Raw genomic sequence first — 144,179 nt, forward strand, 5'->3', positions numbered from 1 at the left:
TGCGTAGGGTGAGCGGTTTGCTCGTGTGAGTGCAGGGTAGTAGGAGGTTGAATGGTGTGAGTGCATGGTGAGCAGTGTGATCACTAGGAGTGCAGGGTGAGCATGAAAGTGAATAGCGAGAATGAGGAGTGAGTTATCTGAATGCAGGATGTATTCCCAGACACTTTCAGTAACTCAGCATGTTACTGATGGCTGGTGTAGGGTTTCAGATAAAAGTTAAACTATTGCTATTATGGCCTCAATCGGGGACGGAGGGTGGAGAAATAAATAATGTGCTAATCCTGCAACAAACTTTCAGTCTCCTGATTAGGGTTGCCAGCTCAGTATGTTGATGTCCCAGCTGGTACAAAAATAAACAATATCACATACCTCAGGTATTTTATCTGTGCATACTTCAAAAGAAAATGTAAATAGAAGGCACTTTTAAATGTGTTATAGAGCTGCATTAATGATCCATGACTAATGATTAAAGGAAACAAAGACAGAAAAGTCATGTTACAAATTAATACATATCATTCTATTTACAGCCCTAGTTAGGTCAAGGCAAGGCCTTTGCAGGCTCTTTAAACAACATTTGGGCAGTATTTTTCTTTTGGAAAGGTGCCTTCCCTCCTCGTGAGATGCCGTTTCACAGGATGCATTCTGCCACTGTGGCAGTAAAAGTAAAATACAAAGGTAAGGATTAGGCAGAGTGGAGACCCAGGGTTAATGGAACCAATGGAAGAAAACGAAACCTAGTTAACCAGTTCACAAAGGCATGAAAATGGCCTCTTAAAGACTGCTGAAAAACTTGCTGTGGTGGAGCTAAGACTCTAGACACTGTCCTGCTGATGCTACAGCAGTCCAAGATGCAGCAGCCCGGGCTGAGACACACGACAAGGGGAGCTAAAAGCCTTTTTAACAGTATGGGCACTGCATACCAGGCAAGTGCTGTCTAGGCGCATCGTTCTGTGGATGCGTGCATGACTGGTGACGTGGCATACAGAAACGTGCTACCGCCAACAAGGTTCGCTCATTGCACCTTTTTTGACAATATTAAACAGCACCAGCATAAACCCTTGCTTCTTACAGGGATGCTGTTCTGCACCACCAATAATCATTGGCAACGCCAATATGTCCCAAAGGCGAGATTTTCTGGGTTTGCCAATGCTTGTGTTCCTTACCACATATGAGAACACCTTCAAATACTTGAATCAGGATGTGTGGTATCCAAAAAGTTCCTGAGTTTGATTGAATTACCTACAATTTGCCCCACCTATAACAAGATATAGGATACACATTACTACTGACTTGCTTCCTAGTTCACAGGTAGCATTTTCTTCAGGGCGAGGGAAGAATGTTTCTCAGTGCATGTTCGAAGATTCAGTTTTACTCAACACATTTCAAATAACCTGATGTACCAAAGTGAAGAGCCTCCATGTATTAAAGAAATACACTTTCTTAAAATTTCAAAAAACGTATATTCTAACATGTTGCTCTGTGGGTGAACAACCTTTACAACGCGACAGTCACCCATGCACTTGTCACTAGCCGACTAGATTATGGAAACACCCTTTACGCCGGAACCACAGCCAAAACACAGAAAAAACTCCAACGCATTCAAACCGCCTCAGCCAGACTCATACTCGACATCCCACGTCAAGCCCATATTTCCGTTCTCCTGAAAAATCTCCACTGGCTTCCCGTCAACAAGAGAATAACGTTCCGTCTCCTCACCCACGCACACAAGGCCCTCTATGACCTAGGACCCGAATGCCTCAACAAACGTATGTCCTTCTACACACCCACCCGCTAACTAGGCTCATCCAATCAAACCCTAGCCGTAACTCCGCGCATCAATAGATCCACCATGGGAGGAAGATATTTTTCCTACTTGGCGGCCAAGACCTGGAATTCTCCCCCCACTCACCTCCGCCTCACACAGAACCACCTCTCCTTCAGAAAGCAGCTGAAAACCTGGCTATTTGATAAGTAATGCACCCACCCCCCCCTCAAGCGCCTTGAGACCCTCTGGGTGAGTAGTGCGCTATACAAATTAATTAACTTGAACTTGAACGCACTACCATTACAACAAAACTTTTACAACGCAAGTGTATTTACAACTCATGCTTTTACAACGCATGCTTTTACAACGCAAGTACCTTTACAACGCAAATACCTTTACAACGCAAGTATTATGTTTTCTATTTAATTTTTTGTTTAATTTTTTATAAAAACTATTATATTATATTTTTGTTTTTATTTAGTTATTGTTGTTATAATATTTTTATTTATTGAAGTTGATTTATTAATTTGAGAATTTAGAAATAATACTTTAGTATTATTATTTTAAAAAGAGTATTAATTTTTTCTATTTATTTGAAAATTTTATTTTTTTATATAATTTTTAGTCATTAAATATATATGTTTTGTTTTAAAACAAAGTTAATATATTTAATGATTTAGAATTTTTAATTAATTTTATTCGAGAGTTGGCGCAGGCGCAGCACAGCCTGGTTGGCGAATCACTAATCAAGACACATCCACGATGTCTTTTGCAGTTCACCGTCGCTGTTTTCTAAAGGCACGCTTCCCTGTGATCACATGGAGGCGAGTGGCCTCCTAGGCTGCAAGGCACTGCCATTCAGGGGGCAGGCGGCAGCTTTTTTTTCCGAGTGCGCCCGTTGGCAGAGCAGTGCTTCTACACTTCCGAGCTGGAGTTGACTCGCACTCAGACTTTTGCTGGACAAGACAATGAGGTAGGACTCGGGTTTGTTTTAATTTGGAGTCGTGTATGGCCCACCCACACTCGCAACATTCACCTGACAACACATTATCATGTTGGTTAAGAGGGGAGCACTTGTCCGCGGCCGCCCCTGTCGGTTCATGAACATAATCTGTTCATTTGTTGGAGGCTCGCAGGCGGGGGCCAGGGGGCATAGGGGCACACGTATCCAGTGAAATTCTTGCCTTCGAGCATCTAAAAAAAGTTTTTGAAAATAATGGAATGCATTGGACCATCATTAATTCATTCAGATATTCTTATTTTGCCTGGCCTGGTTATGTTGCACCTTGAGAGTTTCAAATAGCTTTTACATATTACATTACATCGGAGGCCTCCTGGAAAAATTGAGTTCTAACTGTGCACCAGCAGGAGTTCTCTTTATACAACAGCAAATGGAGAATCATGGAGCATTGATTCATTTTTCTCTTTTATTTTGTTATATGAAAACGTTTGTGTCTTGAACTGCATCATCGGGTTTAAGGTCTAGTTTATTGTTAATGTAGGCAGCAATCGCTGCATTTTGTGCTTTTTACAATTGTTGTGATTATCACTATTCATTTGCTTTGACTGAGAAGTGCTTGGTATCATTTTCACGTAGTAGGCATGGTTAGTGAGCACAGTATGATTCACTGCAGAATGTCACGTATTTCTTATATTTCTTGGCACAACTTTTGTTTACATGTTTGTAGATGAACTACGCCACGTGTTTAAAAGGATCGTTTCCACCTGTGTTACCACAAGTTTGCTATCAGTTTGCTTGGTGGATAACTTTGTTTTTGGGATGGCTAAGCTGCCAACATTGGCCCATGGTGTGAATATGCTGGTTTCCACATTGGATCTTATCTCTAAACATATGGTAAGTCGAGCGTTTGCTTATGTTTGGTTTACTTTTGGTTTTCATGGTTGCTTTTACTCAGGCCACCACTCAGCACAGGCCCATTGATTGGCAGAGCAGCTCGCCGGCGATGTTCGCAGGCCCCTGTTAGTGTACTTTAGTTCAATTACTTCTTAGAGTTTCTTGTTGTTCAAATAGGTGTAATTTCTGATATTTATATGTTTCCCTATATGTTTCATTGCTTGATTATTGCTCGTGAGAAATTGTCACTCATAGTGGCTGAAATGTCACTCATAATTATACTAAAATTATAAAAATGTCACACCTAGCAATCTGAAACCTTGGCAGCTATGACTGACTGGAGGCCGAGGCCCGTTGCGGCCGCGGCGGGCTCTAGCACAGACAATTTCTTATTTCTAGGGATTGCATTTGCATGGCATACCAATAAAGTTATAAATAGTGTAACTGAAATCGGTTTGGCGTTCGTTCGATAATCCGTGTCAACTCATCACCAATCTGTCTGTGTGACGATCGTTGTTGGCCCCCCCCCTCCCAGCCTCGCTCACACTAGTCCTCCAGGGCCGTCAATCCAGCGGTAGCGCGTGCGAGCGCAACCAATGACGGCCCTGTAAGGACATTTTTGGCCAGCCCTCGCCGCCGGCGCAGCACCGTAGCAGTTTGACGCGTTACGCACTCACAGCCCCCTACGCTTGCCCCTCGTCGTGTCGAGCCGAACTGGAGTTTGAGTGCGTGGAGACCACCACCATTCTTCTAGCCCAGCCAGCCTGCTGCTTTCTTTTGTCTGTGTGGTGAGCGGCACGCACGCAACTATAAAATAATTCATGTGAAGGTGAGCTGGTGTCCGTGAATTGTGCATGGTGCAGCTTGTGCTCCACCATGCTAGAGCTACATCTCTAATGCTTGTAATAATGTTATTGCTCAACTTAGGCCCAAGCAGGCAAATGGAGCGGCTGGCGATGATTCCAGTGAACAATTCCATTAATCTTGGGATCCAAGCCGGCTGGCCGCTGCCTGTCGTTGGCAAGTACTTATGGAATACATTTTGAAACTTACCTCCTGTCTGGGAGTTTCATTTGAAACACTTAGTTGTACAGATAATAGTATTTAGGGAATATTCTCCACTTCCAGCTAATCTAGTCTCACTTAGACCCATTCTTCGTTCTGTAAACCCCGTTACCCATTGCCATACTGATTGGAAATGGATGGAAATAGTAGACGATAGAAAACATTCCCTTTAGTAAATTACATTGCTGCTGTTTTTCTGTGATGCAGTTGAATTGCTGAGCTGCATTCTCCTGGTATTTTCACTCCTGAAATTCTATAGAAACCTCACCATTTTTTTTATATTAGCAGCTTGCCAGTGGTTGCAATTAACATCCTGTGATTCTGGGCAAATCATTTGATCTCACAGTGCCTATAAAAAACAAAACAACCATTGGCATAGCCAATAGGTCACGTATTTCGCCAGAACTATTGGCTTTGCCAATGACCGTGTCATGTTTGTGCATGTAACTTGCATGATCGAGGTAACTGTTAGCAGCAATACTACGCGTCTCTCGGAGACTCGGACATCTTTCAAGTGCTCACCGTCCTTTTTCCCCAGCAAAGGAGGGGCGGCAATCGGAGGGGTAGCCCCGGGCGCCACAAGCTCTAACTACGCCCCTGCATTCTAGTGCCTTCTCTTGGATTCCGACATTGCTGAGGCGCTGTGCTAGGGTGCGTTGGCAGACAGTGTTGAATGCTGCGGAGAGGTCCAGGAGGATGAGGGCCGCTGTTTCCCCGTTGTCGAGCAGGGCTCGGATGTTGTCAGTGGCGGCAATGAGGGCGGTCTTGGTGCTGTGGTTGGCCCGGAAGCCAGACTGCGAGGGGTCGAGGGATCCATTCGTCTCGAGGAAGGCGGCCAGCTGCTTGCTGACGGTCTTCTCAATGACTTTGGCCGGAAACGGGAGAAGCGAGATGGGGCGTTAGTTTTTGAGTTTGGTGGGGTCCGCTGATGGTTTCTTCAGTAGAGTGCTGAGTTCAGCGTGCTGCCAGCTCTCCGGGAAGGTTGCGGTGGCGAAGGAGGTGTTGATGATGTCCCATAGGTGGGGTGCGATGGTGGAGTCGGCCTTGTTGAAGACGTGGTGAGGGCAGGGGTCGGTTGGAGATCCGGAGTGGATGGAGTTCATCGTGCGTAGGGTTTCTTCGGTGTTGATCGGGGTCCAGGCGCGGAGGGTGGTGGTGGGGGGAGCAGGTGCGGTCGTGGGGAGCGTTGACTGTGTGCTGAAGCTGTTGTGTATATCTACGATCTTGTTGTGGAAGTAGGAGGCGAGGGAGTTGCAGAGGTCTTGCGATGGGGTGATGTCGTTGTTTCCGGCGCTGGGGTTGGCGAGCTCTCTGACGATTTTGAAGAGTTCTTTGCTGTTGTGTGCGTTGTCGTCTAGTCGTTCCTTAAATGCGGTTTTCTTGGTGGTGTGGATCAGTTGGTGGTGTTTTCGGGTGGCGAGCTTGAGGGTGGTCATGTTGTCTGGTGTTGGGTCTCTGCGCCAGGCTTTCTCGAGGGCTCGGCAGTTCTTCTTGGAGCTCTTGAGTTCGTCGGTGAACCATGGTGCTTTCTTACTTCCGGGTCTGCTAGGCAGGGTCCTCAGTGGAGCGAGGTCGTCTGCGCAGTTGCTGATCCACCTCGTGAGGTTGTTGGCGGCCTGGCTGGGGTTCGCTGAGCTGGCAGGGGGTCCTGGCTCAGGGATGCGACAAGCTGGTCGGCTGTGATCTTGTTCCAGCTTCTGCGTGCAACCTGTTGCTGGTGGTGGTGGAACGTGTTCTTTTTGAAGCTGAAGTGGACGCAGCTGTGGTCCGTCCAGTGGAGTCCGGTGGCGTGGCTGAAGGCGATGTCCTTGCTGGAGGAGAAGACGGGGTCGAGTGTGTGTCCGGCGTAGTGGGTGGGGGTGGTCACCAGCTGCTTGAGACCGAGGTTGGCGAGGTTGTTCAGTAAGGTGGTGGTGTTGTGGTCGTTGTTGTTCTCCAGGTGGAAGTTGAGGTCCCCGAGGAGGATGTAGTCAACGGAGGGAAGGGCGTGCGGGCTGATTAAGTCGGCGATGTCTTCGCTGAATTGTGTACGTGGTCCCGGGGGTCTGTAGATGAGGGTGCCTCTGAGGGTGGTCTTGGGGTCGGTGTGGATCTGGAAGTGCAGGTGTTCGGCGGCTCTGAAGGTGTCGTCAATGATGGTCGTGACACGGATGGTGTTCCTGTGGATGATGGCGATGCCTCCTCCGGTCTGATTGACGCGGTCCCTCCGGGTGATCTTGTATCCGTCCGGGATGGCGATGGCGATGTCGGGTGCTTAGGAGGCGTTCATCCATGTTTCCGTGAGGAAGGCGATGTCTGGTGATGTTGTGTCGAGCAGGTTCCAAAGTTCCACGGCGTGTCTGTGGACTGAGCGGGTGTTGAGGAGGATGCACTTGAGGTTGTTGCTGCTGGTTTTCGGGTTGGCGGGTGCGAGTGCCGCGCAGGTCCGGATGCAGGAGTACTTGCAGGAGTGGCAGCTGAAGGGTCCGTGTGTGCGTCTCGGGGTGGCTCGGTAGCATCCAGGGATCCGGCCGGTGTTGAGTGCGTTGAGGGCGGCGGCGGCGTAGGTCTGTCTGGGCGTCTTGCATCGGCGGGGGGCAGGGGTCCTGGCATTGGGCGCGGTCCAGGCGCGGACGGGCGCAGACGGGCTTACCTTTGGCGCGACTTCGGCGCACAATCGGCGCGCCCGCTGCGCGTGGGAGTGGGCATCATAAGAGAGGAGCCGGGAGAGCGGGTCAGCTGGGGGCGTGTCCGCCGGGAGTCAGCGGCTGGAAAAGTGGCGGCCCAGCGGCGGCTGGGGCGTCCAAGTAAGGCAGCGAGGCAAGCGGCAAAATCGAGGCGGGGGTCAGCAGGAGCAGCTGAGAGTGGGGGTGACCTCGCCTGAAGGTAGGCGCAGTGGTCACAGTTGAGCCCTTACTCCAACGTATTTCCCTCCCGTTTTAGGTCAAACCTGGGCAGCGCAGGCAATGCTCTGCAAGGCATGCTGTATATAGGTATGAACTTGGAAGTGGACTTGCAGCACCACCCACTCTCTGCCCATCTTTTCAATTGGCTGCTGTGACTGTCCTTCCTAAATGTTGGCTTTTGATTAATTAATAGGCTTATTATCCCCTCCTTAGTACCTAACTGTCTTCTGTTGTAACCTCCCATCAGGACTGGACCTATTACGGTGTCCTTACTGTATAGCTTGCATTAGCTGTTCTGGAGAACTCTTTAGTTAAATAATCTAAAGAGCACTGGTGGGACGCCAGCTTTAGCAGTGGTTGACGCTTTATTTTTTATCAGCAGCACGCTTTCACAATGGGGCCACATGCACCACTAGTGGGACAGGCCGCGCAGTTCGCCCAAATCGTTGTTTTTTTTTTGATTGATTAAACAGGGATGTGGAATTCCTATAGCCCGACGCCCAGGACATATTGTTTGGAGTCGAGGGCAACAAGTTTTCATGTGTATTTTGTTCTTGGGACAAGTATCCCCAACCACCTACAGCACAAACCCTTTGGCCGTGAGTTCACAGTACCACATAATTGATCAGAGAAGGGCTTTGTCAGCAGTAAAGGACATGATCGTGTCCATATGTTAATGCTGTTCAAACTTGTATTCATGGTTCATTAATGCAAAGCCTTTAATATTAGGGTGAGAGCTCTAAGTAAATGTTGCGAGTTCGGACTGCACTACAGTATAAAAATGTGCACACACATATTCAAAGTTTAGAAATAATAGGCTATATATAATACACCCAGAATGCTTTCTGGTTAGATGCAAAGATTTTCAGAAGTTTGAAAGCAAGATTGAGGATTCTTTGCTTTTAAAATAAAATGTTCACCAAAAAATGGAAGTAAAAAAAAACCTATTTGCTGACTTACTGGAAAATTTTAGTTACCGTTTCTTTGCAGCATCATTTAGTAAAATGTGTTGAAGTATACTAGTATTTACCTAAAATATTCATAATGAAAAATCAGTGTAGCCAGTTTCAATAAGGATTATGGGAAACATAAAAATAAACAAGCATTAGCAAAAGCAAAAACAGTTTTTGGTCTCAAAAAACACACATTGTCACAGTAGTTCCCGGCACTGAACAAAACTACTCTGTGTGCTGATATGCTCCTTGTGAACAGAATGTTGTCACTCACAGTGAAGCTAGCTGATAGAGAGAGACAGACAGACTTTTAATAAACACTAAAGGTCATGGTTAATGCCAGACCTAATTAGGGGTCACTTATTAAAGAAAGTCTCAAAAGTGCACCCATGGTATACTTCTGTGCATTAAGTGCAGATATACGGCTTTCGTAAATTCACAAGAATTTATCAAAGTAGGCCAAGAAATAGTACTCATAGAAAATATTTGTGAACTGTATTTTAGCATGAGCAAATATGCAGTTGTAGATTTGCTCATGCAAAAATGTGAGTGTGTGCAAGTTTACTTTCCCTCCACCTTCTTTTTTCCTAGCCCTGGAAGACGTTTTACGTCTGCCATTGTCAGAAGTAAATTTCCAACCTTTCTCATTTTGGGAAAATTTTTGAGAAGAGTTGGTGAAAACCCTTAAAACATGCAAGCTAGTAGGTATGCACAGACTCAAAAGAGCATTCCCACCCTAGAACTATAGCTTACCATTACCTTCAGCCACATTATGTAGATTTGTGAACGTGGCAACATAAGGGAATTGCTAGCATTCAAACCCTATTATGGTAAAACCCCCTAGCATAATCAGAGCGTCTTTATCAGAGCTCTTAAATAATTAAATTGCTGCCATAATCTGTCGCCGCATTACATAGCACAAAAGGGACAAGTGGATTTTGTTACAGGACAAGTAGATTTATGAAGCAACTTTTCACATGGACCAGTAGATATTTTATTAAATTCTACACCCCTGATTAAATCACTGCAGCCATGTGTCTGCGTGACAAGAAGGAAGAGGCACTGCTGCAGCCTCCTGTCACACTCAAGAAGGAGGGTGAGTGCAGTTGGGAGGGGGGCAGGTCAGTTGATGTACCTAGCACATACAGACCACGTTCTGATAAAGAACTATGCAACTTTCTGTGGTGGTGCTGTGCATGTCATTTCGTGCTATTATGTCTCTGAAACAGTTACTGAACCTTCTTTCCAGTGCCTTTTGCGCAGGTGGCTCCCTCCGTTAAAACTGAAACTTTTTTCACTGGTCCGTGCAAACACCTCACCTCGGTAAAGCTGTTACGGCAGCTGTACCGCGGCTTGGCATGCAGCCCTAACACCTGGTCAGGAGACTGCTGGGCCGTCACAACACTGGCAGCGCCGCCTCCCTCAGGGCGGGAGAATGACATGGCCCTAAATAGGAGCCCGCCCTGCGCCACAGGAGTTGATCCAGGGAAGGGGCCCAGCGCCTAGTGCATTGTAGGACCGTCCTTGACCTGGAAAGCCTTGTGTACGGCTTTGGCAGGAGTGCGGGGCCCACCCACTGTTAAACGTCTCTTCTTGAAACAGGTCAGATATGAGTAGTAGCTTCTGAGATGCAGAGGTCTTTTTGTTCATTCTCTATTCCAGGGTACGAGTCGGGGGTACACACGGTTGGACGGCGTCCACCCACTTTTTTCAAAGGGTGGACGGCGTTCACCCTGCCAAGAAGTTGGGCCCCACTGAATAAGATGCTGAATTCGTCCCAGTGTAATTGCCAAACCCTGGGTCACTTTCAGCAGGGTCTGCACATTGTTATCTGCTTTCGATCTGCAACAACGTGCAGGCGGGGACGGGATGGGGCTCTCTTATTTGTGACTCCTGCTGGGCCCATCACAAAAGCAGAATCTGAGGGGTCATAAGGCCTCCTTTTATTGGCGTATCATGGCTGGCAGCATTCAGGAGCCTCACATCTAGAAGCAAATGCAGCAGAGGGGAAACAAAGGCTCACACCTTGTCTGCACTTGATACATACTTAAGAGAGGCAGCTTTTCACTGTGTTCAGGCTCAATTTAGGAGATATGCATTCACTGTAAGAACGGCAGATGTGTGATCTTTCCCAGTATTTGCACAAAGTAAATGGCATTTATGTAGTGCTTACTACCCCTTAGGAGGTGTTGTAATAATTTAAATATCACTATTTCTTTTAAAGCAATATGGCTAAAGAAAGTTTAACGCTGACAAAAGGTTATATTGTTTTATGTGTAGTGTACAAAAGTGTGAATCTTTTGCCTAAATCAGGAGGGTTTGCAAATATACTCGAAATGTGCTCAAATTTACTCTTGATACACTTGCTAAACATATATGTGAGGGCTTAAGATCTAATGTCACTTCTTGTGATGCCACTTCCTGTGATGTCACGCGCTGTGATGTCACGTGCTGTGATGTCACACGCCGCGATGTCACATGCTGCAATGCCACTTGCATACTGATTAACTAGGTTAGTCCACCCACTTCTTTTTTTAGGGCTTGTGCCCTGCTCTAGTCCCATCATATGTGAACGACTACTGATATCATTATGGAAAATGACTGGCTCACTTGATGCGTGACAAACCGGGTTGAGTTTATTTACCCTTTATCAACCATTGTTTATAGGCGGTGTCTAAACACATGTCCCTTGAAGTTTTTTACAGGCCTGTTAATTGACATCTGTACAACTCACCCCATTCCATAAGGATTGCTTTAGACACCATAAATTGTACTTGCTCTGCCGCCTCTTCTCTCCCCAAATACACTTAGCAGGCCCCCACATGGCTGCTGCTACAATGGCAGGGGAGCGCATGTCAACACATCATCATGCAAATACAGCAGAGGCGCATCAAAGACCGCCTCATCTCTATGTAGAATAGCTCAGTATGGCATAGAAATAGGGGGCATAAAAAGCAAATGCTGCCAAAAGCCGTTTTCGTCATCTTCAGACTGCCAAGTACAAAAACCCCAAGATCACCGAAAACGGATGGTGCAATTATTTTAACATAACCAAAGAAACATTTTGCACTGAAAAGACTTAAAATTGAAGCGCCTAGATGCCTCCGGGTAGTCGAGCGCTATATAAGAACATACAAATAAAAATAAATGAATTGGTTGGTTGCTTTTCATTAATATATGTGTATCACAAGCTGTTGCTCACATACACACGTTTACACACACAGAGAGATAGGTAGGTAGGTAGATCTCTTTATCTCTTCAATTTTAAATTACTTTGTTTACCTTTTTCCATTGTGACGAGTTGGGACAAGGGCAGGCGATGACAGGATAGCCTGGAGAACGGAAGCAGCAGGCAGGCTACCATAAACCTTGATCAGACATGCTATTTTTTTCAAAGTTTGATTTTAGTAGTCTTACATTTTGTTTGCTTTAGATACTTGCACAAGTGCCACCATTGCCTACCTAACGTTTGTTCTTGTGTTTGAGTGTCTGCCATTTTTTTGCAGTACTATACCTCTACTTGTACGCTTTTGTAACCTGCACGCGTCTTTTTTTCCTCCTGTAATGCACCGTTTGCTACCTCTTGTATTTTGTTTGCTTACAATTGTCACTTTTGCCTCATGTAACTTAACGTTTGCTTTTGTAATTTGTTCACTTGTAATTTTCTCCTCATGTATCAGTTCTGTTCCTATTGTGAAGCCTTTGACACCTTCAGGTAAAGTCCGCGCTATACAAAAACGCATAAAATAAATAAATAAAAATTGCTGTTTCTATTGTGAAGCGCTCTGACACCTTCGGGTAAACTCCGCGCTATTTAAAAACGCATAAAATCAATAAATACATAAATAAAAATTGCTGGTCCTATTGTGAAGCGTTCTGACACCTTCGGGTAAAGTCCGCGCTATAAAAAAACGCATAAAATAAAAATAAAATAGCCTACTAGCCCAGAAGAAAACAAGCCACCTCACCCGGTGAATGACGGACCCTACTCAGATGGACCACCAGCTAACCCCGGAACACCGGCATCCAGGAGCTGAAGAGGGGAAAATTGAGCGAACGTGAGGACTCCACGGCCAATCAGCACTCTGAGATTCTGTATCGCGCTTTGGATTGGTTGGAATACTACCCTAAATGTCCAATGTCAGGCCACTTTATACTTAGCGGTGCCGCCCACTACTGGACGACTAGTGGAATGTGTTCAACTCTGGGATTGGCTGGCATGCTTCCCCTAAGTGCTGAAATTAAGGATATATTCATGACACCCGTGAAAAGAGCAGCCACGGGCGTGAGGCTGAATTCGTGGACGGTCCGGGTAAGTGGTGAACAAGTAGTCATGGCATGCAGGCGGTGAGCTGGAGGGTAGAGGGAGTTCAGCGGGGTCTGAATCTTGAGGGTGAGTGATACCCCGTCCCTTACAAATAGGTGTTTACGAAGGTGATGGGTTGACGGGCTCAACGAGAGATGGCAAGAAACGGGCACTGGGCAGGAGATTGAAACATACGTTGAAGGGCTGACCCACGGTTGGAGTGAAGTCCTGGCAGCAAATAATTGAGTAGCTGCAGGATCTTGATCGTGCTTGAGGAGTTCGTGGTGAGCGGGGTATCCGGAGCGGGATGGTGGCTGCGGTCATTAATGAGACTGGGAGAGAGAAGCCTGGTAGCGGTGCGCGAGGTTGTTGGTGCTTTGAGGTGGGAGCGTGGTGACTGCACGGGACCGGTAGTCGGAGATGTGGGTAATTGAAAAAACCCATTTGGTGTAATTCTTCAAGGCAAGGGGTATACGTGTGATTATTGTATTAATGAGTCTGCGTGCATGGTAAGAGTGATGGGTAGGTGGGGGAGTTACGGGGCTAGTGACTGATCCTCATGTGGGGCCTTTACTGTTTGGTGGGTGAGGCCCCGGATAGGCGAGGGGTCGACAAACCGCCGAATTGTTGTCCAATGATGACTCTTAAAGATCCGAGTGGCATACGGGTATCTTGCCGGTTTGGTAGTCGGTGCAGTGGGTGGTTTTTGCCAAGTTGGGCTCTTGCACTGCTTATGTTTAGGCTATTTTACAAATTGTGTGTTTGTATTTTGGGTGATTCAGGGGGTATTTGTCAAGCCTTTCATACACTGTCTCTTGCAGTTAATTACTCAGTTCCACCTCGCATGCACTGTGTGTTTGGGAGCTTTGCCCGGTGCTCTCTCGCACGGTCGTGTCTAATGGTATTTATAGTGTTGCTTCGACTGTATACAGTCGCCGCTTTGGAGGAATGCACCCGGGTTAGGGTGGCGTTTGACTTCACACACTCAGAGACTTGGTGTATTCACCTGTTACATGCACTGAAGGGTTTGGGCTTGTACACCTTGCATCGTTGTACTCAGTAGTTCAGTTATAATATCCACTACCACCCCCTCCTCGTCCCTGAATAACCTTGGTGGTTTACGATATTTAATCAGTGTGCCCCCGGTCAGTGCTTTAAATGGCCAGGTGCTATCCGGTACTCTGCACCTGCACTTATTTCATTTGGAAGGAAGAGTACCCACACTGCTCCAGTGCTTTTCATGGGAGTACCTGCACTTATTAGCAGTAAACAGATGTTCAGGGGCAAGTAGTCCCAGCACTTATATTCCCCCCCCCCCCCCCCCCCCCTCTCCATTTCTAGCACTGCCCGTGGCAGCGATTGGTTTTAGGGGAGAGGTTACACCCTGCATCACCCCACCCACCACCACCTCTCCCCTCCAACAGCTCTGGACCGTAACTCTTTGGGTGCTGCGGAAAGCCGGCGCAAGCCTTTCAGCATTCTCCTCCCTGGGCAGTGATTTTTCGAAGTGTGCCCGGTATGCCAGTTTGCTGGTTGTTGCCATTCTTCTTTGCCGGACGTGGCATTGGCTGCTGGATGTTCTACTACATTGTTGCCTTTGTGTGGCGCGTGAAAGTATTCGCTGCAGAGCGCTGCACTGGGTGTAACCAGTGCATCATTGCTGAAAACCGAAGAACTGGTTATCCAGGAACATGAGCTGTTACTATTTTCGTGCTGATCCTTAGACCTTGGAGAACTGGCCTCAGGTGCATGTCGGTGTGACGAAGAGGCTCGAGGTGCACCTGCTGTATTTAGATTTGTAGTTGGAGAAATTAAAGCGCGTGCTTTTAGAAAGCTATGCAGAGAAATGGAGCTTTTTTTTTTTTTTTTTTTTTTAATTTGTATACAGAAGCGCAACTAAACCCAAAGGCATCAAGGCGCTGAAGATGGTAACCAGAGAGCTCAGGTATCAACCAGGGGGGGGAACTTAGGGATAAGCTGCTAGAAATAACCAAGTCTTAAGTGCCTTGCGGAATTGGAGGTGAGAGGAGATCAACTTGAGATCACTAGGGAGCGTATTCCAAAGTCTAGGCGCAAGGAAGCGAAAAGACCTTCCTCCCCACCGAACCTTGGATATACGAGGAACCACAAGCAGGTTTTTGTTGGAAGAGCGAAGTGCTCTCCCAGGGACATAGTGGGCCACCAGGGCACGAATAGCCTCTGGTCCAGATTCATTAAGGGCACGATGAGTAAGGCATAGAGCCTTAAAGTTGATCCTTGCCTGCATGTGGAGCCAATGCAGGTCTTTTCTGATGGTGGTGCCCGAGGAACGTTTGGGAGCACCTACAACAAACCGGGCAGCCGCATTCTGTACGGTCTGGAGGCGCTGAATGAGACCACTGCTGATGCCAAGGTATAGGGCGTTGCAATAGTCCAGTCTCGAAGCAATGACCGCTATTGCTACCTGTTTGCGTGCCTCAGGGGAAAGGTAGTGAGAGATCTTCCTTAAAACCCTCAGGGCATTACAGCAGGTGGACACTGTCCTACTGACCTGTTTGTCCAGGGAAAGAGAGGTGTCCAATATGATCCCAAGGTTACGGGCAGAAAAAGTGGGCGTAGGACAGGCCCCGAGGACAGACGGCCACCAATCCATAGACCAGATCTCGCTTTTGCCTCCGAAAACAAGAACCTCTGTTTTCTCGCCGTTTAACTTAAGGAAGTTCTTAAGCATCCATCCGGCGACCGCCTCCATGCAGTTTTTAAAATTGTACGCGGTTTGGCTCACAGATTGGGAGATGGAAGCCATAATCTGCGTGTCGTCGGCATAGGAGAGAACTTCCAGGCCAAAGGATCTTATAAGCCTGGCGAGAGGGGCGACGTAAATGTTAAAAAGCGTCGGGCTCAGTGAAGAGCCCTGGGGGACCCCACACTTCACGGCCTTGACAGGTGACAAATACTCGCCAAGCTTGACCCTTTGCTTCCGTTGGTCAAGAAAGGAGGCAAGAAGATTGAGTGCAGAATCCTTGACTCCCAGCTCACTGAGTCGGTCAACAAGAATATTTGGAGACAGGGTGTCGAAAGCCGCCGTAAGGTCTAATAACACCAGTAAGGTGGTGTGGCCGGTGTCGACCCTAGAGCGAATGCTATCGACTACCACTGTAAGTGCCGACTCAGTGCTATGGGTCCTCCGGAATCCATGCTGTGAGGGATCAAGAGAGTTGGTACTGTCAAGGAAAGAGCTCAAGTGGAGGTTGAGATGAGTCTCCAAAAGTTTAGCAGGGGCAGGGAGAAGGGAGATGGGACGAAAGTTCTTTAATGTCCCAGGGTCCAGGGTAGATTTCTTAAGTAGGGGCTTGACAGTGGCCAATTTCCAAGAGAGGGGATAAATCCCTTCTGAGATGGCCAAGTTCATCACTTCCATCAAGGGGGGAAGGATAGTATGTCTGCAGTCTTTGAGGACCTTAAGGGGGCATGGATCCAGAGGTGATCCAGACTTAAGTTTGTCGAGCAGAGAGTTAAGATGAGCAGAGGTGATGGCAGGGAACTGGGAAAGAGCGTGGACGGGGGTAGGAACAGGGATATCAGGGGGGATTAAGGAAGAGGCAAGGAGGGGACTGAGATTCTGAGTTTCCAAGTCTGTGTAGATATCCATAATCTTCTCATGGAAGAAGGTGGAGATCTGATCACACAGATCCTGTGATGCTGTTATGGGATCAGGCATCTGAATGAGGGAGAGATTATCCACTATCTTAAAAAGATCACTGGATGATTTAAGAGAGGATGTGAGTTTGGAGAAGTGAGCCTGTTTGTCTCTGAGTACGGCCGATTTGTACTCTTTGAGAAGGGTTTTGTGTTTTTCCCTCTCTATAGGATCGAGATGTGTCCTCCAAAGCCTTTCCTGCCTTCTGCATCCTTGTCTAAGAATCCTGAGAGATTCAGAGTACCAGGGGGCTGAGGGCCGTTTCCTAGCCGAGTAGTGAAGCCTGGCAGGGGCGAGAGAGTTGACAGCCTCCGTCAAGGAATTGGAGAAGTCAAGAGCCGCCGAGTGAACATCACCGGTGGAAGAGGGCTTAAATGAAGCCAGATAAGGGGCAAGGGAGTCGTTAGTAATCTCCCCAAAATTCCTTCTTAAGACCCACTTGGTATGAACAGACTGGGTGAAGCTGGAGGGAAGAGGGGAAAAACAAAAAGGGACAACAAAGTGGTCCGACCATGACAAAGGGAAGGGGGCACCAATAGAGAGATGGGAGTCATTACTGAAAATTCCATCCAAGGTGTGGCCAGCTAAATGGGTAGGTCCGGTCTTTAGCAGAGGTAGATTGTAGGAGGATAGGGCGTCTAATAGATGGGAGGTGTCAGGGGAAGTATGCTTCTCCAAATGGAAATTGAAATCTCCTAAAATGGTCAAGCAGGGCCCTGCGATGTAGGGCTCTAAGATTTCAAGAAGATCGGAGCAAAAAGCCGACCTAGGACCAGGGGGTCTATAGACCAGTATCCCAGTAAAGGAGATAGTGGGGGAGGGGTTGAGGGTAAAATGCATTGCTTGCAATTTCTTAGCGGGGGAAGACAGATGGACAGTCCGGCATTTTATGGAGCTGAGATAGAGTAACCCCAGACCTCCTCCCACACGACCCACTCTGTCCATCCTGGCCAGCGAGTATCCTTCAGGAATAGCATTTATCAAATCCGGCTGAGAAGAATCTGAGGCCCAAGTTTCTGTAATAAAGGCCCAGGAAGGCTTTTCCTGTGAGATGAGGTCTCTAAAAGAGACATTGTTTTTGACCAATGAGCGGGTGTTCAAAAGGAGCCCTGTGTAGACAGTGGGAGAGGGGGAAGGCCCTGTAGGAGGGGGGCGATGAATAGCCCTATCCGGCGAGGTAAATAAAGTGGGCTTATTACAGCAGCCACATACAGGGGTAGTAGCAAGAAAATCAGGGGTTAAGGTGTAATGACAAGGCAGCCTAGAGGGTTTTAAGGCTCGCAGGACAGTAGATAGATCAGTAGAGTCACCTGAGATATTATGCCTGGCCCCTGGCGCTTCCCTGTCGCTGACGGGCGCAGACGGGCTGGACTCTGGCTTGACTCCGGCGCGAATGCGGCGCGACCGCTGATCGCGTCCGCTGCGCGGAGCCATACCCAGTTGTTTAAGTACTGGCGACTAGAGCGCCTCAGACAGAAATGCCCAATCAAAGATGGCCGCTGCCGAAAATGCGGCGCCCGGGAGCCTCAGCCCGTAAATCGGCCGATAGTCGCCCAGGCTAGGCAGTCCAGATGGACGAAAAAGACTCCTTGCAGAAACCTGCCGCAAACTGCATTGACTTTTATAGCTAGGCGTGAATTTTTCAATGCAACCTATGTATTAATGGAACATGTTCAGTCGGAGGACAGCCTACCTCAAGAATAATAATTGGAACGGTCGCTGTTTACGATCCCTGTGATTAGATAAAACAGGGATGCAAGGATTTATTTTTAATTAAGCAGCCTGTGTTCCTTAGGAAACCAGTACAGCTTTTAATAAAGGCAATCCAATTTGGAGTAACGCCGAGGGGGGTGGGTTAGGACCAGTGCGCAATAATGAATCTGGAGTTGCTGGATGCGGTTATGACGCACTCTGCCTCTTTCGATTGTTTTTTTTTACCTACTGAAAGTTGTAGCTGTTTGTTTTCACGTGATCCTAAAGACCATTAAGAGCCAGATCCTAAGTGCTACCAGCCAAGGTTCTAGGGTCAATCCAGCTAAGGAGCAACATAAGTGCTCTTTCCCGTCCTAGGGAAGCGGCATGACTAACTAGTTACTTTGTGGTTTACAGCAGTTTATAAAGTACCAATACACTTATTTTACTAGACTGCTACTGAAATAATCGACTACTCACTCGCCTGTCCCGGCCTCCACCAACTGTTTCAACCCATGGTGCGTGCAATTAAGCGATGCTCATTTCTTTGGGTTTATTAAACTTAAGCTAATGTTACTGTATTTTTATTGTGTACATATTTCTTGCACTGGCTACATTCTGTTCTTTGTAATTTGTGGATATCGTCGGTTTCTAGCTAAAATGTCAAGATTTTGTTGTGCTGCATTTGAAATTCAGTGTAACTCAGTGCTTTGCAGAGTTAAATGGAGCACCTTTCACCTGTTGACTGCTGTTTTTTGTGAAATAAAGAGGTGAGAATTAGGACCAGATGTTAATCTACTATATTAAGTACCTTGTCTTTGCATCTGGAGAAAGAAACATGCTTCCGTACAGCCTGGTGCGTCCCACGTAGTGTCTAAGCTTTAAGTAGTGTATAAGAAATGGAGGTATGCTGCTAAGACCTGGGAGGATGGTCTGTGTCCGGACAGACTTGGACAGTTCCGCTCAACTCCAAAAAGGCTATCTGGGGCTGGGTTTGAGTGGATAACCATGAAGTGAGGACAAAATAAATCTACCACCAACTCGCAGTTCAACCATGCCACCCATTCTCCTCAATGGCATGTTTTACAGTATGTTGAAGACTTGGAGGCTGATGCTGGCCCAACAGCCCTCCTCCATAAAGCTGGGTGGAGCACCATCAAGCTACGGCCACCACTTAACAGCAAGCTGCTGTCCACCGAGCACTGCCTCACCCACCCTCTGGGAGAGGGACATGCAAATCTGCCATTTGTTGTAAGTGATACCCGTTGTGTACTTGTATCCACAGAAGAAGGCAAAAGTCCGAATTGACGGGATTCATTTGTAATGTTAAAGGGGAGAGTAAAAACCAGAGTACTCCTAACTTTTTTTTATGTAAACACCAAGTGTTCTCAGAAGTGGTCAGTAGGAACGTAATGTTGTGTTATCCCAAAACGCTTGTAACCAAGTGTGTTGAACTATCTAAAGGTGACCCTGCCAGGAGCTGACCGTATTAGGATGGAAGACCCCCATCCACCATAAGGCGACGCGCTTAGTCATAGGCCCCCAATTCACACTGACTGAAGGCATTCTACCTGTGCTGGCTTCAATGGTTAAAAGGGGATGTCGTTCTGACCCTGCTTCATTTATTTTGGCAAGGGACCTAACCCAGGCAGGAGTGAAAAATGAGATAAACTAACCGCTGGATGTCAAATGCTTTATTCCTGTAACTAGTAGTTATGACTAAAAATGAGAATGCAGTGTATTATTTAGCCTCTACTAGGAGGTCAGTATATTTTAGCCTGCATGAAAATGCCCAGGACTGGGTCAGTGGTCTTTCTTCAAGATCAAGCTACTTTCTGTCAATCACTGGCTCCTATGACTAACTAATTAAAAAGTAATCATTAATCAATGATAGTTGGCATACTGAACCAGTTTGGTCGCCTGGTGTTTGTATTTATACTTTTTGTATTTCTAAATTGAAAATCTAGGGGTATAGCAATGGACTACTGAATAGGGGGCAAGCTTTAGTGGTGGATTATTTGCAGGGAAAGGGTACAGGTGGAAGAGGCTGACTGACTTTTCACCCCGCCACTAGCTCTGTATTTGGTAGTGTTCCATGACAAGGTGTATTTTTAGTTTCTTTGTGATTTGTTGGAGGATTGGTCTTGATCGAATGTCAGAGGTGATGTTGTTCCAGATCATTGGCATATAGGCTGAGAAGGTTTGCTATCTTATTTGCAGCCTTCCTGCAGTGTTTACTATCTAACCTGTGATGTGGCGTGTGGATCTCCTGGTCTAGCACAGAGCTCCAGATTTTATTATTTACAATATAGGTATGGTTGTAGTGGGCCAGGTAAGTGATGCAGTTGATCTTTGAGGTGATTCAGACGTGCATAGTGAGACTGTGCAGATCCTTTTGCATGAGTGATCTGGTCAGACTTGCTTAACTCCTTGATGAGGCGTTCTGCTCCATGAAGAATTCCTTTCAGGAGAAGAAGGGTGGTCTCTGTGATGTTGTTGGGCAGGGCACCCCCTCAGTCGAGGGGGGAGAGCTTTAGGGCTTTAATTGCTGTTCTTCAGTGCTCTTGTGAGGTGTTTTTTTTTTTTTTTTTTTTTTAAACATTTTAACGTTTAAAAAAGTTTGTCTTCTTGCCAATGTGTCCTGTAAGTGTACGGTTTGGGTCACGGGTGAATCAAATGAGTTGGCCTGTCCAGTCAGTTGTGGTATGAAGTCCTTTAGGTTTAAGTCAGCGAATATCTGAAATTCGGTGTTAATCGAGTTTAGCTTCAGGTACTTTGAATCTCAGGGCTGAGTAGGCTTAGTCACCGCATGTTGCTATTTGAGAATATTTTGAGAGAGATTGTTGTGGTCAGCATACTGACTGACCTTGCTGTCTGCAAGGATGGTTTCCAAGGGTCGCATATAAAGTTTGAAATTGATAGATCACATGGGGATTCTGCAGGTGACATAGAATATAGGATCTGGTAGTCCCTACCTGAAATAGTTGCTGTCAGTTGGCAAGGTAGAATGTGACCCACTGTAGGTCTGTGCCGGTCGAGCTTCTAAGTTACAGCGTGCAAATACCTGCTGGACGATCAACTGTAGTTAAAGCTGTAGAAGTCAATCCAGTTTGATAGTGTTGAAGTGGTCTTGAATCAGTGTTTAGTTAATTTGGGAAACAGTCAAAGGACATTATGGCAGTTGTCGTCGTTCTTGGACACAAGTAGCAAACATTTTTGGTATGCTATCACAGACCTTCTTTGGGGCTAGCTTACCCTTTAATTTCAATGCTGCATCTCCAATATATTTAAAACTATGTAATGGTGCAATGATTTAACCCCTTCGCTGCTGGCCCGTTTCTGCCGCTGTGCGGTAAACAAACGAACAGGGCGGGGCCGTGACAAACCCCAGCCGTCATCAGCACACGAGCACCGCGGAGCGTGACGGCTGGGGTTCCTCACCAGCATACAAGGGGTTAAGGAATGATACATGGCCACCCCTATGTTTTTGGATTGCTGCTGCTTTTTCAACTCTGTAAGCGTAGGGAGTCCTGAAAAACCAGCATCCATGCCAGTGCCTGAATGCTCAAAAGTATACATCTGATTGGTTCACCCACAGCTGACATACGTTTATTTACTTGTAAATCCCCAAGATATGGTACCAAGAATACCCATGGCCTGTAAGATAAGGTATCATGTGTGGACTGCAGAACGTACTAAGTTTTGATAAGGCAGGCCTACCCTGCCCTAAGGACAGGGTGCATTCTAGTAAGAAGTTGGACAAGTTGTCCCTAACTTTATATATCCTGTAAGTAAAAACCCTGCATTGTCACTTTACTGTGGAAAGGATAGTAGCCCCTTTGGCGAGTATAGAGTTACACGCGGACTACTCAGTAGTTCGAACTTCTAAATGATACTTTGAGGTATCAAACAAATCTTTGCGTTCATCCCAAAGTGAATCTCGAGTCTAATTTAATGTAACTTCCTCAAATGGCAACTTTAGAAAAGCCGACAGGTTTTCCAGTGAAGTTTAAGGTTGCTGACCATACGCAAACCTTTCTGGGGAGGTGTGAACGACTTGCAGGAAGAAATGAAAAGAGACTCCTGTTGAAAGAGGCATGTAACCTCCTGACAGGGCGGCCTCGGGATGTGAGACCAAAAGGTGAGCTTTAAAGGGGCATCTGCTGTTAAAGGCCAAATGTCTGTCACACACAAGAGGGGCTGCTCTCGGTTTTACAGACAGGATGGCATATGGGACACAGAGGAGGAAGCAGCTGTCAACCAGTTTTTTTCTGTGTGATGAGCTATGTAGCTCCCACACAAAGAGGTTCTGCCATGTTGGAGTCGGCAGATTGGTGTATTCTGAGCCAGCTAGATGCCATACTTTACAGGAATTAGTCACTAGACCTGGAGAGGACCTGGTAGACCATTAGCTAGTAATCGCCACATCCCTTGAGGGCACAAATCTAGGCCTAAAAGTGGCATCCACACACCAGATCACATCTGAACTGAAGAGAGGAGCAAAGCAGGCCTACCCTGCAGTTTAGACTACACCTGCTGCTCCTTGGTCTAGCAAAGAGGACTGTGCCTGTGGTGCCCTGCTTGAGGAAAAGTCATTCCCAAGCCCTAGATAGAAGTGACTCCAAAAGTAATTTGGCTGACTTCCTGTGAGAGCTACGGGGCCTCAAAAGCTGAAGAAGCCTGCCACTGTGAGGTGGTAGCCAAGAATGCCTGACAACTGCTGATCATATTGTGAGACAATCCTGATCCTCCAAGGTTGCACCCAGGTCTGCCTGACCAGGGAGCAACTGCAGTGCACCTTGGTTGCCTAGTAAGGAAGTTATCACCAGTTAAAGGTAACTGCTAGTTTCGCTGTAACTGGAGGAAAGTGGCAAGTAGTTTTTAGCTGAATTTCACTCGGACTTCGAGGGACATTGACTCTGTGACCGTAGTTGCCACACTGTGTTCGTGACATGAGGGGTGGCACCAAGAAGACTCCAGTCACCAGCTCAGCATCCTTGAGTATCTTCAGGATCTGGTATCCTCTGCATCAGAACCACTCCATTACATTCTATGGTGGTTCATCCACAGAGTCTGGAACTGGACTGGGGACCACTTTGCCAGTGGGGTAATTGTTCTACTCAACCTTACTGGTCCGAGACTCGCTCCCTGCCAGAGTTGGTTGCCACAAGAGTGGCTTTATAGCTGTATCCAAGTTACTTGTAGCTAACCCTAAACCGTAAGTTGTGGTACATTACCATGATTTAATTACGCTAAGTGAACCTGTGATTTTTGTTTCTTTAAAAATTGATATCTCTGGAACTCTCCAGTGTATTTTTATCATCGAGATGTCTAAAGATAAAAATAAACTATTTTTGTAAATTGGTGATGGCATTTTATTCTGTTGCATTCTCGTCTTAGTCATGTGTTTTGGCACTTCTTACTGCTTTTCACTTTTTCCTCTGATAAAGTCCGACTGCTCGGAGCCACAGCTACCCATGGTTATAAGTTAAAGTTTTGTAAACTACCTCCACTGAATTCAATATTTTTTATACAGAGTTTTATATAGCGCAAACTTGACTATTAGTTACGTGTTGTACACAGTGAGGTTGCACAACGACCTCCTATAATCCACTTTCCTCACAGATGTGAGTACATGTCATAGTCAGTCCTGGATTATAATACACCATCTCTTTAATCACAAGTCCTAATATCACATCTGGCATCTTTCTGTTATCCACATGGTTTGTAGGTCTCGCCTAAGACATTCTGTGTTTAGGATAAGTGCATAAACCTCCGCCTACTTCCCACCCATCTTTTTAATTGGCTCCTGTCCTTCGTAAATGGTGGCTTTTCATTGGTTATTAGGCTTTGGAGTCCCTCCTCAGTACCTCCCTGTCTCTTTTTGTAACCTCCCATGAGGACACTCCATATTACATGTGCAGTTGCGCCCTAGGTTTTTATTACAACCTCAAGGCACTATTTTCTTAAATGTCTTCAGACAGGACAATCACGTGGACCTAAACAAGGTTAGCAGTGGTTACTTTACTCACTAGCACATCTCTCATTCATATTAGACCTTCTATAAATTTCCCTTCCTAAGCTCCACATAGAGTACAACCTAATCTGGAATTAATATAATAATTTTATTGCTCACATATCTTTATTTTATTGACAAACTGATAAGGAAGACATATCGATCTAGATATATATATGCCATTGTTTACAAAATAAATGTAGCACGCTCCCTAACGGAAGCTTGTTTCAGTTTCCACTTGGAGCACATTACAACATAATTCATTTTGTTCATACATAAAACAGAAACGGCAAAAAGAATATTAGTGTATACAACAACAAAGTATCTATCCAACAAAAAAGAAAAAAAAAAGTTAAGTAGCCACAGGGCCTTCAATAAAATTACCCCAAATTTTCTCACACTTTTTAGTGAACGAGCTCCTCTGAGTTTGGCTCACCCAAACTCCATAGAGTGAATTTCATTGATTAATGACCACCATTCCCAAATGTTGGGGCAGATCCAAGCTCTAGCCAATATAAGTTTAGCACAAGATAAGAGAAACGTCATCGGAGCAGACTGGGGAGGGAGACAGGATGTATATCAAGTAGTACTATCGATACAGTAAGGGAGGGTAGAAAAAGCTTTTTGATTTCCTAAACTTTAAGTAATTCCCCCCCAAAAATCCTTTAGAGTTGGGCAAGATAGCATGTGTTCCAAATCTGCTGCGTAAGCGAGGCATTTGGGACATTTAGTACGATCACCTTGGATAGGAGAGGTCTTAAAACCTGGTTGTTCACTCAGTAGACCTCCCAGCAGTCCCTTTTCTACCTGTTTGTTCTGTACTCTCTTTTTATCATGTTATGTTATTGCGAATCAGTTCTCTTTACCTAAAGCGCCGGGACACTCTTTTTGAGTAACCGCCGCGCTATACAAAAGAATAAATAACATAACATAACATATTATTAAGGGACCACTTGGAAATCTTTTCTGGTGTATAATATAACATACATGTTGTACGAAACTGTTGTAACCTTAAGCTAGATGATCGTAGAGAATTACTAATATTGGATAAAGAGCATGATATTTGTTTGGGAGTAATATTTAGGCCGATTTTGCTACTCCATTTTTCGGCTAATTTTTGACAATCATCAATTTTAACAGCGCAAAAGTATTTGTAAGCCTCGCTTATCACTGATTTATTTTTAGTAGAGTATAAACCATTCCAAATGTCACAATCTAGGATATTGTGTATTTTATTCTTCCTTATTAGAAAGTCATGTATTTGTAAGTATTTAAATCTCATTGTTTCCGTCAAATTATACAGAGTTTGGAGTGTGAAAATCTAAAAACCCCTGTGCGCCATATAGATCTACCAAAACATGAATTCCCTGAGCAGACCATCTGGGGGCCATACCATCGTTGAAAATTCCCAGAAGACCCGGATTGCCCCATAAGTGCAATTTCGGATGATAAAAAGAAGTATTGCCGTAGGCTAAAATATTAACCCATATCCTAACAATATCTTTGGTGGTCTTAAATTTCACCCTCTTGTAGTACTTAGGGTCATTAGCTTGTAGTAAAAACACGTTTGAATCAGATTTTAACAAAAAAGAATGGAAAAAAAAAGGTATCTTCCTTATGTAACAAAGACCGGAGGCGCCTAATAAATGAGGACAAAGTACAACTTAGCATCGGGAAAGTTTAAACCACCCTTGTCTGTGCTATTTTTAAGGAGCTTCAGCTATCTTCTAGCTTTTTTTACCCCCAGATAAAGCTGCTAAATTTTCTGTCTAGCTGCTTAAAAAGAGTTGTTTAGTGCTAGTGGAATGGAGCGAAAGAGGTATAGGAATTTAGGTAGTCCCTTCATTTTAATGAGGTTGATTCTGCCAATTAGGTTCAAAGGCAATCTGTGCCACTTTTTTAGCAATTCGGTAGTAGATTTAATTAATTCGTTATAGTTAAGATTTTATTTCTCGTATTTTAGATGTAATTTTGACACCTACACCCAGGTAGATAGCGGTTTTGCAGATCTCAGGGACTTTTACCGCTGGTGTGTGATTAGCTATGATTTGTGTTTTGTTTATATTTAGCTTATAACCGGAAACTTTGCCGAATTTACAAGCCTCAATGTTGATCCCTTGTAATGCCTTAATAATATCAGGAGAGTAGATGGCAATATCGTCGGCTATGCCATAATTTTCAAAACCTGTTCATTAGACTTGAAAGGAACTATTCTGGGTTGTGCCTGAAGAGAATGTAAAAATGGTTCGAGTGAGAGGGCAAATAATAAAGGTGATAGGGGGCAGCCTTGATGAGTGCCCCGGGAAATCAAAAAATCTGTGGAGGTCTGTACCCCATAACTAATACGGGCTGAAGGGTTGTCATATAATGCCTGTATCCACTTTAAAAAATGTCCATTAGACCCCATTTTGATCAGAACGTGCCAAAGATAGTCCCACCCCACTCGGTCAAAAGCCTTGCTCTCACATTTCAAAGCTATTAATTGTATATAGGGTCATAGACATTTGAATGTACTCTGGTACTGTCTTGCATGCAATGCATTATGGGAGTATCATATGTGACCAAACGTTTGATGCTTACTAGGGACTTCTAGGTGCAGATTGCGGTACTGGGCCTACACATCTATATTAGACCTTCTATGAATGTTATCTTAATCAGCTCCATAGAGTACAACCTAATCAGGAATTAATATAATTATTTTGTCACATTTCAAAGCTACTAATTGTATATATTGAATGTACTTTCTTGCTTGCAAGGCATTAAGGGTATGGTGGATATACCATATCTTCAAAGATTGATGCTCACTAGGGACCTCTAGGCCCAGTTTATGGTACTGCATGTACACATCTCACATTTAGGTTAGACCTTCTATTAATTTCCTTTCATCTTCACATAGAGTACAACCTAATCCATAATTAATAAAATAATTATTTTGTCCCGTTTCAAAGCTACTAATTGTATACATTGAATTTACTGTGGTACTGTCTTGCATGTAAGGTAGGGCAGATTTTTTTTTTTCTTCCTCTTGTCAGGACTTTGTTTCTGGTTCAGATACATCAATTGTCACCCTCCAACACCCTATTTATTCGTCAGTCGTTGGTAACAAACGCGGCCACAAGTGCGCAAGCTATCCCATTGACCTTTTACCTGTGAAAGGTACTCCCCTACCGGTCCACAATGAGATTTGACAGACGCACATATAGCTCAAAATGTTTATTGTAACTAACATGCGCTAACATGCAGTATACATGCCACAAGCAGAAAAATGCATAACAGTAATACAGTCTGCATCGCAGCAATTCCGTGCATTATGAAGGGAGATGTCATCTTATAAAAACAATGGAGAAAGGACTATAATGCCTAACTTCCTTCCCCTTGGAAAGAAATATTATCTATTAGAAGATATCTGGGTTTTGTCAGCAGACCCCATATCTTAGAGTATAGGTGTGATTTCTACATTGCAGGTGAGTGTTGCTCTTCTCCTTGGAAAGTTCCCTCTCCAAGTGTCTACCTAAACATGTATCCCCATAATATCAAAGTAAAAGTCTCCAGCTGCAGTGGTATATTTTGTCTGGGTGCTAGGGCCTGACCAGAACAGAATAACAAGTGGCATTGTTTATCCACCTTGCTCACAATGTTCAGACTAAACTCCAGGAGCAGGCAGAGAACTAACACCACAGACCGTTTTAATGTGAAAGGTATAAACCGAGTCTTGCAAAAATAAAGTTATGTAGTAACTCTCAAAAGCAGCATCATGGCTGCATGGGCCATGCTGTGATGTTGACAATGTCCCTATAGGCCATGTGACACTCTCTCGCCCTTTCAACACCTGGTGCCAACTTGGAAGAGCTTTGTCTGTGGATGTAATTTTCAGCTGACTGAAATCACCCCTAACAACTACAGTAACTGTTGCCAGTGTAAGTAAAACCAACAGGAAGTTGTTTGGAGCCACAGGTCCAGAAGACATGTTTGCCAAAAATGTAGTGATTAAAAGCTTGGAGTGTAAGGCCCTCACGTGGACCAAAGAGGGCTCATGTTACACCTTCTGATCCCATCCACCTTCCCCTTCCCATACCATGTTTTGATAGTAGTTGTTTGGCCTGTGAGTTGCATTTCATCTGAGCGTCTGGCGTTCTGGTCCCTGTGACTTTTGATCTCTGAACCTTGTGGTGGCTGGACCCACACCAGTAGTCTGGTTCTAGATGATTCAGACTGTATTTCTTTGTCGAACTCAAGATGATGTTGTCCACAAGAGGGTCCCAGGCCAGTACGAACCAAACTGCGTATCAGTTTTGCTACTCTGTTTAGTAAGTCTCCTCTTTATCCCTCAATGGAGGGGCAATAAAAGCTGCCTGAAAGTGTCCTTCGGAAGGCTTGGCCAGCTTATGCATTACTTCTAACACCATCCAAATACCAGCAAGCTAGTTCATCTGGTGGCTGGGATATGAAAACGCAAGCCAGAGGCACCAGTAATGGTTATTAACTTTAAACTGTAATGCTCACAGCTTTGTCAAAACGTGCAGTATATGAAGGTGTGTTAATCCTGTCTGAGACGTAGATTATGATGCATTTTTGAACACAGTAGTGTTTTTCAACGATGTGGATGTATAAGCAGTAGTCTTAAAGTTATTTTAGTTTATGCTATCCTTTGTTAAACTTACTTAGGGTCTCTGAAGCCTTAAATGTACAACCGGGAAAGCCAGTGCCTGGCATTTAGCCTGCCTAACAATTTGCTGGCTTCATTTTAAGTTTGAATTCCTAGACACTAAAGGGCTAGTGTGGGGAGGTTTGTGCCGCAGCCATGCCACCTAATGTAATACTTTTGTCCTTCAGGCTGACCTGTTTTCCCCTGAAACCTCCTGCATATACAGCAGGAGCTGCTTCTGTGAATAGTAATAAATGGTAAGTTTGACAGCCGTGCATACTTTGCAGTCCTGTCCGACCCCCAGCTTATTGCCGAAGACAAACCTCCAAACCAGAGATTCCCCTCAGGGAAAACCAAACTAATGTACCCCATGCTCTGGGAGTTCTCTCAGCACTTGGGGACTTTTTCTACCTAGGGCTGCCATTTCACAATGGTGCCAGTGTCTGGGCGCCATACGGAATAGGTTTGCCATGGTGTTGCTGGCAACAGCTCTGCCATTGGACGCTTTTTTAATTCTTTACACTCTAAATACGGGGAAGGGAGAGGACGGTGAATGGTTAATCTAATGTACAAGTTTATGTCCTGTTAACACACTTATGTAAATGGACCGTTTATTCCTTTTCCAAGCAATCCATTTGACTGGACATTCACCTTTGTTTGATCACTGTTATTGGGTCTGATCTAGAAACCACTTAAGCGGTCTTGTCAAGCTCCTGTTTTATGAAACAAATTCTAATGTATGTATATTTATACGTACATGTTGAAGGGGCTTCTGGTCATCCAGTTTTGTAGGACGTCAATTGAAGAGGAATTCACATTTCGCTTCCACCTCTCCTTTGGCCAATACTCCACCCATTTCAGAAGTTGTTTCTATTCCATCAGTGTCCACCTTTTGCGCGTCCGCCTTTTGCGCTTCCATAGGAGTATCAGCCTGAAAAGTAGTGTTTCAGAGCCAAGGCTGACAGGCCAATTGCTGTTTTTAAGTTATTATTTTTTAAAGTTTATTTTTATGTAGCTCATTTATGGAGTTATTTTTTTTGTAAACGTACATGGCACCTATCGGTGGCAACATGTTTTACTTTTACACTTTTCTTGTCTATTGCATTATTTTTTGCTGGTCGCATGCTATTGGCTTTTCTGTGTATGTTGCTCTTTAGAAACAAAACGTAACATTAGACGTCTGCACCTTTGAGTGTCTTGCTCGTTGCGTACACTGTACCAAACTCTGAGAAAGTGTTCTCGCAATGAAAAGCTGACTTTGTTCTTTCTGTCTCGTAGGTAACGTGTTTCCAGTTGGTTGCTGGAGTCGGTCGCTGCCAGCTGGCCCCCTCCCACGCCGCCACCTCCAGTCCGGCCTGTGCCAGCGCTACCCGGGCCTGAAACCCAACCGAGGACTTCCTGTTTCTTTAAATACGACCCCCGCCATGCCACGTGTTGAGAGGTGAGCTCTCCTTTCGCGCGGGGACGGCGTCACTCCTGTGCCCTTCTGAAGACGGGCAGTGTCTGTCAGTCAGTCCGCAGGCTGGAAGGAGCCCATACTTAGACAGGGTCGGACGTTTCACTGCAAGCCTGTGTACGCGGCCGGGCCTCGCATTCGAACCGCGGGTCTAAAGCACAAGAAACATGACGTGGACACGCAGCTAGGAAATATCTGACGTGTGTGGTGGGTCTCGGGTTACCGGTGTGCCTCCAGACCTCGTTATTTGTTTGAGGTTTATTAGAGGAACGTCGCCCTCGCGCTCCCGTGGGAAGGATATTGTGATGAACTACAATTTAACTATCTGACAAAATCGAATGAATACCGCCGTGCTCGACTGCAAGCTGCCTGCTGTTGCCAAATCTTCCGAGGCAGTAAATCACTTTTTGCAAACTTGTTGGGTCGTCTGAGCGAATGCGAACCATGACTTACCTCCGGATGTGGAGTGAGTAGTCTGCGCTTTTTTGTGATACCCTCATACTGCGTTTGATTGAACCCAGCTAGGAGTGGCAACTTTCCGTTCCAGCTCTTGAAGAACTGCCCTGAGGGAACCCGTGAGCTGGTACTGTGAGGTCCTCCAGAGGGCGTAATTTAAGCATTTGCTATTTTTTTTTATGTGGTCTTCCTGGTTGTGAGATTGTGTACTTGATGGGGATTCCCGCCGCACGAGCAGTCTTGGGTGTTGCGGGTGAGGGCCGGGTTCTCTTGGAGCTGGCTTGTCTGGGCAGAGGGCACCCCTCGTGCCACCCTCAGGCAGTGTTCCGCACTGGTGATCACCGCATGCCAAATTAGCCGGAAAGCGACAAAGTGGTGGTGTCTGCCATGTCCTCCACGGAGCAGAAGGAGATGTCTCTGGCCAATGGCGCAGCCCACCATGAGGATTACAATGGCAACCTGGAACTGGAGCCAGTGGAGGCCGCCTTCCTGGGGCCTCGGGACAGTGTCGGGCTGGCGGTGATCGACTCGCGTGCCAATGCCAAGGGCACGTGCGAAGAAGACTCCCTGCTGGAGAACGGCAGCCAGAGCACGGAGAGCGACGACCTCAGCACGGACCACGACCCTAGCCCCAGTGAACCTCTGAAGGAGACCTCCTTCTCCATTGGCCTGCAAGTGCTCTTTCCTTTCCTGCTAGCCGGGTTCGGCACTGTGGCTGCCGGGATGGTACTGGATATAGTGCAGGTAAGAAACCTTAACCTCCCCTCCTCCCCCACACACTTCTATTCTTCCCTGCCGCTAAGGGATCCTCTTTGTGTATGATCATAGCAGATGTGTATGAATTTGAGGCCACATCCTGGACCGGTTTCGCAAATAATCCAATTTTCTGAAACTTTTGGAGTCTGTCTCATTGGAGTGGAATAGTTTGGACTGTCGTGTGTGTGTGTGTGTGTGTGTGTGTGTGTGTGTATAGTTTATTTACCTATATTTATAGGTTATGTAGCAAACTACATCCATGGGAAGGGGCTTGGATTTCAACAACATCATATAAGTGAAACTCAGGAGGGCGAAAACCGTTCCGAGGGTCATCCTTTGAGGAGGGTGAGCCCCTGGAGACTTTTTTAGATCTGGCTGTGCACTGTAGTCTGCTGAACAGGTGCCCCCCTTCGTGTTTTGTAAATTTAGTGTACCTTGTCAGAAAAGTTGTTAAATGTGAGTTAAAGAAAGTTGTCGACCTTGTACACCGTTGTGTTCTCCAGTCAGTTCTTTGGAAGTTATTTACATTCATTTTATACATGTGGATGTTTTACACCGAAGGTGTAACCTGATTGGCTGGTGCCTAACCTAGCATGGAAATTAATTTCCTTTTTCATTTGCTGAAAGAATGTATTTTGATTTCAACATTGCTATAGTGTCGTTCAGACTCTAGTGCCACAGCTATGTTTCTGTAATTGACTTTTGCAGAAATCTATTTAAGCCCCGCTTTTACATAAGCAAGAGCTCATTGAGGACAGGATGGAAATGATCACAGTAAAATGGACTAGGGTGCCAGGGAACTCTTTCAAAATCCTGTATAGTGGATGTAGCTATTGAGAATGCAGCTTCTGCTAAGGGAAGACTCTCCTATAAAGTCATGTGGTTGAATTCTGTCTTTCTGATTCCTTTCCCCCGCACCCCACCTTGCGTTTGATTAAATAAGTTTGAGTAATCGCAACACTTTGTATTTACAGTGCTCCAAAACTGCTAGGCCGAGGGCAGAGCAATGCACATTCTGGGGAACATCCTTTACCACAAATCTTTTACAACGCAGTACCGTTACCACGTAGTTTTTTCAACGACAGTTGTTACAACGGCTTGCGCTGTAGGATAGGGAATAGTTTAATTTACTATATAACACCTTCCCTACTATCCACTGGGACTGAGGTTGGAATAGTAAATTAAACTATTCCACTATCCAGCGCCCCCCCAATGCAAGTCGTTGTAAGCCTTGCGTTCTATAACCTGCGTTGTAACGGTACGCGTGGTAATACCACGCGTTGTAACGACATACATCCCACATTCTTTATATTGCTACTGCTCCCCCTTCAGTTATTGAATTGTGTACTAAATATGGTACTTCAAAGTACTGTAAATGGTATGGCGTTTACGGATCACCACCATCCGAGGCATGGGGAGACCGAGGGAGATCATACCGTATGATCAAGTGATGCAGCAGGAATTCTAACCCAGGTCTCTTGGATCCTACTTCAGTAATTTAACTGCAGGGCCCTGTCTGCAGCAGAGCAAACCTCACTTAGAGTACAATAACCATAAGTGTCTGCGCAGTGCAAGTGGGCTGGTGGTGAGTGGAGCATGTTAAAATATTTACCTTTTTTCTTTTCTTGGACTGGGAAGGAGTCTGGGTGCGAGTGTGTGTGTGTATGTATATATATGTGTGTGTGTGTATATATATATATATATATATATATAATCATCTATCTTGAGATTCCTGCTGTCTTCTGGAAGCAGACCCTTCATGTGGTTCCCCTAGCGCCCCACCCCCTGGCCCATTGACCATTCCACTTAGTGTGTGTTAATCATACTGGGCGGACTCTTGGCTCCTTCCTTGACAACTAGAGGGGATTTAAGAACTCCATAATAGAGCGTGGACTAGACGTCAAACCATGATTGTGTTTGTGCAGAGCCACACCACATAGGGCACACATGATGCATGCACACAGACCACCAACAGTCTCCTATTTCCACAAATTCATAGGCATCTGTTCAGAGAACTAGAAGCATGCAGGCATTGATGCGCACAAAGCAGCAATCGTATATGGATTTGAGCTGACAGCAAGCAGACTGCCTAATGGACATCAGAAGAGACCTGGCTGATGGGTAGTTTAATTGCCCAGTAGTGGGCATTATGGTAGCTCCCTTTGATGGACACGGAGTGACTTGTCTGAGGCTACAAGTTGTTTCAGCTGATCACCTCCTTGATTTTGTTTCTTGTTCGTTGCATTCCACAACTTGTAACCTATTCCCCTTTATGAAGGTAGGACTTGAATGCCAATACATAGAAGGACCTGATTAGCTTCTTACACCTGGCAGAGGAGCAAAGCTTTTTCGGTCTAACATGCTTGAGTGATTTCTTTCGAGGGGAAGGAAGTGTGTGAGTAGGTACCATACGTTGTTTGGTGCTAAGACTTTACCTGGGCATATATAGACTTTTGCATCTTACTTGCATGCGAGACCATCGAAGCCTGTGTTTTGTGATACATACAGGCAATCCTTGAGGGAAAATGTTCACATAGAACTCATTTTAAACGTGGGTAAATGGGTATGAGTTTTCTTTGCGGACTGAATCTAAAAAAAATAAATAAATAAATAAAAGATTTCAAACATTTAGAAGGGGCAATAATAACTCAACCAGTATGTAACACTGTTCAGCCAAACCAAGTTTATTTAAAACAAATATTAATTCTGACAATTACTTTGTGTATAGTGAGAGAAATTAGTAGCAGACACTACGTGTGTAGTCCAAGATGAAGGAAAAAATAAAAGGTGAAACAATGGGAATCAACTAAATGTGATTGGCTGATACACATGAGATAGAAAATTCAAGTACAAACTGTCATGGATACAATAGTGCAATAATTGTATCTGCAAAAAGGAAGACACCTTGTCAAACTCTTTAATTGTCAACGGCTTTTTTACCCTTCCAGAATAGTTTTATATTTTCCCTCCTCTTTGTTAACTAATTAAATTGTGTTTTTTATTTAAATATATACACATGCAGGCCTGAGTTTTAGGTCACCAGCATTTGCCATCCTCTTAAGCCTCCTATGATGACAGTAGAACCTCAAGACATAGACAGAAACCTTGTATAGCTACAAGAGTATATACTGCAGGAAGTCGCACTTGAGTTGGGGCACTTAACAACTGTGCACATTGGTGGAACAAAACCATATGCTGTTTCGAGGGTTTCTATATATTTGTAATTGTATTTGGTGACTATTGCACGTCTCTCACTTTACTAATTGTGGTGTAGAGAGGCCTGCCATAATTTTTGGACACGTGTTTGCTGCTGCCTAACATAAGATCTGAAGGTTCGCTACAATCTTATCTTTGTTTACCTTCGACTCTGCCATTGGCTTTGTAACACGTTTACATAGGAGCCTTTTATGCCGGCAAAGACTGCCCGGTTTTACACGCAATACCTATTTTAATGCCTGCTGTGGCTACGTTTAAACAGTAAGCCTTGTCCTATCATTAAAGTGAAAATGTATAGGAGCTGATAATAGAGTTGCGGCCTGCCCTGGCCTCCAGGTCGCATGCGTTCCCAGTAATCCGTTTAATATTCATATTTGCTTTAGACTAGGGGGGGTTCTCTCCTAAGATCTTTCTCTGTTGCTATTGTTATGTGATTGAGTACTTCCTAAACACTTTGTGTTAGAGTTTTTTTTCTTTTTCTTTTTCTTAAACCCGAAAGGTGGGTTGTGGAATGGGCGCATGTGGCTTTGAGTGGGGAGACGAGACCGAACTGATCATAGCTGGCAGGATGGCTCATTCCATCGAACAATATCCTTTCAGAAGGGCAGGTTAGAATCGCAACAAGGCATCCTTCCATAGTCAGTAAATTGTGTGTAATTACATTTTAGGTCTAGCTTAAGACATGCATGCAATCCATGTCTCTTGCAAGAGATATTGTATACCACGAGAGGCTTGGAGCCTGAACATTCCTTATTCGTTTCTTTGTCCATTGTCCATTTGCTCCCTCCTAATTGACCAGCGTGTGCTGGTTTCACTTCTCCCTTCCGTGCGGCGCATGAATCGAGGACTAATTTGCTTCCTCTTGATTAGTGTCCTTCTGATGCGCATGCTGTGATTGAGGTATGTAGTTTTTTTTAGTTTTTTTGTCTCCCCCCCCCCCCCCCCCCCACCCTCCTATCCCACTTGTTCATGCTGCTTCTTTCCCTTCTGACCCACCTTTATGTTTCTACTTCTACCGCCACACTTGCCCATTTTGCTTCTTGCCTTCCGCCCCAACCTATCTGTTGTCAGTGTTGTTCCCACCTGTTATAAGGAAAAGCGCTATGACGTGGCCAGCACCTGGGCGTGCCGTTTGTATGTATCACATGGACTTCCATTCCCATCATGCATTGGAAATTACTCACCTGCAAGTGCTACGCCCACTGAGGGGATAATAAATTAAAGTAATGCAATTAAGGAGGGAAAGCGTGCTGCGCAGATCCGTGGCTGACAGTTTCTGTTTACCCTGTGAAGAAGAAGCAGGAGCTTCGAAACGCGTCAGGGATGTAAATTATTGAAGAGCTGGAACCGGTTTCAAAAGTAAATGGTTCTGTGAACTTGTTTCTCGTGGAGTGGCCTCCTTCAGCTTGAGGGCAACTTGGTTTGATATATATGTATATATACATATAAATGTTCTATTCTTGCTCATTCCCTCACACACCCCTTCCCATTGTCTTCTCGTCTGTTCTTCCTTACATCCCTGCTGTTGTCTATCCCACCTGCCTGGGGGGGCGGGGGGGACGGCTCATGACTCTGCCAGGGTTGGCCACGTCATAACACTCTTTTCTAACTTTTAGCCATGCTGCTTATCAGCTGTGTTACTCTACAACGGGTCTTAAAAACATTGACGCAGTCAATAGCTGTCACATAGGCAAGACCTATTTGCGAATACTTGTTGTGATAGGAACACCTGTAATTTACAGAACTTGTAATTTACAGAACTTGGAGCATGAGTGGAGTATGAAGCACCACATGAACAAGTTCCTATCATCACATCAAACTCCCTTGTGTTTCTGTGAGAACTAACAAAGTTCTTGCCTATACTCCGTGTGGTCTTCAAAAAATACATAGGTCAGGCACTCACCCTCTCGCACTGAGATTGTTGTAATGCTGTGCGTCAATTTTCTTGCTTACACTCTTAAGCCTTTGCAACACATTGAAATCGTAGCACCATACTTTTCTCTGGGCCTTAATAACCAGTCTAGAATCTCTAATCCTCTTCAATGGCTCTATGCCTCCAAAAGATGTATTCCTATGGCCCTTTTTCTTCCATCCCCTCCCAATATAAAGTGATACATTAGACCAATCTGGAAGGGGGACGTAATTTATCATTTGTGCTTTAGAAGTAAAGGAGATGTTTGCTGGAGTCTTTTGACAGACAAAAGGAAGCCACAATGTTATCCTTCTTTTTCCTTGTAAGTTGGGCATCAATAGAGACGCACATTTTCCGATGTTTGAAGCTCTAGAGATGCTGGCCAGATGGTAGACCGCAGCAATTATTTTTCTCTTCTTTTAACGAATATTGTGCTTTCATCTGTTATCAAGGCATGTAGTGCCACAAGGCAGATAACTGGTGAATGTAAAGAAATGTCAAGACTCCGAATTTATTGGTCTTCCGCATAAGTATAAAATGGAAGCCAAAAGTTTAAATTAGCTTTGCTAGTGTTTCTATATAAATGTTGACCACTATGGGTGGAGAGAACCTTGTGGAGCATCCCTGTCATTTATTTAGCAAGTTGTGGTAAAAAGAAGCATAGAGAGAATTCCTTATCTAAAAGGAAAGAGTGAAACCAAGAAAAGACCCAGTACAATGCCCCGTGCCCCAGTAGAATAAAGCACAAGTGCACCACCCCTTGACCCACTGCAGACACCTGCACCAGCAGATATAACACAAGTACCCAGGTCCTTCATCCTGTAGTCACTTTCAAATGAGGATAGACATCCTGAGATTCTCTGGAGCATGGTGAAGGCGTCTATCCTGCATTACATTGTGCCATACTGTTAAGCGAAGTATTCCAGAGTATGAGTCCTGCAATGAACTTAAGAAGGTTCACCAGGTGATACATCTTGAAGTACTTGGAGTACAGTTTACGGAGGGCACATAAGGGGGTGCAAGGTGCATTAAAAGGCCCTGGCCATGGCGTACTGACATAACACATGGGCATATGCCCTGAAGTTTTCAAGCATGAGGTGAACTTGGGGCACAAATCTAGTTTAATGCTGGTGTCCATCCAGCTGCTGAATGCTGTTTATATAGATAGGTAAACTAGGGTGAAGCTGTGGGCATGCTCTGGCTGAGGGCACTAGCATCCTGTTGCTCTGCACACGTTAATTAAAGGATTAATGTCTCGGGTGCTGAAACTAGTTAGAGTTGTGGACAGAAAAACACGACCAAGTGCCAGGTCAAATAAAGCACATAATCTGAACTTGGTTCTACTGAAAAGTGTGCAAACAAACGTTGGACGTTTTCCTAACACAATGACAGCCTCCAGTACGCATATTGGAAAAACTGGCACAACACACCAACTGTGCACTAGAGCAGTCAAGCATTACAAACCCGGACACCAGACTACGTCAGCAGGTAAGTGCTAGTCTACTACACACTAGAGTTACATTAAACAATTAAACACTAACATTCAGATAACACTGTGACCAACTCCAGTGCATGCAAACTGAATCTGTAATACAAGACAATAACAAATGTACTCTGCCTGTTGTACCGCACACCTGTCAAATCTTCCCAATTTTACAGAATGAAGACTGGTCCCAGAGCACATGGGCAAACAGCCTTCTAGAAAGTGATATTCCTTCACTCTGGTTTACTGTGCCCCCTGTACCAGGCAACTGTCAAAACTTCCTACTGTGTAGAAAGAGGACTGGTCCCAGAGCATACTCTGGGAGTGTAACGTATGGCTGTCACTCACAATATCATGGGGAACTACTCTTCTCCATATTTTCATTTCCGGGTACTTCACCCAAAACCCCACCCAACATCTTGTGTCCCAATACTCCTCCTCCTACATCGCACCTACCGGTTATTCCCCCCCCCCACCCCCCCATACAACATCTAGGAATAAGAACCTGGCAGGCAGGGCAGAAGTGATAAGCCAAGAAGCCGTGTTGCAAAGAGTTTGTGCTGCCTTACCGTTCCAGAGCATATACAGATTGGTAAAAGCTGTGGAGTGATCCCCCGTCTCGTTGATTACTGACTTGTAGATCCTCCACAGGCTTCCCTAGGCAGCTGGTTCTTTGAAACCTATCTCCACATTAGGTTCCACAGGCCACATTTGACAGCTGTGTGCCATGCTCTGCTGTGAGGGATGAGATGGAAAGCATCTTCACTGCTCGTGAGCAATGTGTTTGCCCAGTCTCTTGCTGTTGGACTGGTAAAGCACTTCATGGCTTACCCCTGTGGGGCTTGCTTGCCTGTCTGGCACCCAAAAAGGAGAGCCTGCAATACATCCTCTTTCCCTCTGTAGAAGTGGGACCAGTGGCACTTGGCCAGACAGGAGGTGCTATAGCTTGCCGATGTCAATCTGAGTGAATCTCTGATGTAGGATTCAACAGAGAATCTAGGCATGGGAATGAGTCCTTTATGGCCACTTGGGGCTACCTGAACCTAGGTATACACATCTAGTGTAGGCTTCACTACCATTATAGCATATTCAGCGTGTCAAACGTATTGGGCCTCACTACCAGTAACTAAGCCTTTATATCCAGTTTTAAGGCTTAGTTAATACCCATTCTGTGAGCCTAGATACCTGCACTGATGAGGATGAGCTCATACACCGCTATGCCAGTTAGACTTGAACGCAGCTGTGAAGACAGGCCCTGTCTCCAAATCAAACTTCACATCCTACAACCACCTATATGCCTCCGGTCTGGTGCTTTAAATGGAGACCTCTACTGCCAGTGCACTTTTTTCAAGTGCTGATTAGAAAAGTGGCTGTTCAAATTTTGAACAGGAGCAGCACCAAGGGTGGAATTGCATAGCATTCAATGTATGCATTCAAAACTTTTATGAAGAGGTGACCACCGGTCTACTTGTCTAGAGCATGGTTACTTAGGCTATGGCTCCAAATAACAATTCCTGCAAGTTAACTGCTACTTCTCATCTGTGGAAAACCAAATAAGACGAGCAGGTGTTTTGCCGGTGACCGCAGCAGGACACTTGGACTGCTGATGTAGAGTATCCTCCAGATGTGAAATGGTGCTAGAACCTTCACCTTCATCTTCACATTCTTGCAGCTTTACATTCCTCTCGGTGAGCTATAAACCCACTCTAGAGACCGATCTGTAACTGAACATGTTCTGTGAGCGATAAAAGCTTGGTATAGTCTGCCCTGCTGGATCTTTGCTGCAGGCAATGAAAGACTGCATTTGCTGCCTAATGTGAGAGGTAATCTTGCTTTTCCACTGCAGTGCTGCACCTGTGTGCATGGAAGCCAAGTTTGCACTGTTGCTTAGTTTGTGTGCTATGTGATGGGGAAAGATGCACAGTTGCTAATGTTGCCCTTGCTGCCACCTTAGGAAGAGCCTTTCAATGCTTCTGCCTAACAGTTTAGGGTGTTCCCTCTGCTGTTACCACCTCATAGGAAAAACAAAGGATATATTTAATCCACATGTATAACCTACTCTATGAACCAGGAAATATATGACCATTTAAGACTCTTATTGTCCTGAGGAAGGCGCCTGACTCTCTACAGGCAATAGTTTAGTGCTTAAACGTTTTGCTGGAAAAGAGAAGCATGAACGTTGCTCAATCCTCTTGTTATGTTGAGCCTAAGGCATTGCTTTAGCAATGCTTGTTGGCGAGATATTATGTAGGGGCTTTCAAAAATGCACATAAAGGCTTTTATAGGCGGATTGCCTACAGTGCATGTGAGCTGGGTGCGTGCACATCGCACACCATTTGACTTCAAAGGAAGCCGCTCCCCGCCCCCCACAACGCAATGTCGAGAGCTTGTTGTAGAACATATGGCTACGGTTTCCTCTCCAACCAATCCTCTCCCTTCGACCGAAGAACATTTACGTTTACTTTTCTGCCAGTCACTGGCCGTTTAGTTCCTCTGCAGTTGTAGAGGTCAAATAAAAGATAATATAATAAAACAGCCTTATTGTAAGAGTTAAGGATGTTTAGGAGGGCTGCAGGATGACATTTTTAAAAGATAATGGTAACTTAGTTTTACTTCATGGTTGCTGGATACATTGCTGCATTTCTTTTCATCTCGATCTGAAAGGGACCAACAAACATTAATGAGCAGCTCCGCTCGAAAAGGTACAGGATGTTTTGTTTGTGCTGAACATGTTGCTTTATTTTGACAATTCGAGCCAACATTGGCCTCTGGGATCTGCTGTGCTCTGTGCGAGTAGTGATTCGATCGGGGTTCCAGCCTCTTAATTGCTCACCCCTCCAGCGCTGCGGCTGTGCTATACGAGGGAAACATATGCACCGGCGGCCATATACAGGCTCATTTCCTCCTTACTTCATCTTTCACTCTTTAGGAGTCTTGCTTTAGCACTTCTCTCTCTGCCTTGCTCTCTCCATCCTCTTTGTTTTTCTCTCTCCGAATCGCTGTTCCCACTTTCGTTTTTCTTTTTCTTTCTCTTTTCCCTGCTATCATTCGATCTCACCCTTCCTCAGTCTTATTCTGGCTCGCTCATGATCCTTTTCCCTCTCACTCTTCCTCTCCTTTGTTCCTCTTTCTTTGCGTTTTCCATTTTCTCTCAATATTTCCATCCTTTGTTGTTTCTCCTTTAATTTCTCAGTCTCACTCTCTCCTTATCACTTTCTCTCTCACTCTCTCTTTATGCCAGTCTCATGTCGGAAGTTAGCAGGAATGATTTGGCCATTTCTGCTGCACATGTTCGGAACGGGGGTGTGTGTAAATCTACAGTGTACTAGAACATCCCTAGGCCATTCTCTCTCTCTCTCTCTCTCTCATCCTCCTGTTTCTAAGTATTACATTCTGACGTTACTATAATTCTGTATGCTTTCTCACTGACTTGAGAACGTAAAAAAAAAATTCTTAACCTGCCAGCAAAATTAACCTAGTTTCCATGCTTGATTCGATACGAGGCCACCTCCTATATTCTAGCTTTCAATGACACCTCAAGGTAATGGTGTCCTCTGGGTGCTCTTCCGGTTTCTGAAGAGCAAAAACTAATTTGATAGGTATTTGCCATCCTTATTTTGTAGCAATCTACCTCTTTGTGTGCGCAGATGCACCAACGAGGCATGCCGTGGCTACCTCATACCTCTCTCCCTAATGCATTTAATGGATGCCATTCTATCTTCTGGTTCACCAGCAGATCCATACCCTCTTCAGAGTTTCAAATTGGATTTCCACGTTGGAGGCTCTTGAACCACTATCGAATTGGCGAGGGTTCCACCTTCTTAGAAACAGGCTCATGAACAGTCTTTTAATACAAAAATAAACATTGACACTTTAGTATCGGTCAATTACAGGCCTATGTCACTTTTGTTTCCTACTAAGATCTTGGAGAAAGCCGTTGGTAGCAAATTGTCTGGCTTCTTGGAAGAACCCCATTTTTAGGTGACCCTATAGGACGAAGAGGACACTGTTAGCACTCTATCGCATCACTGAACGCCATAGCATCACTCTGCGCCGCCACAGCATCAATCTTTGCAACCATTCAACAACTGGTTCAAATGTGTTCTCTCAATGTTTCAAGCTTTATTACAAATGTCACAAAAAGATGTAAATATTTCACTTCTGTTCTTGGATTTTCGTCACAATAAAATACACTAACATAATCTTCACAAGTTATTTACAAAAGTTTAAGCTATTGCCATTATAAATTACAATAACTTTTATTTAAGTATTGAAAAAAAATGTAATCAATTTTGTAATGTCAATAGATCGAAGTCACGTAAATGCAACACATATTGTATTACAAATGCTATAGGTGTCACATTTTCGAAAGTTAACACAATTTTTCATTGTAAATGACTAAGCTATTTCGCTATTTTCAAAACCAACACATAAATTAAAAAATGTGTCATTTACAATACCAATAGCTCAAACTTTCCGAGACCTATTGCATTGCAAATGCTCGTTTTTAATCTTGCAGTTGGAAACACCAGTAAACACTTTAGCTTGAACACACAATCTTAACAAAGGGAGAACATGAATGTCTACATAAGGATTATTTAGCCCCCACCCCCTCAACTAGGCAAACCATAACTTCGTCTTCATTTTGCATATATTTGTTTTAACATACGATGCAAATGTGAGAACCCTCACAAAATACGTGAGCAGTTAATTTTTGGGTTTACGTGTGGCTCCAGCAGGTTTTTTTAAATGGACTAGACTACCAAGCGAAGAATATTTTTGTGGGGGATGGGGCCTTGAAATATTTAAAGCGCAACCCCTAAACCTACGCTCCTGGACATGATCCCATCAGCCACCCCTGGCTTTTCAGACAACAAGCTGCAGTGTTGAGGTTTCAGCTAGATTTTGTTTTTAAACACTCGTTACCGGATCAAAATCCCAGCATGCAAACTGGTGATGGCTCAAATGTCAGATGGTGTTTCAGTCTAGTCTAGTCCATTTCAAAAACTGCTGGATTCATACGTTTGTGACTTTGTGCCGGGTTTTCTTATAGAATTTTTTTTTTAAGTGTTCGATAGCCCAGTGGTTAAGATGGCAGAGATGGTCTTTCAAATGCAGTAGCGATCATGTTCGTGCTAAAGGGCTAGCAATAACACTATTTGGGGGAAAAGCAATCTACTAGCGCCTCTCTTCATAAGGGGCCTTTGGTGTGATTTTGGCGGAACGCTTGCAACACTATGATGCACCTGTCTTGTTCAGGTGCTGCCTCGTGAGGTTCTCTACACCGGCTCTTAGTGCCCAAAATCAAACCTTTCGCTAAAAGCTGGTGGCTAGGGAGACCAACCTGGCCAAGATCGCACCGAGCAAGTAGAGGTGCTAGGAGCCATGAAGATATCTGGTGGTGATTAAGTATTGTAGAATAATCCTGGTGTTAGTGTCACTAGTTCTCTGGCAGATAGTGCCAAGTGGGGGAAATAACTGGGTGCCAGAATAACACTTATCTTGATGCAGATAGAGGAGGATAAAGTCATATTAGCCGGGATGGCACTGTTCCAGACAGACCTGGAGACTCGATCAAGCCGTGGATCTGGAGTTTAGGAGGTGTACAGAGCTAGACGGGTTTGCGTCAGCCCCTGCGGCGAACATCCTATTCAGCATCGGCAACAGACTTTTCTAACTATGAACAGAGACTGCCTATAACGCCAGATGCAGGGGCACAAGAACACCACTTCTGCGCAAGTTCACACTTTAGCTGATTCATTGAGTTACAGAAGAGTTCTGGGCTCTAAATACCGCTGCCAACTATACTTAGTGGATGGCATCTCTTGGCTCTGAGCTGTCTATTGGTGATGACTAGAATATGCCAACTGTGCATGGGTAAAATATGCCACTGCATTGAAGCAAAATCCAGTGAACAAAGAGTAGAAACGGTCTGCATTAGTACTGCCTGGGGAGGGATAAGCTGCAGTGATGCAGTCACTTTGGAAATCCACACCGTTTTGCAGGGAAACGAAACCAGGTAGGTGTAGTAATCAAATAAAACTCCAAAATTACAAAAAATAGGATTTATTGTAGAGCGAGGCACAGTACACTGTTCTTCATGCAGAAAATCCAAGCGTCTGCCCCTGGATCTGTTACTTGGAATGCAGAACCCTTCAAACCATAACCACGGATCCAAGAGCAATATTCAAAGAAACTATTTTTAACGTACAGCTGAATAATGATCATAAATAATTTAACATAGAAATGCAACAGTTGGCCCATCGCGTGGTCTGCAGTTCTAAAAGATTTAAAGTGGCTGAATGAAGGAACCAATAAGGTCTGTAATTAATTTCTCAGGTATAGAGTCTTTGTTGTTCACACCTTTTAAATGTGAATCGGAGAGGCTTGAAAGAATGTACATGTATACCGGAAACCAGTACAGGCCATGAAAGTGGGAGTTTGTTTATGTAAGCCAAGAACCAATCTGAAATAGTCATTCAGGACTAACTGTATGTGTTGTCTGCAATATTAAGGAGGCCCCAGTTTAAGAGCATTATGATAGTCCATCGTGAAGGGCCTGAACTACTGTTTTGCTAGAAGTAGAGGAGGTAGAAATATTTGAAAAATGAGGAAATTGAGGAATTTGTTGTAAAAAAAAAAAAAAAAAATTTTTTTTTTTTTTTTTGCTCAACTAATTGGGGAGAGGGGGTCGTAACCAAGTTTCTTTGGCCTCCAGTGTGGGGACCATTTTCCGATTAAGATACCTTTTTGTTTTGTCACAATTCAGTTTCAAACTGAATTAATCCATCAAATGACTGAAGATCAACATTGCATGAAGAGTTTTGGTGATGGCGTTTGAGGCAATGACTTGGGTCATCTGCATACGATGCCCCGTTGAAACCAAAGAATTTGATGATGGAGGCCAAGGGAGTGATGTAGATCTTAAACCACATAGCAACATCAAAGCTAAACAGGAAAAATTTGTAAAAATATGCAAGAACCTGTATTCTTACTGTAAAAAATCATATCCAACAATGAGCTTATTTACAGGTTCCAGCTGTCTGCTTTGAGAGGAGTACTGAATGAGATACCATATCAAAGACTGAGGAAAGAACGAGGAGGACCAGGGCGACGTACCCACCCTAGGTCAAAAGAAGCATTTGATAGTCCTCGTCAGTAGCGCTGATTTGGTATTATGAGAAGGTCTCAAGTCCAACTGAGTCTGGTCGAGAAGGTTGTCTCCAAATATTGTGAGCTTAATGTTTTTAGTAAACTTGGCCAGCAGGAGCACCAAAGGTATTGGTCTGTAGCTACAAAAGTGCCAGATCTGCTGCTGGTTTCTTTAGAACTGGCCAGACCTTTTCCATTCTCAATGTTGATGGAACCAAATCAGTTTCTGAGGAACCATTGTAAAGATTAGTGCGGGCTAAAGTGATCTTGTTGTCGACGATCTGCATGATTTGCGGAGCCCATGGGTCAAACGAAGAGCCTGATTTGGCTTGCAACAAGTTTGCGTTTACTTCGGTTTATGCTTTTGGACTTTAACTTCATCCGGCTGGAGCTTGGTGCTACAAAATACCTATGAGAGAGACCACAGGCCTATACTATTAGCCAGTTGAAAATCCAGTTTATTTTCTGAAACTTGGCAAGACTGTCTCAAATACTGTGGGAGTGTGTGGGTGAGGGAGTACAGTTCAACTTCATGATGACTGCGTTTATTCACAAAGGCAAATTCCCTATCTAGATTTTTATAGCTGGAGGTAGCAGAAGTGTAACAAGTGTTTCTAGCTGCTGGCAATATAGTGGTAATTCTTGATATATTGATGACACTTATGCCACAATGAGTCTCACCCCTAGTGTAATGCCCTGTCGTCGTTGGTAATTCATAATCTAGATTGTGGGCATTTTTGGCACAATGGTCTCTGGCGGTTGTGTAGGTTTGCACTGGCATGGCCTCGGTATTTGTTTGTGTATTTGTAACCTCTCTAGTGATATCTCACACCTCAGGCTGTCTGATGCAGTGAATCTTCCTCCACACTCACCCATCCAACCATTATAATTGTGCGATGGTCTTTAACTCTTTGGCTAAGCAAAGGAGTGCCAATACTATTGGCCACTGCTTGGAAGACTTCCATAGAAGCCTGCCTGAGTTTCCGTTTAAACTGTTGGGTATTAAAGTGCATTCACCAGACTTCACCTAATCAGTCCGAACTGGGCTTTATTGTGCCCACCACCACATGTTTTCTGTAATAAATTACAGAAGTGCATTGTAAACTGCCTCCTGGCACTTGCAAGAGTTTGTTTGCCCTGGAACACTGATATATCATACCACTGTGTGGGATAGCACGGCTGTAGTCGTTCCGGAAAGCCAGTTTATTCTCTAATCTCCGTCATCAACTGGAGCAGGTTCAAATGTTTCATGGTGAGTTCAAAAACGTCCTTTCCTGGATAGACTGAGAAACGTAGTTTCATAATTCTAACCGTGTGCTACGTCCACTCTCTGCCCAATGGGTCATGACTTCTAGACTCGCGCATGCAGAGATATTGTGAGCAAGAACATACAGGCGCTTGCAGCCTGTCCATTCCTTCTTTTGGTTGGCTTTCATGTCACTCTCCCATAGTTGCTTCTTATTTGTCTGCGCTTGTCAGTCTTATTTGGCTCTCTATGGATCATTACCTGTTTACCATCACTCTTGACTGTCTTGCTTTTTTTCTTCTACTGCTTGCTTGTCAAGCGCAAATCTTTTCCATGTGGTTGCATGTTCTTTGCAGCTGTCTTCTTGTGAACCTCCTTTCCCCGTGCACTCAGTTGCTCTCTGTCCTGTGTGCTTCTCCCTAACCCCCCTCCATGCTGCACTCTCCCTCATGTACTACTCTGTGTTGCGTTTTCACTCGCATGCCCCAAACAACTGAAAGTTGCTTTTTTGCCCATTGCTTGTCCCCAACCTCTGTTGCTTCCCCCCACTCCGGCCCTCCATTCACACATGTTGCTTCTGCATGCTTGATCGTTGATTCTCCCCGTCCCTGTGCCCTCGTTGTTGCTTTCCCCAGCCCCCACTATTGCTTTTCCCACTCACTTATTATAGCTTAACACCTTTGCCGAAGTCAATTCCTCTTAATGGGGAGGCTGATTGGCTTTACTGCTTCTTGTTTTGTGGGCGCAGTGCTATTCCTTGCTCATACTATCCTACCTTAGCAAGTGACCTCTCCACTACCCTTCCATGCCAAGGGTTCGTAGTAGAGCTGCGGTTGGGTTACCTCTGTCCTGTAAAGGGATACTGCCTGCCTTTCTGCTGACGTTGCCAGCACATCTGACAAGTGATTCTCCGTGCTCTTGGGATCTCCTGAGACTGCTTTTCCCTTCCTCCCCGCCGTACGCACCACTCTGTTTCCATGATGCATGTTTACTTGTCCGCATGCATGATGCATGTGGTCTAGTGGAAAGGGTCTGTGGGTGAAGCACAGAAAGTAGAAGGGGCTGCCAGGGTAATAGTGATGCTACGAACTAACTGGTCTATTAACTTCATGGTTGAGTGAGGGCCAACAGACCAGTAAAGGCTAGTCATCAGTGGGTGCTGGGGCACAGTCTGAAGGGGGCACTTGAGGAAGCAAAGGATGCTGCTCCTCTAATGTATAGGGTTCTGGGCCTATAGCAGGACGCAAGTCTCCCTTTGTGTGTTTGACAGGCATGCTTCATCAGAATGTGCTTGTGGTAGGGAGAGGGTGGTTGGTCTCCTTCGCAAGTCTGTTCCCACATAATGGCACCTGGGCACCCACATCAGCGCATGGACTTGGGCAGTACAATGCTTTGTATATTCGTGACCATAATTACTTATGTGATTAAGTACTTCTTGCTGTACATTATAAGAATATTACAAATTGCCAGAGGTGTGTGGCTCTGTAGTAAAAGTAGGCAGAAGACTTGAGTTCCTTTATAAGGTCATTGAACTCCGAGGTGATTTGCAACACCCTTATAATACATTGGATTCTGCAGTCCCGGTATACTTGCCTGTCTCTAATTTCTTTATAATACATGTGATTCTACAATCCCTGTATAAACAGAACTGTGGTAAAAAGCAGGTGAGACCTCAGAGAAACTGGTTACCATAAGACAGAAAAAAAATTGTAGCTTTAAAGTTATCTTTCTTGTTTCTACATATTTGGAGCTACTGCTGCTTTAACTTTTTATTTTATTGTGTTCAAATGACTTATATAAACTGTTTCCTAATATCTTTTTGCAGCAAGTACTGAACAGGTTTTTATTTTTTTAATTTCGCATCATTCATAGACTTTAGTCGCTTCGACTCCTCATCGGGAGTAGTAAGCGTTATATAAATGCAATTAGTCGCACTCACTGGTCCCCAGCATCCTAGTCGCGTCATCAGGTTTCACTTTCTCTTTCCTGCTGTTTCCCCCAGCTTTGACCAAATGCAGTTTCTTGCTGAAGGCCAGTATCCTTCCATCCACAGGCCGTATTATTGATAAGAAACGTAACTTTTATTTTTATTTCTTAGTACATTTTTCAAATTGTGTTTTTTTTTTAAACGTTTGTGCACTCCATAGGAGTGCATGTGTTTTAGGACGGTCTCCTTTCTTCACTCTTATTCCTTTCGCATACTTACTTGTTTTACTTTCTTGCTTTTAAACCACCTCCCCGAAGACCACCCCCATGTCAGTCACATAAATGCCCTCTACAAGACATGCCTTGGCCCTTCCATCATGCAGCGCGAATGAGCTCCGTGCTAATTAATCATTTCACCATACAGATAAGAAAAGAATGGAGCTGAAAGGCTCCTAAGCCTGCTTACACGTGCTCAATGCCGTGCTTGACTAACACTTTATGGCAAAGCACTTCCCGGAGCCAAGCTGAAGCTTAAAATACAGCTGTGCGCGTGCATTAAAGTGAGTTCAGGGAATCGTGTTTGAGCTACGGGCCTCTTGGCTTTCTGGACTGGCGCGCATTGAAGACAAGCATGAAATTAAATATTTATAGAGGGGTCCCACTTACCTGCGCTTTTAAGTTTCGCCTGCAAAGCGCTTGCGATGTCCTTAAGGAATCTCTTGTAATTAAAAGAAGCATTGGAAAAGCCACTAGGTTTTTATCTAAGCAAAAGCTATAGGCTTTGCATGTCGCACAGCAGTTGAGATGCTGTGCAAAATGGCTTAACATTTTTTTTAAAGTGCTGTGATGCGCCCAACATTCTGTCATGGGGTCTTATTTCATTTTTTTGCAAGCCATATCGCCAGGCATTCAACTGCTCTACATTGTATGTGTGTGTGTGAGGGGGGAGGGGGGGGAGGGGGGGGGCTGGGTGGGGGGGTCGAAGGCGCATTGGAATTCGGAAGCGAAACCTGTTGGCTTTGTCAATGCTTGTTTGGTAGGCTGCGGGTGAGTTCAAGTAAATACAAAGGGTTTCTGGTAATTTATCATGGGCTGTCGGGACTTCTGGAGATCTGTTTATAGGAAGGGGAAAGTTAGCCACACTTCTGCTGGGAATATCTGGACCCTTAAGGATCAGACACCAATGCAGCATGCTGAGCTCTGATTTTATTTACACGATGCCCTATAAACACACTTCACTTTTGATTAGTCCATTTCACGTTAACTGAGAAGGCTGTTCTGACAGCTCTACCAAGCGTCACAGCTTACAGTAACTCATTCAGGGGATTTTCCGGCAATGCCGCAGAATGCTCACGCAACTCAGCAGTTTTAAAAATGCATTTCAGTGCCTCTGCTGACTTGCAGAGCCAATGAGCAAGTACCACAGTGCTGATACCCCTCGAAAGGTTCCAGGACTAGAATTGGTTTCTCCCCGGTAGTTCTTGTAATTGGTGGGCCTCTGCACTTGTGAGCCTGCAGTGGCCAAGACCATGCTTGCCCACGTGTCTTCGGATGTGTATGTGGTTTGCAGAGTATGGGGAGACTCTAAAAAACAGATGGAGCCCATACGGCACTCCCCTTTTGGGTGAGGGGGTGCAGCACAGACTGCTGACCTAATTTAGCATGAAAAAGACCGCTTTCCGCTTTATTGAAACTGATGTAGATCACCATTTGCCTAGGCATTCCAATTTAAGAAACTAAAGCCTCACCATACAAAACTTCAACTATGGATTGTCCTACCCCTACATCAATATGCACCCCTTCATAACTCAACTGTGCAACTATGTAATGCGCTTCAATGTTTAACCTTTCATTTCTCCTATAACAGATCACTGCATCTAATAATATCTAACCAACATAACTTCCTATAGTGTAACCTTTAACTTCCTGTTTCGTCCAGATGTGAGCTTGTTCACCCAACAATAAGACTTTTCTAAACTCATGCAAACTCTTCAGCAAATCTCCACTCCGAAAAAAGCCTTGCTCACTGACTTTTTCTGCCGGGGCTTCCTTGTTGCCGAAATCAACTCTGTTTCACAGAAGAATGTTTAAAGTCCTGGCCAAACCCTCCCTTGACTCCAGCAAATACAAATCCATACTGCACCTGAAAGATGTACCTTTCCCCTCCGAAAGAATTCGACATTGTTATACTTTGTATGCACGATCCTGTCGACCCAAGGCCCTGCAAATACAAACTCCTTTCCCTGTTAATCTTTCTGCTTGCCTTGTCCATAGCTGCTGGCCTATTAACCCCTATCAATCCACCTAGGAAAAAACTCATTCCAAATAACAAAACACCCTGCCTACGTTCTTATCTCTCTTCATTGCACACAAAAAAGCTAAGCCTTTCTCTACAACAAAGTCGTTCTCCCTACAGTGAATTACTAGGATGTCCGGACACCTACCTATCGAATTCCACTCATACATTCTTTCTGTTGCATGCCCTCTTTTCCCTGCCAAGTACCTGGGAACACATGACAATCAAAACCCAGGTTCACTCATGTTCTGATCTGCTTGCCTCTCTGGCCACTTAACAAAGGAGTGGCCCACTAACCATATGGGTACATCCTCCGCTGCCGGGCCTGGAAAATGACCTGCAATATAAATAAGAACAGTGGCACTTGCTTTTTAACTATCCACCCCATCAATCCTCTCATAAGTCTGAAAGCAATCCGAGGACCACCTCCCCAAGAGCAGGATGTTCCAGCCCCTCCTGCGGGCCTCAGATTCTAGCCCTATGCGAATAGAATGTGTCCCATATTCACTTTCTACAACCCCCAAATGCATTAGCACCTTCCATGAGACTGATCAGTTGAAACGCAACCACTGAAGCACTACCCACATGTCTAAAGAACCCACCCTGGAATTCTCATCCAGGTTTCACCTCCAAACTGTCACACAACCAGTCAACCCTGGTTACTGGGCAGCATGCACTCTGGATAAGCCTGCAAAAGTATATTTTGGCCCCTCTGCTTCTGATCCGTCTTGGAGTTGCATAACCTTATCTCCAGTTGGTCCTTTCATCTCACCGCTTCATCCCAAAGCAACCCCATATGCATTCCTTCCTCCCCAATATTTTAGACACCCAAAATGCACTAAAAAACATCCAGGTCATAAGAGTAGCACACTAACATGCCCCCACTGTCCCACTGCATAATGACTGCAGCATTTGGATCACTTTGCAGAATAAGTGTCATGTCCAAGGCCTTTTCTTATGGCCTGCGTGCCCCTGCTCCTGGCTCCAACCATTCTCTTCCCCAATACCCCCCACCCCATGCAGGCAATGCCTACCAATTTCCCTGCAATGGTCACCTGGGACAGTCCCCCCTCTATGACAAAATTAACTGCCCCACCCGCTGGTCTATGCCGGAGCTCCTGTTTCCAAAAACTTCTCCCATGCTTGTGCATACGATCTCCTAGTGGACTCTGCCAATCAGTGCTTTAAATGGGCCGGTACTGTCCGGTTCAGAGTACCTGCACTTTATTTTGGGAGGGAGCGTACCAGCACTTCAATTAAGTGTAGCATTTCTCTTGAGGAGCGTACTAGCACTTCTCAGAAACAAGCAGGTACTGTGCTACAGAGTACCTCTACTTCTATTTTTCCATTTCAAGCACTGCCGCCAATGACCCTACCACCAGCATTAACATAATTTGCTTGCTACTGTCCAAGGATCTGTTGACATGGCGTCTTTTATTACACCAATTACTTTACTGCACTTCAGAGTGTCTGGAAGGGATAATCTGCTAGCCTCAGGGGGGTGCGTCAGTCTATTGTTTTTTTTTTTTTCACATTGTGTGCTGTGCACACAGTGCCACGCAAGGAGAGTAATGTTCCACCCTTGCACCAGGACTCTTGGCTTAATTGCTACAGTAGCCTCAAGCATGGCTGTCGGTGTGCGCGGTGTGGCAGAGTTGGGGGACGGGGGACGGGGGGGTGGGGGGGGGGGCGGGTGACGGGTGACGGGTGGATCTCCGTGTGGACTGAAGGTGGATGTGTGGACTGAAGGTGGATGGTCCCAATTTCTCAATTCATCTGAAGGCGATCTTGAATTGAAGTCGGCTGTTTATGCCTAGCTCTTCTATTTGATGTCATGTATCATCGATGACGAAGATTGATAGGATTAAAGCTGTTTGGGAGCGGTTAGAAAATGGAGTGAAATGTAGATAATTTGGAGAGATGGAGGCTAAGCATTTGAGGAACGCCATGGACCAGATTTATTAGACTCCCATCAAAAGATAACAGCCTAATTTTTCCACAGACAATAATCCAGGCTGCCAGCTAACAACCAACTTTCACAAGACTCTCCATGCCTACACACACAAGTGTTAGATGTTTTACGTTTATTTCCCCATCATTTTCCCTTTATAAAGATTTGTGAAACATTTTGTATTGCATGAATGGAACTGGGTGTGGTGTGCGCTCTAACATTAAACATCAAACATTACACTGGGTATTTTTTCTACTTTTTTTTTCGACACTCTCACAAGCATTCAAACGTTACACATAAGAACACAAAACATTGAAATGTCGCTCGTAAGCACACTGAAAACGTGGCAGCTATGTTCAGACTGGAAGCAGAACATTTGATTCCAGGACTACCGTTGCAACAGAAGAAAACAAACTGTCATTTCTTTATCAGGCCAAATCGTCTTGCCTTGCTTACACTGCCCTCTCATTTTTTTTTTAAATCCAAAGAGACTTCTTGTTGCGGCTTTTATTTTAGACTTCATAAAAATCTGTATTTGCTTCGTATAACTGCTAGAAATCCTTCGTCTAGGCGCTTACTGTATCATGTCAGGACTATGATAGCAACCTTTATTTGAGTGATGCTCACCTAACGTGTCCCCTCTGCCCATTTCCGTCCCCCTTTGCCAGGCCCAGCCTCGCCACTCTTAAACTTTACCAGCCGCTACTGCTTTCTATTTGTTTGTAACCGTTTTTATTTTAACCCCCAGGCCGCAGCTCTAATTCCGCCGCAGCGCTGAGGGTGGTGGGAAGGTGAGCGCGGCGCTTCCACGCTCGTGACGGAACCACGCCGTCATGTGCTCATGACGGCGTGCTTCTGTCATGCTGCGGCCCCGCCTGCTCACTAATTCGCCCGTGCGGTCGGGGAATCTGTGCTTGTGTGGGAATTTGTGCTTATTCTGTGTCCCACCATAAAAGTACATACAAATACAGTGCATAGAGACTAAAGCTAAAACACAAAATTCAACAAAATGACGGTACTACCGCCATACCCCAAAAAGTTTTAGTCCTCGGTAAAATATACCATTACATTTAATTGCAATATCAAAAAGCCCATAAAAGCTTATAGAACAATAAATACTTTTTAAGAGCAGTTCAAATTGCTAAATACAAAAGTGATATATATTAATAGTGTAACAAATAAAGCCGTTGTGGGAGTAGACATTATAGGTCAGATACATATTAGAGAAGAGCTTGGTGCGATTAGCCTATCCTATTGCCCTCCACCTAATGGAGCTGCTCCAATGAAGATACTTGGATACAGCACAGACCACTGGATGTGAAGATTCTGAACGTAGAAGACTTGTAGCAGCTTCTAGATGGCGACAGCCAAGTTGCTTACACAATGGATTCATCCATGCTTTCTTTAGGCGAGTGCATCTGGGGCAAAATAAAATGTTGGCTAGTGTTTCATCTGTCAGACCGTACATGCAATGCTTATAGGAGTTAGATTACAAATATGGTCTTTATTAGAAAAATAGAATAAAGTACCATAGTGAAATTTAAGGTATAGTGACCTTGCAGCTGAGGGATCAATTACAATCCAAAAAGACTCAAATTGGAAATCTGGTTTAAAATCTAAAAGTAGGTAAGTGACCCCTCGGGCTCATTGTGGAACTCACTAAGATGAATATAGTTTCAGAATGCGTCCTTAAGTGTTGTCTTGGATAAATGCGTTGTGGATGCTGGGAAAGACCATGGGCACCAAGGCCAATTTGAACTAGCAGTTTTCGAACATGGGATAACCACTTGATTTTTCTAAAGCAATCTAGCGATACATCATCCAGTGCTCCACAATAGTAATCCAGATCTATGGATGACTTAACCCTTCTCCAATTCACTAACTGTTTCAGTTGCGCCATATCTATCAATGAATTAAAACTCATATGTCTATTCAATATTAAATGGGTAATCTTTGGGAGGTTGGGTAATGCTCTCAGGAACCTATTCTCCGCCACCCCTAACGTATTCAAATTCGAAGTGCCTCGTACTTCAACAGCATACAGGGCACTAGCTTCAGCCTTGGCTCAATACACCTTAAATGCAGGAGAAATACACCTGGTTCATGATTTCATGTAGAGTTTTAGAATTGTGGCAGAATAGTGGTTATGATTTAAGCTGGTCTTCTCTACTTGAGGTGCCCATGACATGGATCTAGGTAACCTAAAACCCAAATAGTCGCACTCTCATACCCGGTCCAAGGGGCAACCCCCAATATAGTCGGGCCTTTAAAAGTTTTATTGGGGCCAAGAGCCATAAACTTAGTCTTAGTGATTTGTCCTAAACCCTTGTTCGGTGAAAAAGGTTTCACATTTATTCACCAGCCTCGGCAAGCTGCTGGGGGGTCTTTGATATAAGTAGGGTATCGGGAAAATAGGAGCCTGGTTTTGGGGCCACCCGAACTAGGAGTATCATTCTCGGCGTTCTCCAAATGTATTGCGTCATTAAGATACAGTGAGTAAGGTTGGAGCAGGGACATAGCCATGTCGTACTCCTTTCTGGATGTCATTCAGATTAGCCTCCTGGGCCCCATCTCACTTGGGCATAATTGTACTGATGAAGACGACCAACCAATACATCAGAATATCAGGTGGTATCCAACTTTTCTTTAGGACAGCTCACAAGTGTGTTCTAGGGACTAAGTCAAACGCTGACGTTAGGTCTAGGAAAACCAGATAAAGATGTGCCTTTGGTAGGACAACACTCTTTCAGTACGTTATTAAAAAATGTAAAGGCATGGTCGATTGTACTGACCCCTTTTCTGAATCCCGCCAGTAGTGAGGAGTGTGCCTGATGACCTTCAATCCAGAGGTCCAGCTTTGTGAGTAGTTATCAGACTAATACCTTTTGGGTCACATTTAGAAGACTAATTGGCCTATAGTTTAGAGGGGAATCGTGTTGGTCCTTCTAGTAGATGGGCACAATCTGGGTGGCCTTCCAGCTGGCTGGAATGCTTGCCCCCTCCAAGATATAATTTTTATAGTTTGTTAAAATAAAGAGCCCAGTCACTGTCGGCCATAAAAGGGATGCCATCAGGCCCAGCCGCTTTGCAGGGACAATTGCTTTAATAGAATCCCTCAGCTCTCACTTGAGGGTCCTATATGCTGGAGGGTTGAGTACTGTTGCTGAGCTGCATCCACTGCAGGAAGTCCCTGCTGTGACCTGTAGAGCTCTGTGAAATTGGCGTGCCATAAGCCCCAGTGGACCAAAGTTTCCCTTGGCTACCATTTTCCAAAATCGTTGGTATCTCTTAACATAGCTGCCTCATAGATGCCTTACCATAGTTTGGATTCTTGATTGAACTGCTCTTGGCTTGGATCAACTTGTACTCACTACTTTTAGTTTTATCGGTGATATATTGCCCATAGATAAGGCCTGTTAGAGTTAATTTTTCCCCCACTGCAGGCCTGATTATACCGCAAGCATTTTGGGTTGGGCCCCATTAGGCATGGGTTTACTTGTGAAGCATTTGACTAGGGTTCTAATCAAGCCCCCATTTATTTTAGTTATTTTGTAGGAGCAAGAGGTCCCTGAACTGAGAGTTCACATATCTAGCTCGTGCATGGCTTCTCTGAGGGCCAGGTTCATGTGATCTCTTGTGCACAAATCCTAGACATCCCCATCTGATCCTGCATCGGTCTTTGGATGGCATTAAATTAGAGCGGAGTGATAGGGATATCGATAAGATGGAAAATAACAAGGCCATTTAGTGAGCAACGGAGGGCATTGTGGTTGCTGTTATCCCGATTTAGCATCTTAATATCAATTAGATTTCTCCAAAGATGGAGAAGGATAATACATAGTCAATTCTGCGTGATCTTCTAGGACGATTGAAGGTGCGTGCAGCTTTGGGATCTGAGAGTGAGTGACCATTGCATGCCCTCAGATCACATGCTGGAGTGAAGGACAGGAGGGGATATACCGCTCCAGACCAACCTTTCACAGTAGCCATATTGAGAACTGGAATCCCCAACTCTTTAGCCTCTTCGCTTACAGGGGACTGATTGCCCAGGTCACAAGGCTCATATGTAGTATTTAAAATAACCCGCAAAGGTAGCAGTATCCTAAGGGTCGAAGGAGGTCCTGTGAAGGGTAAGGTCCCGCATCACCTCAGTCGCTTCCCCCGCCCCTGTCCATCCTATTTTCTACGTTGTTCAAGTAGAAGGTCCAGGCATCGGAACTAGTGATGGATATATAATATCATGCGAGATGAAGGGAAGGGAGCGTTTTTAGCATTAATAGTTGATTTGGTCCAGATAAGAAGGGTGCCAGTTAGACGGTCCTTACCATTGCTACAGGCTGGTTCCTGGTAGGTCAAGTAACCTGATCTATGAGGTGGCTCAATGTACCAAGTTTCTTGGACGAAACATAGATCAAATTGATCAATACATTTTCCCCGAGACGAGTCACCCAACTTGCACTTGATTCCCGCAATATTCCAAGAAAGCATATTGAAATTAGTAGAAGTACAAGGAATGGGATCAGGGGTGATTTGTACAATGTCTGAGTGAATGGATATAGATGGATGGGTGGGTGGGGGAAGTGAAGGGGTTGTTACTATCTAGGCACAATTTCCTCCTCAAAGCAGTGGTCTCTACTATTGTCTCCAGTAGTTGTAGGTGCTCAGCCAGTCAGTCTACCATTGATGTTCCCAGGGTCCTTGCTAAACGGTGTCCTTTATTTCAAAAGCATTGGACTGCAGTCTGCGGGAGGATTACGTTTTAACCTAGTTGTTGGTCCTGCTATCGGATGACGGCGCAACTCCATGTTCCCAAACCCTCGGTATGAGCCCTCGACTTGTGCTCGAACCTAACAGTCGAGAGAGTCCAAGGGATCAGAAGATTCAAGGAATTTCTATGAGTGCAGAATATCAGAACAATCGATTAGCAATGGTGAATGAACAGATCTGTAAATTCATTTATAAGGAACGAAGATTCTTCATAAACCCTTTCGGTTGATATAGGGATCTTGGTCGTATACTAAAGCTGTTGGTTTATTTCTAATTGAGGGCCTCTTTGATAAGCCAAAAGGCCCTTTTTGATTAGCCAAAAGGCCCCATCACAGCTGCTCAGAGCTCAGTCAAAATGCTGAGGCTGCACATCCTGATTTTTGTAATCCATTTTAGTTACTTTTGGAATGTTCTGTAAAGACCATTCTTGAGCAGAGCAAGGCCTAGTGTTCTTATCAGAAGATGGAGCCTGAGATGGGTGAGAAATTATAGTGGATATGAAGCGTTTTAGGACCATTTGGTACCTTGCTCTGATTTTCTGAATAATAAGAGTTGTATAGGTGGGATCTGAGGCACGCTGGGAGGTTTTAGAGGATGGTAATCCCTCTGCCAGGCTTAACTCTTCGAGTTTTGGGCTACTACCACCAACATTTTCGAATCCGAAGTTATTGGAGCTATAAAAAGGGTTTGGGAAGGGGGTGGTATTAGCCCCGCAGAGTTGGATGTTCAGCAGTTGCAAGTCGAGGGAAGGTGAACACTGAGGTGTACATCTGTTAGCACATAAGATCAGAGGTGATTAATGGTACAGGTAATTTCCCAGCAGTAAGATGTAGGGGAGGATGAGTTAAACATTACTCGAGCCAGGCAAAGATCTATAGGGAGGCCGGCTGGGTTTTGAGCAATCCTACAACACCATGGGGGCTTTGCCTTTAGTTGTCTGCTTCTGTAAGACAATGGAGGGAACTCTACTTGAACCTGTATTAGGATGTGTGCCTGTACAATATCTTCTACCAGAAGGGATTCAACTTTCTATAAGTGTTGATATCCTTTAGGGTGGTGCTCTCTGCCCAAGTGTTCATTATGATAGAAAAAGGATTAAAACCGTAAATCCGCTTCTGTGGGGAGAAAGCTGTTGCCTTTCACTTCCCTACGTGGACTCTGCAAAGTCTATTAAAAAATGGGTATAAAGGGTTCGGCACTCACTCTGGTGTGCATAAATGTGAAGTCTTGGAGCAGGGACGGTTAGAATAACCCAAAGGTGGGCATGGAACCCCTATACAAAGAAGGCACAGGCATGAATGCCCATGTCAGTGGAAATGGAAGCGCAGTTAGGAACTACACTGAGGAGTTTGAAACTTTAAGATCGTTTAAAGCAATAGAGCGGTTGCAGCTTCTGTCGGTTATGGAGAGGAACACGTTTATTTTAAGGCGCAGCGATATTGATTGAAATAACAAAGAGAGTGTACACAGTGCCGTATGTGCAGAGAAATTAGGACTGCCTTGCGGGTGAAAAGCTAAGAGCTGCTGCGTTTTTAGTTAGATGGGGAAAGGAACACATTTATCATCAGGAGGAAAAGCGGATGCACTGAAGCAAACTGCGGTGCGATATTAATTGGCACAACAGAGGAGTGTGGCACAACAGAGGGAGTGTGTACAGTGCCGTATGAGCGGAACAATTGACAATGCCTTGAAGGTGAAAAGCAAAGAGATGCTACTGTTTCAAATAGACGGTGACAGGAACACGTTTTGTTACTAAGAGAAAAAGCGGATGCAACAAGGAGAGCTGCTGCTGCATCAGTGACCTGGGCGAGTGACCCGAGCACTCCCATTTCCGGGGCAGAGACTGAGGCAAGCCACAGTGGCCAGCTGGATGGCAAACAAAGACTTCAGGGGGGCAGGAAAGGCACGGACAGCGGGAGGGGGGGCGGGAACGGCACGGACAGCGGGAGGGGGGGCGGGAACGGCACACGGTCAGCAGGAGGGGGCGGGAACGGGCACTCACCTGGACTTCTTGCGGCGGTCGGCCTGGAATGAACAAAACAAACCTTAAAAAAACCCGCCTACCGCCGAGATGATGCGCACATAGAGGCGGAGAGGGAAGAAATCGCGGGAACTCCCACAAATCTGGTCCGGCCATGACGGACAGATTTCTGTTCCAATGGCTAGCCTCCATTTATGGAGCTAGCCAATGGAACAAAGGGCGGATTCCCAAGCCACTCTACTGTATACATAAGGTTTTCGCCTGCGCGAAAAAGCTGCGCAGCTTTTGCATAGGCAAAACCTAAAAAACGTTCTTTCTATAGTAGAATATTTAAAACATTATTGTCCGGCTCGAAGTGCAAACCACCATTAAACACAATTATTACCATCACATCCGCATTTGTGCATGCCAGCGTTAGTATGCTTTACTACATGAAAGCTGGATCTAATGGCTTTGTCAATGATTGTTTCTGGTTTGTGTGGATGATTAGTACTGAGATCTGTGTGGATGATTAGTACTGAGATCTGATTTGGTATTCTTTGAACACCACTCCATTTTAAAACTGATTTAAAAGGGGCATCACATGCACCCTGTTGACTGTCGTAAACCAAGACATTTTGATGTTTGCAAATGTGTACATATAATTTACTTTTATGGGGCTTTCAGCTCTCTCTTTCTGTTGTCATTCACATTTTTCTTCTGACCGCTACAGCATGGGGCAGAGGATCAGCCCACTTCAGTCATTAAGTAAATTTATTGTGAGTAATGGTTTTCTGCACTTTTGCAAGGTAAACCTCACACACAAAGTACTCCATGTCCCTCAAGGGAGCTTTTATGACAATGGGTGCTTGCTATTAGCTGCTTTTTTCTAAAAATAATTTCTCAATTTTTGGGTGTAGAAGGGCCCGGCAGCTCGACCAACAAAGTTTCACAAAAATTTGTGGTCAAGCAAAATGAGTATTGGTGAAGACCAAAAGCTTTCAGCCAATGCTGGACCTTCTGACTTTGCTAAAGCTTGTTTTCATTTTTAGTTCACTTGCAAAAGCGCTTTTGCTTGCCAGAGATGGCGTATATAACACTAGGCTTGCTGCACGCCCATTGTTTACCAGCTTGTGGTGACTTCACTTGCTCTTCTTTCTGCTGGAGCATGGACCAAGTACAGATTGCTTCAGCTTGATTGCTGTCCTGCTGCTGATTGTGTTGGGTTTGAGGTTCTACTTTTGTTTTTTCTTCATTAGGTCACTCTTGTTGCGACACTTGTCATTTGTATTATGTTTTACAATGCACACAGACTTCAAAGAAGCCATTTTCTCCTTTGAATAGGTCAGTTTCTGTTTTTATGTGATAGGATTTTTTGCCACAATGTCGTATTTATATTCTTTTCACACTTTGAGTGCCGGCTATTTTTGGATCAACGTTTGTTAGTAAATCATTGTCTTTACTATGTTTGTTTTTTTTCTTAAAACCTAACCTATACCTAAATGTAAAATTATTATTTTCACCATATCTTGGAAGGGTTGTTTCCCACTCACAGCCCATGCTAGCATTGTGTTTTTAAATTCGTAACCTGCATCTACAGCCTGCAGTCCCCGTTCCGCCACGACTGCTCCCAGGCCTATTTAAGGCAGGGCAGAGCGTGGACGCGTGCAACGGCGCGTCAAAGGCAAGCCCGTCTGCGCCCATCCGCACCAGGACGCTGCCAGTCGCCAGGACCTCTTTATCTTTGTTTCAGATTTTACATCTATGCTACTTATTGGTGAGTGGCTCAGCATGGCTAGATTATCCTACTCTAGTAATGAGCTCAAAAATGTAAATAAACCTTCTCCTAAGGAAAATGGCTAATACCTGTATGCATGACAACCACTGTTTAAAGGATCTAGTACCACCGAACATATCCAAACTAAAATGTAATTTAGCTATACCCAAAACACCCAAACCACTAAAGACTATTATCTGAATACCCGCTCAATCCCTAAGCATGCGGTTGAGCTCTGGAACCTTTTGGACATGGAAATACCAGATATCTGTTTTATAACCGAGACCTGGCTACATGACCATGCTTCCATGGATGTAGCTCTTGCCTTTCCACAGAAATATAATAAAAGAGTGGATAGGGAGGTGAAAAGAGGGGGGAGGATCACTCATAGCCACTACTGTGGGCGTTGAAATGATTTTCCTGGAATCTATTGGCACTGACTAACTTGAACTTTACATTTTTGGAATAAAGTGTATAGCTCAACAATGCACTATGAGAGGAGCCTTAGTATATAGACCTCTGGGCCCGAAAAATGACTTTATCCATAAATTACTCAAGGCTGTTGCCCACCACACCCTGGCTGCCAATGTTTTCCTTTTTAATAGGTGATTTTAATTATCATGGAGAGTTTTTCTGATCTAGATACAAACAGCTGATCGCCAATATGAGCACCTTAGGATTAACTTAAATAGTGATTGGCCCCACCCATGTTGCGGGCCATACACTTGAACTATTATTCACGAACGCCACAAACATAGTAGAACCTCCATCCCCTCTACTATGGTCAGACCATGACCTATTGAAGTTCACAATTCCTTTGGAAATGAGTTTAGGAGTGAGACAATATGGAGTAGATCATGGCAAAGTCACTCCTACCTCCTTTTCAGCTCATTTCAACCTCCCTCCAGTGTCAAGAGGAGAACATTGATCAGGCAGCATCCCTCTTTGAGGCAGAAATAACAACTGCACTAAATTAGATCGCTCCTCTTACTAAGATTAAAATAAAACCTAGAACTGCCTCTTGGTTCACAGAGCAATTAAAAATATTAAAGGCCTCCTGTAGGAACGCAGAATGTAAATGGAGTAAAAGTAAAGCCCAAATTGACCATGAGGGCTATAAAAATGTCCCTCGTAGTTATCTGGAAAATATCAGGCAAAGTAAAAAAATTCTTCCTAAACCGAATCGAAAAAGCGGCAAATTCCAATGAACTCGATAACAACTTAAAGGAATTTACGATGCCCCTTAAGTTAGGTGTCCCTGTCTCACAGGACTGGGCAGATTCTCTTTCCAAATCCTTCGAGGAAAAAATTATCACTATTCACAGCTCCTTTCCTTCGCATGAATTTTTTAAATACCCAGGAAAAATACCATACCTCCTCCACTGGCCTCTCCCCCCTCTTAGAGGAATTTTCTCAATACAACTCTGAGGAAGCGGGCAAGTCCATGGAAAAAATTAAATCTGGCTCACCAGTCGATCTGTGTCACCACATTTTCTGCCTAAAATTGTTCCGGTGTTTCTTGACAGTATCACAAATCAATTTAAAAGGTCACTGTCAAAATCAGTGGTCCCAAAGATATGGAAAGCTGCCGGTCACGCCAATTCTAAAAAAACTACTGCAGACCCAAAACTTTTACCGATCTTCCAATATCGTTGCACCCTTACTTTGGGAAGGTACTCTAGTCACTAGTTTACCGGCAGCTCGTAGACCATCTCGGGAGCCTTGGTTTACTTGATCCTTCACAGTCCCGTTTTCAGGGCTGCCCATAGTACTGAAATGGTTCTGCTAGAAGTCACTGACATCTGACTAGCATTGGTTAGATGGCCGTCATCTGTTCTCATCCTGCTGGATATATCAGCAGCTTTGGACACTATATCCCATAGCATTTTTGAACAACGGTTCTGAGATATTGGTGTCAGGGGATGGCCCTGAAATGGCAAAAGTTATCGAACAGATCGAGTCACTGCAGTACAGATTGGTGATTTAGTTTCATGTAGCAGGCCTGTTAAGATGGGATTGCCACAGGGCTCAATCTTGAGCCCTATGCTATTTAATCTTTATATGACTCCTCTGGCCACAGTGATCAGATCATTCAGCTTTGCTGTTGCGTCATGTTGATTATACTCTGATTCTGATCACCCTTGGTCCTGACCCTAGGGATACAAAATCGCATTTTAAGAATTGTATGCCTCACATAAATAGATGGATGAACATCAACCACCTACAACTAAACTGAAGCAAGACCGAGCTAGTACTTTTTGGTAAGGCTCATGAGCACTGGTCATATGACTGGTGGCCTCCAAATCTCGGTCCCTTGCCTGCCCTTAAAGCAGATAGTGAGGAATTTAGGAATTCAGATTGATAATCAATTATCAATGAAAAAACAGGTCAACTACATAATTGGCTCCTGTTTTGGCATTATGCGCAATTTGCGCAAAGTGTTTAAGTGGATCCCGCTAGAAGCCAGGAAACCACTGGTACAGGGACTGATTATCATCCATATGGATTACGGAAATGCTCTGCTGGCGCATATGCCTTGGCTGGGTCATAGCACTTTCTTAATTTAGTTTAAGCCACACTGCTGTACAGCATGCTACAAAAACCTTGCCAAAACCAATAGTTTTCATAGTAGAGACCTTTTGACTGGTTAATGCAGTGTTTGTGGCAGCAGAAGAGCTGACAGCACCACTGACTTCTGTATTCTGATTACTCCCACTATCAACAGGTAAAAAGCTAGCTGTTGCAGTACACCCCTAGAAAACCACCACACTCTGCCACAGAACTGGGGGTGAAAGAGCTGCAGTGCTTTTTCTGACCTTTCAACTTACACTACACCACTGTCACACGATATCTGCTGCCTTCACAAATGTCACCTGTTGAGGAGCCAATATCACACTGTGTGCACTGTTATCTGGAACTCCCTGCAGCGAGCAAGCTCCCAGCGAATTGTTTTAAGGTTCTGCAAAGCAGATGTCCATTATGAGGTGTGTAACCTCCCAAGGACATGGGCGGCATTCTCAGCAGCTTTGTTTTTGGTGTTGGCACGGCAGAAGATAGTGTGAGGGAGGCCGGTAGGGCGGTTGTGTACTTGGAGGCAGTAAATTTAAAAATGCCTCTGGCTTGCTTGGCACTAAGCCCCTCCCCTTTCAAGGCCCTGCCCCTCCTCACATGGTGAAAAGGTTTTAAATGTTGGCAGGTCTACATTTTTCTATGGGGTAATCAAATGAAAGCTACCCAAGCGCCAACTTGGCCCTCTTCTGCTACACTGTGGGAGCGTGTTGATTCTCAGAAGAACTTGCAAGAGTAGACCGGGGCGGGAGGCAGGTAAGGTGTGCCAAAATTGTTTGGACACTTCAGTAGAGAGCTTGTACAGAGACCTGGCTGTTCTCGCTTCCATCTCCACTCGTTTACTGGAAAAATCTCACCCACAACCTTCTTGGAAAGAGCTGGCCCATTTTCAGATTTAATGACATTCTCTACCCAACAATGGAAAGTATTCCGCCCACTTGTTTAGAAGCCTGTCGAGATTAATTTGACCTGCTGAAGAGCCCACAAACCTGCACTTCTTGCAATTTTTCCCTTAATCCACACGATGATCCTTTGCAATCTGCTGCAGGCAACACAACCTTTAGTGATTTCAGGGAGCAGTGAGGCTACCACCTCACGCAATGGGCTAGAAAGCAAGTTACTCTTCTACAGCATTAATGTTCATTCTTTACCTCGCCCCCAACCATGCTTTTAGAATTTTGGGAGGATCATGCTCCGGATGCCAGTTTTCTTACAGAAACCTGGTGCCATGAAGCCTCCATACCTGATTTCATCGCGGCTTTGCCACAAAATGATTCCATGGTGAGAAGGGACAGGCCTTGCAAATCAGGAGATGGGATTGCCATTGTATTCAAAGATAATTACAGATGCAAATATACAGGAACTATTTAGATTGACCTATGAAGCTGTGTCATTTTCACTAGAACTTGCATACATTTACAGTATCTGTTGCATTAATATACCGCCCACCGGGATACATTGCCGATTGGTTTGTTGCTTCCTGATTTACTCGTCCCCTACATCCTCCGATCTGCTAATTCTATATTGTTGGAGCTCCGTATCCATCTGGAGGGTAATCTAAGGCCTAGCCAGACTCTAATTGAGGACCTCAGGGTGTTGAACTTGGTTCTTACTACTTCTGCACCAAAGCTCAATGCAGGCCACCTTTTCGTTCCGATCTTCTGTAACATAAAACATCTTAACACTGCCTCTGTCGCTACTGTGGTTGGATCACTATGCAGTAACTTTCTTTGTGTGGACCTGTCATGCTCTGCCCAGAGTGTTGGATGACCTGTAGCTTAAGACTAGGGCCTGGTCGAGACTAGACATCCTGTCTCAACAGCGCATGATGCCTAGCTTTGAACAAGTGGCCGAGTTAGATCAGCCTAGGATTGATGACTGGCTGTGGGAGTCATTGGATCGGGTCGTGGCAACCGGACTTAGTTGCCCAGTTAGGCCCCTCTCTTGCCCCATGGGTCAGAGGCAATACGGGTGGAGAAAACTAGATGCAAGGGCCTAGAGAGGTACTGGAGGCTCTTATAATGGTAGTAATCACCAATTCAAAACAGCCCTGAGAAACTATTGTCTCTGTAGAACTACCCTGACCCCCTTTTACTCTGACCAAATTACCTCCGCCCAGAGGTGTCCCACAACTCGTTTAGAGTACTTAAGGAACTCTCAGACCCTAATAATGTTGCACCATCATTGGCACTGTCCCTGCCTCCGTGCGAGGAATAGACATTTTTTCTTAGAATCAACCGCAATGCATCGTAAACCGCTAGCCCCTCCTCCGGATCGCCCCTGAGGGTTCTGGTACATATAGTTCGTAAGTGGTTCACCTAAGTAGGTGGAAGTAAGTACTTGTTCTCAAGATCTCTAGACCCGAGACATGGCCCGGGTTTCGGGATATCTTCCCTCATCAGTAGAGAATGTAGTTGGGGTGGAAAAGAAGGCCGCCAAGTAACCGTCATAGGCCTCTGCATAACCGGCACGCAGGTGCGTCATCCAGAAGCTCGTCAGCTTAAAGGCTCGAGGGAGCCCATTTGTAGAATCAACCGCAATGGATCGCACACCGCTAGCCCCTCCTCCGGATCGCCCCTGAGGGTTCTGGTACATATAGTTCGTAAGTGGTTCACCTTTTCGGGCATCGAGGCCTTTGACGGTTGGTTGGCGGCCTTCTCTTCCACCCCAAACTATTTTCTCTACTGATGAGCGAAGTTATCCCGAAACCCGAGCCATGTCTCTGGCGTTATCCAAAATCCCGGGACATGTATCGGTCTAGAGATCATCAGTTCAACAAGTATCTACTTGCACCCACTGGGGTGAACCACTCAAGAACTCCATGTACCCGAGTCCCTAGTTGCGATCCGGCGGAGGGGCTATCGGTGTGCGGTCCATTGCGATTGTTTCTAGACATTTTTTCTTTTACAAACGTGCAGGAAATCCAACTCCCTGAAGGAGGATGGGAGGGACACATCCGAGCCCAGCATCAGCTCACTGTCTCCTGTCACCGCACAAGCTCACCAGAAAAAGAATTTGTGTGCCACTCAGGACCTGCCTCTTTCCATCACTAATGCAATCTATAAGGTCTAGCTCCAATAAAATTCTCCCAGCATTCACCCCCTCCCCTCCACACCAAGTGGTTGAAAGTGTTAAATAAAAAAGGCACCTGGGCCTTTGAACTATGTTATAAAGAACTTCTAAAGTGCACGTTCACTTAACGGAGACCCAAAGAAAGGTATGTTTGTTATGGGCTTGTATATAAAACCAGGTTATTGACAGGGTTCTAAAATGGTCATAGGAGGTCGTGACTCTTACGTTATTGAGGGAAGCATTCCAAACACCGGGAGCCAGTACAGCAAACCTGGTATCCACCCAATCATTCCTATTGAATTTTGGAACCTCTGAAAGCTTGTGGTGTGCTGATCTGAGATTTCGCCTGGTGAAGTTCCGGATTCTAGAGGCTACAGAAGTCAGGCTGTTGCCATGGTGCACTTGAAATCTTACATCCCGTTTTAAACCGGGACCTCTGAGCAACTGGAAGCCAGTGCAATTTCTTGAACAAGGATTTAGTGTGGCAGAAAATGAGTTGTTGGCCGATCAGTCGGGCTACTTGGTTGTGGACCATCTTCAGTTTTTGACTCCCGCCCTTAGGAAGACACAAGTAAAGAGCATTAGCGTAATTGATATTAGAAATCACAAGTGCAAATACGATCTGGACAATAGCTTTGACCAACAAATTTCCTGATTTAAAATGTACATTTTTACCAATCTTAAAATCACTGCTCCAATCTAGCTGAGGCTTCATTAAGAGATGTTGATCAACAAATATGCAGTGTTCCTCGATTACTCCAGAGGCCAAAAAGAGGGACTCCAACATTGCAGTTTGGGTTTTTATTTTTGGTACCATCACCACCTCTGTAGTGTCCGCGTTTAGTTTTAAATGATGGTAATTTATTCAGTCCTTATAAATATTGTCGTTTTGGAAGAATTCTATAGATTCAGGAGCAGTCTCAAGGTTAAACAGTAGCTGCATCGAAACAGCATAATGGTATATTTTTACTTTTGGTTATGTAGGGTGGATGTAAAGATTAAATAAAAGGGGGATAATTAAGAGCCACAGGGCACTCTGCAGTGGAAAAAGAGGGAAGGGCAAACTGATGGCTTTCAGTCCGAGAGCACCGACTTTCTCCAGTTCAAAACACAATCTTGCAGTCAGGTGGCATTGACAAAGTCGAAAAGGTCATTAGTCACACTGTGTGTGTGTGTGTGTGTGTGTGTATGTGTATATAATCATTCAAAGCTCCAAGGTTCCCACCTGTTGGAGACTCACTCTGACATCCACTGCAGCAACCTTCAAGAGGTAAAAGGCGGGCGGATCCACTTCACAGCATGCCTGTCGATTCATGTCGCACGCGTTTCGTGCTCATTGCACTCTTTAGCGGCGCGACAGTCATTTTGCCATAGAGGCCACACCTCTCACTTAAAAATGATCCCTCCAGTGGGCAACTCAAATGAGTCTGCGTTGGTTTGTGGGTTTTATAGTTTGTGCTTCAGTTATGTGCCGCTGTCTGAGATGTTTCAAGCCCACCAATGGGTTTCCACTCGCACAACCGGCTTGTCAATCCTCCATGGATGCCTCCACATTGAGATTCCGTGATTCACCATGGGGCCACGGAACTCCGAATCACGTAGTATCAATGTTTTTCAGCTGAGCTGTACGGCCACGACTATACATTGGTCTGCAATGTTGGTCTTTCTGCACTGGTAGCGGTGCTGTGTAGTTGCCACCTCTGCTCCCTATGTGATAAAACGATCAATTAACTGATCTTTAAAAAATATCAATGATATCCATTCGGTTATTTACTTTAATAATTGCACCTCATGCACAACGTCAACACAGGTGCTGCAGCCCTTTCCTAATCTTCCTCCTTGCATTTCTTATCCCAGGGAGCCCCTCACTTTCCCCAAGTTCCTCCTCTTTCCTTCCAGTATTGTAATATTTATAGAACGCTTACTACCCCATGTAGGGCGCTGAAGTGCTTGCCTACTTGGGTAGCTTGCTACACCGTGTAGGGTGTTTGGTTGGAAGTGTTTTGTCTTTGTTTTAATCCTATGAGGGAAGCGTTTCCAGGTCCACTACGGACCACAAGGGTGCATTTATCCTGTTACGGAACGCAGCACATAGCAGAGTGATGGCTCAAGAGGTGAGAAGGATGGGTCTGCAGTTTTATTGTTTCAGTAAGCTGGCAGCTCTGCAGGTCCCTTTTTTGGTATTTCTTATGCTCATGGTCCACTTAGCTCGTTACTGCACTGGGTTGTCCATTCTGAGATTGCTTGTTAAAAATGTACGGTCCTGAGCAGGCATAGGTTGAAGAACTGGTGGTGGATGATCGGCTGGGATTGATTTTAATATCATCCCAAATCTGACTGTCACTGAGATGCCAAGAAAAAGCTGTAATATTTAGTTAGCTGGGTTCTACAGTGGTGGATTCCAAGCCTTCCTTTTGCCAGTGAATGATATATTTAGTTATTCCACGCCTGGTCAGATGTTGGTGAGTGGTTTATTGCTGTGGAGTGGTACAGCACGGGGTAATTAATGGATATGACCCTTAGCAGTTTTGTCTTATGTGAATGGAAGTGTGAAGCAGTAAAAGGAAATTAGGCAGCCTGTATGAACTACAATCGACTGACTTAGTGTTATGGTATTAGTTTTTATGTGGGTTATATATTATATTGTATCATAATTGCCTCGTCAGGGATAGTAAGAGCTATATAATGCATTGTTTTACTTCACACCGGGTAGTGCGCTACTCCCGGTTCTAAGGTTAGTATTTTTGTTGTTGTTGTTTGCTTATAGGGATTAGTCTTGTGCTCCACAGGGGCTTTTCCATGCCTTTAATTCAGTATCTTTGTGGTCAACGACATTAGGAGGGATTGGGTATGATCTTTAAGGGAGGAGAGAAAATAGGGGCATTTCATGCAGTGGCTGACCGTATTAATAGAGCTAACAGATCATATATTGGGTTTCAAGAAGTATGGAAAGCAAAGGTTGTGATCCTTTAAGTATGATGTGGGCAACTTGTGAAGGGACAACTGGGATTAGGACAAATCTGTATGATTTGTAGTCTGTACTCTGAGCATAGCAACAACAGATTAAATCCTACATTAGGCTTCGCTTATGAAAATATTAACATGTTAAGTGTATGAGTGCTCTCTGTGCAGGGTGAGTGGTGCATGAATGAAGATTGAGAAGTGTCTGAGTCAAATATAGGGTGAGTGGTATATCGATAGTGTAAGTGCAGGATCGGTTTGAGTTCAGGGTGAGAGGTGTGGATGGTGATGGGAATGAGAGTGCTGGGTGAGAGGTAAGTCTATGGTGTCACCATCCTTACTGCTCCAGCTACTGCTGGCAATGTATAATGTACGCTAGAGAGTCCTCTGTAAGCAGGAACTGACACTTGATGGTGAGGTGGCTGCTTGTCAGGGGTCGTTACTGGTAGCTTTAATAAGCTACCTTCATTTCACTTTAACTGAGTGACATCTTGAAATTGGCGATTAGGATGGGATTGATGACCTGGTGACGACAACCAGTGGTGGATGATTCGCTTTGGCTCCATCTCCAAAAAGGACTGTGTTCCCTGATTTTACCTTGTGACGTTAATTTGCCGATTATTACTTGGCAGTGATTGCTGGTGAATCCGGCAGCAGCCTCATGGACAGTGCAGCAAGTATTTTAATAGTGACAAATTTTGAGCAGATTAATTTGTTGCAGGCCAACTGTGTGTGCGCTCTGAGGACTAAAGTAATGCGTGTGGAGAGTTGTTGCGTAACACACAGAAGCGAAGCTAACGGTGTAGAGGTTTGTGGATGCGTCTCTCACAAGAGCATGTGTGCACGTTAGTGGGCGAGAAACCCAGGCCCGCGTGTGGTGTTGGTGTGTGCTATGGGCGAGGAGCACACCTACCGGCGATCCGAGGGCAAGATTGCGCTGTGATTCTGAAATACATTAACACCAGTGGAGGCTCAATCACTGTGCAGGCGAAATATATAAAGGAAGTAATCCTTTGAAAGAAAAATATTGTCCACAATCTGAAATGTAAGGCCAGGTTTTGCATGCATGATTTCTTTTAATATTGAGGCTTTCGTAGATGGCATAAACTGTAGAGGGAAACATTTGCAAGTTACAATTCCACTGTACACCCCACCATCTCCCATAGGGTTAATCCAGTTGAATATAGTTTCAATTTCCCATTAAAATGGATGGAGGGAAACTGCAAATAGAAATGCTGTATTTGAAATGTTTGTTCTCCAGATGCTCTTCCCTTTTCCTCCGGTGATTGTGGGGGAACTGAGTGACGGAGCATAGTCCGTTTTAGTGACTTTGTTTAAAGTAATGATTCTCAGGGCAGATAAAACAATTTGTCTACGGTATGGGGCACCCACAACATAGGACCATGAGGTGTGAGATCCTGCATCCGGCTGTTATTCAGGGTTAGTAGGCCGACCCTCACATTTTCCATTATTCAGGGTTAGTAGGCCGACCCTCACATTTTCCATCAAAGGAAACCTGCAGTGCACAAGAACAGGTAATTGTCAACCCCTCCCTAAGGAGGCACTCTTGGAATTTCAAAGGAGAGCTGTCTCTACCTCCCACACCAGTGTCTGATCTCCGCCCTTAAGTAGTCTTCTACACCTCTTCCGTTTCTCCAGAAGCCACCCTTAAACTATCTTCCTCTTCTATTCCAGCACTGGGAAGTCTTCCAAGAAGTTACCGAGGTCTTCATCCTGGTGCCAGCACTACTGGGTTTGAAGGGAAACCTAGAGATGACACTTGCTTCCAGACTCTCCACTGCTGTGAGTATTCCTTGGGATGAAGTGTAAGGGGACAGGTCTTGGCTTCTACAGTAGTGAGTACGTTGGTAGTTTGGAAGCACTAGATCACTCAGTATACTGTCACTCTCCCTTGTATCCTTCGACCTGGCATAAGTACCCCTGTGGTACCGAGAACCACACATTGGACCATTTTGCTGTGCACTCCCTAGGTGGACGTTGGGGGACTAGTGTTTGCTCTTCTTTGAAGGAAAAATCGGAGGGTGTCCAGTTTCTTGGAACAAATTGGGCCTAGATCACTGCATGGAGGATTGCCACAAAATGTTTCAAAATGATTAAAAAAATCACTTTTTATTAATCTGCACTTGTCTAGCACCTCACTGTCACCCTGAGGGGCATATGGGTGCTGAGGGTGCCATGTCTGTCAAAAAGCCAGGTCTCAAGGTTCTCTCTGAAGTCTCCACTGTGTAAGGTAGGGAATGCACACCTGGTTTAAACATGTTCGTCCTTATCTTGTATTCACAACTTTAGTTGTAATAGCGTGCTCACAGGAATAGTGCCCTGCCTTGTTGGCACCATGGGTACGACATCACTGCATTTTGGGACGACGTTCCGTCCCAAATTCCCAGGCACAGCTTTATGCAGACTTCCATCACATATTCATTTTTTTCTCAAATTTATGGTAGTGTTTCTTTGTTTCTTTTATTTTTCCATTGTTACTGATCTCTTCAGTTTCATGCAAGGAACTATGCAAATTTCCAATGGTTTCTCATGTTCAGGTTTGTCTATCCGGACCTTATTCCCAAAACAAGTAAAGAGGCATGAAGTTCATATATAGGCAGTATTTTATTGACCAATGCATTTCGGGCGTTCCACGCCCTTCTTCAGGGGTAACTACAATCAATAATAAAATGGCATCATTAGTTCATCTGACATGGTAAAACTTAAACATTATCGCAATTCATAGCTGCTAAGTTGTCTGCCGAGTTAAAAATAATAAGTTGCTTTTACAATGTGCTTTTCCCCTCTGTATTCAGCACATCTCCCCACCCAGTTTTCAATGCACTTCCCAGTTATCCCACCCTTTAATTGGCCATCATTCTCCACACATGATAACTGCTGCCATATCGCTGTTTTATTTGAATTAAACAGGGTTCCATGTCCTCTACCCTTTCGCACGCTCTTCAACTCACCACTCTACCTACTCTAACTCCCATAACCCTAATGAATTTCTATTCGTAAGTATTCATCATTTCCTCACTATTTTACGCTGCTCTTCTTCCCACTCCTAAATGCACGTTTCACTCACTCCACTTGCTAACACCCTTCCGTTACAAACCACAACCATATCCTCTTCGTAATGAGCTTCATACACCCCCTCTCATTCCTCTAACCCTTCCAAGAATTGTAACCAGTCTTATTCACTTTTATCTTGCTGTACCATTATTCACATACCTGCCTCAACAACGTAACAAATCCCTCATACTTTCGCCGCTGCAAAGAAAATGTCTCCCATGTGTTTCACAAACGCCGCACTTTAACTCCTCACCATGATTGAACCCATCCTCCCCTGTTTGACAACCAATTAACAACCAGAGTCTCACACCCTCATATGTTCAAGTTTCGTAATGAAACTACAATTCCCAAGTTGCATTGAAAATATAAGTGCCAATCAGCTTCCATAAACAACTCGATGAAAAACTCGGTAAATGGTGGGATAACAGCAAGTGCATTGAAAACTGGGTGGGGAGATGTGCTGAATACAGAGGGGAAAAGCACATTGTAAAAGCAACTTATTATTTTTACCTCAGCAGACAACTTAGCAGCTATGAATTGCGCAAATGTTTAAGTTTTACCATGTCAGATGAACTAATGATGCCATTTTATTATTGCTTGTAGTTACCCCTGAAGAAGGGCGTGGAACGCCCGAAATGCATTGGGTCAATAAAATACTGCCTATTTATGAACTTCTTGCCTCTTTCTGAAGTCTACCATTGAGGGTGCTGTTTAGAGGTGAAGGGGCAGGTCGTTCCAGACCATAGCTGCGATTTAGGAGAAGGAATGGCCCCTGCATCAGCTGTGACTGATGTGGGGGGCGGAGGGGGGAGAGGAGGAGCATAGGTGTCTTGAAGGCAGATTAAGTTGTGTATGGTTGATGTAGTATACACTTTGTAGGAGTGAGGATCTTAAACTGGCATCTCTTTCGGATGGACCCAGTGTAGGTTTTTGAGGTGGGGGTGTTGTGAGTCTGTTTGGGGAGGTCCGTGTTGGATCTGGCTGCAGTGTTCTATATGGTCTGGAGTCTAATGAGGAGCTGGGAGGTGGTTCTGGTGTAGAGTATTGCTATAGTCTTGGCAGCTAATGACGAGAGCCTGCCTGACAGTCTTTCTGGTGTTGATTGGGATCCATCTGAATATTCTGTGGAGCATGCAAAGGGTGTGGAAGCAGGAGGAGACAACTACATTGACTTGTTTCATGGTCCGTTGGCTGTTTTGGATCATTACAAGGTTGTGTGGTCTGTTGGTATGGGTGTTGGTCCTTGTTCTGCTGGACACCAGCTTTGGTCCCATATAGAGGTGTACTTCCCGAAGATCTGCACTTCCATTTTGTCAGAATGGAGTTTGAGGCAGCTGTCTCTCATCCATTTGGCTACATTGGTCATGGTGTTGCCGAAGTTGTTTGTGGCTTTGGAGGAGTCCGCTGTGAGGAAGTGTGGCTTTGGAGGGGTCCTCTGTGAGTAAGGGAATTATTTAAGTGTCTGTGTAGGAGAATATGTTGAGACCATGGGATCTAACATGGAGGGGGACATTTAGATGTTTAGCAGGGTGAGACTGAGGGATGATTATTTGAGTGCACCACATATGATGTCCCTAGGTGCAGAGGTGAAGGGAGGGAGTTGAATGCTATATGTGCATCCTGTAAAAGAGGCAATCCACTGGAGGGAATTTTGCAGTATGCTGATGTTGTGGAGTCTGTTGATGAGGCTGTGGTGGGAGACTTGGTCAAGGAGGATCAGTGTCTCCACAGTCTAGGAGAGTTCTGATGCAGTCTGTGGCAGCAATTAACGTGGTCTCTGTGCTATGGTTGGCACAGAATCCATATTGTGATATATTGATTAGGTGAGTTTGTTCCAGGTGTTCGGTGAGTTGTTGGTTGATTGCTTTCTCAAGTGTTTTGGCTGCATAGAGCAGCAGGGAGATCAGTCAGTAATTTTGAAATAGCTGGGGTCAGCCTAGGGTTTCTCTAGGCGGGGTTTGACCTCTGCATGTTTCCATCAGCTGGAAGGTTGTGATGGAGCTGGAGGTGTTGAGGATGCTGGTGAGTTTCATGCTGATTGTGTTGGTTCTGGGGTTGAAGAGATGTGGGGGCAGCTGTTGGTAAGTGCCCAGGACTGAATGGACGATACTGTGGTGGTCTGTGTGGTGAGCGGAGTCCATGTGGTGATCGTTTAGCTAGTGTTCTTTGGTTGGGTGAGGATATCCAGGCTGAGAGTAGTGGGTTGGGGGTCGAAGTTGTTGTAGAGGGGGGCAATCTTGCTGTGGCAGTAGTCTGAGAGGGTGTCGCAGAGGTCTTGGGAGGGGTGGATGGTGTTCTGTGGCTGACGTGTGGTTGGTGGTGTTTTAGATGCGGCCAGTGATGGCTGTTCTCTTGTGTTCCTTGATGCACAGGTGGTTGAGGGCTCATTTTTCCTTTAAATTTGTACACCGACCTAATGGATAACAAACGCTACACATGTAACCATACATCAAGAAAGTGTCCTAATTAGAAAGTGCTGAGCGCTTTGCATGACACAACAAGAAATCGCTGAAGCAGGATGGGAGGGGAAGAGAGCTCACCTTTGCCCCTCACTTTGCATTGATTGTACAAGCTCCAAGACCCCTTTAAAATACATATATATTATTGGCTTTAACACCACCTCTAAGACCTCTAATGCAGTTTCTAGCCAGACCTCAATTCAGCATAGCACTTTGTCTGGTAAGTACATGATGATATTGATACAGGAAACTGCTTCAGATTTTCATGGAAATCCTAATTTGTAATTTGCTTTCCTGTAATCCTATTTCTCCTTCTGGGGAATATTCATTGATCATCATAAGCACTAAATAGTCCCACCCACGTCCAGGGTCCCAAAGCACTTTTTTTTTAAAGAGACAATCTATTTTTCATTCGTCTTTCTTAAGAAGCCCATATCGTTTTCTGTAGGTTTTTCTTTTTTTTAAATGTGAATAGTAGCCTAGAAATCTGCCATAGCAACCTAGAAGTCTACCATATTCAATGTATTTACTTTAAAAATTAAAAAAGCCCCAGGGATTCGAATGACTATCTCCTCCACCTGAGAGGAGTAGGAGTGGCCTATTTTTTAGTAGCAATTTCCCCCTGAAACTAGATCTACAGGTAAGCAATTGTTCCTTCAGGGATTCTTTGTTGATGATCATAACCTCTGAATAGAATGGCAACCCCATCCCTGGAGGAACAAAATGGTTCGGGGGGGGGGCCTTAATGAAGCACGTAATGAGATCTCTTTAGGAGGTCTGCCTTACTCGAATCACTATCTCCTCCACCACCTGAGAGGAGTAGGAGTGGCCTATTTTTTTAGTAGCAATTTCCCCCTGAAACTAGATCTACAGGTAAGCAATTGTGTCTTCAGGGATTCTTTGTTGATGATCATAACCTCTGAATAGAATGCCAAACCCATCCCTGGAGGAACAAAATGGTTTGGGGGGGTCCCTTAATGAATCACGTAATGAGTCCTCTTTAGGAGGTCTGCCTTACTTGGGCATCTGCTCTAAATTAAGACAGTAGTGCCTTTGAAAGGAACTGTCTTCACATGGCTGCTTTACAATTCTCCACAATATGAATATTTCCCAGTAAAGCAGCAGAAGCTGGTTTACCAGATAGTGTTTTGTTTGCTTTTTTTGTAGCATAACCGAATGCAAGAGACTATCCACCTGGAGCGAAACTATTGAAAGTGTCAAGTTCTGTTTGTAAGGGGCCATAGTTCACAAATGTAGTGTTCCTTCTCCTGTTTTATCTGGATACAATGTAAGCACTCTTCTAGTGTTTAATATATGGAGAGATCTCTAATCTGGGGAAGCAGAATTCTGTATGATTCAACAAATTAATAGTTTGGTTTAGATGGAGATCCGAAATAATTTGGGTTTGGGTCCACGTGACCACTTTGTTCTTATGGAACACTTTGTAGGGTTCCTGGGAGCACATGCCTGAATTTAGCTAATCCGGAGTGCTGGGTTACAGCTACAAGGGAAGCAACTTTCTATGAAATATATCCTGAAAGGAGGCTGAGAATTGGATTGAACTGGGGACTTGTGCTGAGAGCAATATTCAATTCCCACAGGGTATTTCCTTATCGTGGGAGGGGGCAGGAGACTTTCTTAATGACCTCAAGGACTTCCTTAAACACTGGGAACTTGGGTGGGTGGGTTGGGGTGTTTGAGTGACATTTTCCTTAGGCAGTAATACCAAACAAATAGACTTTAACCGAAGACAATTGCCAGCCTGATCAGGCCAAATAAAGATGGTATGGCAACAGCGCTTTCTGAGAGGTAGTTAGATTAAAGTTTTAGGTTGTACACACCAGATGTAGAATCTCTTCCATTCACCGTTTGGCCTTTTGCCTAATTTTCAAAATGTCTGGGTACTCAAATGGTAGGTTTAACTAGCCTTATTGTAGGCGTTCAGGAGCTAGGCTGACCAAACGTGTGGAAGAGATTCAGCCTGCACAGCAACCTCCAGTGTACCTGCTCACAGGTGAAGGTCTGCAAACCGCCATTGTGGGGACCACTGTTGGAACCATTCTGGCTGTTAGGTAGGTTTATTTGATCTCTATTCTCCACTGATATTTAACCCCCCTCCCCCAAATCCCCAAGACCTCTCCCCTGCAATACTAGACAAGTTTGCCGGGATAGTCGATCCACAGGGTATTCTCCTTCAGCCTTGGTTGGTAGAATCTGGAATTTTTTGATGACTGCGTTTGCAAAGATCTATCCGAGGACAAACGCCATCGCAGAAAGTGTTGTGTAAGACTAAATCTTTTTAACTCTCTCGTAATTCACCTTAAAATGCCTTCCTCCAGGTCTGTTTTAGCATTTTGTATCATGGAAGGTAAACTGCATTGGTCCCAATTGTTCATAGATCCTGTCAAGCCCTAATCTCTGCAGGCTTTTGCTGAAAGATCTAAGCCGTTCCTCCAAGGTATGACGCCACTATTGTAGCACTGCTCCTTTCATGGCTATGCAAGAATATGAGGCACTAGTTGCGCTCTCTTGAAACTTCCGAGCTAAGGTGAACTTGTCTTAAGGAGTCATTTGCAGTTCTTTAGTGAAAACTGATTACCAAAGCATACCCATGAGTACATTCCCAAAATGCCAATGAATAACCTTTCTGAATGAAGGTTTTAACACAGTAGCCTAACGCTGTCAGTGGTGCGTTGTCCCTTATCCTCTTAGGCCTGTCACCAGCATTCTTCGAAGCAGGTAGACAATTTGAATAAAACTGGGTGGTCTGCATGAGGTCTAAACCTGTCATCCGTACCACTTCAGCTTGATTTTGATGGCTCGTATCCGTATGGCACTTTGGTGATGAAAGGTGTATCGCTAGTTACAAGCAGTGTTTTAAATGGGCCGGTACTATCCAGAGTACCAGCACTTTTTTATTTGAGTGGAGGAGTACCGGCACTTCTCAAGAGAAATGCTATACTTTTAATTGGAGAGTACTGGCACTTCTCAGAAATAAGCAGGTACTCCGGCAATTTTTCCATTTCAAGCACTGGTTATAAGACTAGAAATGTATTGTCAATAACAAATCAGCTCCGTAATTGAGCAACCTGGGGCCCACCTTTGCTTATCTTATAGTACCCTAATTAGTGCTTTAAATCCAGCTCTACATTGGATTTTACTACAAGAAATTTAATTGGAACCTTCTTACTTCTCACGTAGATCTGGAGTCCCTCCCACAGCTGTTGGTCAAAATGGCACAACAGTCCCTGCTATGAGGCTCTCGAGCTCAGGCTGACACTAAAGTTCTTAGCAAAAGCTCTGAACACACATGCCTTGTTACAGCAAACATCCTGGTTCATTGTTCACATAGGTCACAGTATTTTCTTCGGCACATGCATAGATTAAAGGAAAACCATAACCCTGAGCATCGTCTTACTCGTGCCAGCTAGTTCCAAAGCTCAAATATACTTGTAATACGCCGTATTGCCTACTGGGTCATTCGTTCTCGTTAACCGTCTGTTGGCAATGGCATCAGAGGCGCCGGCTCTACCTGCCATTCAATGCTGGCTTCGTGACCTTTTAACGTGGACTCTCGCTGAAGCCCGCGTTCTTTGCTGGCTCCGCATGAGGGGGTGGACTTGTGCAGGGAGACCTTTCTCCTTAATGTTGAGGACAAAAACGACACGCGTCCTCCTTGAGCCCGCACGCTAGGGCACTTAATTTGAATTACACATTTGCTGATGCACGCATTTTCTGTTCAGGGCTCAGGCACTGCTGCCTTCAGGGGGTTGCGGCCCTCTTGGTAGTATTTGTTCCAACTCCTCACACCACCACAATCAATGATGGGTTTCGGGCGCGTGAGTGCCATCAAGCATGTTTGGCGAGCATATATCGCATATGTTGCAAATCTCTGCATTATTGATGTAATGCGGATTATTGCGTTTGTACAGAGGTGTTTTTTTCTCCCTTGGTTATCCAACTCACATTTACAAAAATACAGGATTTTCCAAAGAGATCGGTGATTGAAGGGTTTAGACTATTGAGTACGAGGGGTGACGTAGAGCCTCCCTGTGGTGGGTACTCCTAGGGTCACCGTGCCACCATGCCCTTATCGCTCCGCTCGAGTTACTGATTGAAATGCCTGCGCTGGTATGCCAGGTGGCAGCTGTTCCTGCGGACGTCAGACGGCACAACTCGTGCAAATCCAGAGATCGCCTCTTGGCCTGGAGAGGGAGGGAGGGGGGGGGGGGGGGGGCCTTCAACTTGGGTCCACGTCACGTTCATGTCTGTCCCTGGAACAACTGCTCTGGGAAAGGTGGCGACAAGAGTGGTGGAAGTCGGGGCCTCCAGACTCGACCTGCTCCGGCACAAGGGTTGCATAATGTGCAATCCGCACTCTTCTGGGGCATACCATGGCCTGCGGGGCTGCTCTCATCTGGGAGGAGTAAACTGCCCATAACCAGTCCCTCTCTGCACGCACCAGGCGGGGGCAGCCCCGCAGCTTGGTTATCAACACCTGCTCATGTTGTACGCGGCCCCACCCGCAGGGATTAGTGAGCGAGTGGAGTTTAGAGGGGCACAGTTTGTCCATGATTTCTTTCAGCGCACGCTGACAATTTTTCGATGTACATTTTTCACAACTTTAATTTTCCTGACCATGCTTTTCCTACTTTACCCTATTGTGAATAGCCCCCAGTATCGCGGTTTCCTTTCGTTATCTTTGTTTACAGTGCAGCCCTCCCTTGAGTTTCCTTCTTTATCTCCGGGCTCTGATTACAAAAAAAACATGCTGATGTCTCTGTTTCCAGGTCAAGTCGTCTCCTAGGCCAGGGCAGGTTGTTTCTCTGGGGTTAAACTGGCTTTAGGCAAACATTGTGTGTCAGATTATTAACGTTTGGGAAGTAACCAGGAGACTTCTTATCTGGGATTGAACTGTATAAAGTGTAAGCCAAATCGGAGCACCGTCAAAAGGTACTAGACATGTTTCTAATTTTTTTTGGTGCTGTATTTTCCTGCCACTTTTTCTGCTGTTTGTCCATTTTTGTCAGCCAGATTTCCAGTGTCCTTGATTGCTGCAAAAATGTTTTAGTAGCTGTGAGTTATATGTAGAAGACAATCTGTAAGCAGACTAGCTTTTACCGCTGCGGTCAGGATGCTGTTTCAATTATTATCCTTTCCAACCGACTGGCCAAATCTAGCTATTTAAACGAGCATAATGTATAGGGAGAGCAGACCCAGAACCTATGCAACGGTATGGTTTGGCCCGGAGAGCCAAAACTCAAACAGCTAACCTGTTGAAAAAACTCTACAAAGTAAGTGTTGCAAATATGGACAATTAAAGATTATAAATCACATTTAAGCTGGTTCAGTTTTTAACAGTTGTGTTTTGAATTTACTGCATTAGATTGTATTACTCTATTGACGTTGATAAAAACTAATAACCTCTAAACCTAAGCATGCAAAAGTGTATGCAAAACTCCTCCCCGGACCTTCAACAGAATAGTCAGCGTGTGAAGGGCAGTATAGAATATCAGTGCTTGAAGTTGCAGAAAAGCAGGAGGTGAAGTGATTTGTCAAAGATCCCAAATTCTTTTATGATGGGTAATTTGATTTGGAGTCTAAAATTCATACAGTGGACTATCTCAAAAGCAGAAATGAGCACATATGAAAATCCATTTTTGGACCATGAAAATCCATTTTTGGACCATGAATGTTTGTCAGTTTAACAGATCCCTTAAAATGGCATGCATTGGGGTCCCTGTAGCACCATGTGAAGTGCAAGGAAGTATTCCATATGCAAAAAATGCCGAGCAACATGGTGAAAGAAATTAAATATATTTAAAATGAGACCACAGACACCACAACGATGGCTTACACTGGCCTCATTTTCTCTCTTTATATATTGAGGAAGGGGGAAGATGGGGAAAGTTCTGGGATACCAGGTCTGCTCTAATTAGGCTCTGCAGTCCACTAGAATCAAAGGCTGAGCCAGAGCCAAATGGTTGGTTTGAGCATCCATTGGCTTCACCACATAGCATGAAACCCGGGCTCTTTTTGTATTGCACGTCCATCTAAACAAATGCGCTGAAATCCAGGAATTGGAGGTGTGGGAGGTGGAAGAGAATTAAAATTCACACTTTCAGCTTGGATATCGCTTTAGAATACATCCGTGATCGAACTGACCTGACCCGAAGAGCAAACGTGCTGCCAGGGCATGGTGCTGGTGCCTTTAACCTTCTAGTGACTGGTGCACATGGTGTAGGGTGTTGGACTTTGGTTCATGAGTTGTTAGTGCACTTTGTTCTATTCAAAAATACACTAGTCCGGTTTGCGTTTACTAATTGGGTTTTGATTTCCCAGCTCCTGTTAGTGAATATATTAAACGTAATGTCGAAAGTATTAATGGATATAATCAAAACTGGTACTGTAAAGCTGCCATTACATCCCACATGGTTACTGGTGACTTTACTGAGGTTCTGTTAATGTGTTGTGGACCGTGCAGAATGTGCTGAATGGCAAGTATTTGGGGTCTTTTGACAGTCGTTTGAGAGTCTGTCTCGCTCTGCTCCAGCCCTGTTGCTTTTTCCAAAAACTGCTCCAACCTTCATCCCGTACTCGTCCATCCCTCCCAGCCTGTCGTTCCCCTTCCTAGAGACAGTCCACAACATTGTGTCCAGCTTTGGCATCACCGCTCTGACCAGCGGCACTGCCAGTCAGCCTACCCCCATTATTAGTCAAACAGATGCCTGTGGTGACCTCCCAAGTACACATAGGACTCCTGTTACCCCAGGTGATTTTCGAGCACTTACCTGTGTGAACGATGTGCTTCTCAAACGTGTAATTGCTTGTAGTATGTCATCTTGTACCGTGTCTTACAGACCTACTCTAGAGGGTTGGTTAAATGTCAGTGTTGGGGCTGATTGGTCCTAGTGTCACATCCTCGCTGTATGGGGCGCACCTGTCCCAGGTGAAATTATGCAACTCTGTTGTGCATGCAAAGAGGGGGCCTGACCACTAAGTTCCAATCTTTGCTTCTCCATGTTAACCTATTGTATCTTCTTGGGAAAAGTAACCCTTCTTTCTGCGTCTCTGCTCTCCTGTTTAAAAATAGGAGAGTTGGCAAGTCGGCTAATTCCCAGCATCAAATGGTGTATAAACATGATACTGCAGCACGTCCTTGCATTTCAGGATCGGTGAATATGCCTCTGTCTGAATATTGCTTCTACCCTTAATAATAGACTATCGATGTTGTGGTTATTCTATGCGGTTATTCTATGCTTTTCTGAATTCTATGTCGGGACCGGAGGCTTCAGATTATGCTATATCTTCCTTCGCTTTATTACCATAAAGACTCCACAGCAGCTTAGGAAAAGATATAATAACCAAAAAATGCTTTAAACATAAAGCATTGACGTCATGTTCAACAAATCAAACAACAACTCCCAAGAGTCTCTTTGCATAACAATAGTCCATAGTCCTTCCACTCTGTCCATCATCACTCTATAACCGGACTTCTCATCATCTTTCTTCGCTGCTCCCGCAGCCAGATAAGTGCTTTCCTATATTTTTCCCTTTTTCACTGTGATTGATTGTATTGTGTACGATCGTTGGGGGGACTCATTGCATGGTTTATTCCCTTACAGAGTCCCCAGTTGCGGGAACGTTCTTCGTTCCTACGCGACTTTATTTCCCACTTGTGTGCGGTGTGTACATAGACCGCCAGGGGGCGGCCTGTCGTCTCGCCGACCCTTCGATGCGCCTCCGCAGTGCCAGGAGCCGCGCCGTGGAGTCTGCTTGCGCAGGAGCCAGCCCTCGCGTACCCCTCTGACACCTGGTGCCCCGGGTCTGTGATTTTCCTACTCTTGACGCCCCGTTGGGGTCTGTATGGCGGCTCGGACCGCGTGAATCACCTTCGGGTGTCCCTTATGCACCTTTATCCAAGTGTGGCCTAGCGCGCTTGAGGGGTACGAAGACCCGGTCCCGGCGAGGAGGGTCTGCGCGCTTGGGGGTTGGTGCAGCCCACCTGCCACGTCAGTTGGCCCAAAACGTGATCGCAGCCGCTTGGCCTGCCCACATTCGAGAACTTTCTCGGTTGCCGCCCACTTGGGTGCCCCACATTTGCCCTTGGTTCCGAGATGGAAGGGGAGTACGAGGAGGAACCCTGCCCCTATCTGCAGGACGACGAGTTCTACCAGGCGGTGGACAATTCCATCTACCGCTGCGTGACGGAGGTGGTAGGCCCCATGGAAGACCGCCTTTCCGCCCGCATCGTGGAAGAGTGCGCGAAGCTGAAAGCGGCGCATGTGCCTCCGTCCCCCGAGCTCCCGGGGACATCCGGCGGGTTGCCACCCGCCCCGAAGAGGCCTTGTAAGGAGGGGCCGTCGTCGGAGGCCCAAGGGGTGGACAGGGGCGCTTTTGAGCGTCTACGTGACGCCTTCCTGGCTAAGGCGACGGCGGTGCCCCCTACACCCTTGGTGGATCCTAGTGCTTCAAGGGACGTGTCTACGGCCCCCGCCTCCCCGTTCTATGACTCTCCGGACACTGGATGACGACGGGGAGTCGACCCGATCTTGGCTCCCGGCGCCCTCTGCCAAGGAGATGCCCCGGGATGAGTCGGGCATGTTGGACCCGGACGAGATAGTCCACCCCCGGTCCGCAGCCTGGGCACCGGGGGAAACGGTGGCGCAATTTGTCGCGGGCAGGCTGCGCAAGCCCCTGGAAAAGGAAGCGAGGGGTTGCCTACGTGGGGAGTGCCCTCGGCCAACTTTGGAAGGGAAAGTGGCCATGACCCCAGAATTGGACCCCAAGATGGCCACCTTCCTGGCGAAGTTTATGAAGGACCCCAGGAAGGGAATTGACCGGTCCTGGCGGGCCTGCCAGGACAAATTGTTAGACGCGGTCGGGCCCGCCACGAAGATCCTCGACATGGCGGAGGAGGCTAGAGTGAATGGCACCGCCATTTCACCGGAGGTGCTCTCGAATTGGGCCCAGAGGGTGATTGTGTTCTTGGGCAACGCCAACTGTGCCCTGTCAACTGAGAGGCGGCGTTCGCTCCTAATCAAGCTGGACCCGAAGTTGGGGGACCTGGCCTCGTCGGAGGCGGGTGCTGTGGCCCAAGGTGGCCTCTTCGGCGAGCCCTTCATCAGGGAGCTGGGCAAGTTTGTGAATACGTTCACGTCGCTGGATAAGCCCCAGTCTAGCATCAAGAGGGTGTTCCACCAGCGTTTCTCTGGAGGGGCCGGTCGCGGTAGGGGCCGCGCGATCGGCCGTGGTCAGCAGACCAACAGCAGAGGACAAGGCTCCGGAAGAGGTCAATACCAGACCTCTGCCAACTATACCAACTTCTACCCCACCAGAGGACAGCGCTTCGGTGGCAGAGGGTTCAAGAAGAACTCCGGTCAAGGAAATGCCCCCGGTAAGTGTACTTTGTTTGGATCAAGTTCCAATTGGGGGGCGGCTGGCAAGCTTTTACGAGGAGTGGGAATTGCTCACTGCCGACGCTTGGGTTTTGCAAACTGTACGAGGTTTCCATATAGAATTTTACGACCAGCCCACTCAAGCGAGGCGCCCGATGGTTTTTTCAGAGTCCGACGCGCGGTTGATAGACGGGGAGGTCTCGGACTTGCTGCGCAAGGGAGCCATCCGTCTATCAACGCGCCACCCACATGGGTTCCTCAGCAACGTCTTTTTAGTGGACAAGACGGATGGGGGCAAAAGACCTGTGATCAACCTCAAAGAGTTCAATGGGTGGTTGGTCTACCGTCACTTCAAGATGGAGGGTATCCACCTCCTTCGAGACGTGCTCCTCCCTCGGGATTGGATGGTGAGACTAGATCTCAAGGACGCCTACTTGGTCGTTCCCATCCACCCCCCTCATCGTCGTTTCCTACAATTCCTGTGGGACGACAGGGTGTTCGAATTCACCGCTCTGCCGTTCGGTCTTTCTTCGGCCCCGTGGTGCTTCACAAAAGTCCTCCACCCGGTAGTGGAGTTTCTCAGAAGTCAAGGGGTCCGTATGTTAGTGTACTTGGACAATATCCTCCTCATGGGGCAGTGCCCAGAGGTGCTGGCGGGCCAGCTGCGTCAAGCTGTCGGCCTGCTCCACAGACTGGGGTTCGTGATCAACGGCTCCAAGTCGGTTTTGGTTCCCACTCAGCAGATCACCTTTTTAGGTTTTGTGGTGGACTCGGTACAGGCGGTCTTGAGCCTGCCGGGTCGGAAGGTCGCAAAGATACGACACCTGCTTCGGCAGACGATCGCGAGAGATCGCACGTCCCTGCGACATATCGCCAAGGTGGTGGGTCTTCTCTCGTCCTCCATCCAGGCGATTTTCCCAGGCCCGCTGCACTACAGGGCTCTCCAGCGCCTGAAGGCGCAGCATCTACGCCGTGGGATGGGTTACGACCAGTGGGTTCCCCTCACGGACGAAGTGAAGGAGGAAATGTCATGGTGGCTGTCTCACATGGAGGCATGGAATGGTCGGGCGATCTTCGGTTCGGCTCCGGACCTGATCATAGAGTCCCCAGCCAGCAGGTCCGGCTGGGGCGCCCGGTGCGGGGATTTTTCCACCGGCGGCGCCTGGTCTTCAGAAGAACAACAATTGCATATCAATTGTTTGGAGCTCCTTGCGGGCTCCTTCGCGGTTAGTTGTTGGACCAAAGATTCGGTCAAAGCTTATGTCCTGTTACGGATGGACAATATTTCGGCGGTCCGTTATGTGAACCATCTAGGAGGTCCTCGATCCCGCGCCTTGGCGGACTTGGCGAAGGACTTCTGGGATTATTGCCTGTCCCGTCACATTGCAGTGACGGCGAAGTATCTGCCAGGCCAGTGCAATCAGGTAGCGGATTGGCACTCCCGACATCTCAGGGACGCCAGCCAGTGGAAACTGGATCCGGAGGTCTTCCGGTGGCTACACTCCCTCTGGGGTCCCTTCTCGGTGGACCTCGTTGCGTCCCGTCTCGACCACCAGCTGCCGCGGTTCTACAGCTGGAGGCCGGACCCTCTAGCGGAGGCCACGGACGCGTTCTTACAGGATTGGAGCCGGGAACAGCCGTTTGCGTTCCCCCCCGTTCTCCATGATAATGCGAACGGCGGCTCAAATATGCCGCCAGGGTGCGGAGCTGGTGTTGGTTACGCCGCTCTGGAGGTCGCAAGTATGGTTTCCGGTTCTTCTGGAACTTTCTTGGGATTTTCCAATCCTACTCCCCCTGTTTCCTCTGCTCCTGACAAATCCGGATCAGGAACCGCATCCCCTCGTCATGCAGAACTCTCTCCGCCTCGTGGCGTGGAGGCTCTCAGGAGACGCTGGTCGCTCCCGGGCCTTTCGGGGTCGGCTGAGCACTTGCTCTCCAAAGCATGGGCCGATAGTACGACGAAGCGTTACAGATCCGCTTGGCTTAAGTGGATGCGTTGGTGTTTACGAAGGGATCTGGATCCCTTGGTCGCGGGCCTCGTTCCCGTGCTGAACTTCCTGGTGCATTTGGCCGACAAGGGCCTAGCGTATAGGACGATCAATGCTATTCGATTGGCGATTTCGGCTGGCCATGACAACATCGATGGCCATCCAGTAGGGGAACATCCTTTTGTGTGCCGGCTTCTGCGAGCTATCCGCCTCGCGCTGCCTCCGGAACCCAGGTACTCCGTCCTTTGGGACGTCAATTTGGTTCTGAATTTGTTCCTGTCGTGGCCGGCCAATTCCTATCTGTCTCTTAAAGAGCTGTCGGCGAAGTTAGCCATGTTATGTTTGGTTTCTTGTAGGCGCGTCTCTGATGTGCGCGCGCTGGATGTCTCTGCACGCATCTTTTCCCCGGAGGGGGTTACTTTTACGGTAGGCCGACGCACGAAAACGTCGTTTCGTTCTATTTCATATCCAGCTTTTCTTGACACTCCTAAGTTGTGTGTCGTGCAATGCCTCAAAACATATGAGGACCTGACCTTGGATCTGCGCCCTCCGGGCGAGCGTCAGTTGTTGATTGCCCTGCGGAAGCCACACAAAGCTGTCTCCTCCCCCACTATTGCTCGGTGGGTGCGGTGGGTCATGCAGGAAGCAGGCATCAATACTTCTCTCTTTGGAGCACACTCCGCCAGGGGGGCCATGGCCTCTAAGGCATGCTCGGTGGGTGCTCGTCTGGAGGACCTAATGCGAGCGGCGGATTGGTCCTCGGATACCACCTTCAAGAGGTTTTATTTTAAGCCGGTGGTGGATTTGGAGCAGTTGGTGGTAAGTAAGCTTTGAACTAGCATAATCTGAAGCCTCCGGTCCTGACATAGAATCGAAATTTGCCTAGCTTACGTAACGGTAAGTTTCAATTCTATTAAGGACACGGAGGCGAGGATTATCCCACCCAGGCTACAGTGGTGTCTCTACCCACCCGTATGGCAGTAAGTAAAGCGTTTTCCTTTACATTGTCGGTACTGTGTTAATCTCTGAATGCTCCTCGCCTTGTTGTCGCATTCCTGGACCACCTCGCTGATGCTGTTCCTTTTTCGGCAGGCAACGACGGTGCTAAACAGGACCAATGAGGCTCAAGCGTGATCTGCGCGAAGAAAGAGGAGGAGGAGGAGGAAGATGATGATAAGTCCGGTTATATAGTGATGATGGACAGAGTGGAAGGACTATGGACTATTGTTATGCAAAGAGACTCTTGGGAGTTGTTGTTTGATTTGTTGAACATTACGTCAATGCTTTATGTTTAAAGCATTTTTTGGTTATTGTATCTTTTCCTAAGCTGCTGTGGAGTCTTTATGGTAATAAAGCGAAGGAAGATATAGCATAATCCTCGCCTCCGTGTCCTTAATAGAATTGAAACTTACCGTTGCGTAAGCTAGGCAAATTTCGATTCCCCCCAAAAAGTCTCCTTTTGCCATGCTAGAGACTTTTAGGCTCTATCTTCACTGGGCTGCTGTTTGCATACTGTGTTGTACCAATTCTTTAAAGTATATATGCCATGCTTTATCTGCGCCTAGCGGAGTAATTGTCTCACCACATGCTATTGGCTACTTAGTTCATCATTCTGCCTCTTATGGATTTTCCCGAATGCAAAGTACACTGAAGCATTACACATGAAATGATTTAGGTCAGACACTTTATGTAGAAAGCAATTATTTACTAGGCAGCAGGCTTTTTAAATGTTTACATGGGAACTCGACAAGCTTTGGCATTGCCAATCCATCTGGCTTGGATTTGAACTGTGGCTGTGTTCAGCAGGTAGTGGACCAGAGCATGCGATCGTCACAAGGGCGACTGGCAGCCTGCAGAGTGGTCTTTATCACCACAAGTGCCTGCAAGACTTGCTTGCCTTCTTGAACACTTTGAAGGCCAAAAAGTGGTGTTTATGAAACTAGTATGACGTGAGCTAGTGTGTTAAATGTCTTGGTGTATGGTACAAATAGTACCTCAACCTAGGCAATTTTGTGAGCGTTGGAATATTTTCCACACCCCTACCATTTAAGGACTGATGCAAAAGGGTCTCCTTTTCTCTTGGCTCAAGTATCTTGCCCTATACTATTGTAAGGAGTCCTCTGTAGCAATGTATGGCTTGTATTTTGGATTTTTTTGCCACTTAATGAACGGCTCTTTAATTTCTCCCTATAGGCTAACATTGGTCAGATGGATACTGCCAAGGAACAATTGTCCATGATCACTGGGAACATGGCACTGATACAGGTGAGGGACCCGAGGATCCAGGGTTGAGGGGTACCATTCTGTGCATTAGGAGGGTGTCCTACTCCATGTGTCAAGTTATGTTTGACACATTTCCTTGTATTCTTTAGTGCTGATCTGTATACTTGGAGGCATACCAACTAATCAGTGTGCACATTGGGCTGTATCTAATGGACTGTAACTGTTGTAATCCGATCTGGATAGAAGTTGCACGTACCCCCATTTTAAAGTGAGTTAATTATCTGACTGCTCATGGGAAACTCCTGCTATTTTGTTAGCAAATGCAGCTTGGGACGCATTCATTTCTGTGGTGCCTGGATGTTATGTTTTAGCCTTTCATACTGCATATTCTCTTATCTGGAGCTTGTTCTCTGGGGTCTTGCCCTTGGAAAAAGGTGGATTGTACTATGTGTGCTCTGATTAAATGGCTTGTCATTGCCCAGCCCCCCTTCATGCTGATTCTGTCCTCATTCTCTTATCTTAATGTTTCAGGTCCAGGCAACTGTGGTGGGGTTCCTGGCATCTCTTGCTGCAGTGATTTTTGGATGGATCCCTGATGGCCACTTCGATGTTGGCCATGCAGTTCTACTGTGTGCCAGCAGTGTGGCCACTGCCTTCATTGCATCGCTTATCCTGGGTAAGTTAGTGGTCTACTCCATTTTAGAGTTCTCAAAGGCTGGTGAATTGGATGAAAGACTGAGTGATGAATGTGAATCTATGTGCACTTGGACAGGGCGCATCAACACCTATCTTGGTTACAGTGATGCAAGTGGCCGAGCTGCAGCCAATTTACTCTACATTGCATCCTCACTGGTCTTTAAATTATTCCTAATTATCTCCCCTTCAGTTGAGGAACTGTTAATCACTTAGTTGCTTTATCCACCACAAATGACATTTGTAGAAAGTAATTGGGGTGATCACGCTTTTTTTTCTCTTGACCAACCGGTATAAGCAACATTAACAACTGTAGGTGGGCCAAATATTTTTAAAGGGAGACCCTAAATATAAAGTTTTGGTTTTCCTTTATCTAATACATGCACTATTTTTTTTATTTTGGGGGATGAGGGGCAAGGAAGTAGTTCTAGAAAGTGAAAGGGTGCCTGATGCCCCGTCCTTCCAAACTCTTACACTCCTGGTGTTCTCTGGAAGTCTGCTCCATGTGTCGCGGTGTGTGGGGGGGGGGGGGGGGGGGCAGCAATGGTGGGAGCGGTGACTGCAACAACTCCACCCTTGAAGACTGAGTTGGGAGAATTTGTCCCCTTGTTTCAGATGAGCGAACACTCATTAAGAACTCTATTCCATTCTTGAAAACTTTGCTGAAAGGTGACCCCAAATTAAATATTTTTCCAAGGCTTACCATTTAAAGTACCTTATTTGACCATTTGGTAGCCTTTCATGCGAAGTAACATTTATTTTCTTTGAAACATTGACCACCCCAAAATATTTCAATTATCTTTTTTCTCAACAGTTTTATACTCTATTTTTCGTTTGTTTAGATTGGTGTGGACCTTTTCAGGGCAGTGTTTCTTTGTCTAATTATTTGGTGAATGTTTTGAGACACGCTTGCCTATACCACTTTCGCCTTGCTTACTAGTATATAGTCTGCTACTCCTTTTCCTTGTGGTCGACTCTGCTTCATACACTATTTTTAGATCTTCCATTAGCCAAGGCCTTTTTGAATGTTATTATAACTGTAGCTTAATATACTCAAAAGTGCCTTTAACTAACCCTCTTCTTTCTGTTGTCTAGTATGGTCATTCATATTTTCTTCAGCCCACTACAGCATTCAGCAGTGGTTGAGCCCACTTAAGAGCACATACAATAAAATATGGCTGGCAAAATAGGTAAAGATTATTGGGTACGTTTCTACTGATGTCCTTGGCGATGATTTGGAGGTCAGCTGAAAACGCGGTGTTAAATGTATACACCTTAAAGATTTAGAAACCTTTCAGCTGCTTTTTTACTTTCACGTAATTCTACAAAGCTAGTACACAGTTGCACGCTTTCACTCGCCATCACTTACTGGCAAGGTTCTTGCAAAAAGTGGAGAGAAAAACAGTCTATGGGGTGGGGGGGCATGGCATGGCATCTGGACTAACAGTTTGGGCAGTCTGGGTAGAGTTCCTCCATGACGTATGAGATTTCAGCTTTGGAGCAATTTACAGACCCCCAAACCAGACAGTAAATTAGGAATATTTTGGTGCCTTCGCATGAAACTAATTTCCTCTCAATACTAGCAAGAAATGTAAATGGAATACATGCACAATTTTTGTTGTCAGACCTAAAGCATTAGAGGGAAAAAGAGAACCAATACAGATGTTTTCTTGGCAGCAATTTAGAGTGTTGTCTATAAAGAAGGAAGTGTTAGGAATTTAGGAAACGTGTCTGTTTCCTCAAGATGAAATGGGAAATTGTGCTATGTATAAGAGACTGTAACACGTATTTGGGCAATACCAAAATAATGGAGTGTGCTTTTTGCCATGCTGATGGCAATAAAGTCAAATGTTTCAAACGTATTTTGCATATGCATATATTGGGACAAAGTTCCCGGCATGTTGACGAATGTCCACCCTTGCCCCGAGTGCCCGGCTACTTGGGATATCTGGACTCCTAATAATTTTGTCGTATGCAGGCACTGATCATGTGTGAATGCCATGACCTAGGCCAATCTTGCCAGACCGGGTGGAGCACACCATAGCTACCCGCAGTGGTAGAGGGCTTCTGCCCTTATCTGAAGTTGTGACTTGAGCACAGTGGTGCCAGCATATGTTTCACACTTAATAGTGATCAGTGTGAACAGTATTTTTTTCTTAACCTGCATCACTCTGGTTGTGCCTATTAGCCCACTCATGTAAAGTTCTGTGGCTGTGTACTTAACTCGCCAGTGTCTTGTCTTTATAGTGTGTAGCGCCAGATCACGCTTGATACTTGTAGGTAAGTGTGGGGCTTTAGGGTGCAGAACTTGGAGGCCTTTGTATTCCAGTTTGGAAACACCGGGCCTGATCACACTAGGTGAGGACTGACCCCCAATGATCACCTGGCCTGTGCAGTGGGTCACTCAGAATTGGAGTCACTGCTGCTGTGTGGAGTTGGTTCCCCACTTCACCCCCTCTCCCCCGCCCTTCTCTCCCCTCTTCCCCCCCCCCCCCTTGCCACCTTGTGCCAGGAGGAGCTACCATGAAGTAAGGGCTGGCACCCTAGTGAAGAAACACTGTGACCCTTCCTACCCCCCCCCACTCCCTCTCCCTTAACATAGCTTTTCTGAGGTTAACTCTTAAGGCCAAACTCGCACTTTGTCGCAGGTGACTATCGTTGGCCGCATCGGACTATCGCCTACCTATAAAATGGGACCTAAACTTCCTCAGTAGAAAGCCTGGGGCACCCTGGGATACAACCAAGGATGATGCTAGCGTACCGACTCTAAGAGACTATTATTTAGTGTGTTGTCTCTATTCTTTGTGTGCTTTTATTAAAATACTGCTTTTTTTTTTCCTTAAAAGTAAGTATTTGACTTTACAGTCGCCTCTTTGCAGTAAGTGTGTATGTGAAGTCTTGTGCCTATGTATGCCTTACGCCTTCCTCCTTTCAAAGAGCCTTGGACTGCTCGACTCTCTACCACTGAGCAAGTGCGGGAAAGGTAGCACTTGACCCATTTACTCAGGACCCAAAGTCGGTCAGGCTCGGGACATCCGTAGCAGAAGACCTTCACCCCCATGGTTGGGTCCAGTACCTCGTGGCCCTCTGAAAGGGATTTTGACGGCATTCAAACGAAAGCTTTACCTACTTTGATGAGTTTGCCCCTTACACGAATTTGTTCCCGATCACCAGAGTACATCGGAGACCCGTGTAAACTGTCACTTGGAGGTGTTTTTTGGTCCTCGTTGAAGGCTTAGGTTTTGTATAGGTTGTTTTTGGATGAAGGGCGGAAGTAGCCTGTTTAATGGAAAATGGAAATTAAACAGCTGCATGTGAAAAATTAGAGTATTGTAAATAAAAGAGTAAATGCTTTGTTGCTTGCATCGGATGGTGCAGCAGAATTGATGAGAAAAATGTGGGCCCAGAATATTTTTAAAATATTGATTGCATTGATATCTATGACGTGCAATAAATTGGGCCTATAAGCACAACTGTGGGAGAGCAATTGAAACCAAACCCGGCCACCACCTAGTGAAATTGATCCGGTCCCAATTGGACGGAAATTCTAGTTGAGAAAGAAAAATCTGTTCAGTTTGATAAAACGGTACAGCCAGAGGAGTCTGGAACGTAATTGCATTTCTGTTTGCAAAGGTCTTTTGATTGGTACCTCTTTGTTCTGGACTGGCTTGACTGCGCAGCTGTTTGAAGCAACTTATGTGGTCCACATATGAAAGCTTTCACGAATACTACAGAGGGGGGCTTTGGGTCTGCCCACATGTTGGTGGACAGGAGTACGTTTTCATTGGGAAGTCGTTGTGTGCTTCCACTGATGGAGCTTCGCTTCTATGCAGCTGTGACTATTGTATCGCGCTGCTGGAGTCTGGAGCAGTCTGGATTCCTAGAGAAACTTCCCTCTGGAGCAGTATGGATTCCTAGAGAAACGTCCCTCGCACCAATAAAGTATCAACCTTAAATAGAATTAAGCTTTACCTCCTTTCTAGGGCATGCACAGAGAACTTTAATGCTGGTCAAGTTTCTTAGATCAATAAAACGCTTTTTTTTTTCTTTTCTGGCAGCATCACAGATGGGAGGAAGGCAGTCATGAGGGATTGCTGTATTCAATCCCCGCACTCTGATGGGTACCAGTGTGTGCACTTAAATAGGCCTGTCTGTGTCAAGCCAATGGTACTAACTGTAGGAGTTAGTGATTCAAAGGGAAGAGTTAAGATGCTTCTATTAATAATCTGTATTTTACCGAACGTTATGACAAAGCCAGGAGGCCAGACTTGCATAGGAAGCCTTTTATATTGTTTTGGCAACTGTAATGTTGGATAGATTTGTGATGATATAGTGGTATACGGGATGGTTGCTTTGGTGGGAAAAATCATGGCCTGCAGAGTAGATCTTAGTTGGTTATGGTGATACACCAATAATAAAGGTGTTTGGCCTCATTGTTACGAAATATTACAATAAAAGCACTAGGCCTGACCTAGTTAGTTTGAAAACCATATGTTAATGTCAATAGGCATTTAAGGGTGGACTTTTTTTTTTCCTACCATGCTAAAGCCTACAGATGGGTATTTTGTTACATGGAATCTCACAGATTGGGGTTTGGTGTTGGTTACCCCAGCTGACAAACCTGATTGCACTGTGAGAATCCGTATTAGGCTGCCTTTGAACATATAACATTACAAACTCATACAAAACTAAAGATGGCAAAGTAAAATACTACTATGTATGGCTGTTGTCTTGTGGGAAATCGGACACTCAGTACTACAGAATGCCCGATTGGTGCACGGCAAAGTTGTGCCAGATGCCATATTTGTGGTCAGTTTATTTTAGAAAGCTATTGCAAAGGCAGTAGGCCTGGCCTATTTATGGTGTAAAGCATTTGTTAAAACTAATAGGCCCCCAACAGTGAATGGTTATCCCTCTGTTGCAGTCTGTAGCCGGGTATTTTATTATATGTAATCTTTCAGATTACCAGGGAAGGCAAGTGTTTTGCTGTTGGTCACCCATTCTAACAAAAACCTTGGACTGATTTTTGTTCGGCTCTGGGATGTTGTATCTGGTTTTTCTATTTTTGCTTTTGCACATTTGTAATTTTAGAACCGAATGCATGATGGTTACCGGCTTATGGACACTTCAGTAGGCCTATGTTAGTTCGTGTCAAGCCATTAGTAAAGGCTATAGGTATTATCGGATCACTGAAGTTTTTTCCGATTTTCTTAAATGTGATCTGTTAAGTTGTATCCAAGCAACTAGGCCTGCCTTACTTATTGTTAAAAGCATGTGTTAAATCGGCTTTAAAGAGTAGATTGTTATTACACTGTGCTAAAGCCTGTGGTCTGGTATTTTATTACAGAGAATATTGCAGATTTCTTTACTAGGCAAGGGTTTTAATGTTGGTTACCACCCGAAGAAACCCTAGGAAAAGAAAACTTCCAAGAACGATAATCCTTGTTAGACTCTGAGGGGTGTTCTTTATGTCACAGCTGTAATTCTGTACATTTGTAGTTTTGTTATAGGTATGATTGCGTTCTTGGAAAACTTAAGCTCAATACAGCAGGCCTGAGTTGATTATTGTAGCAAGTCCATGATGACAGCCGTAAGCCTAATTGGTTCACTACTAGGAAAGAGTATTTCAGATGTCGTAGATCTGATATGTTTGTAATGAAAGGTTACAACAAAGGAACTAGGCTCGGTGTTTAATTTGTAGAAAAATAAGTGCCACTGCTCAAAGCTCTGATCAAAAGTCGACGCTGGCGCATAGAATACCAATGCAGCCTAGGCTGAAATTCACCGCCTGCCTATTTAATTGGCTACCAGACACTCGCAGCTGTGCTTTTTTACTCTTGTAGGGTCCTTCCTTCTTTCTTTTGTGGGACCCTTTTCCATATTTCTCCTTTCCACTTTGTGCACTTTTCCCCTCTCCTGCTCTCTGGGAAATGTCTGCTGAGGAAAAATAAGCGCTGACCTATTGGAATTGACAGTGCCGGTTTTAGAGTTGGGTTTCCATTGCTTCGCAGGGGGTATTTCCCTGCTGTGCACCAGAAGATGGTTGTTGTTTATGTAATAAAACTATGAACAAAGTCCTTCATCCAAGCAACTGCCTCTGCAGACATTAAGTAAATGGCTCTTCTAAAGCGGCCTTTTCGGTGAACAGTCTAGATCCAGCGATGAGCAAATTCACGAGGGACCCTTGCCCCCCCTGAACATACCCCCTGAAACCGTGGTTGAACATATCCAGGCATATCTTTTGAGCCCTATACCAGTGGCAACATTATGACCTTGCAGTAGGTGGTGTCCAATGCCTAGTTTGCTACAACGTGTCTGTCTTGGATTACTTTGGGCCAGTAAAGCCCTAAGATCCTCCAGGGTGTCGGCAATATCTCGCTGGTCCGGTCCCATAAGCTAAGGAGTGGGTGTACCTTCTCAGAAGACACACTGCATTCAAAGATTGGCAAGAAGATGACTTCCTCAGCTGGCCTAGCTTTGCAAAGGCATTAATAGATCTCAACCCCATAGACTTGGAGGTTTGAAGGAAAGTGTTAGGATTGACTTTACTTGTGGGGCTCTCAAACCTGAAAGCTGTACATTAATAATGCACATGCTTTAATTGCAGAGTTCTGGTGGAAAGTGTGTTTTGAAATAAACGATTGACGTTGAATTGGTCCTTTTGTCGTAGAGACCATACTTCGCTACATTAGAGCTCCTAATGTAAGTGCATCAATACCCTGGTACATCTACTGGCCAGATGCTTGCAGAGTAGCGATATCCAGGGGCAGAGGTCTCGGCCCTAAATCAAACTTTGGACTAAAGAGCTGATTTCGCGACCATGCAGTAGACCATTATTTACCACTTCACCCTCAAGGCAAACTGCAGGATGTGTAGACTGCCCTCAGACAGTACTTGCCCTAAGGAGGACATGAAAGCCCAACACAGGAGATGGAGAACACAAATAGGCAACCAACAACACAAAACGGGCAGCTGAACTAGTCCTACGGTCAGATGAACAGAAATAATAGTGAAGGTTGTAGAAAACAAACTAGACACAAGTACAGTTGGAGGATCCCAGACAGTAAACTAAACTAGAATTGAATACTAGACACACTGCAAGATGTGCTGTTCTCCCAATCAAAACTACATTACTGGTGTGGGGGTTGTTTCTAGACTTGTATCAAGGTACAATAAATGCTATTGATGAATCGACGAAATTTAAATGATAAAATGAAACAATATAAAAGTTACTACAAAAAAAACCTTGCAAGTAACTTAACTGCAGCGAATCTATTCTAAAGTAAAACTGTTCTGTATGACTTTATGGCTATACTTGAAGATACTTTTTCTGGTGTTTGGTTTGAGCCTGTTGCCTAAGTTTCTAATCTGCTGTTTTCGCCTAGGCATGATCATGGTTGGGGTCATAATTGGATCCAGGAAGATTGGGATAAATCCAGATAATGTGGCCACGCCCATCGCTGCCAGCCTTGGAGACCTAATCACCCTCGCCCTGTTATCTGGCATAAGCTGGGGGCTCTACAAGGAACTGAGTGAGTTGATCTTGTTTAGGCATAGAGTGCGCATGTGCTAACCTCACCACTGCAGTCTGTCTGTACAGTTTCTTAAAGTTGCAAACCACTCCAAATTATTTTGCTCTGATGGCTCCGTTTTCGTGGGACTTGTTTTGGTTTGCACAACTTATTACAGACCAATTAAATCCCAGACTATATAGATCTTTAGATTTATATATCTTTTTATCCTTCTGGTTTCCCTCCTTGCATAATATATTAACTCTGGTTTGCCTTCTCAGAGGTCAACGTGTACGTGAACCCCTTGGTGTGTGCCTTCTTTGTAGCACTGCTGCCACTTTGGATCATCATTGCCAAGCGTAACCCGGCCACCCGTGAAGTGCTATACTCTGGGTGGGAGCCTGTGATCATCGCAATGGGAATCAGTAGGTGAGTGGCAATGTTTCAGGAGCTGCATGAACGCTTTTGGGCATGACTCTTTTCTAGGGGCTTAAGGTAAATTCTACTTCCAATATATGTCTGACAGTCTTAAATTCTCTTCTGTTTTTGCAGCATCGGTGGTCTCATCTTGGACAGAACGGTTTCAAATCCGAACTTTGCTGGAATGGCAGTTTTCACACCAGTTATTAATGGTGAGTAGGCTATACGGTCTTGTGTGTGCAATGCGTTTGGAAGTTACCTCATTCATGTTCCTCCAACTATAGTTATGGCGGAAGTGGCTGGAATGAATGAATGCATGCATTCAGGGAGCTGGCATGAGATACTGCAATAGTGAAGGATGCGATGTAACTCAGATGCATGAAGTTAAACCCTAATGCCTATCTGCCACTATATATTTGAAGGTGAGCAGCAGTGCTTAATTTGAGCCGATGGTTTCCGGGGCTCAGCACCGGCACTTAAGCATCAACACCAGCACTTTTCGTGAGCACTAGTGAAGGACACTTTCATTTATGGTAGGCATGGGGAGATTAAGTGATTTCGCCCAGATGTTGAGCCTAGACTCTAACCCTGGTTCTCCAGCTCTGAAGTGGGCAGCTCTGGCCAATATGCCGAATCCTTTCCCCACTTTCAAGGTGAGTAGTTGGTTCTGTTTTTGGCGGTGCTAAGAAGAGAAATGGGCTGGTGCAAGCTGCCTCCTGATGTGATCCCTGGCACTTCTTCTTTTACAAATTAATAACTGGTTAGCAGTGGATGTTTCAGTGTGTCTGTGCCAGAAGCTAATTGGCCTTCTGAATGGCTGGAGACCGACAACCATGGTGGTGGTTGTGTACCAGCGAAATCAGAAACTACCATTTACCCGCTTAGACCTAGATAAATTTATTTCTTAGGGCAAGTAATTGGTGCCGTTAGGCCACCAAGTTTCGCAAACATTTCAAAGTGCCTTTGCGTATGTTGGCCTGCATTTGTGTCTGCTAACCTGGCCGCTTTGCTTATGTCTTTTGTCTTGCGTAAATGTAGGGGTGCCAAAAAAGTAGCATTACTCATTTTTAATTTCCATAGAAATCTTTCCAGTCTTCTACATAAAAAAAAAGTTCAATGGGATTGCAGCAAGCTTGGCATGAAAATAAAACTTACGAGGAAAGGCCTTTGCTTGGTTTGGTGTAAACCCTTTAATAGGATTTCAAGAAATTTGCATTACAAAAATCTGTCGCAGGTTTTATAAGCTTAAAAGTAAGATCTATTGACCGCAGAAAACCTGTTTTAACATTTGCACGTAACTTTAGTGCCATTTGATGAACGTACACAAAGTTTGCCAGACGCTTAGAATGTTTAGTTCACTCTTTGCTTAAATTTGTGCAGATCCATAAAGGCCGAACTTGGTAAAAAAGGGGTGTTCAAAAGCGTATTTGTTAACTGATCATACCATTCTTATGATGACTGTACATGATACTTGGGAGATGTTTACAATGTTCAGCTTCTGTTGGTGTGGCAGGTATTCTGCAGACCCAGCGGGGTGGAGGGACATAAACGTTTTGTTGTGCCAACACAATTTGTTCAGTTTAATCTGTGTGAAATTTGGCGTACTGTTAGCATGGCAAGTTTATTGTCACTTTGGCTTTTTCTGGTTCTTCAGATCCTACGAAGTTAAGAGACTGGGGTAAAAAGTGTCTTTGCTAATAATTTTGATGCAGATTTACATTGTTGTACAATACTTATTTGTCTTGCATCTGGTATGAGTTATGTAAATACCTCCACTGGGTAAAGGAAAAAAATGAAGGTTTTCAAAAATGTTCATTTGCTGTTAACTCGGGCTATGTTTAATGAGTCTGCATGAGAATTTGCAGGTTGTTAGTACAGTTGGATTACTGTAGGATTTCAGGTTCCAGGGATCTCCAGTAAGCGGGGTAGATCAAGCAGATCTGAGTAGGGAAAAGAGAAAACTGGATGGGGGTGAAGGTCGGGGGCAGGAGGGTGTCAACGCTTAGATTGATTAATGGTCTTTGCACCATTTGGTGGACCAGTTGGGTTTAACTTTCAAAACTGCATGTGTGTTTGGATGTTGATTGCTGATGGCAAACCCCAGTTGCACGACTGAAGGTTACCTGCAGCGGTTGTGAGCTGCAAAGTGGGTTGGTGAAGGTTCTGGCCTGTGATTTGATTTTGTAAGTGAATTGCATACAGTTAGCAGAACGAATGTCCCTCTTCTCATTCAAGTGGATTGCAGAGATTGCAGTTCGAGGTCTCTGCTTAGGTCTTACAAAACCGTATAAATGATTATTTTTTAAATATATTATTCTTGCACTACAGCTTAGAATCGTTTTGGGTGAGTGTATTTTAAGATCGGCATTTACTGTTGCTGATGACTGTTGCTGGATGCCTTGATTTATTTGTGCAAAATTTTTATAGATTCACTTCTATGTTGCAGGAGTTGGTGGTAATTTGGTGGCGGTGCAGGCAAGCCGGATCTCCACATACCTGCACATGTTGGAGAAGCCAGTAGAAGGAGTGGTTGTGGTACCGCGCAAGTGCCCAACCCCTTGTGGCACTTTCTTCACTTCTAGTAAGAATACTGCAGTACTTGTATGTAATCTAGTGGGAATGGGTGGGTGGAGGACGGGCCAGGAGAAGAACCTGTGGAGTGTGATGTGGGAAGACGCGGGGTGAAATATGTGCTGAGCCAATATGGAACTTAAGGTTAGACATGAACTGATATATCTCGTGAAGCGTGAATGAAGTCCTCTGGCTATCAATGTTCCTTATTTGGTCACTAATGTTTTCCCTAATTTTATAGGTGTGAACTCTCGCTCAGCCCGGGTGCTTTTCCTCCTGGTTGTTCCAGGGCATCTAGTTTTCCTCTACACAATCGGCTCCATGCAGGCTGGCCACACCACCCTCACCCTCATCTTTGTTGTCTTCTACATGACGGCAGCTCTGCTCCAGGTATGTTTCCAAAAGAACTGTGAACGATTTCCCACAAGTGACTAAGCATCCTATGGAACATTTGATGGGTACTTTTAACTACAGATTCCCAAACTTTATAATATTGAAAGGTGCCAGACTGCTGGAAAAAAATCTCCCAATCAGAACCCTGCACATGCCTGTTGGTGACTTAAAAGTACCCCAGAGTGATTCAGCAAAGCCACATATAAAGTGCCTTTCCAGTGCGCAGATGTCTTTTTCTTTCTGTATTCAACGAGGATCCTTAGTTCTGCTCCCAACTGTTTTTCCTGACCACTCCAAATGTATTCCAGGTAAGAAAATGGAAGATGTTTTTCCATTAAAACAAGCTTTTGATTACTGCAGATATCTGTCCATAACTGCAGATATCTGTCACAGTCCCACACAGCAGGTCTGTGGTGCTTGGGCTCTGGGCACTACTCAATTGTGTGGTAAGTGTGCCCTCATGCATTTAAAGATGATTAGGGAGCAGAAGATTAAGCTCTACATTGCCAAGAATAGGACGTCTGGTTCGATACAGCACTCTGACTCTGGTTCCAAGTTACCTGGTCATTCGCAGTCATACGGTCAGTCTTTGCTATTCTATGTTTTTCAGGAGCCAAAGTCAAAGATTCACAAGAAAACCAAGTCTGGACTCTGTCTCCTCCTGACTCTCAAACTCTAGTAAAGCCGCAAGAGCATTCCTCTAAAGGTTTTGCATCTTTTGACTCAGAGCCAGTCCTGCAATTGGTCCCAATGCACCACAAAGTTCTAGACTGTCATCTTCCCCACAACAAATGGATATCTTCTAGTAGGTAAAGATCTTCTAGGAAGCCATGCTGCAAATTTTGTAGATGCCCTCTGGCTTGTCTTCAGGCCCCACTGGCACCTTCGGGGCATCCAGTTTGACTTTCCATGGTGGGGCCCTCCCCTTACTCAGACTACTCCTCTGGGAACCATTCCTGGGCCCTTAACCACACCAGTCCAGAGGTGCATACTGGCCTCAAGTACATGTCAGTTCCTTCTTGGCTGGTGCTGAAATGGACTTTGCTGGTGCTAATACTGGACTTTGTTCTGAGCACAGTCTTTGACCTTCAACTGACATTGACCGACTCCTGGCAGAAGTTGTTTTTACAGAATAATTAACAACATTACCAGTGATTATTCAGCAATAACTTCAGCCTTTTGAATAGCAATACTGGCAAACCCTAGAAGCTGTATACAATTTCAACTCCTATGTGGTCCAGGGCATTCCTAATGCCCCTCGTTACAATGATGAAGGGCTGTACATGGCATACAAAATGCCAGTATGCTTGGTACCTCACTGGAGACAGAGCTGGATTCACCGCTTGGCCCCCCCAACAGATGGAAGTGCCTCTTTTTCTGTAGTAGTGCGAAGAGGAGCAGTATTGTCTGTACTCTTCCACCTCTGTTTGTGGCTAATTCTTTGCTTGATGTTCCCTTTGGATCAGAAAGTAAGCATTGTGGCCCACCTTCATTTGCTTCTGTAGTTGTCCAGAACAGTTTACTCCTTTTTAAATAAGCCTTCAACAATCGTATTCAGACAGTGTTCGTCTTCGAGGAAGACCCTTTTTCTTTACATTGTGAGCTTAATGGAATTCAATCTAGGAGAAGGTCTTAACCATGCAGAGGAGAGAATCAATCAATCTCGGTATTGTAAGCTTGCTACTCGCACGTGAGGGTCTCAAGGCGCTGGGTGTGTAAGCTGCTCTGTTCAGTCATAGACACAGGTTTTGATTGTATTCTTTAAGCTATTCAGAGAGGGGGCGCATCTGATGACTATCGAGAGCTTGTTCCAGGTCTTGGCCGCAATGTAAGAAAAGGCTCTTCAGTCCATTCTGGCTCTACTGATGTGCGGTGTTTTGGTGAGGGCGGCGGATCGGCGGTTTCTCTTGGGTGTGTGGAAGGAGATTCTCTCATTGAGGTATTGGGGTCCGGTGTTGTGGAGGCATTTGAAGGTGTGGGTGAGTATCTTGAATGTTACTCTCTCTCTCTCAACGTGTAGATGTTGAAGAGCGTAGGGCCTGAGTGACTATCCTTGAACTACTTTGCCGTTGATCTCTGTGGGTTCGGAGAGGAAGGGAGGCAGTCTTATTGTTTGGGTCCTGCCGGTGAGGCAGGAGCAGAGCCATTTGAGGGCGGATCCCCGTATCTCAGCGTCGTGGGGTCTGGCGGTGAGTTTGCGGTGGGAGACTGTGTCGAAGGCTGCGGAGAGGTCTAGTAGCATCAGGGCCATGGTGTGGCCTTTGTCAAGGAGGGTGCAGATGTCATCTGTGGCGACGAGAAGGGTGGTCTCGGTGCTGTGGTTGCTGCGGAATCCCGATTGGGAGGGGTCGATGATGAAGTACTCTTCGATGGATTTCATTAGTTGGGCATTAATGGTCTTCTCTATGACTTTGGGTAGGAGGGAGATTGGTCGGTAGTTTGAGGTCCGAAGGTTCTGCAGAGGGCTTCTTGAGCAGGGCCTTGACTATTGCTCATTTCCAGTCAGGGAAGATGCCAGTTTCGAAGATGGTGTTGATAGTGCATTGTAGTTCTAGTGCAATGACGGCGGCTCTGTGGAAGATGTGCAGAGGGCAGGGGTCCGTGGATGCCTTTCGTGGTCTATGTGGTGGCTGGCGTTCAGGGGGAGACAGTGGGTTAGCTGGCGTTGTTGTTGGTGAGAGTGGTTTCGGAGTCCAGTGTCCGTTTGTTGAAGTTGTCATAGAGGGACTTAATTTTCAAATGGAAGTAGGAGCTGAGCTTGTTGCAGAGGTCCTGGGATGGGGTGGTGTCTGTGGCCTCGCTGGAGGTGGTTTGGTGGATTTGTGGATGATGCTGATGAGTTCCTGGCGTTGGGTGTGAACTTGTGAGATGGTGGTATTCTGTCATGGCGTTCTTGTATGTGGTGCGGTGGTCCAACGTTTTGCGGTTTCGCCAATTCTTCTCGAGACTTCTTCAGGTGCGCCTGGATTCTTGAAGATCGGCGGTTTATCAGGTGGCTTTCCTGGAGCGTTGTCTGTCGGGGTGCGAGTTCGTTAGTGCAGTTGGAGAAACATCGGTGTAATTCTTTGGCTGCAAGGTTGTTGGCTGACGTTGAGGGGTCATCGTGGTTGAGGGTGGAGTTAAGGGGAGCTTCTCTGTGACCTTGCTCCAGTTCCTTCGCGGTGGGCGGGGTACAGGTTTGGGGGCGATGGTTTTGATTTGGAAGTGTACGCAGTGGTGGTCCGTCCAGAGGGGTTGCGTGGTGTGGCTGAAGTGGATCTAAGATTGGGTCGAGGGTGTGTCTTGCCTTGTGGTCGGGGGTGGTGACTAGCTGTTTCAGTCCGAGGTTGTCCAGGAGGGTGGAAGAGTTTGGGACGTTGAGGTTGTCTAGGTGGAAGTTGAGGTCTCCGATGAGTATGTAGTGTGTGGAGGCGATGGTGTGACAAGGTCTGAGATGGTGGTGAATGCAGTTCGGGGTCCCAGGGGCCTGCAGGCAGGCATGCCGCGTTTGGTGGATCTGGGGCTGGTCTGTATCTGGAAATTGAGGTGCTCTGTGGTGCACTGGGAGTCGCTTGTGGCGGAGGTGGTGAGTCTGATGGATGGCGAGTAGTCCTCTTGGGCAGTTGGGCGGTCTTTCCTCTAGATCTTGTATCCGTTGGGGATGGCGGAGGTGGTCCAGGTTTTCATGAAGGCAAGGTGGTGTCTAGGTCTCAGATCTCTATGGCGTGTTTGTGCAGGGAGCGCATGTTGAGGAAGTTGTACCTCAGGCCTACTGGGTGCTGGTGTTTAGCATAATGGTGCCAGTTGTCGGGGTGTAGAGGGTGGTCCAGGTTCGGCGGCCGGGGAACTGGCTGTGGGTGGATTTTGGTGTAGACAGATGGCAGTTGACGTTTCTTCCAGGGTTAAGTGAGAGTAGGACGGTAGAATTGTAGAAGTGGGTGGTCGGACATCCAGGGTCTCTGGTGCTGGTTGCAGACGGGCTTGCCTTTGGCGTGCCAGCGGTGTGGCTGTGCAGCATCTGCCATTAAATGTGGGATCTGGGGAGCTCAACTGAGGCGGAGTGGGAATGACAGGGGGAGGGGCCACAGGAGAGCAGCGGCGGGGAAAGAGTGGTGTGAAACCTGATACGGAGGAGAAACTAGGGCACAAAACTAATAACCACTCTTAAAGAAACCACATCTTGATATGGAAGAACCTAAAAGCTACCGGCCCATCGCCAATCTACCAGTTCTGGCTAAAATAGCCGAAAAAGCTATGAACAAACAGCTCTCCGCTTTTTTAGAGCAACATCATTTACTTGATGAAACCCAGTTTGGCTTTCTCCAATTCCATGGGACAGAGACGGCTTTGATCAAGGCAGCGGATGACATCAGACTCATCCGTGACACTGGGGGCACAGCGGTCTTGATACTGCTTGATTTATCTGCAGCTTTCGACACGGTCGATCATACTACCCTGATTGACCGTGTCGAATGCTTGGGTGTTCAAGGGACTGCCAGTAAACTTCTGGCCTCCTTTTTGGCTGATAGAACCCAGGTAGTCACAATGGGACCATTTCACTCGTCCACCTTGTCTCTGCCATGTGGAGTACCTCCAGGCTCATCCCTAAGTCCGACACTCTTTAAGATCTATGTGTCGGACTTAGCCAATGTCATTCGGGCTTATGGGATGAGCCTTACTTCCTATGCAGATGACACCCAGCTGGTCCTAGCCATCAAGAACAATGGCTATAAAGTAGCGGACGATCTTAAATCAGGCATGGTAGCAATAGAGAGCTGGATGGCCTCCAATTGTTTAAAGTTAAACTCCGATAAGACGGAAGTAGTCCTCTTTGGACCGCTAACACCAGAGTGGTCATCCAATTGGTGGCCTTCCTCCTTAGGCCCCCCTCCCGAGCCTGTTAGCAAGGTGAGGAATCTGGGTGTCATTTTTGATGATCGCCTTACGTTTCACCTACATGCTATCCAGATCACCTCCTCAGCCTTTTTTAAACTGAAACTTATTTAAAAAAATTCTCCCTTTTCTCCCAGACAAAGCCGGTAAAACTCTGGTCACTTCCCTTGTGTTGTCCACTTTGGACTATTGCAATGCTTTATTCCTCAATGCACAAGAAGGAGTCTTAAACAAACTGCAAATAATACAAAATTCAGCTGCCAGGCTTTTGGGAAATATTCCCAAATATCACTCTGCCTCCAATACCATCAAAGAGCTGCATTGGCTATCCATCAAAAATAGAATAAAGTTTAAGACTCTATGCATCGTGTATAAGACTTTGCATAATCTAGGACCGGCTCATCTCATCCGCAATTTGATTCCCTACCGCCCGTCCAGAACACTACGCTCCTCTTGTTCAGACGATCTTGTGGTTCCCCGTACTAAAACGGTTTCATGGGGTGACAGAAGATTCCTAGTGTCGGCTCCAGTTGTGGAATACTCTGCCCCATGTGATCCAAGCCAGTCCATCTTTATGGTCTTTTCGTAAGCAACTTAAAACCTGGCTCTTTAATCAATAGATCCCGCTCCTCCTCCCAGGGTAAATAATTCAGATACTTAGCGCCGAGACGCCTACGGGCCTTTGTTTGCGCTTTAGAAATATAAAAAAATAATTAAATAAGGGCAGAAAGTCAGACAAGCACAGAAATGACCATTAACAATGCACTGAAGACCGACAAGATACAAAAGGCACGACAAGGCAGACAGACAACAGTGGAACTGAAGAGCAAGGCTCTCCCACTGGACACCAGGGATGAGGCGCAGGCAGGAGCCTGTGGGTGGAGGAGGGCCTTAAAAACCTACCAGACCCGTATCTGCGGCAGAGGCACAACAGCGGTGCTGCTGGGGGAGAGAGCCGGTCTCTAATCAGGAGGTCAAAGCTTGAGTCCAGTGGCAATAGTTCATGACCACTCCGCATTGACCGTACCTTCTTCTTCAAACTATCTTCAATAGATCAATGGGTTAAAGAGCTGGCTACAGTGATATTTGTGTATCCTCTAAATAGTGTAAAAGAAAGTTAGGATTCCAAGAGGGAACACAGGGCTCGAAAAAAAAAAAAACTAGTACCATTGATTACAGTAAAAATGTATAGTCTTCTTGAGTGAAAGACAATTGAGCTGTAGTCCTTGTGGGTTCCTACACCTACTAGTCATCCAGAGCGTTTCATTACAGAAGGAAGGGCAATATGGGAAAATCTGCCCCTTAACTAAAGTGAAAAAAATACCATGGAAAAACAAATCTAGCCATTCGCACTAGTCCGGGGCTGGGAAGGAGATTGCTGGGATAAGGGGGCTCGAGTAGTGAAGGGCAGGGGGGGATTAGATCAGACCCTCACTGGAATGTTCAGAGTACAGTTTAGTGAGCTGGAGGTAGGAGAGGCAGTTGTCCCAAAATCAAAAGAACTGTTGAAGGACCTAAAAAAATAAGCTATTGTAATAATGGGGTTTCTTTGCTTTCTTGTGGATTCACGTGGAGATCTGATCAAGCCCATTGGTAGCCTATAGAGACCAAAGGACTTGCCTTCCAGTGCTCTTCCTTGACCAGATGTGATCACAGGGAAACCACACCATCTAGCCCCCTGTGCTAGGCAGATGCTTTGCTAAGTGGCCACTTAACTCCATTGTAAGCATTCTTCTGAAGAAAAGTGTGATTATTTTGTACTGCTCCAAAAAACACCGCCCAGCTATGTATTTAATAATAAATCAGATGGTCGGAATTGTGCACTTCATGACACGAACTAGGTAGCATGATCTCGTGTTTTTCCTCGGTACTTGCGTGTAGTAAATCTATTAATGGGTATTTTGCATGTTTTTCATTCCTAACCAGAAATAAAGATTGGTAGTTGCAACTCCATTCTCAGTGTTTTGGTATTCGAAGCTCTAGTAAGAGTTAGAAAGATCACGCATAATCTGTTACTACTATAAACAATATGTACGTAATCTAGAGGCCATGGGTGAAACCCTTGGCATGCCCATAGATTCACTTCTAAGCCTACATGAAATGCAGCTTTATTAAACCCTATACCCTAACATGTCAGAGGATGGTAATCCTATCCCAAAACATTGTGATTTTGTAATTGCAGCAGGTGTTCAAGGCCATCGGTCCTGGTTTTTCATAGGCATGCACTGTCATCAAGTGCACCTTCTCCATTGCTTGTAACGCTGTCTCTTTCATCGCAGGTGCTGACACTGCTCTATATTGCGGATTGGATGATCCACTGGATGTGGGGCCGTGGCATGGATCCCGACAACTTTGCCATCCCGTACTTGACTGCACTGGGTGACCTTCTTGGGACAGGCCTGCTTGCCTTGAGCTTCCACGTCCTCTGGCTTATTGGGGACCGAGACACAGATGTTGGGGACTAACTGCCCTCCCAACTTCTATTCGTACCACTTTGTTCACACGTGGACTCATGGACTCTTTGTGGCGAACAGTTCTCATTATTTTTCAATGGGGACTTTGCTCAGGGCTGCTACTGAAACTTACTATTTGTACAGACGATTTTCCCTCCTCCCGCAGGAAAGCTGCAGGTGATGTAAGGGAAAATCAGGAGAATGTCGCTAAACGTACCCAAGCTGTGACTGTCTGCGTGTGCCTCAGCCTTTTCTAAACATTGACTTGTCTGTCTGCCTGGTTTCTCTATGTGCCAGCTGGTCTCTCAAAGCCGCAAACTGTGCAGGTGGACAGAGGTGGTCACTAAGTGCAATTACTGAATATAACGATTTCCAGGCCTTGAACTTTTTTGAATTCTATTCTAGCCTTCAAAGAGGTTAAGGGCCCTGCATTAGTGGTGGTGCTGCCCATGCAGTGTTGGCTAGTCTCACTTCAAGATGCACTTTTAGGTATCCTCCTTGTCTTCTCAGTCACTAAAATGCACAGTGCAAACCTCAACAACCCGAAGATCTTCCTAGCAACTTTCTGGAAATGTCGGCTTTCTTTGAATTTGAGCTGGGGTGTAATGTGGCTTGGCTTACACGATTTCTAGGCAATTGCTGATTCTTAGTCCATGTTCTCATAACTGAGGTTCGGTGGTGAATTGCATTACCCAACTTCTTGCCTCAATAACACTAATACTATAACTTCATGTGCTGCTCTAAATATTAAGGAGGGATCTGAGGTCAGTAACAAACAGCTGATGCCTTGAGGCACAGGAACAAAGTAATGGGAATTCAGGAACAAAGGTATGGGCGGGTGTGTTGTGACTCCGGAGAGGTAGTTCGGAGGATGGAATGTGTGGGCTAAGCACACTGCGAAATAGACTTTCTACCCCAATGGGACCTGAAGACTTGGGTTATAGGGAATGAGAAATGGAATACTGGAGTTGTGCAAGTCTTTGCCACATCACACAGAAGCTCAGGAATATGGGAGCATGCACGGTGGCTGTTCCAGTGCTGGGGACAGCATGTGTTTAGGTCTGGAACAAGAGGACCTTGAGGTGTAGTTAGAGTCAATGACTCTCAATGGCAGTCTGTTGCTATTCATTCGTGATGCCTGGTCATTGTTTGGCCCAATTACTGTTTTAGGTGTTTATTTGCTTATCCTCCCAGTTGCTAGTTTGACCGAGTCGAGATGTTTGGAGCTTGAACAACATACACTCACCTAAAATGTGTGCCATCCTTTTTATGTAGTATTATTTGCCCAAAATGAAGAATTATGACCGTGTTTGTGGGGGTAGGGATGTGTGATTTTTGTCCACTGATGGAGTCTTCCTTCAGGAACGAGCCTTAAGAAGAAGGAACCCTTAAACGGAGAACCAGTGCAGTTTAACATCTCGTCACTGAGGGCAGGGATATTCTTAGGGCGGTTGTACTCTTCAGTGGTGTCCAAAATCCATGAATGTGAGTTTCAATGTTTATTACAGAGTTTGCTCTTCCTGCCAAATAATGGTAGGCTTGTGATCCGCTGGCACGGGGTGTGGGTAAGAATGATAGGTAACTGGAGAGGAACAGAACCGTAGTGTTGAAAGTGTGTTCAGGCTCATACGTGAGCCTGGGCTGGTGGGGATTGGGAGTGAGTACTGCTGTAGTCTGGCTGGAATTTAGGCATACGAGTGTCTGTCCTTTTCCAACTTGCAAAGGTTGATGGTGCAGATATTTGTGGGGAGGGGGCAGGCGCGGAGATATTGTGTCCTTATAAGCCCAGGGCATTTTGCAATTACTATACAAGTGCTCCTTCCGTCAGTGCTGCAATGCCTCCTGGTAATTTAACTCCCAGTATCTGAGCCGCACAGTGGGTTATACTACTGCTGCGTCAGCAGAATCACGATCCCCAAATTCAAGGCAATTTGTTGCATGGTCTGATTTAATACAGAGAACCATGGTGTGCAAGAGGTGTTCGTGCATGCAGGAAATAAGTGAGCATTTTCGCTTTGGGAAGGGGTTGGACTTCTTAAGGGTGTATTCACAGAATTTGGGGGATTAGAGCCAAGAAGTAAAATTGCTTAAAGTATCTCAAAAGAACGAGTTTTGAGTTTAAAACGTTTCACTATGTTTCGGAGTATATTTTTCTCCATCTTCAAGGTTCTCGGGTTTTGGGTATAAGTATTTAATGGCACTTAATCGGTGTCATTACGAGGGGTTTGTATTATTTCCAAATAGAAAAATAATCTAAATAGACAACCCTTAAAACAAGGCTGTGAAATGTTCTGCAAGAGCCAAAGATCAAACGAATGCATCTTCTGCGCACCCGGATTCGTGTGACCGTCCCCAATGTATTCTTTTTATAAAGCTGTTAAGTAGCGGTGCTGTTCCTGCATTCGTGCCTTCGCTTCGGTGCTCCTACTTGCCATATCCGCTCATCCTGACATTCAAGAGCATGAAGACCTTGAAAAAGAACTGAACCAGCCCAGTGAAGGGGTTGGCATTAACACCAAAGCCACACAATACAGATTAGACCTTTATAGAAGTGAGGCATTCCGAACAAGGCCCGGGGTGGGATGTGCTTCATTCTTCGAGAACCTCATGCCACTGGACCGGAGGGGGGGCACTCCCCGTCTTATAGGTTTGTGCAGTGGGATGGGTTCGGTGTGATGTTCAATTATGGCATTCTTTGTGATGCTAACCCAATAGCGGATCATGAAGGAGGCTAAAATGTGAATCTCATTACGTGTAAATGTTTTAATGTTCGGAAAAAAAAGAGTGCCATGCAAAAAAATCAGTATTTGTGCCAAGCAGTGTAATTGGCAAATTCTTTCAAATTAAATTAAGTTTCTCCACATTGAGTGACTAGCCATTCCCCACCCGATCATTACCGATTTTCTTTTAAATTTGTTCTTTTCATTTGCACAAGTAACTGTCCTTATGTCTTGCACCTTTCGTCTTGGTGTTCCAGAGGTGCAGTTTTTTGGTGTTGACTCCTGGGGAATAACTAGGAATTTTTGTCTGAGATTCTCAGAATTGACTCTTGTGTCTTAGCTGTTCAACCTTGATGTCTTTATCAGTGCACTCTTAAAATGGAAATAGTCTATGCTGGTCTGAAGGACTGATGCGTTGGAGCATGCGTGCATGCTGCAAAGGCACCCATAACATGGCTGCCACGTTGAACTGCTTTAAAATGGGTGCAGAAGAGCTGGAATGGTTTACAAGTCGGACGGAAGGCCAGACCCATGCATGGATTGGCTTAAAGGTCCTGAAGGTACAGCACATTTGCATCCATTTTGTCTGTGAGGCTTATAGCTTTGTATTCTTTCTTGATTGTTCTAATAATTTGCAGGGATCATGAGATGCGATCGACCAGTGTGGGTGTTTTGTTACCTGCATGTTTTGTACTATCATGCACTTGAACGTTGTCCGATCTGGAAGCAGATGTCAGTTCTATTTGTACTTGTGTGCATTCGGCAAGCAAACTGACTTAACAGAGGTCTTTAAAAGTAATTATTTATATGTGCAATTTACTGAATTGACAAATGGTCTGCTACTAAATTATATTTGGTATAATAAAGATGTTTATTTAAAATATGTTTGGTTGTAGATGTTTCCCTCACCCTCTCTTTTCTAGGGTTGGTGAATTCTTGTCTGGTGTAGGAAATAGTCTCTATTACTGTAAAGAGACCCCAGCAAACTCTAAAACGTTTTCATGGTATTTCAAATATATTTAGGTATTACAGAAACTAACTCTTTTTCTGACCATTCATGTTCTTTGATGTTTGTCTTTAGCTGTCCACATGTATAACCTCAATTTCTGGATCTAGTCCAAGCTTCCATCTTGGCTTTTCCTTCCAACCCATCATATGGCTGACTTTTTCCAGCTTTAGACTGCCTTGCATCCTTTCTCCTATTTTCCTAATTTTGCGTTAAGCTTTCTTTGATCTGCTCACACCTTGCTATTAAAACTATGTTGGCAGCAGATGCACATGCCATGAATACTTCTGCCACCTAATGTTGGTCTCGGACAACACAAATGATTTTTCTTTGAAGAAACATTGAGTTACAGATGTGACTCCTACCCAATGAACATGAATAAGATTGCTTTTGTTCTATATATTTTTTTAATTTATTTACAATTAGGTTTTGATGCATTTGTCAATGGCTCTTAGATTAATACGTTGTTTTTGGCTATTTCAATCCCAACTGTTCTACTCCTCAAGACTAACGACTGGACAACAACCACTGCATACTTTTCTCCTGACTGGTAGACCACTGTTCTTTGGATGTCATTGATGCCCAGGTGAACAATACCACGGTCACCGTCTTGGTAGAGTCCTCTTTGTACTCCACGGAGCTCACCTCCTAGAACGCATAGGAGGAGTTGATGAAGCACACACCCTTACAGTTCTGCCCACAGTGCAATGTATAGTATCTCTGGGTGAACTGCCATGGCGTGTACAACCTCTGCCTCAACCATAACACAACCATGTGTGATTTAATTGTGTGCAAAAAACTGTAAAGTACTAAAGAAATAGGCGTTAAGCGTGCCTGAAGATTCAGCAATAGCCATCTTCAAAGCACTTGACTTCCTACGGCAAACTGAAAACATTCTGCATAGAGGACCATTCAATACTCGGGCCAGAGTCCTTGTCCTGGAGTGCTTCTGAGGGGAGATCAGGAGAGGTGCATGTAAAGCATTGGCACGGCACAGGGCGGTTCTTGAGTCCTCTTCATTTCTGACCCTAAGGAGTGCTTAGCATTTAGAAAAGGCTTTGGAGCAGAGGACATTCCCAACAAAGGTGAAGAGGTTGATGGCTGCGGTTCTACACCACTGTCGGTACCTATGGAGGACTTGCAGGTGGAGTTCCCGCTTGTGGACTGGTTGATGCTTCCTGCTTGACAGGTTTGCAAAGTAGCTGTCCACCCCTGGAAGATGTTCTGCCAGGAGATGGATCTTGTGTTTGATTGCCTACTGCCATATTTATTGTGCCAGCACAGACAATAGGGGGTTGGGGTACGGGTCAGAAGGGGCCTATATGGAATAGATCACTTTCATATTATCCATACTTACAAGGACCACCTTGCGTAGACCAGTGAGTAAAAGGTATTCAGAGCTAGGTGAATGGCTATATCTATATCTATATCTATATCTATATCCATCCTACTGGCAGTCGCCAGTAGGTATATATAGTTAGGATTTTTTTGAATAGGGATTTCTGAAAATTCTAGGTTGAATAACTTTGGCGTTGATGGACGGAATTGGCTGAAAATTTCAGGAAAATGGCACATTTTGTTTCTGAGCGTCCCCTGAAAGTTTGGGGGGGTTTCGTCAAGCTGGGGCCGAGAAAAAAGGGGGTCCCAAAACGTGTTTTTAACATGGAGTTTTCCATAGGGCGGTTAGACTCACTTTTAGCTCGAACGGCTGAATGGATTTCTATGAAACTTGGCAAAATTGTAGAGACTGTTTGCCCGATGTCTTTGCTAGGTCTCACGATATGTGCTCCAGTGGATTTTGAGAAATTAACTTTAAAAAATATATATATATCTGTGACAGCGTCCCGGTTAGTGCCCCGGTTCGCGTACCATAAGCGTAACGGAACTTCGCAAGGAGAAGCGGATTGGCTCTCCGGTGACTCTAAACAGTCCGGAGCGGCCGCCATCTTGTCTCTCGGTAGGATCGCGAGACAAGAGGTGGAAATAAACTAAGGGGGAAATGAATGAAAGGGGCAAGGTAGACCCCTCCTGACCCTCTAGGATTGATGTGGGGGCTATTAAAGGGCCCCGCGGGGCAAAAAAATAAAATACATATTTTTTCGATTTTTCGCGGTGGAAGTGCTACCTGGTACGCGAACCGGGTAGCTCACCGGTAGCGTAACGGGAGTCCGCCATCTTGTGTTTCGAACAAATTTAGTCACAATATGGAGGATAAACAATGTTGGGAATGGGTATAAGGGGGCACGGGAGACATATCCTGACCCCCTAGGTTTTCTGAGGGTGGCTGAGGAGGCCCATATATGTAAACAAAAAAACCCACCTTTTTTCAAATTTTCACACGGTTAGCGCCCCGTCCGCGCACCGGGTAGCGTTCCGGAAAGCGTTTCAAGGGGAAAACCAAGGGAAATAGTAAAATAATATTTTAGACTGCTTTGAGGTAGGGTAGCTCTGAATAGAGCTGTTGTGTTGTGTGGGTGATGTAAGTACCAACATGTAGGTACCAATGAAGAGTCTAAAATTCAATGTACACCGTCTCCTCTGTAGATATTTTGTATGTTCTAATATGAGTTATTTAAATGTAAATGTGTGGAAAAGCACTTCATGCTTTAAAGCAATTGTATTTTTGAACTGATTGTTCTTTCCTCTTAGTCCTTTTTTTTTTTTTCCCACACTCTTCTTCAGCATGATAGTTGATGAATTCGTTCCCTCAAAAAATTTATATACATTAAAAAATTATATTAAATACATATAAAATATATTTTTCCTTTTAAAAGAGTACATTTTACAGCTTTTGATATTTGCTATTAAAAAACCATTGAAATTCACTGAAAAAACCATAGGTTATAGACCATATATAGTTGGGAATTAGCATTTACAAAACCTTGAACATTCACTGAAAAAACCATAGGTTATAGACCATATATAGTTAGGAATTAGCATTTACAAAACCTTATTTTACTCACACAACCATTGAAATTCGCATATATAGTTAGTTGCACAAACTATATATCGCGCACCCGCAATCCACTGCTGATCATGTGACATATTATATCATTCATGACCTGGTCAGTGACATCACTGATGACATCACTGATGACATCTCAAATGACATCACTGATGACAACATCCAGTGACTGTATGTTTCTGTAAAGTTAAAATATGTCTTACATATTGAAGAATGAGTGGATGTGTAAGTGTCTGGATGAAAGATTTAGTAGGTGCATGACTGACTGTATGAGTGAGTGATTAAATGTCTCACTGAGTGCATGGGTTAGTGACTAAACTGTCTTAATTTGTGCATCATTATGTCTGTTCTGTAAACTGCTGCATGTGTTGATCAGTAGCTATATGAGTAACTAAATGGGTTATTGATTGGTTGCCCAAGTATTTGTATGGGAGACTGAGTGTGTGTGTGGGTGGCTGGGAGGTGTATGACTCTGTGCATAGATGTGTGAGCAGTTGATTCACTAGATTTATGGGTTCAAAAGTGCATGTGGAAACAGCTGTATGGGCGGTTGACGGTGTGCATGAGTGTATTGGTGAGTGAATGGATATCTCAGTGCTACATGTCAAAGTAAGTACATATGTAAAACACAGTACATGTGAGAGTTGACTTATATAAATAACTGTGCATAAGAGCCAGTGAATGTGTGAGTGGCTGTATGGATCATTGTGAACTTGTATCAGGGATTGTATAAGAGTAAATATGTGTTGGTATATGTTTGAATAAGTAAGGTGTGTATAACTGTATAGTTGAGGAAATGGAGGTGTGATTGATTCTTTGCATGACTGACTAGGTGTGTGAGTAACTCCATGGATGAGTGACAGTCTGTGAGTGTCTGTTTACACTGAATGTATCTAAGGTTATATTAGAGTCTGAAGAGGTTCATCGTATTATCACATGAATGATGTGATCAGTAATGTCAAATGAGAGGTCATCAGTGATGTCATCAGTGGCATTTGAGATGTCATCAGTGATGTCACTGACCATGTCATGAGTGATGTAATATGTGACATGATCAGCAGTGGATTGTGGGTGCGCGATATATAGTTAGTGCAACTAACTATATATGCGAATTTCAATGGTTTTGTGTGAGTAAAATAAGGTTTTGTAAATGCTAATTCCTAACTATATATGGTCTATAACCTATGGTTTTTTCAGTGAAAATATATATATATATATATATATTAGAAAACCGTCCCGTCTGCTATCCACGCGGACTTAGCAGGCGCAGACCTCTCTCCCCAAGTGTCAAATTCAAGATTATAGTAAATCGCCATCACACCAAAGTCGTTTCAGCAGTGCTAAAATTTATTTTGCAATAGTAAAGAGTGCTCTCAGCGATGCGTTTCGCTCCGTATATATACACAAATTTGAATTTCGGGTAATAACTCTGCAACTACACGGATTTACACCAAATCACAGAAAGGCACATCCCTCGATCAACATTTACCTTTCTGACAAATTTGGTCTAATTCTGTTCAGCAGTTTGGGCTGTAGCAGTGTAAAAGTCCTTTGGGAATTATAAGGGAAACACGTGTTTGACACTCCCTTTACATACATACACCTCTGTAACACCAAGCACACATCCCTTGCAGATCACATTGGTGCAAGCACCAACAGCAGTAGAGATCTTTGCCACTAAGATTTCAACTCTCCTCCAACAGCATCACTTTGCATAGTGATTCACAGGATCTCTGCTATTCTCCAGCAAGAAAACCTCTGTACACATTAACTAAGAGGGGGCGTGATCAAGCATTGCAAGATGGGGGTATCATTAGTGGAGCTCCAGCTTTGTTCTGACATCTGCAAGTTGTAGCGCACTAAGTGGCTGAGACAAAACTCTGAGGCCCAAGGACATTCAGCAGGTGTCATGTGGGGCAGAATTGATGGTGGCTGGGTACAGCTGTTGCACTGATTGGATGTGGTTCAATGTGACAGCTGCTCCGGAGTCCCAGAGAAGGGCTGTGACGGGTGTTGTCCCCCCTCATTGCCATGCTGCCAAGGGGGAGACTGGACACCCTGAGCTGCTGTTGGTCCCCAGCATGAAGGTGCCAAATTGTCTTGGCGTTGGTGGGGGACAGCCTTTACAGCAGGATCCAGGGGATATGGGGAAACTCTTGTGCGACTATGGAGCACAAGGGGAGAGGCACTTGGGTTTGTGTGATCAGGGTGGGAAAGGGGCCTCCCCTCCATTCGCAGGGAGAATTGGTATTTGTGGGACTGAAGAGCACGGCCAGCCTCCTGGCTCACTGGGGATGGGGTATGAGACTATGCCTCACCTTGTAGCTACTCAGTGGGGCCCAACCTGGAGAGATGAGGCTTAGCACCTGGAGGAAGAGTTAGGAGGGTCAGACTGCTTGTGCCTCCCCAGGCCGAGAGGTCCTGTACTGGGTCTGGGGCTATAACTGGTCCCTGCCCTCCCACAGGCTGGACTTACCTGGAAAGCCTAATTTGCACACTGTGGAGCCACATTGACCCTCCCTCTAATGGGGAGGAACAGATCTGGCGGTCCAGCATCCCCCTACCAGGGAATGGACTTTTCAGTAGACTGCACAGCATCATTGCAGAGGCCCTAGTGCACTGGCCGTACTCGTCCTGCTTGTTAGTGGGACTGGGGAAGGCCTTTGACATGCTAGACTGAGAGTACATGTTTGTAGTACTGCATTAAATAGAGTTGGGAAACAGAATAATCTGGCTGATTGTACTCCTGTACACTGCACTGACCGCAAGGGTTACAATTGTCCGGCTGATCTCTGAATACTTCCTGTTGGGGTGTGGCACCCGCTAGGCGTATCTGCTTTCAAAACTGCTATTTGCGCTGGTGATCTTAAGTGCTGGTGCAATGCCTTCCGTACTCAGGGTGGAGCTGGGAATCCTGATTTGGAGGGGAGATACGTGGTGTCCCTATATGCAGATGACCTCTTGCTCTACATCAAAGACATTCTAGCTGAGGTGACTGACTACGAGGATCTACTGGAGATGCTCAAGGCAGTTTCCGGACTAGGAGTAAACTGGACCAAAACGTGCTCATTCCTCCTTTACCCTGCCTGCCCCACAGCAAGACCTGGTGGTACATGATACAATAAATAGGAACCTTCCACATTTCGATATTTAGAAAGGAATGTTTCCCTCATGCGACAGAATTTATTAGATGGAAACCGGACAAAGGCAGGCTCTTTCCTGGAACCTCCCAGAGTGTGGCGGTGCACCCTTCCCTTAACGTGTATGAAGCCCTGCATTTGTTGCCATATAATGACCGGGGTCAAAGTGCACTGGGGCTGCAACAGGCTTCTGTGCCTGCTTTTAGCCCCCCCCCCCCCCCCCCCCCCCAAAACACGTTGGGATTACAGAAGGGGCAACAGACGTTTGTGCAGTCCCTTCTGCAATACTGAAAGCGCTGGCGCACATACAGCATCAGCGTTTTCTCAAGAAGGTGTTCTGTCATTTTCATGGGGGCGTGGCCCCTTACAAAAGAGGGACTCCCTTTGCCTCTGCGCCTGCCGTATTACGGACATGAGTGCATAGACAAAAAAGCTGTTCCCCTGTCCCCAATAGCAGCCCTCTAGAGGGAGGGAAAGGGGTCCTATGGACCCCTAGCACAAGCATGGTAGGCTTGTGCAGTCACTCACTGCACCCACCAACAAGGGGATCTCTAATTTCCTTTAACTTTGCAGTCGACTACCCACCTGCACTTTTAAACATGGAGCAGCTGCTTTAAAGCTGCTTTGTTTTTCACCCTGGGGGCAGCACAGTATAATTAATAGGGGCACTTTCACTGTTTTTGCCCGTGGCACCTGTTTTAGGGTGCACCGGGCGCAAACAGGGAAAGTGCACCCTATACATAACCGGGTTCCTGGTATACTTTCTATTAGAGACTCTTCACCCTCTCAGACAGGGGCTCGCACATCACCCCATATCAAATCTTTAAGAGGTTACATGCCATAATTACAAAATTTATCAATATATAATCAAATATCAGTTCAATAAATTCCAATGTTTTTGTTCAATTTATAATTACGTACACATCAATATTTTCCTCCAGTCTTAACACACTCCTTTTCATGAGCCTATTGCAGTTTAGCACCTTATGACCTGTCATCTAAGCACAGCGCTGCAATCCACACAGTGACCTACCTCGGTGTGGCACACTTTGACATAGTTCTCACTCCATGCAGCGGTTCACCTTCCTTTGCAATTTTAGCATACACACTTCTACAACTTTAAGCAAGCAGAATAAACAAATAACTTTTGTCAAATTGCAATTGACACCTAACTTCCTCATATACACACAAATGAAATCACAACCAGCGGGAAATCACCCTGACAGATATTGCACAATAGGTTCTACTAACATCAATCCATATTAGCGCAATCATTACAAATTGTTATAGTGCCTTGTTTAAATGTGCACTTGATGGTACCTTACAAAACTGCGCCACAAACCCTTAGCAGACCAATAACACCACAACGTATTATTTCCTAACTGTTCGGGAGTTTGGACTACGCTGAGTCCGATAACTTCAACTGCTCAAAATCAAATGCTTAGACATAGCTACTCTATTAACTTTATCAAAATACAAGACCCATATCTTCAACACGGCATACTCGCAATAAAGATAATTACAATGCATAACCCTATTGAAAATAATACCTCCACCACTGCAACCACTTTGGAACTGCAAATTCCTTCGGTCTTCAAGTTCGGACTTTAGACTTAAGGGACATGGGCGATTCTAAACTTGGGCAAATTATTTTGACTCTTTCGCTCCTGTAACATTAACTGTCCTCTCACTACCACTTGGCCGAGCAGAGTTTTCTATAGCTTAGTCTTCAGTGGTAATCCTGAAATAACCCCCGCCACTCGTCATAGGGACCTTTTTGTTAGTGGACAAGGAGAAGTGAAAAAGAGCAATATTATACATTAAACACATAGCAATATAATCATTAAAGACTTTTAGTACAGTCAAAAAAGAGAACGTATGAGAATTAAAGTTTTATTTTTTAGTACCTTGGTTTTCATTATTTATTCACGAAGTATTAATCTTTCAAATATCAGCATTAGAAATTGATATACTTAAAGAATATATATTTCAATATAAGGAAGAATACAGTACTAGTCAATATAACAGTGACCATTGTAATAATGCAGCAAATGTGTTTCATAAAGGAATCTCCCTAATTTAAGTGTCAGTTCAGATACCCAACCAAGAGTTCTGATGAGCTAATGAATGCCTAGGTGTGTAGCCTTTGTATATTAATTGAAGGAAAAAGCACGCTGGGAAGTATTCTCAGCCAGCCAGTCAGTCAAATATTCTTTATTCGATGTATTAAGAATCATAAAAGGCATAAAACATTTATATAAAAAGATATAATGCATTTTCAACATGTGCAATACAATGGGTCAGAAGAAATAAATTACATAAATAATGTAATTAAAAACTCACTATGTTACAATCAATTGCGCCTTATGTGGTTTAATTCTAGATGCCGCCACTATGAAATTAGCCACAGAAAATATGATGCGGGTGCTGCTCAATGATTGATGGTAGACTAGTGCCGGCCTCACTTGAGTGAAGCCCGCCTCCCTTAGAATGGGAGCAAATATTTCTTTCTTATGTCCGAAAAGAGCCCGCAAAACATAACCAAGTGCATTGTGTCTTGAGTTGAGAATTTATCACAAATGCAAGGTGTGGCTATGTCTGGTTTGACCCAAGTTGGATAGCTGCCCAATTAAAAGTGAATCAGATTAAATCTAAACTTAATCAATAAAAACCTATGAAGTGGCCTTGTGACAATCCTAAGATATGGCTTGAGTGAGGTGGAACTTAATAGCATATAGTGTGATGTGGGTTTCAGCAATTCTCTTTCCTCACGTACTAGTCTGGCCCCCTCCTTAAATTGCTTTTTAATCCGGTCCATGTCCTCCTTCCTAATACAGGATGGTGATAGGAAGAGTTCCGGGCGTCCTAGCTGTTCAAAAGTCTTTCTCAAATAAGCCAGCCAGGGGACTTTTTTGGAGTGATGTAAGGACGTGTCAGTTAAAATTGCGTGGTTAAGGGTTAGTTCCTTACTAAGCCAAGTCTTTAGCCAGAATATTAACGGTGCCAAATTAAGCCTATCGGTGTTCTAGTCCAAGCCCACCTCCGCATGGATCGAAAAAGTCGGGGTGGACTGGGGAACGGACAGCAAGGAACACAAGAACCTGTTTTCCACCCTCTGGATTGTTTCGAGATGTACATAGCCCCATTCACATAGCATTCTCAGCCATTAATCAGCATACATTTAATAGATTCAGACAATAGGTTAAGTAACTCCCATGAAAAGAGATACATTCTCAAGCAGGTCAGCGATGAGTCTCCAGCAATTGTGAGTAAGCGAGCCCCCCCCCCACACCCCAACTCCAGGAACATGCACTAATATAAACACACAACATTCTATATGTTAACATGTGTCTTTTTCTTCTGTCACAATGTCCAATAGGATTTCATTAAACCCTTAGGAATAGGTAAACCCATTTGTTTATGTTCGCACAATGGGCTTTAGATACAAAAGCTTGAAACAATACAGCATCCACATTTTGAGGTTCAGAAAGTTCTTCCCATGAATCCTACTTCCTGTTGTCTAGTCTCCTCACGGTGAGACCCTCACTGATCAGTTGTCGAATACAAAACAAATTCTTATTCACTAGCTAAACGAAAGCTACTAAAAAATTGCAACATCTGCAGCAAAAAGAGAAAACAAATTGTTCAATAAAGCTCAACATGGAAAACAGGCCTTTCAATGTTAATTTGAATTTTTCTATTAACGTGGCATCAACCGTTAAGCTAACTTAATTCAGCACATTATTTCATATATATATATTTTTTACATAGTCTATGTATGATTACCTACTACAATTTGCATTCAAATACATATTCACTTTAACAGACTTGTGCACATTTTGTTTTGGGATAAATGCGGTTGTATTGTAATATAAAAAAAATTGAAGGCTCATTTAAATACATTCGGGTCGAATTTGTTACTCAAACCGACCATAAAATAATAATATAAGGGATCCTGCAAGAGGAGTGAGATAGAAACAGGAGGTGCAGTGTGGTGGAAGAGAGTCATGATGTGATATGAAGACTATGGCAGGTTTCACTGATGGTTTTTTTTTTTTAAACAGGAGCATTGGACTGGGACTTGAAATTGCACATGGTAAGCAAAGGAATGCTTATGATGTGTGTGGGCAATTAGGTGTGATGGGCATGTGGTGCTTGTGACAAAGGTGGTGGTATGACGGTATCGCTCTTTCAGCGGCTATCAGAGGGGTCCTGGGCAAGTTGGTGGTCATTGTGGTGGTGTGCAACAGAACTACATTATATGGGCAGATAGAATAACTAGTCATGGCCGCACAGGATGAACTTGGGAGAGCAATGTGTGGCAGTGGCGAGTGAGACTTGTTCAGCACGTTGGATTTTTTTTCTAGGGGTAGGGGCATATGTTTATGAGTTTGTGGTTTGTTGTCCATGATGTGCTTAAGTCGGGCTGACCATGGCCTTAGGCCAGTCTAGTTGATACCAGCAATTGGGGTTAATGGTTTTTGGTGTGGTGGTGTTGAGGTACTGATTCCTAGGTCACGGGATGGGGTAAGACAGTGAGCCAGGATGAGGTAAGGTGATCAGCCCCCAAGAAGGTGCCATACTGCCTAAATATTGTGGTGGCTAGTCAACAAGTGCAGGAGGAATCTCCACTGAGCCACTCCAAGAACATTCTCCATTGTGGACAGGACAGCCAACTATCGCTGGCCTAGCATGCATCTGCCCACCCCTTTCAAATAGGGTAACCACCTTGCATGGGGGCATTTTTGTCTGGACAGGGTGTTAAGAAATTAGGACAAAGGGTCAAAATTCAGGACAAAAGGTCAAAATTCAGGACAAAAGGTCAATTTAATGGACATATCCAAGGAGAGGACAGACCCCCCCCACCCCCTACTTTCAGTGCATTTATTTACGTTTTTCTGCATATCACTATTCACTATGGTGCTTTTTGTGATTACCTTTTGGTATGCTATATTCAGTCCTTGTTCAACAGTAAATGAATGCCCTTGAGCATGGTGTCAAGGTCATCACCGCTACCCAAATTTCCTCAATCTTTCTTGGAGAAAAAGCAACCCCAAAATTGTTGTTGTTTTTCTAAACATTTAAAAACCCATGGCAAACTGTTTGGGAAATATTTAAAAAAGTGACCTTTTGTTAGTTTAAACAAGGTGAACAAAAATATCAGGGTCACAGCAACCTCCAGTGGACTTTACACCTAAGAAAAGATAATGAGGCAGAGCAGATGGTGTGGGCGACAGCCTAGAAACTAATCAAAATGTATGCAGTTCATATGGAGGTGATTGAAAGGATCAAAGGTAAGCATGGGCGAATTTTGCGAATCTCGCGTTCGCGAATTTTGCGGATTTGCGAATTCGCAATCCGCAAAATCCGCAAATTCCCGCGAATTTGCGGATTTTTTTTTTTTGTGTTCGCCCGTGTTTCTGCCAGTTCGCGAGGGTTTTTACAATTTCGCAATTTGCGAACTTACCTGTCGGGTCGCAAGTTTTGCGAACTTGTTGTTTCTACGTGTCCAGCCTGTTTGGGACACTCTTCTTCATCACTCCCACTCTCTGTCACCACTGCCACTCTCTGACTACTCATGCCACCCTCTGGCCCACCCATGCCACCCTCTGTTTCATCACCACACCCTCTGGTTGTCCAGTGTACATTATTTTCGGCAAAGCAAAGCACACCTTCCCTGCCTCAAGTGACCTGAATTAATTTGGGGCTGATTAATGTGTCACAGAATATTTTTTTAGCTGGCACCTGCTTCCTTAGTGCGCCCTGATTAGTGATCTTTTGCACTTGCTAAGTGCTTTAATTGTTGCAAAATTAGTTACAATACCTGCCCTGCCCCAACTGACAATAATGAATTAGGGGCTGATTAATGGATTTTAACTTCCAGCCTGGCTCCTGCTTGTCTCCCTTAGCTGTAATTCAGGACCTTTGTGGCATATGTGTAACTATTCTGAGGTTCAGAGCAGGGTCACATAATAGTTGCAACTGGCAACTGAACTCTGGAGGGGCCCCTCAGGAAGCACTACAGGAAATGGCTACTAATGATGAGCCTGAACTTTTGAACCTGGTAAGTAGTTTCAGTTTTGCTAAGATCGTATTTCTGCAATTTAGCACTTATTCGCGGGGCGCGAAGTTGTACTGGGAAGCCGCGAACTCACGCGAACAGTGCGAGCAGTGGGAGCAAAATCCGCTGCTCGCGGATTTGCGGGTTTTGCGGGAGATTCGCGGATTGCGAATTTCCCGAAAATCCGCAAAATCCGCGAGCGAAACGGATTTTCCGCCCATGCTTAATCAAAGGGTAAGGTAAGAGAAGGTAGAAGGGGGAGCTCGCTCCAATAAGGAACAAGGGCCCTCTCACACCATCATCTTCATCATAGGGCAGCTCCTCATTGGGCTGGCGTGGCAATGCCCAACGGGCCCAGCAGGGAGGCCTCTTTGCCGGAGGTCTTCTATGTTGTTAGCCTGGAGGCCCTAGACAATAAGGTGGTGGGGCAAGAGTGTAGTGGGTGTCGTAAGTGAGTTAAAAATAACTGAGTGTCCTAAGAGTCTTCATTGGCTTTGTACTGATGCTATGGTTAAAAGCTGACTGGGAGAGTCGTGGCTGTCAAGGGAAATTAAACCTGCTGTAGCTCAGTGTGTGCGGTGAGAAGTGAAGATGGGTCAATAGGTCTACATGTTTCATGCCTTGATTCTCCTAATGGATGAGCAGCATTTCATCAGGACTGGGGGAACAAGAATCCTACTCTACTCTACAGTTTCAGACTGTGAAAACAGTGTCCTACGGAGTCGACAGCCATCCAGAAAAGGGAGAAGGGGGTACAAGTAATCTCTTCCTCTGGCAAAACCTAGAAGGGAATGGGGTTGAGCCTCAGCTTGGATTTTTCCAGATTCACCGCATCACCTGCGGGAGTGAACCACTGATAGGTAGGGGTTCCTACTCCTGGGGGCTACCCACGTCTGGCTTCCTGGGTAACAGCCTCACATCTAATGTCAGGCTGTGAGGTACCCACAACTTGTCTGAGATCTCACAGCACTAAAGTGTGTGTCAGGAAATCTACATTTATCTCAGAACTGGGAGCCCGAACTACCAATCAAAGAGAATTAAAGATGAGGATGAAATCAAGATCAGATGGGGAATCTACAGTAACTGATTCAAAAGGTTGTTGCTAAGAACTGGATAAATAATTATTTCATGGAATGTTAATGGGTTACGATGCAGCAGAAGACAGCGGCTGGTTATGAAATATCTTGAACAGTCGTCTGCACAGGTCTTTCTTTTACAAGAAACGCATCCAAGTTATTTAGAGGCCAGGGATGTCTTCAGCAAATATAAATGGATAGAACACTTTTTTTTGTTCTCAACATACGACACATAATAAGGGGGTAGCTGTTTTGATCAGAGGGAGTTAATAGTATTAAGTCTTTTTTAACTGACTGTTCTGGCAGATGGATCCTGGTACGGGTGGTTTTAGGGGGGACCGAACTAGTTTTGGTATCATACTATGGTCCTAATATAGATGATCCTGCTTGCCTTCTCAGAGTACAGGCCAAACTAGTAGAAGTTGAAATCCCAGTAATAATTGGGGTGATTTTAATCTACTTCTCAATCCCACTCAGGATAGGTCTAACTATAGTAAATATGTGATTGCACCGCGTAGAGTGATGATCAATATGACTTATGACCTCGGGTTGGTCGATGTTTGGAGAGCCAAGGAAGGAATGGGATCTGGATTCACCTGGATTCACCTACTACAGTAAAAAACAGTCCTTCTTCGAGACTTGATTATATTCTCACTGACAGAACGGGCTTGGAAAACGTGGTAGATATTTCTATTCCTTGCATCCTTTCGGACCATGCCCCAATAACTTTTTCATATGTTAGCAGTGAATCTAGGCCCCTTATAGGTGGACGCCCAAAAGGGATATGTTGCTTAATCAGGAACTAACCAGCAACATCAAAGAATTAACAGCTAGGGTTTTTTTTTTTTAGATAATGTAGGTTCAACATCTCCTGACTATGAATGGGATGCCTATAAGGCTTATATTAGGGGGGGTGTTCCACAGTCTGATATCTTCTAAAAAATAAGGAAGATGGGTTGAATTTCCAAAAAATGGAAATTGAGATATCTAGATTGGAAAATGCAAGGATGCACTGTCAACCTGAGGTAGTCCCTTTAATTCTTAAGGACCTAGATCGAGTGTGTTCTGAGTATAGAACTAAGTTGGACGAAAAAGTCAGGGCCCAATGGGAGGTACATAGAATGGAGAACTACGAATATGGGGAACGAGCAAGCGCCACCTTAGCCTCGAAGATAAAAGCTGATAGAGCAAAGAATAATATCAATAAGTTAATTATTGATGAGGCTGGCGCAACTTCAAGTAACCATGAAGATATGCAGCAATGCCATCTTTCTTTATTTTCCCAATTATATAAAGAGGATGTGGTACCAGATATTGACCTTGTCCAAGTGTGGTTAAAAAAAAAGCTCTACCAGTGCTGACTAAGGATTACCGAGAGATGCTAGAAAGGCAGATCACTGAAGAAGAAATTAGGCTCCATATCAAAAAAATTAAGAACAATAAGGCCGCAGTGACAGATGCTTTACCAGGAGATGTCTATAAAGTTTTGGATGAGATAATCATACCCAGATTACACGAACTGTTCAATTATATTGCAGAGGGGAGAATCCCTCCATCCTGGAAGGAAGCAACAATTGTGCTTATACTGAAACATGAAAAGAATCCGCTTAAGGCGGATTCCTATAGACCAATCTCCCTGCTGAATGCGGATTATAAGATCTTCACCAGCATCTTAGGAGGGAGATTGGTCAGGGTTGTACCTCAGGTAATAGGTATGGATCAAAAGGGGTTCACTCCGGGACATTATATACAAGAACAGACCCTACAATTAATAGGATGTATAGACCTAGCAGTATCACGTGCAGAGCCCCTGGCTGTGGCTGCATATGACGCGGCCAAGGCATTTGATTGCGTCAGTTGGAACTTCCTTTGGGAAATTCTTAGAAGAATGGGCTTTGGCCCTTTATTTATAAGAACTTTAGTTAAATGCTATGAAGGCGCTTCGGCCACTATTCTTCTTAATGGGATATTAACACCGAGGTTTAAAATCCAGAGGGGTACACAACAGGGGGGTCCTATTTCACCCCTGTTTATTATATATTGAACCCCTGGCTCAATTTTATTAAATCCTGTGTTCTGGAAATGTGGTGCTGGGGGGGGCTAGTACAAAAACTTATAAGGCATGCACTGCTAATTTAGCCAAAGTCCTGACTTTTAGTTATTTGGGTGTTTTATTTGACGATAAATTAAACTGGAATAATCTGAAGGAGGAAATGCAAAATACATGAATAAAGCCCTGGGAGCTATTGCAAATTATGCACATAGTTTAGGTACACGGTCCCCGGTTGATTTTAAAATTATATCTGGCATTTTGTATTTCCAAAGCCACAAATGGGAGTGAGATCTGGCGTTAGAAGGCAGTTGAAAAACTTACAAACCACCCAAAACACATTTTTAAGAAGGATTCTGAAAGTGCCACATGGGGACCCCTACATACGCTGTACAGGAGGAACTGGGGGTTAAATATATCGGACTTAGTTGCAGTTAAGTCCCAGCTCTGCTGAATAAATGTATGGTCCAATAAAGATGCTTCTTTGAACCAAGCAATAATTGTGGATTATCTTTCCATGGATCATGCATTAGAAATCCCTTCGCTAAATGAATTAAACATTTCTTTAATGCCCTTGGAAGACCAGATATATTCATGAATTACGAAAAAGTGAGGAGGGTGGATAAAAAGTTAATCAAAGATCTATTCTTTAGAACAATTGGCGTTAAGCGCGAATGTAATGAACTTAGACACGGTAAGAGCTCATGCCCTAGTTAAATCAACGCCAGGTATGGAGCCTTACCTCTCAATTTTACCCAATCCTCATGAGCGTTTTTTAACTACCCGTTTTAGATTCAATATGCTTCACTACTGAGTTGCCTGTCTCTTGGTTTTGTAGCACGTATTGAGGATAGGGGGCCCTGTGACTGCGACAATAGGTCTCCACAGGATATCTTACATTTTGTCTTTTTATATAAATATTTTTCCCATCCTAGACGACGATTCCTTAAACCCCATATGAAAGAAATGGCCTTCAGGCAAGCATGTGTTGCCCTTTTGCACTTGCAATTATTGCAAACTGATCGTACAGTGTATGTTATGCATTTTTTAAGTGCAATGTTAAGAACTAGAAAATCCAGATGTGACTAAGACTGAGAGACCTACCATGGATTCATGCTTAAGCGATAGTTGAAGTAAACGCTCAGGAAGTTTTAAAGATTTCATGACTGAATTTATGCCATAAGAACCTATGAAATTATTTAATATGTTTCAGTGTTTCAATGTATTAAGAGTTTTTTTTAAAGAGCAAGACTGTTTAGATTCCCAGGAGAATGATAGTGATGTTTGTATGATTATTGCACGATGAAATAAGATACCTTTTTAATGAATCTGATTCTGTTCTTAACATACTATCGCATTTATGGCGGAGTTACTGCTGAATAGAGTTTGTATAATAATAATTATAATAATAATAATAACCTACTTGAAATAGCAAAATTTACCCAAGAGCCACAGTTGCATGACTTCGCTGTATGCAATTACATGTTGATTTGCTTCATAAGCTTTGGTCTTGCCCCACACTTCTTTCATACTGCCAGGAAGTTGTTGAGGTGCTATTGACCACATTGGACCATGTACTAACAAATTCCTCAGTATTTGTCCTATTGGGTGTATTCTGCTTCCCTAATTTCCAGCCCTCCACCAAGTTCAACGGTCGAATGAACACTAAAAAACATATGGATACTCCAGTGGGGACAGGGTCAGTGAACCTGGAGGCAGAATCAAAGGCGAGGCACAAAAAAAATAACGAAATATTCTGTAACCATTTTGTTGATCTTTCACCATCCAGTAACTACATATAGAATAACACCACACACCTTAAATGAAAAACAAATTAAAGTTAAACTAATTAGTGGGAAATGCACTATTTTATGTTCTGAACCCTCTATTGGTTAATGTGATCACTACACATGTCTTTGTGTGTAATAGGATGCCCAAAAAATTCAATTTTATTTGGTGCAGCCAGAAAGCGACTTGTGTGTTTTTAATAATACGAGGTTCCTGAAGGCACTGTGAATATGTAAGTCATTGTTTTAAACACAGTATAATATAGGCTCCCACAAACTGTGTGTATAAAGTTAGGTTAAAGATAAAATGTGCTTCTAAAGTATAGATTTCACTAATATGCAGATTGTACCAAGGCAAGGAACCAGTGGGTCCCTGCCAGATGTCAGTACTGTACTGGCATCCAAGTATGACACATTCCCATTTTTAGAATTGAGAGCATTGTGTACTACTAGGAGATTGAGGCCAGGCAAAAGTGCCAACACCTCAAGGAGGTACTACTGTTGAATGATCTCAGAAGGGCCACAGTGCCTGAAGGTGTAGACAGAGTGGGTGGGGCAGCAGGTGAGGAAAGGCCCACTGGTGAGGATGACCAGGACCAGACCTCTGATGGTGACCATGACCTGGATAATGCAGCTCCTCTTGGAAATCAGGATGAAGGCCCTCTTTGTTCCACCAGGAGGAGTTGGAGGTATGCCTAGAAGGCCCAGATCTCCCTCTGTGGAGTCTGACCATTCTGGTGTATCTATAAGGACCTCTGTCTCCTCACAGGAGGGACACCTCCCAGGAGAAGAGAGAAAGGAAGCTGAAGTATGAGGAAGCTCAGGTTAGAATCAGAAGACCGCAAGTAGCGTTAGAAAGGGGGACCCTAGAACTCCAACGAGTTAGACAGAAGATGGGACTAGAGTTCCATGGTGGCAGCAACTTCCCTAGTGGCAGAGAGAGATCTCATGACAATAGGAATTTAAACAAGATTGTCCCTCCCTACCAAAGTGGGGATGACCTCCACAAATGAATTACTGCACTGGAAAGGGCCTGTAAAGTTCAGAGGGGCCCCCAGGAGCAGTGGGCAGCAATTGTCTCTCTCCTATGCAGACAAAGGTAGAGACAAGATCCTCACTGTTAGAGAAGAGGATGCTGATGATTATACAGTCCTGAAGAGTGCTCTGATTGAAGGGTTTGGCCTAACCACTGAGCAATACAGGATAACGTTCAGAGATACCCAAAAGGCTCAGATTCAGGACTGGGTTGACTTTGTTGATTGTGCTACTAAGGCTCTGGAGGGCTGGTTACCTGGCAGTAAGGTGTGTGATTTCACAGGATTGTACAGCTTAACTATGAGGGATCAGATCCTTAAGAATTGTCAAAATCAGCTGTTGCATCAGCACCTGGTGGACTCTGATCTGACCTCTCCCCAAGAATTGGGAAAGAAGGCAGACAAATGGGTCAGAACCAGGGTGAAGCAGAAGGTTCAGAACCAAGATGGTGACCAGAAGAAGCAAGATTCTAAGAAATCTGATAAGGGTGGAGAAAAGGGTAAAGACCAGAAGTCTTCTCCAGGTCCCCAAAAATCTGCATCTGTTGGGGGAATCCCAATCTTCCAAAGGAAAAGGCGAAAAGTAACCATAGTGTAAAGTCTGTAAACCGAAACCCATTGGACTAGTGATTGTAATAGGTCCAAAGACTCCACTCCAGCCACCATTGCCCCTAAGGCAACTGTTCCCCCTAGTTCAGCTCCAAGTGGTGGTACTCCGAATAAGAGTGTAGTAGAGTTAAACCTGGGTTCTGAGATGGACTCAGTACAGCCCGAGTAGGAACTCTGACTAGGCCAGATCTGTGATGGAGGTATGAATGTCCTCCTTTGTGAGTCCCAGTAATCTGGGCAAATACAAACGGGAGCCTTTGATTAATGGAAAAGAGGCGTTGGCATTCAGAGGACACAGGGGCAAGTGTCACAATGGTGACACAAGACCTTGTAGCTCCTGAGCGGATCATACTTGGTGAAATGTACCAAGTGACCAATGCTAACAGTTTCAGGACTGACCATACCCTGGCAGTTGTTAATTTCTCCTGTGGAGGGGTAACTGGCCCTCAAGAAGGTTGTGGTAAATGCAGACCTCCCTGTTGAATGCTTGCTTGGCAATGAATTAGAGACTTCAGCTTGGGCTGAAGTGGTGCTCAGGACCCATGCAGAAATGTTAGAAATCCCTGCACATGTGTTTGCTGTGACTAGGTCACAGGCCAAAATGTCAATAACTGAACAGGCCCTGAATTCTGGAAGAATGGACCAGGTGCCTTCCAAGAAGAGGAGCAGTAGGGTTAAGGTAGAGCTTTCCCCCCTGACTCAGACTACAGATCAGTCTATTGAGGGAGATGATTGTAGTCCTGAAGAAGGAACTGTCCCAGATGAGCTTGAGCCTGATCATATTGAGTTATTGGGGACAGGGGGCCCTTCCAGGGCAGATCTGAGCCAGGAGCAGCTGAGCTGTCCCTCTCTTGAACCCCTCAGACAGCAGGCTGCTGCTGAGGCTGCTGGGAATGCTAGTGGAACCCATAAGATATATTGGGATGATAGACTCCTGTATTGAGAAAGTAGAGACCCCAAGCCTGGTGCAGTCAGGAGGTTGGTTATACCTCTGAAGTTCAGGGGCTTCCTAGTAACACTAGCCCATGACATTCCCTTAGCAGTTCACCTGGGCCAAAACAAAACTTGGGACAGGATTGTCCCTCACTTTCATTGACCCCATGTGTCTGAAGACACCAAGGAGTTTTGTCGCTTCTGTATCACCTGTCAAGCCAGTGGTAAGGCAGGTGGTACAACAAAGGCCCCCCTGATACCACTACCCTTGGTGGGGGTTCCCTTTGAAAGAGTTGGGATTGACATAGTTGGTCCCATGGATCCTCAGACAACCTCTGGGCACAGATTTATCCTGGTTGTGGTGGACCATGCCACTAGGTACCCAGAAGCTATTCCACTTAGGACCACCACAGCTCCTGTGGTGGCAAGGGCCCTCTTGGGAGTGCTCTCAGGGGTAGGTTTTCCTAAGGAGGTAGTATCAGACAGAGGTACTAACTTCATGTCTAGTTACTTGACTGCAATGTGGAAGGAGTGTGGAGTGAATTACAAATTCACCACACCCTATCTCTCACAATGCAATGGTTTCGTTGAAAGGTTCAATAGAACCTTAAAGGGCATGATCAAGGGTCTCCCAGAAAAGCTTAGGCGTAGATGGGACATCCTTTTGCCATGCCTTTTGTTTGCATACAGGGAGGTTCCTCAGAAGGGGGTTGGTTACAGCCCATTTGAACTTCTGTTTGGGCATCCTGTAAGAGGTCTATTTTGTCTGGTGATGGAGAGATGAGTTACCTCTCAAGCCCCCTAAACAGGACATAGTGGACTATGTGCTTGGTCTCTGCTCCAGGATGGCAGAGTACATGAAAAGGGCAACCAAAAACCTTGAGGCTAGCCAGGAACTGCAAAAGGCCTGGCATGACCAAAAGGATGTGCTGACTGTTTACCAGCCAGTGCGGAAAGTGTGGGTGTTGGAGCCTGTGGCCCCAGTAGCCCTCCAGGACAAGTGAAGTGACCCTCATACAATTGTTGAACAGAAGGGAGAGGTTACCTTCTTGGTAGACCTTGGAACTCACAGGAGGCCCCATAGGGTGCTTAATGTCAACAGGCTGAAACCAGATGTTGACAGGGCAGACATGGGCTTGCTCATGGCTACTGATGTGGGACAGGAGGAGGAGAGTGATCCACTTGCTGACCTGCCCTCACAGAACCCTGATGATGGGTCAGTGAATAGTGTAGCCTTGGCAGGCAGCCTCACTGCCAAACAGCAAGCTGATTGCAGACAGGTGCTCAATCAGTTCAGACATATGTTCTCCTTGACTGCAAGTCAGCCTACCTGGTGCACTCATGAAGTGGACACTGGGGACAGACTGCCTGTTAAAAATAAGATTTACAGGCAACCTGACCATGCCAGGACTGAAGTCCAGAAGATGTTGGATTTGGAAGTTATTGAACCCTCTCTTGGTGCCTAAACCCCACACCCATGGTGGTGAGAGGAGGTTTTGTGTAGACTACAAGGGTCTCAATGTAGTCACTAGGACTGATGCCCATCCAATACCCAGAGCAGATGAGCTTATGGATACTTTGGCCTCAGCCAAGGTTCTGAGCACATTTGATCTGACAGTTGGCTACTGGCAGATTAGACTAGATGATGATGCAAAGCCTAAGACAGCATTTTCAACCCCTAGTGGCTACTAGCAATTTGTGGTGATGCCCTTTGGTTTGAAGAATGCACCTGGCACTTTTCAAAGGTTGGTGAATCAAGTCCTAACAGGCCTGGAAGAATATAGTGCTGCATATCTAGATGACACCTGGGGGGATCACCTGGTCCATCTGAGAAATGTATTTGAGGCCCTGCAGAAAGCAGGCCTAACTATCAAGGCTCCTAAGTGCCAGATAGGGCAGAGTCAGGTTATGTACCTGGGCCACCTTGTTGGTGGAGGCCAGGTTCAACCATTGCAGAGCAAAATCCAGACCATCATGGACAGGGTTGCTCCAACTATCCCAGACTCGGGTCAGAGCTTTCTTGGGCCTGACTGGATGCTATAGACTATTTGTTAAGGGGTATGGATCCATTGTGACACCCCTAAATGACTTAACTTCCAAGAGAATGCCAAAGAAAGTTCAGTGTACAGTTAGCTGTCCCGGTAGGGGCTGTGTTATCACAATTGAATGATGAAGGTCAGGACCAGCCAGTAGATTTTATTAGCAGAAGGCTGACGCCCAGAGAGAAACGATGGTCAGGTATTGAGAGGGAGGCCTTTGCTGTGGTTTGGGCTCTGAAGAAGCTGAGGCCATGCTTGTTTGGCACTCACTTCACTGTTCAGACTGACCATAAGTCCCTCTTATGGCTAAAACAGATGAAGGGCGAAAACCCCAAACTTTTGAGGTGGTCCATTTCCCTACAGGGGATGGACTATACAGTGGAGCATAGACCTGGGAGTAATCATGCCAATGCAGATGGACTCTCCATATATTTCCAATTAGAACATGAAGACTCAACAGGTCAAGGTTAGTTTAATGTCCCTGTGTTGGGGGGCGGGAGGGGGTTGTGTAGGAGAGTAGGATCTGCCCTTATGGTTACCCCCACTTTTTGCTGATGTTTCACTGTTTTTCGACTTTGGCCTGGCTGGGCCCTGCTATTCAGGGCCCCAGCCTAGCTGCTTCCTCTCTAAATTGATTGCAAGTACTTTAAGTACACTCCAGTTTGGTTACTTTGGTACCCTTATGAGTCCCTAGTATATGGTACCTTGGGTACCTAGGGCATAGGTACCCCAGAGGCCTACCGGGGGCTGCAACATGTATTATGCCACCCCTGGGAAGCCTTCCAAAGTAACACCACAGGACTGCTACTGCAGCCCGGGTAAGGTGGTGCATACACCCCTTAGTTATTTATAGGTTGCCTAGATCTACCTTAAATCACTACACATTTAAACCTATCCGTCACCCCATGACAGGCCTTAGCAATCCTGAAGGCAGGGTGCTGCGTTTTGTGTGAGAGGGTGCCCATGCATGAGCAGGGCCCCTCTGCAGCCTTTGGAATCTATTCTCCGAGGCTGTTCTATGATGCAGCCAGACCATATGCTCTTAACTGCATTATAACCTCGAGGTAAATGCTAACTTTGGAATGGCTGCATGGAAACATGTTGTGTTTGGTGTCAAGCACTTTGGAATCCTACTCCCCCGCCAGTCCTGGCGGTGGGGGTAGAATTCCACCCTTCTAGCGGGAAAGACATGTCCACACCGGTATACCCGGTACCAGTTTAAAAGAGCCCTGGCATCACAAAATAGATGCTGCAGCCACAGACGAGTCTGGATTTCCTGCTACTGGACAAAACTCCGGCATGGGAGGCCTGGACAATAGGTTTCCTGTCACAGGGAGGTGTAACCACCTCCCAGACAGGCTTTAGTGTTTTGGGGCTGGGTGCACTCAGAGTGCTTTGAAGTCTGCACTGGGGGCAAATTTGGTGTCCCTTTCTAAAACCCAGTTCAAACCGGCTGCAGGGGCTACCAGAACCTGCTCTGGCGCAAAACTGGACAAAGGAAATGGGTGTAGCCACCCCTTTTTCCATACCCTCCCATAGGTCGTTCTCCAGAGTAAGTCCAACACCTTCCTTGGGTATAAGAAATGAGTCCCTGACTAAAAGACTGTGGATTACACCTGGACGAAACTCAGCTACAGAAATCCTGGAACTTCGATGGTCTACACAAATAGATGACTGAAGAATCTCCCTTGGAGTAAAGGAGTTAGCTTGGCAGGCACCAAAGAAGCATCTGACCGGTCTTCATCTCCGAAGCTCCCACCGGACGCCGAAGACGTTGCAACACCAGAGGTAGATTTCCAGACTTCACGGAGGCCGAACCGAGTCCCCAGCAAAGCTGAGACCCGTAGCCCTCGTGGGTACCGTGGAACCGGAACCCCATGACATTTGCAAGTGCATCAGCTTCCCGACGAGGCTCGAGTCTGTGCTTGGGTTACTTGTAGCCCATACCCAAGCACCTTTTGCACCGAAGATTGTGGGCCTACACTCCACGAGTGTTTCGTGAGCCCGCTCTCAGCATTCCAGCTCGAAGTACCTTCACGATCTGTGGTCCATTGACTGGTGGGTCCCAGAGAAGGCAACTCTAACTTTCCGTGGGTTTTCCTGGTTGCTCCAGCTGTGCCCACGTGGGGAGTCCCTCGGACCTTGCTGGTCTGCACCAAAGCATTTCTTTACTTTCTGCGTGAGTTGCCGTTGCCAAGGATTGCTTGGTACAATCCAGTCACCAATGCCGCAGCACTCTACATCCTTCGTGGTACAGCTCAAATCCAACGCCTGGTCATCATCGACGCCCCCTGGTCCTCGTGGCTGCAGAGTCAAGCTTCACCTCTTCATCCTAAAATCACCCGACTTTGGTGGGCATTCGATTATCGTGCCCCTGGTCATTGGCAAGTGACCCAGACTCTGTCCCCTCTGCTTTCAGGTTCTTCACATCTTCGATCCAGGCTTGGATCACATCGGACACTTTCCTCTTCGACGGCAGCAGCACTTTGCAGCAGATCACCATTGAAAATGAATACGATTCCCGATACCAAAAGACACCTATGCACCCGGCTTCTATGGGTGAGGTATCTCGATTACTCCGGTGCTCCCATGGGTGTTGGCCATAGAACCCCTTAAGCCTAAAGGAGTTTTCTCAAAGTCCTCTCCTAAGCGTCCCTAATCTTTAATTTCAAACCGCGACTTTCCCCATAGAAGCTAACGGTGATTCGCAGCTGTGTTCCTATACTGCTCGCGTCCCCTGTGGGTCCTCTGTATCACTAACTTAAATTCCAAGTGTTCCCACTTGGCCTATATGCACTGTTGCCTATTCCAATTGGTTCAAATCATAAATTCAAAAATTAAACAGTAATCTTGTTAATCACAATGGTAAGAGTTATAATTTCCACAATGTTATTTTGTTATCAAAGCAAGCTTTCTTTTTTTAATTAGTTATACATTGAAAAAATAATTTCAATTATTCAATAACATGTACAATGTTATTCAATCATTCTTGGGGAAGCTGCCCAATGCATTTCGGGCCATTGGCCCTTCTTCTGGGGCTTGATTTTTCCACTGCTTTCAGTAGTGTGTACTTGTGATTATCACGCAGTCTTGAAGTATGCTATCCCGGTAAAGCCGAGACAGAATTTTAAATGAATGGTGAAACCGGAGTAATAAGTTATCGGATGCGAGTAGCATGGAACGGCTCTGACCACGGGATAGCGTACTTCAAAACTGCGTGATAATCACAAGTACACACTACTGAAAGCAGTGGAAAATTAGCATTGTGGAAATTATAATTCTTACCATTGTGATTAACAAGATTACTGTTTAATTTTTGAATTTATGATTTGAACCAATTGGAATAGGCAACAGTGCGTAGAGGCCAAGTGGGAACACTTGGAATTTAAGTTCGTTTAAGGGCACACTGAGACAGTGTGCAAGCCTCAGCAGCACGCTAGGGTACAGGGTAGACTGAGTTTAATTCAGGTAAAGGGAGTGCTCCTCTATAACCATTTCCCCTGTGTCACTACCTTGGGTGGTTCCTTGTGGGCCAAGCGATTCTACAGGCTCTAGTCCTTGTGTCTAGTCAAGTTGTGGTTCTTATACCACTTTCTTAATATATGGTTTGGTACGCCCCTAGGGCTCAACGTATATTGTGCTAATTTACTGTGTGATATTAAATGTAACGTATGTGCTTTTACCTCTAGCCTCAGAAAGAGACTAGTAGGGTGTGTTTAGAATAAATACATATATTTTATGTATATACCTAGTGTGGTTCTTCTTTCATTTTGTTATTCAATAGATTATAGACTAGTAAAACAAGCTGCTTTACATTGCTTCAAGACTTGGCCTGAAGGCTGCTCTCCTTAGCTACCACTAGGATAGCTGTCAATAAAGGTTGTCTTTAACCTATCACCTCTAAGGGGTTGTTTGGACTGGTGCAAGGTGCCCACTGTAACTAATGGACAGCATATGCCAGGCCAACTTCTCACGCCCAGCCTCGCTGCCGGCGGAACGTGGCTCTCCCAGTTATGGGAACGGTTTACGGGTTGGGTCGGGAGGAAGGAGAAAGCAGACTAGTGGGAAACCTGTCTCCTCCTTCAACCTCCTGGTAGTTTTCATTCACAACCACAAGTCCATAGAAGTTAGACTGAGCAATGGTGGTCCCTCACTCCTTTTCCCTCTTAGTGTGATCTAACAGCCATTTACATAAAGGAACTGAAGGGGTAAAAAGAACATGTCGCCCCTCACTCATGGAATCACTTACAACAAAGGACCTATTTGCTCAGCGAACGCCGGTCACTTGCCAGATTACGACTGACGTACAGCAGGTACAGTGACGGACAGTGGGAGTGTGGATAAGCACACATTCAATACCAAAGGGGGTGCGGGTATGCCCACGATGGGCCACTACCCGGTCTGAAAAACAGATAAAAATTAATTAGTGTAGTGTGGAAAAATGACCCTTGCCCTGATGAAATTGCCATAAGTTATTCCTGGCAATGAAACATATTGGTTTTAAGTGAGCAGACCCACAACACAGAATAAAGATATTTAGCTAGTGGGTGCTTAGCTCGTTTTTAGATTGGGGATAACTGGACCCCAGTCCAGACACTGTTATTCCTTTTAGGGCTGACATTGCTACATGACCGTATAAGTCAACTGGTGCACATGCATTTCATGATGCCACACTTAGCACTTTATTCTTTCCCTTATTTCACCCCTTTTTTTGGTTTGGGTTGGCAGTTGCTGATGATGAGAACCTAAGGATGCAGGCAAGAACCAGTCTACACACTCCCATGGTGTTACTCCCGTGAGGCACTGCCTTCCTTTCTCACTATTTTTCTTTCTAATCTGTCCATGTTGGGTTACACACATTAGATGGTGGCACAGACTTTAGGAGACGGAGGCCATAGACACATGCACATTTTATTTTGAAAAAATATTAAGTGATTTAGATACCCCAGACATAGACGGTATAAATAGGACCTCTGTTTCGTCATACAAAGTAGAGTGACTTTAGACGCATAGAGGGATAACTGAACAGTTGACTCACCTATAGAACAGGTCCTTTGTTGTATATGATCTAACAGCCAGGCTGATACTTGCCCCTCTTTTCTCCTTTTACTTAAGCGTACCTGCCCACCACGGCGAGGAAAGAAGGGGGCAGATTATAAAGGGACCAGCCACCGGATAAGAAGAAATTATTCGTCTGAACATACCTGGACTCTGTCAATTCAATAACTGTTGTATAAAACCAATAAACCGGGTTCAAAGCGACTTAGTCTGGATTTTGATTCTTGCCTGAACTGCGATCCAAGCTAATCAACCACCTCCCTGGCTACAATATTGTGGAGAATGCGAGCAATAGCCCATTAGTATTGACATAATGGATGCTCTAATACATCACCTCGTAAAGGGCCAAGAGAAGTTGGAATGGGCAGTGAAGCACCAAATTACGTCGGCGAAGGCCGACCAGGACATCTTCAAGAGCCCCATTGCAGCCCAATTAGAAGGCCTACAGACATTAGCCACGGAACAGAAGTCTACAGGGATACGAGAAACCAGTGTACAGGGAACCCCAGGGTTGTCCCTGCAGAAATATATAGTAGGAAAGGACCCCAATGCTTTTCTACTCAATTTTGAAAGGGCAGCAAGAGCTTGTAATTGGCCCTTGGAGAAATGGCCCTTCTTTTTGGCACCTTTATTAACAGGAGATGCACAAGCTGCTTACCAAGTGGCGAACACCACTGCAGACTCCCCTTATGCCGTAATCAAAAACATAATTTTGGACCATTTTGGTTTAGACTCCGAGGCATATAAGGTAGGATTCCGAAAAGAGAAGGGATACCCGGGGGAAAATCCCCAAACCCTCTTGTTTTACCTCAAGACTGCAGCAGACAAATGGCTAAAACCGCTGGACTGCATGAAAGAAGAGATCATGGACAGGATCTACCTTAAACAATTTTTAGAAGCACTGCCCTATAATATCCAAAGATGGCTGCCCTATAATACCCAAAGATGGCTACGTCACCTCACCATAGAGGAAGCAGTAGAAATGGCCATCACATTCTCCAAGGCCCAACCCCGTACTGCTATATGGGAACCTGAACGACCAAACCGGCCTATATTAGGGAAATTTGAAAAGCGGAGCAGCAAACACACACCAGAACTTCCTAAATCAAGACCCCTAAGAATGGAAGTCGTTCTGACAAGAGGGCCACAGTGCTTTGATTGCGGAGACTGGGGGCACATAGCCCGGGCATGTCCCCGGAAGAAGTCCACTGAAGAACCAATGGAGGTTGACTACATCCCCAGATCTATTCTATACACAGCAGAACTGGAAATCGCTTTCTATGTGAGTGTTAAGGTAAACCGGCGAACAGTTAAGGCCCTGCTTGTCTCAGGGTGTAGGCAATCGGTCATTCAGGGAGACCTAGTGCACCCCAGCCAGATCATCCCGAGGCTTTGGTACATATCCGATGTGTACATGGGGATGTAAAACCATATCTGGTAACCACTATAGACATCACATACATCCGGGGGCCCCCTATACAGTATGGGTAGGGGTAATGACCGCACTCCCTGAAGAACTGATGATATGGACAGATAATCCCAGTTTCCTAGGAATGTTCCTTTCCACATTCGTAACCAGCAAGAAGAGGAGGAAAGGGTTCCTTCTAGAGCAGAATCCCTACCAGTCCTGATTACCCCAGAACCTTGGCTCCTTGACAGAAACTTCCAGTTTGCACAAGCTAACGACTCTACCCCACAACACGCATGGCAAAGTGCCAAAGACCAGGCAGCCTCTTTATCCCCTCTATAGCCCCACTTCACCATCAACTAAGGGTTGCTCTATAGAATGGGTACCAAGGATGGGACACCGCAGCTGCTGGTTCCGGCGGCATTTAGATCCTCTTCTTTTCACACTTCTATCTTACTACTGGTCATATTGGTCAGAAAAAAACACAAGAACATCCTAAGACATTTTTACTGGCCAGAGGTATATAGGGACATAAAAAATACTGTCAGGAGTGCGAGACATGCCAGAAAAGGAATCCTTATCGTCCTCCTCATGTGCGTTTACAGCCTTTACCTATGATAGGCATCCCGTTTGAGAGGGTAGGTATGGACCTTATGGGACACCTGCCCAAAACCAGGAAGGGGGTACCAATACGTGCTGGTGGTCATTGATTATGCAACCCCTTATCCTGAAGCCTTTCCACTCAAGGTCCCCACCAGCCAGAACATATCTGATTGTCTTATTGAGCTATTTTCCCATGGGTGGTTCCCACAGGTGATACTAACCTATCCGGGTACCTAGTTGTCTCTCGCTTAATGAAAGAGGTTTGTAAGACTCTTAATCTCAGTCACATAAAGATGTCAGAATATCATCCCCAAACCGACGGTTTAGTGGAGAGATATAACTGAACTATAAAACTGATACTCAAGAAAAGATTGAACAGCGAGGGGAAAGAGTGGGACCAACTTCTTCCCCTAGCCTTATACGTGATCCGTAGTCCGGTCCAGAGCAGCCTCGGCTGTTCGTTATTCGAGATGCCATATGGAAGACAGCCGAGGTCCCTACTGTAAATGACTAGGGAAGCTTGGGAGAAGGAAGAAGCAGACGAAAGCCGGGGTATTCTAGAATATACACAGAATCTCAAGTCCTGCTTAGGGAAATTACAGGACCTTGCTTATTCCCACCTCGAGAAAGCCCAAGAGAAACCAAGATGGTAGTATGACAAGGGAAAGAAATGGAGGAAATTGAACATCAATGATTGGGTCTTGGTGCTGCTGCCCTCCTCCACAAGTAAGCTCTGCTCAGAGATAGCGGGACCCCTCTCAGAACTACTACGTAAAAACGTACAAACACTGCTGCACCCGTCCTCTCCCGACTTCACCAGGCCCTGTATACTCCATACGGAGGCCTCGAACTATGGGTTAGGGGCAGTGTTATCACAACTCTCCCCTGTTGGTCTGTGCCTTCTGAACAAGACCCTCTCCTTCCGTTACAGCAGGATGATTGAACTCACACTTTAACAACTACATGGGACATTCATATTCCCTTTTGTGAGGGTGGATCCTTTAAGGGGAATACCTCTGACGGTGAACCCGCCCAGAAGGCTGCCGTCACTCTCCCGGACTCAATCCCGGGACACCAAGGATGACTGAGCAAACGTCAAAGACCCAGAAGCGTAGACGAGGAGGCGTGCTGGAATGCCATGGAGAAGAAGACAGACACCAGGAGAGGAATCCGTGCGGCGAGCATGATTTCCGAGGAAACCTGGAAGACTGCTGTGCCAGGAGGCCAACATCTCTGTGCGACTCCCAACCATACTCTCGGAGGAGCGCGGCTCTCGCAGGTACGGGAATGGTTTTCGGGTTGGGTCGGGAGGAGGGATAAAGCAGACTAGTGGGAAACCGGTCTCCTCCTTCAACCTCCTGGTAGTTTTCATTCAAAACCACACGTTCATAGAAGTTAGACTGAACACTGGTGGTCTTTCACTCCTTTTCCCTCTTACTGTGATCTAACAGCAAGCCTGATACTTCCCCTCTTCTCTCCTTTTACTCAAGTGTACCTGCCCACCACGGAGAGGAAAGAAGAAGACTGGAGCAGATTGGGAGGGAGGGGTGGGGGGAGAGAAGATGACAGACAACTTCTAAGTGTGAAAAAGGCCGCTTTATTATAACAGGTGCACATTACAATACAAAATCCTTGGCGAAGCCTTACAAAACTAAACCTCACTAACTGACGTATAACTCGCCCCGCATCCCCTCCCCCACCCCTAACAGATCTTCGAGCTCTGCCCCAACCCCAGCATTACAACATTACATCATACAATATCATAATTCAAAAACACATATGCTTATACAATTAACATCTATTAAAACCCAAAACCCCTGCCTGCCTTTTCACCATTTCCGAACACCCAAACACTGTAAATGCCCCAACAATAAACCTGCTCAAACAATCCCTGTCGAAGACCCAACGATAACAATCCAATAACTCAGCCAACCCTGGCAAATCTTCCCCCAATCCCCGCATAACCAAACCAACACAGCACCTGCTCCAAGCGACAATACATAAACTAACCTGCGCACCAGAACCAACAAAAAGGCCCTAATAAATGCAATTGAAGATCGAGAGCCAAGCAAAAACTGAAAGGCCCCCCGAAAAGAAACTAAAAACCCCGAAAAACTTAACCAAATAGCTAACAGAATAGCAGGGTGGGAGGGAGGGGACAAAAATTCCCTACGCTACACTCCCAGCCACCAGGTCACCAATGACAAAATGGTGGCTGGGAGAGGCAGCCCAACACATTTATACGTTGGGCTGCATTTGGGCTGTACAAAACAAGCCCAATACCTAAAATGGACACTGTTGGGCAAAAATGCCACCCGCCCCTCCCAAACCGCCCGGGGAGGGGGAGCCTCCCGGTGGTCGGCCGCCCCCCCAAGCCCCTCTTGGGAGGGAGGGGTGGGGGGGGGGAGGGGAGAAGACCACAGACCCCTTCTAAGTGTGAAAAAGGCTGCTTTATTAGAACAGGTGCACATTACAATACAAAATCCTCGGCCACCCTTACAAAACGAAACCTCACTATGACTTATAACTCACCCCGCATCCCCTCCCCTAACAGATCTTTGAGCCCCACCCCAGCATTACAACATTACATCATACAATATCATAATTCAAAAACAACACATATGCTTATACAATTAACATCTATTAAAACACAAATCCCCTGCCTGCCCTTTCACCATTTACGAACACCCAAACACTGTAAATGCCCCAACAATAAACCTGCTCAAACAATCCCTGTCGAAGACCCCACGATAACAATCCAATAACTCAGCCAACCCTGGCAAAACTTCCCCCAATCCCCGCATAACCAAACAAACACAGCACCTGCACCAAGCGACAATACATAAACTACTCTGCGCACCAGAACCAACAAAAAGGCCCTAAAAAATGCAATTGAAGACCGAGAGCCAAGCAAAAACTGAAAGGCCCCCAGAAAAGAAACTAAAAACCCCGATAAACTTAACCAAATAGCTAACAGAATAGCAGGGAGGGAGGGGACACAAATTCCCTACGCTACACTCCCAGCCACCAGGTCACCAATGACAAAATGGTGACTGGGTGAGGCAGCCCAACACATTTATACGTTGGGCTGCATTTGGGCTATACAAAACAAGCCCAATACCCAAAATGGACACTGTTGGTCAAAAATGCCACCCCGCCCCTCCCAAACCGCCCGTGGGGGGGGGGGCCTCCTGGTGGTCGGCCGCCCCCCCTCAAGGGCCCCTTGGGAGGGAGGGGTGGGGGGGGGGGGGGGGGTAGAAGACCACAGACCACTTCTAAGTGTGAAAAAGGCTGCTTTATTGGAACAGGTGCACATTACAATACAAAATCCTCGGCTAAGCCTTACAAAACTAAACCTCACTAACTATGACGTATAACTCACCCCGCATCCCCTACCCCACCCCTAACAGATCTTTGAGCCCCACCCCAGCATTACAACATTACATCATACAATATCATAATTCTAAAAACACATATGCTTATACAATTAACATCTATTAAAACACAAATCCCCTGCCTGCCCTTTCATCATTTACGAACACCCAAACACTGTAAATGCCCCAACAATAAACCTGCTCAAACAATCCCTGTTGAAGACCCCACAATAACAATCCAATCCTAGAACTCAGCCAACCCTGGCAAAACTTCCCCCAATCCCCGCCACCCAGGAAGCCGGGGGGGGGGGGCGGAAATACCCCCCCTTTCTGCCCCCCCCCTCACAACCCGACCCAGAACACGCCTTCAAATAACTGACCAACCTGACAACTGGACACAATGAACCATCCCACCCTGGAATGTTCCTGAACAGTGAGACACCT

The 144,179-nt window shown here is 45.2% G+C and overlaps 1 protein-coding gene across 1 annotated transcript; it reads left to right on the forward strand.

Annotated features, from left to right (window-relative positions):
- Nucleotides 1-31,011: 31,011 nt before the first annotated feature.
- Nucleotides 31,012-111,473, forward strand: SLC41A1 (solute carrier family 41 member 1). The gene is made up of 10 exons (XM_086923427.1): nt 31,012-31,517; nt 71,512-71,619; nt 88,930-89,001; nt 89,491-89,635; nt 97,038-97,184; nt 97,445-97,592; nt 97,716-97,795; nt 100,030-100,164; nt 100,396-100,544; nt 107,699-111,473. The coding sequence occupies exons 1-10, from the start codon at nt 31,161-31,163 to the stop codon at nt 107,882-107,884; spliced, it is 1,527 nt and encodes a 508-aa protein (XP_086779553.1). The 5' UTR covers nt 31,012-31,160; the 3' UTR covers nt 107,885-111,473.
- The last annotated feature ends 32,706 nt before the right edge of the window (nt 111,474-144,179 follow it).

The sequence above is a fragment of the Lissotriton vulgaris genome, chromosome 5 (assembly GCF_964263255.1).
Source record: "Lissotriton vulgaris chromosome 5, aLisVul1.2, whole genome shotgun sequence".
NCBI lineage: Eukaryota > Metazoa > Chordata > Amphibia > Caudata > Salamandridae > Lissotriton > Lissotriton vulgaris.

Excerpts from the sequence above, each read along its gene's own strand:
- SLC41A1 (XM_086923427.1), top strand. The coding sequence starts at position 31,161 with ATGTCCTCCACGGAGCAGAAGGAGATGTCTCTGGCCAATGGCGCAGCC. Across the intron at positions 71,620-88,929 it reads CTTCCAGACTCTCCACTGCT|GCTAACATTGGTCAGATGGA; the intron begins GTGAGTATTCCT and ends TTCTCCCTATAG. Across the intron at positions 100,545-107,698 it reads TGACGGCAGCTCTGCTCCAG|GTGCTGACACTGCTCTATAT; the intron begins GTATGTTTCCAA and ends CTTTCATCGCAG.